The sequence below is a fragment of the Labrus mixtus genome, chromosome 8, assembly GCF_963584025.1.
Source record: "Labrus mixtus chromosome 8, fLabMix1.1, whole genome shotgun sequence".
In the NCBI taxonomy this organism is placed as follows: Eukaryota; Metazoa; Chordata; class Actinopteri; order Labriformes; family Labridae; genus Labrus; species Labrus mixtus.
The window spans coordinates 22,940,169-23,084,347 of NC_083619.1; the positions used below are offsets into that span (position 1 = coordinate 22,940,169).

General features: G+C 39.9%; 2 protein-coding genes across 5 annotated transcripts; one reads left to right on the forward strand and one right to left on the reverse strand.

Annotated features, from left to right (window-relative positions):
* Positions 1 to 2,218: 2,218 nt before the first annotated feature.
* Positions 2,219 to 94,105, reverse strand: LOC132979435 (collagen alpha-1(XI) chain-like). 4 transcript variants are annotated; one of them, XM_061045239.1, is made up of 68 exons: positions 93,698 to 94,105; positions 86,839 to 87,003; positions 83,539 to 83,752; positions 81,995 to 82,157; positions 71,052 to 71,180; positions 67,035 to 67,124; positions 66,341 to 66,439; positions 64,171 to 64,473; positions 62,923 to 62,988; positions 61,812 to 61,853; positions 61,349 to 61,411; positions 58,622 to 58,696; positions 58,004 to 58,087; positions 56,518 to 56,574; positions 55,853 to 55,906; positions 55,612 to 55,665; positions 55,234 to 55,287; positions 55,069 to 55,122; positions 54,325 to 54,378; positions 54,174 to 54,218; positions 53,345 to 53,398; positions 52,865 to 52,909; positions 50,764 to 50,817; positions 49,663 to 49,707; positions 48,924 to 48,977; positions 48,779 to 48,823; positions 47,629 to 47,682; positions 47,481 to 47,525; positions 46,512 to 46,565; positions 46,296 to 46,403; positions 44,833 to 44,886; positions 41,452 to 41,505; positions 38,398 to 38,442; positions 38,093 to 38,146; positions 37,084 to 37,128; positions 36,436 to 36,489; positions 36,220 to 36,273; positions 35,229 to 35,282; positions 34,732 to 34,839; positions 33,940 to 34,029; positions 30,604 to 30,657; positions 27,769 to 27,876; positions 27,382 to 27,489; positions 25,981 to 26,034; positions 25,087 to 25,140; positions 20,551 to 20,658; positions 17,581 to 17,634; positions 15,954 to 16,007; positions 15,749 to 15,802; positions 15,544 to 15,597; positions 13,681 to 13,788; positions 13,457 to 13,510; positions 13,303 to 13,356; positions 12,932 to 12,985; positions 11,380 to 11,433; positions 10,025 to 10,132; positions 9,784 to 9,837; positions 9,076 to 9,129; positions 8,354 to 8,461; positions 7,934 to 7,987; positions 7,805 to 7,840; positions 7,628 to 7,681; positions 6,984 to 7,242; positions 5,752 to 5,864; positions 5,458 to 5,526; positions 4,915 to 5,148; positions 3,689 to 3,865; positions 2,219 to 3,586 (listed from the first exon to the last, which is right to left on the reverse strand). In XM_061045239.1, exons 1-67 carry the CDS (start codon positions 93,810 to 93,812, stop codon positions 3,719 to 3,721), a joined length of 5,466 nt encoding a protein of 1,821 aa, XP_060901222.1. In that variant the 5' UTR covers positions 93,813 to 94,105; the 3' UTR covers positions 2,219 to 3,586; positions 3,689 to 3,718. The 4 variants fall into 4 exon arrangements, with proteins under 4 accessions (XP_060901222.1, XP_060901223.1, XP_060901220.1 ...); XM_061045240.1 differs by having other exon boundaries at positions 2,219 to 3,589; XM_061045237.1 differs by having other exon boundaries at positions 3,681 to 3,865; positions 93,698 to 94,104.
* Positions 94,106 to 124,778: 30,673 nt separating this feature from the next.
* amy2a (amylase alpha 2A) lies at positions 124,779 to 129,288 on the forward strand. Its single transcript, XM_061045246.1, has 9 exons — positions 124,779 to 124,980; positions 125,818 to 125,964; positions 126,432 to 126,629; positions 126,787 to 127,017; positions 127,738 to 127,871; positions 128,141 to 128,363; positions 128,457 to 128,578; positions 128,687 to 128,812; positions 129,073 to 129,288. Exons 1-9 carry the CDS (start codon positions 124,813 to 124,815, stop codon positions 129,260 to 129,262), a joined length of 1,539 nt encoding a protein of 512 aa, XP_060901229.1. The 5' UTR covers positions 124,779 to 124,812; the 3' UTR covers positions 129,263 to 129,288.
* The last annotated feature ends 14,891 nt before the right edge of the window (positions 129,289 to 144,179 follow it).

Consider the following 144,179-nt stretch of genomic DNA (forward strand, 5'->3'; position numbering starts at 1 on the left):
TGAGTGATGTCACCCATTGATGGGCTGTTTTGGAAGCCCATCCTTGGTGGTTGCCGTTTAGGAAATACTGACTCTGTAAAGTGTTCGGTCAACCTAACAACAGGCAAAGAGCTGCAGCTGAGGATGGCCTTAAGCCTCCTGACAAACCGCTACATCACGGCTGCTTGCAGTAAGATCTGACACGCCCCTAATTATGCATGACTGGTATCCTTTATAAAATCACAACAGGGGAGTTATTGAAAATTAAACCCCCTTACAGTGTGTGCCAATTAAGGCATTAACCTGTCAGACTAGAATTGTTTTTGGGCCAGGCTTTTACATGTTAATTTCTGCTGTAAAAACAGACATTTTAATATGGCGTGTGTATGGGACTTCTGGGTTCTGGAGCCAGCCTCAAGTGGACACTCAAGGAAATGCATTTTTTTTTTTGTCATTCTGCATTGGCTTAATTGTTGAACACTAAAGGGTTGCCGCTTGGTTGATCCACTCTTCCCTCAGAAAGATTATTTTGTTGTGGTGGTAGATGACCAGATGTTTTTTTTTTTTTTATTCATTTATATTTTTATTTTGTTCATGAAAATGCCTCAGTGGAGTTTCAAACAGCACAGTACTAGATAAAGAGTTTTGAGTGGCCTGACCTGAGTCAGGTCAGATGTAAAAGTGTTTGAATGTAAGGATGACTAGACGAATCTGTCGGATAAAATAAAGAGCGTTCATAATTGTCTGGTTCTCACACATGCCTGCATCAGTACATTTCTGCAATTATACCAACCATGAAATAGGAGAATGGAATTTTTTTTTTTAAGACTCAAAAAGACTAAAAATAAAATCAATTCGGCACAAAATTGAACAAGCATTATTTAGACATTTTGTTGACCTATGACTGTTTTTAATTATCCACTTAAAGTGATGTTCTGCTGCGCTGAACACTTGATATTAACAAGTGGTGCATAAACATTTAATAGCAGGCGATATTATGTGTTTACTTTCGATTTTATAATAAGACTTTAAGACGGATTATGAAGCCTGCCATGACATCTTTATGGAGTTGCTATGGAATAAATTCTAGAGGGGTGATAATTGAACAATAAACAGCAACTATAGAAATGTTTTGAACATGAGAACAAGCCTTTTCATCACCTGGTGTTATTTTGTTGCCATGGTTATCTTTCAGCGAAAAAAAAAATCCTCTTCTTCTGGTGTTGTATCTGGATGAAATTAATATCTCAAAGTCACTTTGAATATTCAAACATGTGGACATGTTCAGAATTTATTTGTTATTTTAATGTTAAGCTAAACCCACACACATATAAAAATGAAACGCACTTTGTTGCATTGAGATTTGCACAAGAAATACTGTACCAGATCATTTTCTAGAAACTTTTTTCAAAGGCATGGACAATTATATTCACAGCCTTCTAACTACTCTTAGCTACTACAATCTATTCAACACTCACCGCTTTTAACATGACAAACACTCAGATAATTGCTGTCAATTTGCATTTCCATGGGACTCTCTGGCTCTGTAAGCCATCATTATGTCTGCATCATGTTGATTATGTTGTATTTTACGCTTCACATGACACCTGTAAGGAATTCATTTCAATGTAAGAAGTGGGAAGCAAGAAATCACACGAAAGGTGAAGAAATGTACACATTCCTCCTGTACTTTAAGCTAGCTGCACATTAAGTGAATTATCTGGAATACAGTTTTAGTTGTGCTTTGCATTGAACTAACTTTTGAAACTCATTGTTTTAGACCATTTGTTTTGTGGATTTCTGACATTTTAAAGGAACTTTTCGATCCATTAGATCACCCTTGAGCACCAGCATTTAAACCTCACTCAGAGAGACATTTACAGAGGATACACTTGACTTCTGCTGTATTTATGTGTAAAATGTCACACATTCTTCCTTTAATGCCAATAAAGTGTTTGCATTGAATTAATTAGTATAAATTGTTAAAATTCTGGGTGTTTTGATTTTTACAGTTTCTGATAACTGGGCTAAAAGTCAACCTCTCTGGGGTCAAAGGTTGTAAAATCCATTTTGACTGTACCTGGAATACTCCTGGAGAGACTGATGTTGCTTTGGATAAAAGCGTCTGCTAAATGAATAGTAGAATTGTGGAGTTGATCTCACTCTTATTTTGGCTTGATCCATTGCTTCTATAGACGCAATTTACAAATAATTATAATCTAAAAGTAAATGCAAAGGATTGCAATGTGCAATTGGCAAAGCACCAAACATTTATTTCAGTTGTACATAGGTTGTAAACATACTGTAATTACACAGGTTTGAAAGCGGCTCTGAAGTCTGTGCTATCATAGCCTCAAGCTCACGAGGTGGAGATGCAAACAGATCTTGATCAAAGTCAAATCTAAGTCAGAGAGAGAGGAGATCACAGCGCCTGGGCTCAGCACAATCAATCACATGAACCCCGAACACTCAGAGCCACTAATCCTCCTAATCTTAAATCATCATGGAAGAGGAAGGTAATATGGATAAGGCAGCGCAGAATCACGAAAAAGAGCACCAATGGTTTCTGTAACAATACAGACATTCAACCCGACATTTTTCAGAATCCAGTTTTAATATTTTTGAATGAACAATTCAAGGCACATGAAAACATTTTGTTCATTGTTACAAAGAAGAAAATCAACAGGGCTCTCTTTTTAAATGTAATTATTAAGAACAACTATTGATGAGTTTTTACCTCACAGAAAAAGATTTTCTCTAAACGCTACCCACCACAAATAATGTTCAGATTTAAACATCGCTAAAAATAGAAACCGAGGTGTAGCATTTAGGAAAAAAATCAAGTTTGAAGAATAAGCCCTTTCTTACAATATTTATATTACTATGTCGTCTTATTATGGCTTGATATCCTGAAAGGCGGACCAACTGGCCTGTCATGAATGCTTTTAGAATAAATTGTGATGCTCCCGTTTGGCTTGCTCTCATATAAATCAAATATTGAAAGTTATATTATTTACAAAAGGATACTTTTATACTTACAAATTGGAATGTTTTCAAAAGACATAACTCTTAGCAAAATCATTTTTTTTCAAACACACATCAAATATACTCATTGGATTTATTTTCTATATAGTTTAGCAAATATTTATTTAAACTCTAAGAGCTGGGGCACATGCAAGTTTTTTTTTTTTTTTAGAGTGGATTCGGAACAATATTGTACAAAATAATAATAATAATTACAGTTTTATCAAAAAAGCACTTTTTTGTAGCACCTTGAGTGTTTTGTGATTCTGCACAAAAGCACCTCTGTGGTTGTATTCAGAGCAGCACCTGGAGCACCCAGAGAGGGAGGCGTGGTGGGAGGGGAAGGACGAGGGAGGACGGGGCTCGGGGTGAGTGGATCCTCTCTCTGTTGCTGAAAGTGCGCTACTGTCCGCCACGGCATCAAATGTCCTTTTCCTGATGTCACTCCCATCCGTACGTGTAAGTTAAAGTCATGTGATTCGGGGCCCTACAAGGGCGAGGAGTAGTTTCCCCTGGTCAGCGCTTCATGACAGGGCCTGGGGGGGGGCACTCTTCTCTTTTTTTTCTTCTGGCTTGAGTGGATCTTCTTGGCATAAAACAAAACACAGGTTGTTTAAGTTTGGCGGGGAGAGAAGGTAAAGGTTGTCAGATCACAGCGTGTGGGTGTTAATATGTACCCTCTGACCCTGTCCTTCAGCGGGGAGTAGGGGCGTGTCTAGCCGAGGAAACAGACGGGGCCGACCTCGAAGCCAAACCTCTGGTTGGATTCCCCAAAGTCATTCAGCATGACGTCAATGATGGGCAACTGGTCGATGCGGGGAGTGTTGATCTCCATCACTGTCTTTGAATAGCCCTGCTTCAGCTGCGGACACAAAGGGCCGACAAAGAGGCCGTGTTTAGTGAGGTGTGCACACACGATTCAAGAAGTCTATTATCAGAGGGGTTTAATTAAAAAAAACTCTTAGAGGTTGAACATCACAGAAAAGAAGGTTTAGAAAAAGAATACATTGACGGGTGATATCCTGTCCCATGCTTAGCTTAGAGGAGCAGAAAACCCTGTTGGGTTGTTGACACTACTTAGTGCTGAGCCATGGGTTTTGTAGTTTCACAGACTTTGAAACAACAACAAGTCTGGCAACAAAATCTTCATGTGATCATTTTCTACTTTTCTTGTTTTAAATAACATTTTATATTCAATACTTTTTGGTTTTAGAGAGTTGATTGAACCACAAAAATATATTTCCACTTGAGCTCTGGAAAACTGTGATAAGCACTTCTCTACATTTTAAGATTGTACAGACTATATCTACAAAAAAAAAAAACGTAAGAAAAACAGTAATCGCTTGAAATCATTTTAAGAGGATGACTCATCAACTGTTGTACATATATATAAAAAAATCAGTACTTCAGTCAAGAAGAGCAGCAGTAGATTTGTAAGTTACTGTTCCAACTATTTAACTAAACATTTTCTCTAAAAGTTCACCAGAATGTCATTACATAGCTCGTTTTGTCTGAGACAGACTAACAAACGGAACTGATTTCATTCAATATAGTTCAGAATCCCAGCAAATACTCACATTTGAGAAGCTATATCAAGTGAATGTTCATCATATATGTCTAATTAAATTATTAATAGAACTCATTCATAATAAAAACAAGTTGAAGATCAATCTTCTGTTGATTCAACTCGTTTCTAGATTAATTAAACAATTATTTTTTAAATCTGGTGCATGTAACATGAAGGAGAACAGGAAATGCTTTTCTAACCAAATTCTGATCTTTGTTCTGTACTTGTACAAACATCGTTATCAGACATTTGCTACATCAGTCCACATATTTGTGAGGCTTAATTGGATTTAAATGGCTTAAGAAAAAGAGATTGCAAAGTGAAGAAAGGTTTTTTTTTTTTACCGAGCAGCCGTCCAACAGCGGCTTGATGAAGGGATTATTGTCGTAAGACAACTCCTCATCGTTGGAGCCCAGGAAGCGCAGCGCCTTGTCATAGCTGTCAGCCTTAGCGTCGTACCAGGCCACAGACTGATGGCAAATGTAGGTGAAGTTCTGCCGCGCCGAGGAGCTCAGCAGCTTCAGGAAGGTCATCTGCACTGTGTTGATGCTGCTCTCTGCTACATCCACGTAGTTCAACTGGAGAGAGAGGACGACAAAGAGAATTAGAACAGGAAAGAAAGAAAAGAATAAATAAAACGGGACAATAAATAAAAGGTTGGAGTGAGGCGTTTGAGAGAAAGACAAGGATATAAAGTGGAAATAAATAAAGGAAATATGAAGAAGGTGAAGCAGGGGGCTTGTTAGGCAGAGGACGGGAGCGTAGAAAAGAGAGATAAGTGGGAAAGAGTAGATGTAAATGAGTTCTGATGAATGATCTAAAGCAGGTGTGTTTGTCTGCTGGGAGGTAAGAGAAAAGAAAATAAGAAATGATACAGGTTGACTCACAATCTTGCCACGTTTGAATTCACTGAACCAGGAACCCGGAGCCTCCTTAGGCCAGTTGGATATTCTAACCTGAGATAAAAAAAAAAAAAGAAACCAAAAATGAATATGATGACACCTTTTGAAACATGTCACTATGGGGAAAAATGTTTTTCTTTAACCTCACTGAATTATTCAGGGTGTTTAAAAGAAAAATGAGCAAATCGTTTTAAAGCATGGCGGTTTCTTTAAGCGTCTTAGATGAACTTTTTCTGTCGGGACCGACACTGCAACACTGACTGTGTGTCCAGCACTCACCCCTGCTGATTTCTTATCAGGGTAGATGCACGTTTCTCCGCCTGCTGTGAAGTTGCAGAACACTTTGATGGAGTCTCCAATGCAGCCCTGGTTTGGATCAATCCAATATTCACCTGAGAGAGAGAGAGAGAGAGAGAGAGAGAGAGAGAGAGAGAGAGAGAGAGAGAGAGAGAGAGAGAGAGGAGAGAGAGAGAGGCCATCAGACAGAGGGAAAGAGGTGGTGCTATGAACTAACAGCTTTTGCCTCCTGTGGTGAAACGTCTGCTGTTATTTAAGGGTCATTTCATCCTGGACAGAACTTTTATATAATATACAGTCATGTATTATGAATGTCAGGTTCCATAGGGAGGTTAGAAAACTGATGTTTGCTTTTATAGACGTAAACGTTCATTAAGAATGGAAACATTTTCATAATTTTTTGTAATGAATTAATGAAAAGTCTGTCACTATTTTGAAAATGGATCAACAATTTAAATGATCGTTTAAGTAAAAACAAAATTCAAATGTTTGATGACTTCAGGTTTCAAAATGTGACAATTTGCTGAAGTGAAAACAAGTTATAGAGAAAGTTGGAGTTTCCAACATTTGAAGACATCGTAAAATTATATTTTGAAGGGACTTTATTTTAAATGGAATAATTTTTATAGATTAAACAATGTTTTATAATTTTGCACCCTCCTGTCGATCAAAAATAACAATAACGTTTTTTGGGGTCACACAGAAAAATAGGGTAAAGCTATTTCCTTTGTCAAGATATATTTTTATTCCCAGTAGCAAGAAACAAAAAGAAAAGTGACATAAAAAAAATAAATTAATTATGTCCAAGCCTTTACTTATTTCTTGTCCTTGATTAAGATCTCACACCTAAATATATGATCAACAGTTTTTTTAAATAAAATGCAAAGCAGGGTGTTTTTTCTTTGACACTAAGCAGTGCCTTCACTCTTCTATTAACACTACCAAAATGACCTCATCATCTATGACAGGGCTGCTGCTTGTAAAGCTTAAATGACAAAGATGAAAGGTGACTCGGTTAATCATGTTATTATTTTAACAGCTCCTCTTTGTCGCCTCGAGAGATTGGCATCCGGGCAGAAGGAGGAACCTGTTTAGTGAGGTTTCAATCAAGAGCATCAAATCTTAAACTGTGACAGCAGAGGGAGGAGTGTAAAGAGTAGAGACGACTGATTGTCTGATTTGTGACAGCAGGATAAACCCTGTCTCACTCCTACCATCTGGGTAGTCAGGCTGGCTGAGGCGCAGGTCGTTGCAGGTCCTGGCAGGATTGTCTTGGGTGCCCATGGGGAACTTCATGCGCTCGATGTCCTGCTTGAGGTTGTTAAGGGATCCAAAGACATCCTCCATCCCCTCAATGCCCACATCCACGCCATAATCTGGCATCGCCTCGTCTCCCTGCATCTCAGCCTGCCGCCTGGTCTTCCTGGCAGGCTGCTGCATGGGAAGTGGCTGGATGAAATCACCAGGAGGACCCTGCAACACGGAGGTGACGGTCAGGCACATTATACTGTAGCTATTGGACTGATATGTCAAGGAGATGATTCCAAAGCCTTTGTCAATTTCAGAGTAAAAACTATGGTCTGAACTTGGTCTGTATGGAGTCAATGTTTACTTTAAGTTTATATTGAATCCAACACATACATTTAGCAACCATGGTTCAGTAAAAAAAAGTAATTTATTATTTGCGTAAGCTAAACTTTCTCTTTGAAATTCTAAATATCTCCAGACAAAAAACAAAAACTGTTCAGTTTTCCTTTACATAAAGAAAATCTCCTTTTGAGGAAGCTAAATGCTAAAGCTACACTATACAGCCTCGTTGTCTCTAACTGGATTGAATGACGATACACAGGTTACTTACAGGTGGTCCAGGTGGTCCAATCAGTCCGGTGTCTCCTTTCTGTCCTGTTGAACCCTGACAGAAAACAAAAGTATGAAGGACAGATTTAAGAGGAGGCCCATTCCCACCAAACCCATGATGGAGGGTTAATGGCTCAAAAACACTGAAAAAGGAAAAACAAAACAAAACACCACTTACACTCGATCCTTTGGAGCCTTTCTGTCCTTGAGCGCCCTGTTGGAGAAAAGTAAAACTAAGCAATGAGCAACAGCACCAAAGTAAGACATTTGTAGAGTTTGTGTTTGGTCATTAAGAAATGGAACTTACAGAAATACCAGGAGGACCAGGGGGGCCGAGGGGACCTTGAGAACCACCAAAACCCTTAAAACAGACATGATGACATCAGTACCAGTGAAACATTATTCTTTACACCAGTTAGAAACTCTAAATGTGAAAAAAGCCCTTTGTAAAGATTGAAAGTATTCTAATGTGATCATGAATCTATTTTGCTAAAAGCAGGTTAACATTAACACCAAGCCCTACTTATAGTCAAATGAGAATAAAGCTGTGATAAAACAATCTCTCCTCCATCACTATATGCAGCTCACGCCTCAGTTTACCCTCAAAAGTCGAGGAAAGTAACACTCTGCACAAACATTTATGAAACACTTGAACCGTCTCGCATTCCTTTGGAGGAAATGGGGAGCTTGTTTTAAAATATTACACTCGACACAGAGACTGACTTACAGCTTCTCCCTTTACACCTGCAGTGCCCTGAGGTCCAGGCAAACCTCTGTCACCCTTCTCTCCGGACTCGCCAGGAGGTCCAATGAGTCCAATTAGACCCGGATGACCCTGAAGCAAGAAAATACAAAAATAGCAACAATGTGAGGGGGAAAAAAAACCAGAGCAAATTCAAAGATTCAAAAAAACAATATTAGTTCTGATTATCTGTTTGACAAAAAAGCAATTTTCCAATTTCTTTAATTTCTTCTCATTCCTCATCTGCAGATAATGAAAGCAGTTATTCAAAGCAAAAACAAATAAATGCTAATCACCGGCGTGTTTATGCACACACGACCTCAGTACCGTCTTATTTCTTCATACAAATAATTAGCGTGTTTATGGCGGTCGTCATATTTAACAATGGTGCTTCTGTCTCGACACCTGCTGCTGGGCAGAGTTATGACCATCTGCTGCTGCATATTGAATGCTGGCATTAAACCAATGACCATTACAAAGATGATATTATTGGACTTATACATATTCATCGAGGGCATTAAATCACTGTGTGCATGCTCCTAACAGAGCAGAGCCTCTCTTCATCTAACTGAGCGTGAGAGAGCAGAGATATAGAAGCCATAGGCTGAGATTTGAGCTGACTGTGGACGCCTTAGATAAGGCCATGAAGGAGATATGAGAAATCCACAATAAAGCCATTTGAGATTAGCATCGTAATAATGTCTTGCCTTCTCTCCCTTGTGTCCAGAGTCACCTTTCATGCCGAGCAGTCCAGGGGGTCCCTGTGGGGGGGGGGGAAGGATCAGATTGTCAAGTAGAATGTGAAACCAATTCATATTATTTCACAGCGGCAGACATCGTAGAGCCCTGCATTCATTCTGACTATTATATGTTTATCTGCAGAGACGCTGCAGACGCTCCTGGAAGAAAAACTCAGAGGGTGAATTGAACAATGACTTTAACAATCAATCCATTCAACGTGAAAATTGCAGATAAGTCTGAATTATGCTCAGAGTAATTTTCCACAGTGTGAGGTGACGCTTTCAAATGTGTCAAGTTTACTGATCACCGGTCCAAAAACACAACGTGCTTCAGGTGTGCTCTAATTCATGACAAACAATGATAAAATGATCACACTTAACACGCTGAGACACAGCCATTTTTTGTCATTGTTGCTAAGACAATGACAACAACAATTTAGCCATCACCACTCCTAAAAGTCTCTGATTAGTTTTCTGTTGATCAATGTATCGTCATAGCTCTAAAATATGTTTTTGTTTTCATAAAAAAAAAAACTATATATTATACAAAAGAAAAAGAGTTGCTTGAACATTAAATGTCATCTAAGACTGTTTTAACGAGGAGTAGGAGATTCCAGTATTTCTGGCTTTAAAAAGTCCTACAATTTTTGGAGAAGGTGAAAAGAAGTGTCTCACCATTGGTCCAGGAGGGCCGTCTTGACCAGAAGCACCAGGGAGTCCTTGCTCACCCTGGAAACGGAGAAAAAGTGTTTGTCAAATACAATGAGGATGTCAACATATTTGGATAATCAAGGGATATCTAACTTTGTCTTTTTCGTAAGTATCTTGGATACTGCAATCAAAGTTTTGAATCTGGTATTCTGAGAGGGGAAGCTACAAACGTGAAACCTGGGACAAGTTGAACAATGTTACTTACAACAGGTCCAGGGATTCCACGCAGTCCCTCGGGACCAGACTTTCCAGCAGGCCCCTGAGGTCCCACAGGTCCAGTTTTCCCAACAGGCCCCTCTGCTCCAGCTTCTCCCTGTAACACATCAGCACACAAGTTACCAGTTAAAAAGTTTTCTCTATAGAACTCATTCATCCAGCCTGATCATTATATTTCTACATCTTTGCTTAGTGAGCATGCTGAATGCATTCCTTTCCATAAAAACACTTGAACACACGCTGATGTCTTGATCATTGTGTGTGCATATACTGTTTGTACTTGTCTTTGCACAGCAGATACAAAACAAAGAGATGTCAACAACATGACCCGAGCGACAGCAAGGCCTTTATCAAACTTCATCATTAATGCAAAGCTGTCTGGAAAAGCCACATTGTTCGATATGTTCCTCAGATAGGTAACATTCGAGGATTAGCGACAGCCAAACAAATCAGATGTTACCACATCTCATCCATTGTCTCGAGCAGAAACATCAAGTTTTTGTGTATTGAAGTTCCAGACATGTCATATTGACTGAGCGCATAGGAGGAGGGGGATTAAATTGTTCTGACAACCAATTAGGCCTGGATTTGACACTCAGGGATCCCCACGCAGGCTTTGTCTTGTCTCCATCAAATCAACTCTAATCCTTTACCTCGCTGTGGATAGATTGTGCACTTTGTATACGTGTCTGTGTGTGTGTGTGGGGCTGAGACAGTCAGAACAAAAGAAGGAGCGAAGCTTTGTCTGAGATTTGTCAGGTTTTCTGTCTGTACTTTTCTTTGAACCACCGGATTTAGAGACAAACCATTTCTTTGGGGCTTATAAAGATTTTTTTCCCCCTATTTGATGCTCTTCAGCTATGCAAACACAGGCATGTTATGGATTTTTACAAATCAATCAAATCTGCTGATAGCCTCCAGAAACCCTGCTGCTTCCTCTGTCTGACTAACTTACTGATTTTCTTTGAAACACAATCCGAGGGGGAAAACATAAATGTCCAGCTGTGCAATCTGTGTTGCATTATCTGTTGTAACAGATAATTGATCTGATTTAGCTGGAATATATATTTTTTTTTCAGTAAGTTGTTTTTATGTGTGGCTTCCTGTTTGTGTATCTCCCGTTATGAGCAGGGCCACACATGTGCGCACACCGATGATGTAATACGCAGCCCTACCCCTACAATATGCTGGCAAACATTTCCTACAAAACTTGAAACACATCCTTTCTTTGCTTCTGTGTAATTCTTCAACACCCATCCCTGCAGGATTACAATCTACAATTCAAATAACAGGCCATAACTGTACAGTAAAAGTCAAGCTAATACCGGACAGGTGGTGACTTACCTTGGATCCTTTTTCTCCTTGTCTGCCCTCCTGACCTGCTTGTCCAACGGGTCCCTGAGAAGAAAAACAAACAAACATATAAAGTACAATTCAGGTTTTTCTGCAAGAATATTTAAAATGTACATATTTTTCGTTTGTTTGAATAACAAACGCACAAAAGCCGACACTCCCTCGTGTTAAAGCCTTTAACATAAACCTTTTAGAAAGGGACGGAGAAGGCAGTTTTTAAATCAAGGGTAAATAATCCAACATTTGCTGACAAACAGCAGTTTATGCTGTATGTGTCCTAATTGTTCAACTGATTCGTGCTCTGACCTTGAATCGTTTTAAAAGAGAGAGGGGTATGGAGGGAAATCATCAGTGTGAGCAGACTGCCCTACATTTCAAACATACTGAGCTAAAAGCACATCAGCGTTTTCAACCAAACAGCCTCTGGTCAAAACCTGAGTGAGTGGGCTGTCATTGGCCATTAGAAACCATGATCAAATAGACCAAACAAAAGCCACCAGTCTTCAATGTAGGTTATGAGCCCTGTCAACTGTGTGTGTGCATTAGTGAAAAGTGTATTCAGGACGTGCGTGTCCACCCGTGCGTGCATGTGTGCTAATGTAGTCAAGCCGCCTCATGCATGAATGAGCACCGAACCTGAGTCAATTTGGATGAGATATTGGGAGAGAGACTAACTTCAGAATTACCTCGGTGAAGGATGAAAACTCATATCTCAAAGTCCATTAATATGGACATGGAACTGGGGTCTAATTTGTTCTGTAGCCCCTGTCACCTGGATTCTATCTCTTGGAATACAAATTATGGCTCTAAAAGTGCTTACTTTACCAACTTTAAAAAAAATGTGTAACCAATCGTCTAGGCCTGCATTTTTTATTCAAGCCACAGAATTGCAGGAAAAAAGTGCAAACTGGTCCATTTGATGCTTAAATGAAAGCATTTCTGGCAGGAATACACCCTGATGATACTCCTATGTCTGGCAACGTTCAGGACAGTAAACTATGTTGCCACTTCAACAACCAAACTAAAGGAGATGACTTTAAATATTCAAGTTCTTTCCATATCGTACCGGCCCTTTTTACAAAGCACATTAATGGTTTGTTTTACTGCTAACTGTGAAACATTATTACGGTGAATGGAAGGCAACATTAAAATGCTTAGCTAGTAAAACTCAATAATCTCAGCTCAAAATTCATTTGACAGGAAGGGCATCGAGTGCTTGAAATAAATGAACAAGTGCTCCAGCCTTAACGGCGACAGCCTAAGAAGCTTCAGTCTTACTGCTTTTATAGCACTACTAAACATCAGTATTCTCTCACAGGATCGTCTCTTATCTGCTCCTACTGCCTTTTCTAGACACTCAGTTTAACTTATGGGCATCTTTTAACATCACACATACAAACAGGTTTTTTTTTTTTCTGAAAATGCAAAACATATGAAGCTACTTGAGTTGTATAGCGAGGTACGCAGGGTTTTTATCTGAAGGGGAGTATGGAAGCTAAACAGCAGGGTTACAGCACATGCATCCTTTTTAAAATTCACTCACCCGTTTGCCAGGAGGTCCTGGTACTCCAGCCTCACCAGAGGGACCTGCAGGGCCCTAAATCAAAGCAGATAAAAGACTCAATTTTACAACCTGCAAAGAGTTTTGTTGCATAATAATTTTTTTTTTTTTTTTTTATCTAAAAAGCAATATCAATTCAGTTCAAAGGGACTTTACTGACTTTACTTTACGGCATGGGAGACATATGTTTACTTTGCCAAAGCAGGTGAGCAAATAGAACACACAATGAAGTTTTATCACATTATGTACGTGTTACCTCAACACTCTTCTAGGTTTCAAACTTGTATTCAATTTCGGGTTATAGAACTAGCTGAGTAGCTGTAAGTTGAAATGTGAGATCTTTTCAAACTTACAGGTTGTCCGGCGTCTCCATCATCTCCTTTGTCACCCGCTAAACCATCAAGACCCTAAATACAACACACAGAGTCAAATCACAGGCATTCACTGAATGGTATGATATCTTTGAAATAAGTGTGTGATGCATCGGGGGATAAATGTTGCACTTACACCAGCACCAGGCTCACCAGGGGGACCAGGATCTCCTGGGAAGCCCACAGGACCCTGCAGACAGACGGAGACAGTGAGAAGTCTGAGCTCGACTCAAAACGCTTGACAACAAGTCTGGCAGCAGACAGCTCAAACTGAAAAGAACATGACACAAAGATTCTGCCGCTGACAGCTTTAATAGAGCATCAGTCACGGCTGTGCGTGGAGCGGCGGAGCTGACGTACAGCGTTACCCTTGGGACCGTCATCTCCAGGGGGTCCTCGAGCACCAGCTGGTCCGGCAGCTCCAGGGGGGCCGGTCTCTCCCTTCTCTCCAGTCTCTCCTCTGGGGCCCTGAAGGGGAAACAAAACATCACAGGCTTGTCAAAATGAAGGCAGACACACAGACCTTGACAGTTACGTGCTAAATAAGACAGAAGACATATGTGTCATCCAAATGTCACTCCAACTGTTAGGCTGCCTCGAACAACTCAGAGTGTGATTCATCGAGCTGAATGGAAATAAAGCTTCTCAAATGATCTACTCAGGAGTTTTAACTTGACTCCTCATAACAATTACATCAGTGCTAAACAGTCTTACCAATACATTATCATTATGTTTTGCTCTTGTATTAGCAGCCTCTGTGTCTTAAAGTGTTGGCTATGACTCAGAGCAGCAGTTGGAGCATAATTACAAGCCCTGAATCGTTAGTCGGCCCATTAGAGCAGAGCGGCTCTCTCTTGTCGATGCCAGCATGCCACCTTGAAGATTGACCTCGATGTGACGTGCAACACTGGTTCTATCTGTCACTGTAAACAGACACACGGTGGCAGATGGATACGTCAATACCACCTGCTGACACTCGCACATAACTCAGGTGAGGTCTGCCTGGTTGTGTAGACCAGGGCAGTGTTTACTGCTTCGCCTGGAATAGATGGCACTGTTCTGATCGGAGACTTTAAAGATCAGGAAATGTACTTTCCTGATCTTTTGCAAAGATTGTGCACCTTTGCAGCACCACGAAGCTGTGCATATTGATGCTTCCCAAAAAGTGAAGCCAAAACATATGGGGCTCCCTTTAGTGACTGGCTGCATTATAGGTCATAAGCTCCTCCTCCTCTATGTTAACAGATGGGACATGTGTCAAATTATGAAACAGAAGTACAAGTCAAGGACATTTTTGACATTCTGATTTATGTCCAAGTGTTACATTTTTATACAAAGAGTTTTGTTTTGATTAGTTACCGCATGCGCTAAAAAGATGTAAAATGTCATGATTGACAGCTCTGTTGACAAATGCAGATAATACTGCACTGGATTGGCAGTGAAGAGAATGAAAGGCGAGAAGAAACATAATGAACACTAACACTGAAATCTTTTAGCCTTCCATAACTGTAAGTCTCAGATCCATAGAGACTGCTGTGGTCCGACCTGACGGATCTTTGCCATTTCATCGGGAAGTTAAATGAGTGTTTGGGTTGGCGGAAGGGAAAGAGTAACATAAGTGTGGCAGTCAACTCTGGGTTCAAATGACTTCATCAGCTCAATATGTCATCATTATTTTGGCTTCACTTTTGTACAATAGGAAGAGGGGAGATGTGTTGTCCATCTTATACAAAGTCAAGTCAGTGGATTTTCAGCGTTGAACAACAGAATTTAATGAGAAATTCATTTTCTTATCCAAAACAGTTCCTTCTTTATTCTGACTTTTGCCCGTACTTGCCTCATTCAGGAGGTGAAAAATGACAGCACCAACAGCGGAGGTGTCTAAATGTGCCTGAGCTAATTATCCATTGTAAAGCCCTCAGGTTGCCAGCACAGCTAAACTTCAGCCTACAGTAACATGGAGGTAAAATACTCAGGAGATAGAGCAGCCTCCCCAGCACAAGTGTCAAATAAAAACATAATTTTCTTAGCTACACTCTTTACATATTCACAGGCACATACAGTCACAACTGAGCACAAAAGTGCACACGACTAGATTGTGCCAACTGCCTGCATTGAAAGTGTTGTTCACACCTTGATAAACTGCCTGTTTTCTTCATTTTGGAAACACAAAATGCAATCTGAAAAAAGGAGAGGAGTACTCTAGAATGATTCTGTACTTACTCCAATACCAGGCTCTCCGGGTGATCCTGGGTTGCCAGCCTCACCGCTTTCTCCCTGTTAGATCACGAAGAGAAAGAAGGTGAATGTGTGAAAATGAGGCGCATCACATTTGAAGTAGTTTTTTCTTGAAAAAAAAAAAGAGTAAATAAAACTGTTATATTTTGGGAAAGAAATACAGAAGAAAATAAAGGGAATGTATTCTTACCTTCTCACCAACACCTCCCATTGAACCAATACCACCGGGAGGACCTTGTGCACCCTGTGGATGAATCACAATGAGGTCAGATAGAGGTTACCCTAAGGAAGTTTGAAACAGTGAAGATACACTTTTTTTTTTTTTTTTTTCACACCGTAGTTTTTTAAAGCACTGACTGTAACTGTCAAACAGAGAAACCAAAATTCAAACTTACATCGGCTCCGCTGGAACCCTGAGGACCTCTGGGGCCAGGAGGACCAGGTGGACCCTGACAGCGAAAAAAATAAAAAATTCAATCACTCTGAAGAAATGCCAAAATAACTTTCTTTCTATGTTATGTATGTATGTTACAGAAGGCAAACTACATATATTCTCCACCCTGCTAACACTTTAAAAATAAATCCAAAAGAATCCCTTGGTGCAGTTTATATTTTTTTTATATAACTTCTCTGGATAAATACCAAGAAATGTGAACGAGGTATATGTTCTGGTGTATGTGACAGAAAAACAGGGATGCATTAACAACATGATAGAAAATAAGATAGCTGAAGACAATGAATCATGGAAAATATAGTTAAACAATTGACGATACTTAAATTGATAATATTACTTTTTTTTTTTAAAACACAACAAATAAATATACAATTAAGTGTGCTGGCAGAAACAGTAAGGTAACGTTTGAGCCACAGTTTAACAGTGCAGCCAGGATTACTGTTCTACAGCTGGGAAACATGCAGAATAAAGTCCCTACAACATTAAACAACATTAAAAAAGAGATCTGTTTGATTACTCCTGCTGTTTAGTTAAAACAGGGGTTGTAACTGATCACTGAATCTGAGTGCTAATGTTTCCAACACATGGCATGTTGGCATGAGTCTTTGAGACTTGAGCCAAAAATGCAACACTTAGTCCTGCACGGTATGAGAAAAACATGCAACGTGCATTTACATTGTTCAATATTACGATAAGGATATGAAGTGTGATTAAAAAAAACACAATTTAAAGAGTGAAGTTTGGCTTTTTATGTGTATCTGCTGTTCCTTTTTTTTTTTTTTTTTTTTTTTTTTTTACATAATAACTGTGCTTAAAACATGTGTCTACTAATCCAGAATAAAACCAAAAGCATTTTTTTTCACCTCCAAATTAGCAGCAATAAATCTGAGGGAACTAGATCAAGCTTCAATCGTCTGATTCAAACTGGTGTCAAAGCATGGCCAGTCAGACCTCCTTCAAACAGGTTATATGTGCACTGGTTGAGTAAGAAAACATTGCTTGTTTACATAATTTTTTTTTTGCAATACACATAGTCTTCTGTGATATATTTAATGTGAATGCTCAAATCACAACACCCATGAAATTGCTGTAAATTGTGCAGCAGTAACACTCAGGTACTCAGTATGTACCAAAGCCAACATGGAGAAACTGACAATGTGAATGTTCAAACACATAAAGGCATGAGTCTCTATTTACTTCAGGTGCTTGTGTGATTGTGTGTCAAAATGTCAATCCTCCAGACACAATCTGTACATGCTACACATTTCTTTCTCTATTTAGAGATTGTTTTTTTGTCCGTAACAATAATGAAAATTTTGATAAAAAAGAAAAAGAAAACATACTGCATGCAAATAGAGCATGCAAAGTTTCCACCAGCACAAATGTTTTTTTTCCCTTTCTGTCAACACATCTTCCACAGACTTCTGAAGCGTCTGTCAAGAGGCTGCTGGAGTTGCCAAACTCAGCCACCAGCCAAAAACTTCAGAACAATCAGCAACAATTTCCCACCTCGCCGGGTTGGACGTGAAAACAATGTGAATCGCTGTGGCTGAGAAATCGACACTCACCATTGCTCCAACATCTCCGTTCTCTCCCTTCTCGCCAGGAGGGCCGGGCAGACCCTGCGAAGAAGACAAATATTGTTCAGAACAAAGGGGAAAAAGGTCATGTGAGGCGGCATCGGAGACAAAAAAAGGGCACATTCAATAATCCACAGACGGGAGCATAAATACAGCCGTGCAGCTCATTAACAGGTACTTTCATGTGACGTGTATTGAACACAGGGGGTTCAGGATGCAGTGTGATGGAGAGTGCATTAATACAAGCTGAACCCCTGAGTGTAAACACACAATTAGTCAAAAGGGACACCTATTGTAATTAAAGGGTATGGGAGTCCTGGGGTATAATCAGGCTGTGTAAATTACAGGATGGGAGCTCCATCCATCTACGTCCATAGGAAAGTGGAAACAAAGGGGTCAGTGCAGGCGATGCTTAGAATCCACTTTTGAGATCCAGTCATGTTTGACTAAAACACTTTGAATATAACTTTAGCGTACTGGAGCAAAAAAAGGGAAGCGGCTCTCACGTTGCATTGTAGCTTATTGTTTATTCCCATAATTACAGTAATTTGTTGTGTTAGTTATACTCTGTGATGGAGCATGCATAATAAAATTGGTGGGTGGAAAGCTGCGGTAATGATAAGTTGCTGTAAAATCACAGTGACATGGATATCGATCATTGAAATCACACATGTGTAGTTTCAGCCCATTTGGTTGATTAACTGTACCTGTGTCGACGGCAGCGAGGGCTCATTCATAACGTGTTCTGATGGGGGATTCAGTAATTGTAATAAAGCATGGCGGTGTTAGGAATGGGAAAATAAATAAAGCATCAACTTATTTATGTTTAATGTTTGAATATGGCAGCGCTTGATGGATGGTGGGCTTCTTTGTAAATAAAAAGTAATGTAATGGATTACAGGGCCAGAAAGACGAGTTCAATTCACACACACCCCATGCAGTTAAATACACAACTGCACATATGTCAGAGCACATCAGGAGTTTACTTGGGATTTGGCACTCCCCTTTATTTCCACACTATAGCCTTGAACTATAAGTACACTCTGGTGTAATCAAATTTGGTATTTACTCTCCTCTATGTCCACATCTTAACCTCTTAATCGGGAGAATTCATCGGCTCAGCGTCGACTCCAATACTCCACAGCAAACACAGCTCCAAATGATGGAAGCCTTTCAAAGCAGAGCCATTCATTCCCCATAGTCAAAAATCATTAATTCTGCAGATAATTGCATTGAAGAGCTGAGTTCGCAGTGGCTGCTGCCATCTATTGAAGGGCCGTTTAGCCAAACATAATTAAAAGAGAGGAGATGGAGTGCATTATGCCCAATTAAAAGCCAATTGCACTTAATAACAATGTTATCTAACCCTATTGACCAGCAGGGCTTCGCTCTAATTTCATCCTCAGAGAGTCCTTGGATAATTGAGATTTTCTAAAATGAGCTGTTTTTTTTAATTCATTGCCACCAGAGCAAATCATTTAGAATTTAGCTGATTGGGTAAATGATCAAATGCTTTCTCCTTTTTCTCACTTGCAGTTTGGAGGAAGAAGGAGCTGAATAGAGCAAAACTTAAACTATCTTACTGGTTTATCCTTATAATACAAACAAGGTTTAGTGATGGGCTTTATCAAATATTCTAAATGTTATGCAATATTACATATTATGTAACATTTTTGTATTGTTTCTCAAAGTGACCTATAGGTCTTTTATAATAAAACCATGAGCACAAATGAGAGTTATTGATGACTACAAATGTTAAGAGGGATAGCAAAAGAAAGGACAGAAAAGTCGCCCCAGTGAAGAAGAGACCTTATTTTCCATTTACTGGATTTTTTTTTTGTAGAAGGGTTGATGAAAACTTTTAATGACAGACATAGAGCGTCTCTGTAGCCAAAGTAATTCAATTAAAACTGCCTGCACAAACGGGGGACTTTACTGTTTTAAAAACAGAGGTGTATTGTGAAATGACTCAACAATCAGCAAAACAACAATATTCACCTACAGTTCCTAACACAAGTTTAATTAGCTACCATAAGCTACATATTAAAGCCCATAAAGTGAGGTGGTGTAAGTATATTTAATAACCAAAAGGCTGATTTTTGTTGGTTATTTTTTAAACTTTTAATTTAAAAGGGGAACATATGTTTTTTTTTCTTTTCCCAGAGGTTACATCGGGTCATTTAAAAAATATATAAATGTTTTTGTTCTTTGCAGGATTCAAGGAAAAAGGCTTCCTACAGATTAATGATCTACCACCATTAAAAAAAAAAAGATAAATGGCCACGGATCGATGTGTGTTGAAGTGGAAAATAAAACTGTGGGTCATTTATTGATAAAAGCCATTTTCCATGTTTAGGAGACACAAATAGTGGTACAATCAGGCCTTTTGTCATCTGATACAGCACATGAAATGTGTCCTGTCCTGTATCAACAGCATCCTCTTGCAAAACAGTAACTGCCTCAAAAATCTGATCAAATGCAGGCTACCTCAGCAGCTGGTCTCTTATTCAGGCCTGTGAGCACTGCAGGGAAGCAGTTTACTGCATGATAATGATTTGGTCTGAGTGAAAAACCAACGGCAGCCTTCCCTCCACCATTAACGCCGAGGCACAATGCCAAATGCAAAATGTTTGCAATGGTGATGGATTTTTAGCACTGTCAAAGCTGGGGAAAGTCCTTGAGGGTGGAGAGAGCATCATTTGCCCAGGAGCAACACAAAGTGTTATTAGGAGCTGAGGCTGCATTAATAAATTACGCTCTGTTTGGATGCAATATAAATGACGTAAGGAGAGGTGAAATGTTGTCGGTTTAAGGATGTGAGGAACTCGTTCTGCTCCAGTTGAGGGGGAGAGAGATGTGCATATGTACCAGGCTGTGTTCAACGTGATCTAGATGTTGTGTGTTTAGAGAAGAGAGTAAACATGAGTGGGTAAAGATGCAGATTCGGTGTTGACTCACCTGAAGTCCGACGGGTCCTGGTAGACCAGGGAATCCTCTGGATCCCTCGTCTCCTTTCTGGCCAAACATACCCTGCTGTCCTCTTGGCCCAGACTCACCATCACTGCCCTGTGGGAGGTCAGAGCTCATTAAACCCAAACATCTTTATTCTGATCCCAATTAGCCGAAGCTTCAGCAAACAGTCCACAAACACTGGTATCTGTTTAGGATTTCTCTTTTGGGATTTCTCTGCCCTCTTAATCCTTTTCAAGGTTATGGAGGGGTATACTCAAGCTCACATGGTAGAGGCTGGGTCGATGCCTGTACTCAAACACAGATTAGGACAGACAGTTACCTTAATGCCTTTTCTGAAGGTCATTTTATGGCAGTTTCATCGGTCCATCAAACCTCCACAACCCTGTTTCTTGCTCAGGGCCATTAAGGGGATGGCGATTGTGTAAGCATGCACACAGGATAGGTCAACAACATGGACTTTAAAGTAAAAAGTGGTTTTAAAAGGGAAACAAATGTGGAGGTGCCTTACAACTGTATTCCACTGGTAATGATAAAGCAGGTGGAGACAACACTTGTTTAAAAAAAAGCCACATTTAACGAGTTTATAGTCTCAATTCCAGATAAGAAGTATTCTCCAACACTGAATGATTTTAATTTGAAAAATGATATGCCGCATTATTCAGTAGATTTATGACAAAGTAGGGTATGCTTAAGTAAAGTGCTATTATGTGGCCACTATGTAGGCTGTTGAGGATTCAGGGGTAGACCGTTGCCAGCCCCTGGATCTGCCCCTGCCAGTGACTGACACGATGGTAAACCAGTGATGGAGTGCCAATATGTATGGACCCTCTTTTTCAAATATGGACACCACTGGTCCAAAAAACCAAGATGGTGACCGCCAAAAAACTCCAAGGTTGATGAAGTTCACAGACCACTGGGTGACATCAGTCCTCTTCAATATGAGTTAGGTAGAAGTATTGTAGTAGCAGTATGGTGCTACTACAATGAACTTCCAATACTACTGCCAATAATGCCATTACTGTTGAACTTCACCTACTCTGTTACTTGACTTATTATAACTCTATTTTTTCCTTTTTTAGGCATGGTATCTTTGCATTTAAACACTTCATACTTAATATACAGGTATATTATATTCACTTATATTTGATGCTCTTTGTTTTATTCTTTTGTGTACTGTTATGTTGGAGTAGCCTGGCACCAGAATTAAGCATTAATAAAGTTCTGTCTTATCGTAGCGTATTGTATCGTATCGCATTGTATCTTTAATACAGTCTGTGGTCAACAGTCTATCTCAGGATCCGTCCTCACATGCTGTTTAGGGTCTTGAGAGAGCCTTCAAATCTTTCAAGCAGGTCAGCCAATAAATGAATACGGAGGAAAACAAAAACAAACAAAAAAAACTGGACACCGGTGAGGCAGCAGTTTTAGCCATTGACCCTGTGTGCTGCTACCCGGGGACACATCAGCTAGAATACCAGAGGTTCTTGTGAGGGGATCAGGATACAGTGCAGTATAGCCACAGGGTTATGGTACAGAGAGTTTGTGAAAGATGCTGACTAAATGTGTGAAGCCAGCGGTGCACAGGGCTACAGAGGATAGAAAAGGGAGACTACAGGGAAGGAGTGAAGTGCTGACAAACTGGGAGTTTTCAGTTCAAACACATGTCAGCACTTGAAAGTGCTTGTGGAGCTCTCGCTGAGCCCAGGGACATGGAGGCAGCCTCGGGCGCTGGTTCTGAATGCAGAGCAGTTTAGGAGGGGAATGCTGGCTGATTACAGGTAGCACGAGTTCAGCTTTGAAGTGAAGAGTCGGAGACAAGGTGGACTAAAGTTGAGAGAGGCTTTAAACAAAACATGTCACAAATGTGACGGCCAAAACAGCCCCTAGAGGCCATCGAAAACAGTAATTGGAGTAGATTCAGAGTGCTTAAAGTAATTTCTACATAATCTGTCACTCTGAAAACAAATTGCGAATAACCAGTGTCACCATTATGTTAACATTTGTTGATAAAGATCTAAGGATCTAACTGAAGTTATACATGAAAAATGGTATTTATATATTTATTGTGTCAAATGCTGTCTAAACTCAAGACTCAAAAGTTAGACTTCTCATTGAGATATTCAGCAGATCAAAATGTCACAAAGGGAAACTAGTCTGTTACTTTCTGACAGTCATTCGCTCACAGAATGAATGACTTGTGTTCTTGGATACAGAATATTCTAAAAAAAACACATCGTTACCTGAATGGATATTGCAAGACAGAGGGAACGCCAAAAATATGTGGATTCAACTAATGCTCATGATCTAATATGAAAACGAGCTTTCTTTGGGGTTCAAATCCTCACAAGTCATTGTATAATGTCTTGTACTAAAAGTTGCAACTGTTGATTGTTTTTTGTCCTAAGGTAGAGAAACAACTTTTGTTGTGACATGTTGTCTCAAATCTAATCAAATCTAAGTGGCTATTCTGGGATTCTGTTTCTGTTACGCCAAGTGAGACGAAGATAGTGTTTCGTCCTGCCAAGTATGGCCCCCAAAAATGTTCTCAAATAACATTTATAACATTTTTTGAATTTATATATTTTATATAGATGTTGGTAGATGTAGAAACCTTCTGATGGAGATGAGCAGTATTTCATTCCAATTGGGGAAACAGTTAAAGGTAACAATATTCTCCATTAACTAGTTGCTTATTAGCATGCTAATCAGTAGCATACTAGCTGCTAGTTAGTCATTATTAAGAATGTATTAATACCTTATTCTATATGACCATAATCTATAGCTAATAGGCCGTTAGCTAAGAAGTTTCCCTCAATACTCACTTGATTCCTGCTTACTGACAGAACCTTAGGAAGTTTTTGTACATGAGTTATGATCTTAATATGCTTTGCTTAGTATGGTCCTTATAAGGATAGGTATAAGGTGTTGCTTAAACTTGGTTTCACCTTGACAAACAAAATGTGCCGACTCATTTGTTGCGAACCTCGTTCAGCCTCAGATGAACGATAATTAGATCATTCATTTTCTTATACAAACATCAGAATCTGTTCTGGTTTAAGAGGCTGGGTAGGTATTAAGACTTGGAGACTTGAAATTGATGATGGCATTCAAGATTTGCAATCATACAAGAGTGCAGATAAAGGTTAAAAGTATGCAGCACGAGTCACGCCTCACTTTTGAAGCTATGAATACACATGAGCAGACTGACTCACCAGGACAAACAACTGTTAAATAATTTGTTATTCAGCTTGGGCGCACTACCTGCTTACGGCAATCCGTCTCTCCAGGTCTATTGTAGCCCCCACAGAGCCCTGCAGATGCTGAGTTTTTTGCTAGAATGGTTGTTAAGGTCTGATAATTTACAGCAATGAGCTGTTGGCTGCCCTCAGGCCATCAGCTATAGTAGAAGCAGGACTGTTCCTGTTGTGTTAATGAGATGGATGAGTGGAGGATGCTCTGCAGAAAAACAAGGCTGTGTTTGCAGCTAAACCTGGTGCCATGAGGTTTTATATGGAAGTGACTGTGTTATCTGTGTGATGTTGAGGTCTGTGAGCCTTTTTTGTTACTTGGAGGTCACAAGTTTAATCCCATGTAAGAATCACAAAGCAATACAAACTCAAAATCAGTCTCTGCAATATAATTAAAGTCTGGGTGCTAAAAACGTTTCTAGTAAAGGACAAGCTGTTAACAACTGTGATGAAATAAAACTCTTGTGTGTTACCCTCATATTAATACTTTGCCTGAAGTAAAAGTTGTGATTAAAATGAAATTGGTGTAACGTTAAAATGATAAAGGATGGTGGGTTTTTAAACAAATGGGGACCACAGCCAAAGGTTTTTTGGACCACAGAGGTGGCAGTTAAAAGTAACTCTGCCTGCATAATATATCCCTGACCCGGCTGGAGCAGTGCTTCACTTCAGCCTACGCTGGGAATAAAACAGAGTTTTTAAAACAGTCGACCTGGTTGTAACAGGAGTCCTCAACGGTGAGCCATTAAGAGCCAAATGTCAAGTTTCTTAATGCATCCAAACACTGTAACAGCTCATTAAACGATTATGATAAAGTTCAAGATAAAACCTGTGTAGAGTTAGCACAATGACAGCATGGCTGTGACATGATTCTGTCACTTCTGTGGAACACTTTATGAAGACAGCAAGTCATTAAGCCCACAGGCAGTTTCATTTTCTCTAATGAATCACTGTCATCATGGAGCCTTACATTTAAAACCTGATCTGCCATTACTGTACATTATTTTAACACAGAAAACGCCAAAATAAGCATTGTGAGAATGTGAGATGACACTAAGAGAAGTGTCATCATCTGAAAGTTTGGATACAAAACAATTTGAGCTTAATGGCAATTCAATATTAATAAATAAAAAACATTTTGGAAATGAGAATGTACACATTTTCTCTGTTAAAATTGATGCAAAGTGGTTTCCAAGTGGTCATTTTCTGACATCCAAGAAAGGTGAACTGAAACTGCATACAAATATTTCCAGCCAGAGAAAGAGATACTTACAGCTGGACCAGGAGCGCCGACCACACCCTGAAGACCACTTGGGCCTGGTGGACCCTAAAAGCAAAAGAAACAAAAACAAAAAGATTAATAGGCATCACCATTTGCTGTCGCATCTGAAACTTTCACTATGATCATCATGTTAACAAAAAAGAACTGATACTCTGATATCCAGAACAGTGAAACCATGAGAGAAAATTATGGTCTTATTGCAGTCCATTAGTACACACACAGGCTAGAACTACTGTTTTCATTTATTCTAGAAATCAATGAAAGTTAATGAAAACGTCTATAGGTTAAAGCTGTTTTCCCCCCCACATACAGATTGTCTACCTGAAGGAATGTTATTTCTCAAAGAACAGGGGATATGTTTCAACATTTGGGGCGACAGTAGCTCAGTCTGTAGGGACTTTGGTTGCCTCAGGAGCGCTCACTGTGGGCAGCCACCTCACTCTGACATCTCTCCATTAATGCATGTCCATAGGATCCTGTTTGTGCATGTGTGTGTAGCATGCCTCAACAACAGAGTGTAAGATTTTACTTCCCTTTGTGGGATTTCTAAAGTACGTCTTGGGACTTCTTCTTATTTGATGTCTCCAACCAAAGTCAATGTAAAAAAATACAGATGTTGAAGGTGAGGACGGAGTAAACAGGTGTTGTTACTGAAAGCTAAGTAACTACTTAGGAAGCACAGTAGCACTTCGGTTCATCTTTTATATTCTGCAGACTGTTTGGGGCAGCATAACCTAAGGTGAGTCACTGCAAAGTTACCTGTGTTGTTTGATTTATTCCGCTCATATGAGAATTCAGCAGCTTGGATTTTCATTCAAAACTCATTGCCTTATATATATTAAAGAAATAAAGAGGAAGAGGAAGGGAAAAAAAAAAGCCACTCACAAGTTCACCCTTGTCTCCTTTGCTCCCCTTCTGTCCAGGTCCGCCAACTTCTCCCTGTGGTGCAATACAAACAGCAGAGCTCACATCACTCCTCTCCATCTTTAAGTCCAATATCTTAAAGTGTCACCTTTACCACGCTCGGGCAGTAAATATTTCTCAAGAGATTTTAATTTGATTGGCCCACAAAGACCTTGGGCGAGTGTTTGCAATTAATTGATTGGCTCCCTGTCTAACCCCATTGGCACGATGATTGACAAAACGGTGTGATGGAAGACGTGACTAGGATCTGAGCGCCATGATGGTTACAAATGTGAAGATGCAGATCTGTGGTTCAGGTTTATCATCTGCGGCTGCGGGACTAGCTGGCCTGAGGTTAAACAGTACGGGAGCTCGTGGCTATTTCAGTACATGTCGTTGTTTGTGTTGTCCGCTTGTATTTGGAAACGCTTTCTGTGCGTGCTTATTTTCTTAAGTGAATGCAGCATTATGATCATTATCTTTGCCATTGTTTGCTTGGAGCTAACAGGAAATAAAAAGTATTTTCTTCATGCAGCACAAGTTTTAAATGTTGTATTTTCTATACAAAGAGATGTCAGTACATTTGACATTGGAATACATTATTATTGTGGAAACAGTGCAGCAGCCTCGTTGAATAGCCTTGATGTGTCACAAGCTAAAAATAGAACAGAAGTATAGAAGAAGCTGTAAGAAGATGTAGAAAAAGTGCCTACATATATACCCTTGAATGTCCTGACGAATCAGAACTTTGTGGATGTGGTGGAGGTGATGGTACAGATGTTGAAGTCAAACTCAGAGGATCTCTCCAACTGTTTCCTGAATGTATATTTCTGCATACTGCCTTGAATGTATATATTTAGCCCTAAATGTAAAATGTACATATTCCTCAAACAGCCCTGTTTTTATTTTCACAACTGTCTCTTTTATTCTGTGATTCTTTTATTTTATTAAATTTGACTACCTGTATACAGTATATAACCTTTACCATTTTTTTAATGGAGCCTCCAAGCAAAAGAGTGTCACACATTTACATATAATTGCAGTGACTATAAACATATTGAATCTTTTCTTTTCCGTATAATAAACTCTGTCAGTGTCATCTTCAAATCAGGGTTAAAGCTACATTATGTTTTTCATTCATTAAAATGTAGTTTAAAATCAAAAATGATGATCATTGCATCTGACTAATGACATTAAATTAAAATGTTCCTTTGCATAAACGTGTAAAACAACAATCCGGGGTCGCTTACATATAGCTAACCAATCACAGCGACTCTGTAAGGACACTGTTTGTGGTTGCCTGGCAATCTATTGAAATGTTTATGCTGCTAACTCCCCATTTTTAAAAATGTAGTATTCTAGTGTGACACATCTTTACTCCACCTTGTCGCCGTCCTCTCCAGGGGGACCCTGAGGACCAGCAGGACCAGGAAGACCAACGGGACCTTGAATTCCATCACGGCCAGCAGGACCCATGGGGCCTTTCTCTCCCTGAACACAACATACATTGAACAGTGTCACATCACCAGCAGTCAAATTCATATATTTCCTCAAAATTTCAAAGTTCTTAATGGTCAGATGTTATTACAAACAGTCAAATTGATTTGCCTGCTTTGTAAATACCGGAGGACTCAACAAAGAATACTCATATACATGTTAACATATATAACTAAGAGCATGTTAAACTATAATTTAAACATTCATGAAGTGCATGTTAACGGAGGGTTAAAGCAAACTTTCACTGAGTGAGAGCTGAACTGAAATACTCACAGGGCCTCCCTTCTCTCCTGCAGGACCGGGGGGTCCTTGGGGGCCGTTGCGTCCTGTCAGACCAATGGGACCTCCAGGGCCGGCAGCACCTCTCTCACCAGGAGAACCCTGTCACCCAAGAACAAAGACCCATCAGTCACAGCTGCACAGTGTGCTCGAGCTAACAAGAGAAGTCGATTCCTGACTGAAGAACTGCGTGAAACTTCTGCAAAAAGTGTTCTCTGCCTCTCGAAGCGTTGAAAGTTTGACTTCATGAGGAAAAGCTGCTTTTTAAATAAAGGCAGTTTCAAGAAATTCCTTTTTTTAACAGACTAAGGCCACTTTAATAAAACGCTTCCTGACAATATTTGAACATTTATAATTGAATTAAGGCATTTTTGCAACAAGCAAAATAAAGAACTAGAAGATTTTGACCTTTTCAAATTTTTTTTTTCTTCTTTATTACTGCAAAAAGCTGCAAAACGCAGCGTGTAATTGATTTAAGGTGGGTGCGGTTGACTTTGGAAGGAACCACATCACATAAACTGTGACTAAATCCTTGATCAGCAGGTCCTCAGTGCATCCTCTCACCAAGGGAAGGTCTCCGGCTGCTTTCAACTACAACATGTGCATGTCTACAAGCCAAAGTCCCCCCCCCCCCCCTTCCCCACCACCACCACCACCACCAACACACACACACACAAACACACACTGATTCAGCTGCTGTGGGGAGCTGCCACCTGGCATTCATATGCCTTGGCCCGTTTCATGACAGGCGTTGCCGGTGAAACACACACACACACACACACACACACACACACACACACAGAGCTCCAAACTGTCAACCCTGGCTTGCCAACCTGCCCGCCAGGACACACACACAAGTTTCTCTGACTCACACAACTTCACATTCTTTCTTTCTGCTCCCCTCCCTCTCTAACATCCATGGTTTTCTCCTACACATTTACACTGCACCATCTCACCAAAAAATCTAAACTGCAACACAAAATCAATCAAACCCAAACTCCAAAGCAGTTATCCTCGCTGTTCTTTTTTTTCCTGCACAATTTCCTGCTTTCTCTGTCTGTTGTTCCCCACTAACACACACATGTAGGCTACAGCCCTATGAAATTGCACCGTACGCACAGACCTTCCAACAGCAGCTCAATCTGTGGCAGGAAATCGATGGCGCCGCCGTCCTCTTTTTCATAGAGTTTTTCAAAGCCCTAACCAAAACAGTCTATCACATGTTTTCATCCAAATGGCTCACTTTCAAGCCAATTTAAGAAAACTATCTCATTCCAGCACTGGAAATCTTTTTTTCGCTCATTCAGAAAACACCCCTCTTCAAGCTTTCATCATCTTTTCATCCGTGCTCGGCATATCCGCTGTCATCTAATCTGGTGTTTCTCTGTCGCTGGTGAGCAGGGGCAATTATCGGGGCCCGCGTTTAACGCTTGAACAAAATGTCAGACGGTTCAAAGCTGCCTGTCAGTCAGCTTTTTTCTGAACAGATTCACCACCGGAGCTCCTGAGGCTTTTTTTTTCATTGCACATATCACTAACTGAGGGGGATCAGAGACAAAAGCAGGGGGAAAGTGCTCCACTTATTTCAAGATTAACCTGCCACTCCTGCACTTTACCTGAGTCCTGCACCTTTAACGACGTTAAAGCCCTGTGTGTATGTGAATGCAGCCTAAGCAGCTAAAAGGACGTTTTCATTGTGATACAGGACGGTTCATTAATGCAGAAGATGCAAGTCCCCAATATTAAGAAATAAACTTCTTAATGCTTCTGTTGTCCATTCGCATTGAGAGTAGCCAAACGTTACTTTCTGCTTGCGAAAGCTTTGCATGATGGTATATATATAAATTACCATCGCTTGTACACTGCTTTTCGCAATGCATTGTGGGATACAAAGAGTTCACCATAGAAGTCATGATAATACTCATAGCTAATTTCCTACACAGTGAGTAATGTGTGATTTTTGGACATGGCCGATATCACTCTAAATCTAGTTACCTGAATATTGATAGTTACCTTTACAGAAGACATCGTTTGTCCTGATTCATCTAGCTGGCACCTCTGATTTACTAAACAGACTGGTATTTACCTCGCTGCGTGATCAACTCAAACATCAAAATAAATGGGTGGTTACCATGGAGACAAACAACAGTACCTCAGAAACAGGTACATTTCAATTAAGATGTGGAACTATTTGATGTAGTGGAGCAAAACAATGCATCACCTGTTTGTTTCACCGATTACTTTTGTGTGATTGTCATAGAAGCAATGTCACACACGGAGGAAGTGATGTTGTTCTGGATATCAGCACTGCAGTGATTATCTTCATCGCTCCGCGTCTGGCCTCGGGCCCATGACCGAATCACAGCAGTGCTTAAATAACGAAGGGCTTTATATGAAATGATTACCTTCTGCTGAACAATTTTGTAGAAAAAAAAGCTGTACGAGAGATGATTCACAGTTTGAAAAAAGTGTACTTGAGTCATCATAGCACTTTATCTATTTTGGTTATTGTGTGTCTGCAGGACTTTGTGTATAACAAGATCAGCAGTAGAAACACAATTCATATTTAAAGTAAATGAACAGGGGTAAAACTGTCATTTGAATTTGTTTGTTATATCAATTTAGTTTATCTACCAAATCCAGAAAAAAAAACATGATTTCAATCATTCCCACCGGCTCTACTCCACCAAACCTCTCACTGCAGCTTACATGTTTCTGAAAGCCTGGAGAGCATAACTGCACACAGCAACTCCATTCTCCAAAAGTCACTTTTTCCCTGCAATCTCTGTGGCAGCAGAGACAGGGTTACCATAGTAACAGGCTACTTACGATGGGACCGGGGGGACCCTGAGGCCCTTCTCCTCCCTTTAAGCCAGCTGGACCCTGAAAACAGAGGACAAGAGAGGGTTAGATCTCTGATCAGCGTGGTCCACCGCTCACTGCTGTTCTGAGAGCAGTAACCACAGCTGTCAAATGGACCTGGAAATGTTAATGTGTGTGTCTGGTGCGCAATTTAGTGTGACGATATTTGTATACATGTTAAGGTTGAGGTGTGTTTGGAGGGCTTGGATCAAGACAGGCATACAGACACTGGCATTTTAAAAAAGAATATTCTCGTAGTTATACTTGGGTTCTTGTTCTCCCAAGTAGAGCTCTCTAAACAGTCATTAAGGTTAACCTTCAGGATTTATGAATATCAAAGTAAAGAAAGGGAAAGTATGCAAAGTGCCTTCTTTGAATTGCTCCAAAGGGTTGATTTAACTTACAGAAAAAAAACTCTCAGTCCTTGTGAATCATAGCTGTGATTTAGCTTTAATTTTTCTTGCATAGGTTTGTTAAAATAAGTGTGATATATTTAACTGCACTGCAATAAAGATGGGGGAGATTTTGTAAATGGATCTCTATTTGAAATATGCAAAAAGACAGATTTCTGTAAAAAAAAAAAAAAAATAAATACTGTGGTGGAGAAATAGCCTGTAAGAAAAAATCTTTACAGGGGGAGGGCCGTAAAGTTTATGGAGTGTAAAGTGGAAAGATGTTTCTTAGGAGAAGATGCTTTTGGAGAGTTTTTGAAATGTCAAACGCTGTGAACACCACAAATAGAAATCCTTTCACATCCATTGTATCAGGGAGGCAGAGATCTCTAAGATGGACATCTTAAGAACCTGGCACAGAAAAAAAAAAATCTGTCCTTGTGGTTTGACGCGTGGTTTTGATCTTAAACAGAAATCCGTTCTTCTTCTCTGGTGGTTTTACAGGATACGAGTTCATTTTCGAAGCACCCTAGCGACCAATTAACAAGTACTTTTCATTTTCTGTTGTTTGTTTTCCAAAATCCACACATCTAACAAACAGATCAGCCTTACTGGAGAGCAGACAGACGTCTCCAACCAGCTGTCACTCATTAATAATCGCTCAAACATGTATCAAATATTCAATAAATCCTTAAAGCAACTTTTTGGCTTCCGCAGGGGGTTGGTTACGTGATTAATCAGGCCGTCTCAGTTGTAATCTGTTAATAGGCTTTAACTAGCAAATATCACTCAACTCAGAAAACAGACAGTGATCAAGAGATACTGCACAGCAAACATCGTAAATGGGATACCAAGATTTCAAACAATTTGCTACACGGCTCTTCAACAGAGAGAATGTGGCCATTACTTAAGATCACATTCATTGAGATTGAAGAGAAAGGTGGGGGACAGATTCTGAAGCCAACCGGTGAGAAAAAGGTTCAAGGTGTTAGTCCCTCTACCCCTGGACTAATGTCATCTCCTCAAGACTCAGTGGGCTGTTGCACCAGCTATGTGTTAGTTCTGTCTTAAGTTTGGGTGTCAAGTCCACGCTAACCCCTACGTCGAAATCAGTTAAGTTCTAACACAGGTTGTGTCATTGTACAGGGAAGTATGGTTCCACAAACAGCGACAAATATGGATGTATATGACAAAGCCTTGTGAAGGCATTATGATTAGGTGATAACAACTGCTACAACCTCAATCTACAGCTAGTGTGAAATAGAACCGGTGACACTGAGGGGATGAAATTAAAGATTACTTCATGGTGCTCTTTTGTTGAACAAAGGACATTCTCTCTGCTCATGGAAAACGAATGTAGGAGTCGTTCATTTCTGAGGGATGCAGTAAATCAGAATGAAAATGAGAACACATCTAACAGCCAATAGGAGCTAGGTATAAGATTTAAGCTGGTGCAACACCTCAAAGCTAAATAGTGACACTAACTCTGTTGTCAACACGTTCCTAAGTTACGTTCAAACTAGACTGTGTTTGAACTTCTGCATACCTGGTGCAACACGGTACTGGGTCTTAAATGACACATCCATGATTCTGAATCACAGCATCAGGAGGCTGAGATTGCATATGGAAAAACGGGCTTCACCAGAGGCTGTAAAGACTTTCATTATAATAACTAATTTACGGGCCCGACAGAGCTGGGGGGGGGGGGGGGGGGGGGGGGCACAGACGCTGCCAAGCACACTCTCAGGCTCCCTCGACTTCCACATTTCACCATCGAGCATTAGAAGGCTGGAAGGATCTCTCTTTGCCGGACACACAAAAAGTTATTTATTGGCTCGTATATTGCTACTGGGCCATTTCCTCAAGACTGAGAGGAGGGATGAGGACTGTGTGTGTGTGTGTGTGTGTGTGTGTGTGTGTGTGTGTGTGTGTGTGTGTGTGTGTGTGTGTGTGTGTGTGTGTGTGTCTCCAAAAAAAGGAAAACAAACTATGTGTGTTTGTACCTGCTCTCACTCTGCAAACAGATTGAGATTAACTTTTATGTTATTGCTCATAGGAAAGGTGTCGGTGTATGTTTGTGTCTGCTCTGCGCGGGATCCCTTTAAGAGAGAATATGAGGTTTTATTTGCGCCTGTTTGGGTGCAGGTGCTGCTGTTATGAAGAGAAAGCCATCCCTCTGCACACATGGGACAAACATAACGGTGGTAATAAGTCTGGGCTGTGCTGTCGTGTGCTCTCTCTTAATGGTCAGCCTTGGAATGAGCCTCCGCCTCAGTCTCTCAAGCTGATCCTCAGTCAGCCTCTAACAGCCTTTTACAGCTTTCACCTTGAACTTTTTCTCACCCACGCCCACTTCTTTTGAAAATTAATTCGGGTTACTCAGCAGGGAGGGGGGAAACGGTGCATTGTGATGCACTCACAAAGCCGAGGGTTTGGATCAGAATCAGAAGGGCTTTGACTCGTTCGCCGATCGAAAACTTAACAGGATTCCTCCCACAAAAGTAATCTGCGACTAATGTGGAACTGAAAGCCTGTAAAAATGCAGAGTACAGCTGGTTTCATAGACATTTTACTGCTTTCACTTATTTGCCAAAGCCACTTTGACAACATATTGCAGCCTTGCAGACTTATGATGATAAATATGTCAACATTATGCCTGGCTCGACTTTCTCAATTACGTCCATGTAAGCCAGTTCTCCACCTTTCAGCCAGGTCCACTGCCAGGCCTGACATTTGGTTTAACAGCAGGTTGTTAGCTCAGTAATTGGCGTTTGGAGCTAAATTCAACTTGGTGTTTGCTCGGGATGACACACTTGTTCGTTATGTTCACATGTGTCGGTTTTTGCATGAGTGGGTAAATGTGTGTGTGTGTGTGTGTGTGTGTGTGTGTGTGTGTGTGTGTGTGTGTTACCATGGCCCCTGGAAGACCTCTTGCCCCCTGGAAGCCTCTCAGTCCAGCAGGTCCTGACTTGCCACCAGGACCCTGAGAACCTGGGTCACCCTGCAGAGGGAGCAAACAATTGAAAACACTTTAAGAGGTCTGATATATCGACAGGTAATCACTGAAAACAGAACTGTTTTGTTTTGGGCTTCATGTTGGTTGTTCATTTTTTTTAACCACATAACTACTGTTAGATCATTATTCAGTCCTTTTTACAAAGTGAACCCATGTATAAGGAAAAGTTAAAGGTATAATATGCAACATTTTACACATTTCTATCGCAGATATCGAATATATCCTCACTAAATATATTGTTGAGTAATTGTTTTCTAAAAAATAAAGAGTGAAGTCAAACTCCCTCTGGGTTTGTTGTTCTGAGCTCTGTGTTTACACTGAAGGGACGACGCGTCCTTCAGCTTTTTCATGGTTCGCTCAGGGGCTCGAACACTTTTCATACATTTTTCACATGAACCCCTCCCTCTTCAACTCTTAGCCCTGCCTCTTCTTAGAAGAAGACAGATAGCCCTATCCACTCAGGGACGCAGGTTGTAATCTGTGACATTAAAATTTAACAGGTAGTTCAAGTCTATGAATTAAAAAAAAAAAAAAAAATGATCAGACAATGTCAAAAAACCTCCAACGACCAAAACAAAAAAAGCTGTGAGTTATTCTGATGTCACCAATTACCAAGAGCAAAACACTTTTGCATTAGACATGCAACCACTACGCCTTTGGTCACATATAAAGTACATGCTCATTTACCTTTCCACCCTCTTTTCCAGCAGAACCAGGTAGACCTTGCTCACCGGGTGGACCAGGGGAGCCTGGGTGTCCTCGCTCTCCGCCAGGTCCCACCTCTCCAGTTGGGCCCTGTCAGGCACAACAGACAAGGTCAACGTGCTTGAAAACGTGTCCAGAAGGAGATCTGATACAAGTCAGAATTTTTTTTTTTTAATCTTCATCTACTTTCTTTCTATCGTCAATGTAAATAAAGATTTGATGAGATGGAAAACTGTATCTTCAGCACGCGCTTCACTACTTTTGAATGACACAACGATCTCACTGAATGAATCCAAAATTATTTTCAAAACCTTCGGTGCATCTTGATTACATCTTGAGTGTGCTGGGTTTGTTTTGCAGTTGTAACAGCTTCGTATTGAAATATCTGTTTATTCATGATTCTCCAACAGCTGACCCAGAAAACAAAGCGAGGAGGTAGATTCTATCTATAGATGAGTATTGTGTTGTTGGATATCTACCTGAGGTCCAACCACCCCTCCAGGTCCGGGAGGTCCTGTCTTTCCTTGGAAGCCCTGAAGGAGAAAACAGAGACTATGCTGAGTGTACACAGGTAAGGTTATTGAGTATGTACTATGTGTGATACATTATGTATTTTAAAATGACAGTAGGAAAACATCGTAAGGGGGTATTGTTGTTACACCACTAAGCGTTCCAATATTCATGTGAAAGCTTAAATGTGTCACTGAAAGTTGCCGTTAGTGTCAGATTATTTTCTAACATAATGCCGATCAATGCTAGTTGGAGGGGCCCCCAGTGAATTTTGCTTAAGGCCCCAACAGACTTTAGAATCACTACTGTTTGTGTTTATTGATCTCAGAAATCTTAAATCACAAAATAGCATCGTCGATTCTTCTGTTGTTTTTTTTCCCGATTAAATGATTTGCTGTTTGGTCAAAAAAAAAAAGTCAGAAACTGATTTGAAATATCCAGAAGTGTTTGTGAAAGACCAAAGTGACACCCTGATGTGTTTAAAGAGAGTTCACCAACATAGAGAAAGGAAAATATTTTCTATGTTAACCCATTTAAGAAGCTGGAATCAGAGAATTTTTATGTTTTTCCCCGAAAATATCTGAAAATCACTGTTCTTTAAAATAAAGTCGGTGATTTGTTTAATGTTTTACAATCAACCAAATCAAGTGTTGGTATTCTGGTAGACGTAGATAATCATCAACTGCCGTGATGATGATGTTCGCTATCGTCTCTGGTGTGTTGCAGAGCGCATAATATCCCTTCTTCTGTTACTGGAGCTCGTCTTTCACCCTAAGAACACAATTTGTATGCTACAACAGTAATCCCCTTTTGTTGCCTGATTTTATCTGCAACCTTTGTGAGGGTGAGAAAAGTGAGGAAGTGAAAGAGAGCGAGTGGGGAGTGTGTGGGCGCTGATGCATGATGCTCAGGGTCACACAGCCTGACGCGATGCATCCATGGACGAAACTACCCACTCACCGTCTCTCCCCTCTGTCCAGGATGGCCGGGCAGCCCGTCTTTCCCTGGTGGGCCCTGGAGGAGGTGGGGGGAGAAGAAACAGGTGGACAGTTCATAAAACTTGAGACATCGGGTCGTGCGAGTGTATTAATATTTGAAAAGCTCTGGAGGAAAGTGTCAACATGGAGTTGTTGTGGATGGTGCAAACTCACAGACAGTTTGACAGGAGCTACTCACATTGGGTCCTTTAGGTCCGGGGAAGCCGACAGGTCCCTGGGGTCCTTGAGGGCCCTGAAATGAAAAGAGAACATTATACAGTGGAGTAGAGAGAGGAGACGATGAGACACAAGTGGTGTTAACTTGTTATCAACTCAAATTAAGCTGCCAAATCCAGCTTTCTTGGCAAGATTTGTAGGAACATATTTACCAATTTATTTGGCATAAATGTTCAAATTTTTTGGTCAAAAATGTAATTTTATGTAGACATTTTGGTCTCTACAGGTAAATTAAATAAAAACCTATAATTACTCATTTGAAATTGTTGGCAGCAGCAACTGTTGTCTCATGCAAAAAATAAACCTCATTCACTTTTTTGGGGGGCTTTTTGTGCCTTTAATGGAGAGATAGGACAGTGGATAGAGTTGGAAATCAGTGGGAAAAAAGCTACAGGTGGGATGTGAACCCGGGCCGCCCGCTTGAGACAACAGCCTCCATACATGGGGCACGTGCACTAACCACTGCGCCACCAGCGCCCCAACCTCATTCACTTTTAATTAAAATTAAAAAGTGGAATGCACCTGGTGTTCTCTGGCTGTCACTAACTCAGAGCATAAAGTTTCACATTTTCAGGGACAGATAAAAGAAAAAGAGAAATCTGATACTAACCCTTTCTCCAGGCGGGCCAGGAGGTCCATCATTGCCTGAGGTGCCCTGAGGAGGGAGAGAGAGAGAGAGAGAGAGAGAGAGAGAGAGAGAGCGAGAGAGAGAGAGAGAGAGAGAGACAGAGAAATGGTGTCAAAACTGGCAAAGTACCAATTGTGAATAAAACCTATTCGTGGCTATAAAGCAAGCTTGTTTGTAACTGAACAACTTTAAGATAATTATGTTAAATTAGTCTGATATGAACAGAAGTGCTTATCAGACATGAACCTGTTCATTATATGTACTCTTTTTCTGTGGTCATGATTTTGCACTGTTTTCACGAGATCTTGACTTTTTTTAAAATCTAGTATCGGATGCAAAAAAATAAAAATAAAAATACGGTTAAGATGAGAAATGGTATCATAGCATGTCATGGCCTGGCCTATCACAGCGACCGCAGCCTTTTGTTTTGTTTCCTAGATCGCAAATGATCTCTTTCTTACGAGAAAATCATTCATCATCTATCGAGAATTTTGTGAATGAATTGAAAAACAGGACATATTGTTCTTTTATGGGAAAACATTCCCTGTTATCCTGAGAAAATTGGGAGAAAAATGTTGTGCTCTAAAAATCCTGAGAAAGCAAAAAAAAAAAAAAGAGATCTAAAAAAGTTAGCTCGTGATCACGTGAAAAACTAGCATCGTTATCTTGAGATGTCCAGGTAAAAAGTTGAGATCTTGAGTATACTACCAGAAAGTACTCGCTATTGTGGGAAAAGGAGTAAAGTAAAATGTATTGATGCATGTACATGTAAAGCTTCCATAGATATACAGCTTCTTCATATGATTTACATCAGACAGACTGAGCCTAACTGTGTGCTGTGTTTATTTCACAGCAGATGATTGTGACTTTCTGAATGTGCCTGTGTCTTGTTCCCTCTCATGTGCTTTCTCGGGATTATCTCGAGCATGTTGACATATTCATCGGCCCCACCATTATAAATAAAAAATAAAAAAACAGCCCTGATTCTCACCTTTGCACCTGGATTTCCTGTTGGTCCTCTAGCACCGCGGCCACCACGTGGACCCTACATACATACATATATATATACACACAGCATAGGTAAGAAATAGAACACAAAGCAGCAGCATTTTCAGCATTCATTTTAAAAGAAGTTAGACTATAAAGTGCAGATATCATTGTCTTGTGCCCTCTCTCTCCGTCTCTATAATACCCCACCATACACGACTACACAGTGGAAGAGATTTTCATTTGAACACATTAAATTATTTATGTGGAGGGCTGCAGGCTGAGTTGGCAGACGGTTGAATTGCCTACCGTTGGGCCGCGTTGCCCTCCAGGGCCTGGTTTGCCGGCGATTCCCTGAGAAAGCAAAACAAGAGCTTTGATTTAGGACAGAATCATTCCTTGTACCATCAGGCAATGTGAGCTCTTCTGTGTCTTCTTTTCTTTCTTTTTCTTTTTTTTTTCTTTTTTAGAAGTTAAAGCAAGCCTGCAATAATAACAAACACACTGAGGCATCAGACAGACAGACATGCTGAGGGGGGTTTGAGCGAGGGCTGAGCATCTTTTGACGAAAATAAATAATCAAATTGCTGCGGTAAGTGGTTACCCACAGGCGCTTGACAGCTTGAACTACCTGTCAGTTGTAGCACGCCGGGGCGTGTGTGTGTGTGTGTGCCTCTCCATGTCTGTCTGAGAGCAGAGCAGAGCAGAGAGGAGCCTGTCTCGTCGCAAATAACCATCCCCACTATTCTAAAAAAACCTCAAATCCCCTCATCTGTAACCCTTGTCAGCTGGACCGCTCTACTGTTACACAGCTGAATACATTTTTGACTCCCATGTTCTCTCTCTTTTTGCACTTTTTCTTTTTTCATGGTTCAAGCGCTTAAGTCTTAAGAAATAATGATAATACAACAAGCCATGATACTTCAGGCAATCCTGCTTGATTTGGCTAATCTTTGAGGAAGTTCCTTTTTTCTGTTCAACTACACGGTGAAGTCCCTACCTCGACCAAAACCAACACCTTTGTGATGAAAAAGGACTGACAGCTTTTATCGCACACTATCAGCGGCCGACCTCACTTACACTCTTGAAGGGAGAAAATCCTTGCAGCAAGGTTCCAAAGACCTGTAGAAAGCTTTGTACGAAGAGTGAAGGCCTCTATATATCGGCAGACAGCTTCGGGATATGATTTTCAAAATCACATGTGTGTGTATTAACAGAAGGCCTCATTCACCATCAGGCATCATATCGTCTCTAAAGCCACTTCGACTAAACGTTTTCTTAATTCAGGATTTGTTGTTAGCAAAGCACAGAATCTACAAACTTGCGAGCGAGCGAGCTCACGCACACTAGGGCTGCTCCATTATGGCAAAAATTACAATCATAATTCTTTTTTTGATTGATAATGAGATCACGATTATAAAACACGAGTACTAGATTTTACAAGATCTGGATCACAAGTATTTATCAAACCTCTGAACACTTTGCAAAACAAACAGTACATGAAAAAAGATACTAGATAGTGGTGGTCAAAATGAGCGCTGCACAGTAAGCGTTTGATCCTTATGATCTTGTTTTCATGATCGTGGCCTTGATGAAGAAGAGACGCAGAACACTAACTGATAAAAACATTACAGAACTTAAAAAAAATAAATAATGAGATATGGTCAGTCTCTCAGTCTCTCAGTCTCTCTGTCGCTCTCATTTTTTTTTAGAAACTTTAGAAACTCAAACAAGAGATGGAAATTGAGAGGCGAGAGAGTGGGGAATGAAATGCTGCAAAGTAGCCGCAGGTCGGACTTGAACCCAGACCATCCGCCTGGAGGACTATGGCCTCAGCACATGGGGAGCGACCTAACTGCTATGCCATTTGACACCCTGAGTCTAGTAGAGTCCTCCGAAACAGTGATGTCATCCAATGTATCGGTTTGTAGTTACTTTTTCATATTTACTACTGACGCTGCTGGGGACAAAAACCCCGGCCGGTTTGGTTTCAGTGCCAGCATCACTGCTAGATTTCAGGATAACTAAAATATTTCTTCCATTTGGAGTCCGGTGCACAAACTTTTTTTTTAAAATCTTAATTTGGGCATTCCAGACAACCCTCAACTTCTCCTTTAAAATCTGTGTTACGTCTGTGTGTTCACATGGTCCTGCGGTCTCACGCCCTTAAATTTGCATTGAAACTAATCAGGAAGATTATTCCAGCATACAAGGACATGGAATTCAACAATCTAAAACCACACGTGTGACTTATTCTGCAGTTTAAGAAAAGGCTCACACATCTGCTCAAGAATTTTCTTAGGGACTTCTTAAGGAGAAATTAAACGAGTAAGATATTGGTGAATGAGGCCCGTAGTTTGTTGAGGAGTTGACATGTGCATGTTTTCCTGAAGTTTCTTTTAAAAACATTATCTTCCAATTATTGGGTTTGGGTTTTTTTTGACAACCAAAGTTAACGGTCTAATGATAGATGGTGTCTTATGCTTCACACATCATACAGCCTGTGTGATTTGTTGTGTTAGTCTAAATAACATTTACCTGACTTGGCGTTTACTGACAGCACATCATTTGAAGCAAACAAATTCATGTCAAACAACAGACTAATGAAACGTAAGAGACTTTTTTCATTTAACAAAAACTGGCAATATCATGATGATGAAGTCTGCTTTCTAGCCATGCTGCCTCTCAGTATTCAGGCCAGAGAGCATCTCCTCCCACAAGGCCCGCTACCACAACAGCTTTTTCCCTGCTGCTGTGAGACTTGTAGCACAGGACATTAAGATGGGAAGGAAGTACTTCACCCCACACCTCACAGACTAAATGGACAGTTGACCACCTCACAGTGCAATACAAGTGTGCAATATTAACCTTAAAAACAAAAAAACAGTGCAATTATATAATGTGAAAAATATGAGTGCAATAACCTCAGATGCAATAAGAAAACATATTTAAATTTTAATTTCATTGTACAGTGTTCCCCTTGTTATTTTTTTTGTATTATATTTTTTGCTTTAATTCAGTGTATAACTTCTGTACAGTTTATTTTAAATCACTTAGCTGTTACTACAACTTATTTATTTTTACTTTTTTTGTACTTTTCTACTCTTACAATGCTATTCTATTTTATATATAATTTTAACTTTTTTTTGAAGAAGCTGACTCAGGGAGAAACGCACAAGAATTCCAATGTACCTGTACTGTCCTGTACCTGCGCAAATGGCAATAAACATCTATTGTATTCTATTCTATTCTTCAACAATTCATACATCTAACCCATCCGCTACACAAAAAAAAAAAAATCCCACAACCACCGAGTGTACATGAATTTAAAAGGATAGAGAATAATGCATTTTTGTGTCTCACCCTTGCCCCCTTCTCGCCGTTTGCCCCGGCGAATCCATTGAAACCATTGGAGCCCTGCGAGACAAGTGAGAGAAAAAGTGAAAGAGGGGGAAAAAGAAAAAAAGACATCACAGAGCTGGAGAGTATATAGAACAAGAGATGTCTACCATGTCCAGGAACAGTGTGACAGCAGCCGAAGAGAGAATACCAACTTTCTTTTTTGTGCTTTACTGACCAGGGCTAATTAATAAAAGAAGCTGTGAAGCCCTGACGTATAGGAGCCGACAGTTTGTTGTCATAGGGCTACCCTTTAGAGTCGGAGTAACCTTGGAGGAGGGAAAGTCTCCTGCTTAACATTTAGAGATTCTGGGACACAGAGACAGACGGAGGTGCTGTTAGGTTGTTAACACAGTTAGGAAGCGTAATAAGATGATAAGAATGGCAGTGGGAGCAAATGAAGAAAAGTCGAAGGATAAAAGCAAATCCCACTTGATACGCATCAGCAATTTCGTTATTGGACTTTGGCCGGCTTTGCTAATGGTGCCGTTCAAACAAACATGTCGTGGGAAAACGAGGAGCAGGTTGCATAAGCATAAACCACAAGCGATCTGTATTCAATAATTCTTTCTCTAGGCTGCACAGCAAGGTCACGTCTGGGTGTTTTGAGTTTACTGTTATGCAGTTTCCCATCTCTAGTGTTCATTACAGCTCACATGCATAATATGTATACGAGGTGAGATACTGTGCAGCATAAGCAAGGGGCACCACGACGAGGAGGCAGCGTGGGGCAGAATTTGCAAAGAAGTGAAACCGGCCGACATTCTACAGACAGCATGCCAGGAAGGGAGATCTGTGCTGCCTAATTTGTTTTTCACAGAGGTGCAGTTATGGTGAACTGAAAGGAGTGCTGCGGCCGGACAAGCCTGACTTGTGCCACAGAGATAAGACAGTCCTCTGAAGCCTTTGCAAAACAGGCATCCAGAATTAACGGCGTGGGAAAGCTGTTAACAGAGAGCGATGGGGTGCGGCAGCCAAAAACACAGCCGACAGAAGGGATTCATGCATAGGAGGATTTTTAGTGTGTGTGTGTGGGTGGGTGTGTGTGTGTGTGTGGGTGGGGAGTGGCGGGGGGGGGGTAAAAGTCTACAAAAAGAGGCAGGGCTTTGACCCTGAACCCACTGATGGGTCAAAAAGATGGATGATACGCAATTTGATTTTGTTCTATCTCAAAGAGTAAACAGGATTCAGTCTCTTGAAGTCTTAGAATATATTTTAGGATGAAAGTAAGTTCCAAAAACACAATAATACTGGATTTTGTTTATGGAAGCATCCTCAATATGAGTCGGTAAAACGGTTTCATACTTTAAGTAAGAGTTGATGTCATTATTTGAGAATACTGTTTATATATATCTCAATCTTTCCTGAAAAGTAAACTCTTCAAAGCAGCTTTAGAAAACACTAACACTGTTATTGAATGCCAAAGTCAGCATGCCTTTATATTCTCTCTAAAAATTTCTCTTTTGAAGAATATAGTCTAAAAAGACGATCTGATCTCGTGCTCCTCTGGGAACCTCTGTGGGCAGCCTTTGTTTTTAAAAAGATGTATGCATACAGGCAAAGGAATAGACTTTGTGCATCAATATTCTTTTTACACTTCCTCCTCTGGTAAAGGTTTATTCTAGTGTAAAATATCCAGTAATTAAAAGAAGTGCTACAACTAGTAGCGAATACCATAAAGGTTAGTGTTTATTGGATTTCTGACGGCGTATCTCATTTCCCTGCATCTCTCTCACTCTGTGCAATTCGTCCGGAGCTCTTATTAATCTGCGTGCCATGCTGAGCTCAGACCCTGCTGACAGTAACAGACAGAGCAGGATGTTGCGGGAGTAGGTGTATCTGACCCATCCTATCCGTTGCCAAGCCGTCAGTGCTGACAGCAGCAGAGGGCAAGCAGCTGCAGCAGCACATCTCCGTAGAGGAGATGAGGCACAGTGGTCAGCGCTACGGAGCAAGGAAAGCCAGCCTGTTAGATAATGGCTGGAAGAGTTTTAGGAGGGCGGACAGCTGACGAGTCCAGCAGGTGACTGTGCTGCTCAGGCTCTCTGTAAGGGGTTGGGCCGGGAGTACAGAAGGTGCCTGCTTGAGTTTGTGTTTGTGTGAGGAAAGGTTAGTCAGCAGGTCAGCAGAATATAGAAAGGGATCAAGCAACATGAGAGGATGTTGATGAGAAGGACAAGGACGGAATCAATCCCATGGGTGGGACCAAATTTCAATACAGCAAATTATGTTGTCATCCTTACTTGTGCGATAAAACATTTTGAGATACATATTTTCACAGAAAAAGAAAAAAACATGAGGTGAAACTGCAGAGAGTAAATACTTGTACATCAATACTTTACTTGACCCTTTTGAGCTGTTTTGTATTCTTCAGCTCATCAGATGTCTTCAATTATATTGTCTTGCAATATACCAATAATCGCAGAATCACTGTTTCGTTATATTATCATTATCATGGGCCATGTATCGTATCCTATCGTATAGTAACATATCGTATATTGAGCTATCCTGTGATTATAAATCCATATTAAATCCATATTAATACACAAATACAGTACATATGTACGAGTTGTGCTCCTGCTGTTCGTGCTGCATTTGACACGATTGACCATCAAATCCTATTACAGAGACTAGAACAATTACTTTTGAATTACAGGGACAGCTATAAGTTGGTTTAAATCCTATCCATCAGATCATCTCAGTTTGTACATGTTAATGATACGTACTCTATGCACACCAAAGTTAGCCATGGAGTACCACAGGGTTCAGTGCTTGGACCGATTCTCTTTATATTATATATGCTTCCTCTAGGTAATATTATAAGGAAACACTGTGTAAATTTCTGCCTGTTAAAAGGCAGTTTTTTCTTTTGCTAAAGTGCTATGCTCATGATGGATTAAGCTGGGTCTTTTTAATATAGCAATACGTAAGGTCTTTTAACCTGCTCTTTTGTAAAGTGTCTTCAGATAACACATTAAAAAAGTAGGGTAATTTATCCATCAGGTAGAATACAATCAATCATAAAGAATGCAGGCTTCAGGCACTCATTGGTTTTTTTTATGCTAAGACACTACGTCCACTTTTTATATACAGTCTATAATATTCAGCTGAACCTGAGCACAACACTACGTTCAGAAACCAGTATAGTAAATGAACACCGAGATTATTCTTGTATTTCCTCATTACTGATCTGACAAACACCTATTCTAAGGCCCTGCCATTTACAAAGACACTGAACACCTATAGCTGGCCCTGACCTCTGACCTCCTTGCTGAGCAGCTTTGCACGGCAACACTTTCTTTTCTGCATTTATCAGCAGAACTCATTACGACTCTCATCACATACCTTGGGGCCTTGTCTGCCAGGGTACCCAGGCAATCCAGGGACTCCGAGTTTGCCCTGAAAAGAAAAAAGGAGCAAAGACAAAGCAAACAAAGATGATGAATTCTCTTTGTATTGCCTGAGACATTGTTGCTGAAAGCAGTAAAAGTTCACTGAAGCATTGCAAAAGGCAATAAACATGTAACCATAACCTTTTACTTCCAGTGAGGGACAATTTTTTTTTTTATTACAATGTTTATGAACATTGTGACTATGACATCATTTGAGCAGAGGCTTTTTCTGCTTTTCACTCTGGCCCATTTTTGGTCAAGATACAGTCATTAAAAAGCACATGATTCTGATGTATCAACCCTGTGTGATTTGAAACTAAAGTCACGTCATATTTTCATGTATCAAGTGACTCCAGTGCCGGTAAAATAAACCTCTACTATACTGTTAACGTTCGTTTTCAGCAAATGAGGACGAGGATGTCAGCAAAATGTCAAGTGTAGACCTGAGGCAGCAAAAGTAGCATTAGAAGGGGAATTAAATGACTCGGTTTGTGCCAGGCACAATTAGCTCTGCAGCTTGGCAAACTATGAGTCAAATACAAGTTAAATCAATAAAAAGAAAATCATGTTGAATAAGTTTAGACTTTGTTTGTTTTTAAGTATTTCACTACCATTATAGCTTACATCAGTGGTTCTCAACTGGTCTAGTCTAAGGACGCACAACCACCTTCTTTATGAAAATCGTGATCCAAGTCTCATGTCACATGTTTTAAGGGCGCTTCATTTTTTTCCAGTCACATGTTCGCGACCCACTGAAAATGGTCCCGCGACCCACTTGCGGGTCCCGACCCACCAGTTGAGAACCACTGGCTTACATCACACTCCCCCCTGTTTGAGATCATTTCTGTGCCTTTATGATACAAATCTAGTCAAAACATTTTGTTACAAGCCTATAAACTCTACAAAACTCTGCTGAAGTATTCCAATATCCTTAGCTCTCTTCAACATCATCACTCATATTCTAGCCCTTTAATCTGAAGTGTTTGGATCTTGTTGTAACCTTTAATACTAATTTATTGAGAGTACAAAATACTGCAGCAACACGGAGCAAGATATTCTACAGAGAGATCAAAGCTCTGTGGAGAAGTGTTGACAACATGAGCCAATTAAAGGGGACTTGTTCGGGAGCAGGAGGGAGGTGGAGAAAATCTTAAGTTCAGGACAGCTACAAAACTATAGCAGACAAGTCTTTCGTTCTGTTATTAACCCTGGATAGTGAAAGAAACCCAGACTGGATCCGGTCGTATATGAGTATTCAATTGTGTGTTTTAACCTTATCACCCTGTAAAACTATTTCTATTGCATCTGTGTCTAATCATCCCATGTAATTGACTTCGGCTTGAACTTTAGGACGTCAATAAAACACATTCATCAAAATGAAAATCACTTCGCTCTTCGCAGAACTGGTTCACTCACCTTCTCTCCAGCTAATCCAATAGGACCGGACTCTCCGTTGGGTCCTGACTTGCCCTTGGGGCCCTCGGGTCCATCCTCTCCTCTTGGTCCTAGCACACCAGATTCACCCTTAATGCGAAGACAACAAACAAGAAAAGTTGTTATTGTCTTTGCTGCTGCAGCTTGTGTATCGGCGTCTGCTCATCATCAGTATTCTCAGCAGAGACGACGGCTCACCTTGTCACCCTTGAGACCCATGTCACCTTTGAAGCCGGGGAATCCATCCTCTCCCTGAAGATGAAAGAGATGAAAGGTGTCATTAAGAGCCGAGCGGTTTATCAAGTATCACAAAAAGGGGAAAAATGGATCAATTCAGATGAAAAAGTTTGCATCCTAAAATACTTTAAAGGACAAAAGATGGGGGGGAGACTGATGGACAAGTTTGGTGACAAAATGACAGCAAAAGTTTATCTTTGCAGTCTTAAAGCTCTAATGGATGGCAGAAGTACAAGGGCTCCTGAGGAAAGTTTAACACTGACACCTAGTGGCCACTTCAATGAAGCATTCGAATTTGCTCTTTGAAAAGTTATGCCTCACTGCCTCTCCTTCTCTCTGTGTCGCTTTACTGACATCTGGTGGTTAAAAATCAGGATGCAGTTGCACAAACTTAATCTGTCAGCTGAGGGCTTCTGGTGCATATTTTGGGTCACACTTTTATGCATGAAACCCAATAAATCACAACACAATGAACTACGATATGCTTATTGTGCAAGTTTGGATTGGAGAAATCTCAGTCCAACATGATTTAAAGTAAGACAGAAGTATCAGGATAGAAGAGCTCTGAAACATCTTTGACGAGATTAAAAAAGTCCTGCGAGTTCAGAGGAAATCAATCCTGTGGTACTGAGGTTGCAAAAGACAGCGCTCAGCCACAGCGGTCCAAGAAAACAATAGAAACAGATCAGTGTCCCCTGACACCGCCCGACAAACAGCCTCATTCTGGTTAAATGTTCCACAGTCCATTAAAGCCTTGTGGCACGACAGCTTAACTGCCAACTTGATTGGCCTTTAAGAGATTTTTTCCAACTCGCTGGATTCCAAAAGAGCCTCATTTAAGTAAGATCGCAACTCTAGATTTGTCAGTGGTTAGAGCAATGACATCTGTCAATCATGTTTGGAAACAGGGGAGACTGGGGTGGTGTTTACCTTTTCTCCTTTGCCACCTTTAAGGCCTCTGATTCCCTCAGCACCCTGAGGAGAGAGAGAGAGAGAGGGGGGAAAGTCAGGATGAAAAACAGGGGAAATGGAAATGAATCATGGCGGGCTGGTATTGTATGACTAAGTAAGAACTTACTTTCACACCACGAGGCCCAGGGTAGCCGATGGTTCCCATAGGACCAGGATGACCCTAGAAGATTGAGAACAGTTTCATGGGATTGCTGCAGTAAAACTAAAAATTCATTAAGATTTATTTTAATGTGTCACATCTGTGTTATATCATTTGACAATACATTTTTGCTTTTATTTCAATCATTTCCAAAGCTTTTAATCCAACAGTAAACCCTCCAGACAGTATCCCTTAAGATTTCACTGCTTGGCGTATAAAACTAACCCAGCGAGCATTTAAGACAATTAGCAAGAAGATGATTAAAAGACGACTATGGCCACCGCTGGAAAGACATTCAAAATGTCTCATTCAACGACCACGTTTTTACTGAATTTTACCCAGACATCTACCTTTGTAAGTCACCAGATTCCAGACCAGCAGCATTTCAAGTCTTATCTCATTTACAGTATCTTGCGGATAAGAATATTGTATTATTGTGCAACGCATCACCAAACAAAAAATGACATAACGGGCATGATTTGATCTCAAGGTAGCTGCATGCAAGCTCAGTGCTTTCTACCTCCAGCCTCTGAGCTCTATCCTGAGAAACTCGCCATTAGGTAGTGATCAACTGCACCCAAGAGTCTTATAGTCTTTATAGTCAGAACTGCACAACCAACAGCTTGAAAATAAAGCTTCCAATGCTGAAAGTGAACATATCCAAATCATAAGCAAAGTAGATTTATAACCACATTTGAGCTGGTTGAATTTTTTTTAAAAAGAGGTCTTGGACCGAATATTACCCTGTTGTCAAATAAATGTGAATGTTTAAAACAACAAGAGTTGGCAGCTGGCTTCATTTTTCAGATGTAAATGGTCCATCAATACAAGGTGACCAAGCAATCACAGATAATCCCATTAGCCAATCACAGGAAAGAAGTCGACAAATTTACTTTTTGTTCATTTCTGAACAAGCTTATAGAAAATCATCTTAACACTGCTGCAAAATTAAACCTCAACCTCCCGGCACACTTTTTGGGCTTACTCAATGATCATTTCAAGTATTTGCGAAGTCTGAGTGAACCTGCCTTTTCTCTCTGCAAACTGTTCATGAATCTTTTCAATGATAAACCTTTCTGTAAAAATCAAATAAACTATGAATCCACATTATACTTACAACTGTTCCCTTCTCTCCTGCAGGACCTTCTTTTCCAGGGTGACCCTATAAAAGGAAGTCCATGATGGTTAGCTTAGCGACATCTTGTCAGTTTGTGTTTTTTTTGATTGAAAGATGTAAAAAAGGAAACAAGTGTTTTACATACAGGAGGGCCGTCAGCACCACCAAGGCCAGCCAATCCCTGTTTCCCATGAGGTCCCTACAAAGAGAACATATGTGATAAATATACAGACAGACAGACAGACAGACACACACAAACACATAGACACATAGACAGACAGACAGACAAACAGACAGACAGACACACACAAACACATAGACACATAGACAGACAGACAGACAAACAGACAGACAGATACACACAAACACATAGACAGACAGACAGACAGACAAACAGACAGACAGAAAGACACACACATACACACACACACAGACAGACACCCAGACACACGGACACACACACAGACACACAGACAGACACACAGACAGATATAAAGACAGAGATTCGATCCCTGGTCATCCGTGAAACAACCAAACAGTTCATCTTCTTCAAATATTATTGAATATCCACAAAATCATTAACAAAGGTTTTTCAGAAAGGTGAAATAAGTGCCTGAGCAGAAGATATTTTTTTGGTTTTATGTAGATAGCATGTGTGTGTCTGGTGTGTGTGTGTGTAAGAGAGAGAGAGAGAGAGGGAGAGAGAGGTCATTTCTGTGTGTTTAAGCCCTCAGAGAAGCCAGTAAAAGCCTATAACCTCAGACGGCAGCGTTTCTGCTGAATCACTTATGAGCTCCTGACTGAAGTGTTCACTTATCGATGCAGCAGAGTTGCGGTGGGAGGACTGAAGGGGTGATTGGGTTCCTCCCCTTCTTTCTACTTACTTTTTCACCAGGAGGACCGATCGGACCCTGAGGACCAACGAGACCCTGAAAGAGTGTGGAGAAAAGTCTGTTAGAAAAGCAGTCACTCAAATGCAGCCTTTTCCGTCAAACTTGATGGTGATAAAAAAAAGTTTGGGGGGAAAGAACACCTGTTGTGTTCACTTTTTGGAAAGCATATTCCGTCATTTAGGTGGCGGGGTGTATTTGACATTTGCATATATTTTTTTATGTATTCCTTCTACTCCTTCAACCGTTTATTGTTTGGATCTTAAGCTGCTCATGCTGCTTATTCAGGTGTTCATTCAGCTGTGCAAAGGGAGGCTCAATCTTTTCCAGGAGTCATTTCAAAGACACACATCCTGCAGCCTTCATTTAAATCCACCCAATGAAGAAGAATAAAAAAAAAGAGGTTATTAACAGCTCTAATAAGTGTGCTATGTTGTTTTTTCTATTCCTCAGGCCAGGTACAGCCCAACTGGAGCTATTCATCCAACCTGCACACCATCAGGACAGGTTTCCTGCTAAGACTTTCCAGATGAATGACGCCATCCTGTCCTTTGAGCGTCAGCAGGACTGAAAATCTCACCTGGCAGTGGTCACTTATCCCTGGCTACAATCTCGGGTGTACTGTTTTGTATTAAATATGACTTGCAAATGGAATATATTTCACTTTGCCACCAACTGTTGAATGTAATCGTGTTACGTGCTATCAAATCGGTACATCATGTCCCGTCTCAGCAGGACAGGGAGGGTGTTTTTCTTTTCTTTGTGACCGCAGAGAAACATAAAATTTGAGCGAACACTCGTGAAGTTCTCGCTCTATTTTGGGGGTTTTTAGTTTTGTGGAATTTACTAAATGAGTTGTTACCACATATGTAACAAAGGATGAAGAAAAAGAATAAGGAAAAAAATGTTTGATTTAGAAAACAAAAAGGTGTGCAAAGAGTTCAAAGCTTTACCTGTTTCAAAGAAAAGCTAAGGAGGGTGGTGCATGCCAAGAGAAGAGAGAGCAGGGGGGGGGACATAATCGAGGAGATCAGATAAAGTTAGAAAAAGAAAAAGAGCAATTGAAAGAAAGAGGAAGAGAAAAATGAAACTTACATGTGGACCAGGCAAACCCTGCTGCCCAGGAGGCCCTGACTCTCCTTGTGGACCCTGTTCAAAACAAAAGAAAGAGAGGAAATCTAATTAATATGTACAATTGTTCCCCTCTGTTTGTCTCTACTAGATGAGAAAAAGGAACGAGATTGTCCAAGAATTCAGATAATTAAGATGACCGAGACAAAGGCTGATTACATCTAAAGATGAAGACATTGAGGAAAAACTGTCTTCACATGAAGTTAAGGAGAAAATGTCCTTTTTCAACATCAAAACTATGCTTCTGATGTCAGGGAAATCATTGTCTGACCTTGCTTGGAGAGATTGTTGAATTGGCTTTATCAAATCTATGTCAAGAATGTGAAACAAAAAGGTGCAAACACCGAGGAGAAATGTGATACGCCGGCTCATGTGGCAGACAGAGCTGTCTGTATTCTGCCCTTATCCAAAGTTAAGTCCAATCAAATCCACCTGGAAAAAAATTTGACGTCTGGTCACAAGTTTGGCTCTGAAACGCGGCTTTCTTTGAGTACATTCTGTTGGGCTACAGACCATCTGGGTATGGATTAAAGCTAATGAGACTAACTTGAATGGTGGGCTGTTTGGTATTCGTGTGTCACAAACCAAAAATATACAAAAAACAAGACAAGAGCCCTTGTGACGCAGACGGCTCCAGCTGTTACAACAAACACTAAATACAAAAGCTGGATTCAGAGAGGTTTAGGTTGCCCAACTGCTGCCGTTGTTTTCTTTCAGTGCGGAAAAGGCAAATTTGAGCAGCCATCTAAGATACAAATGTGGTCAGGGAAAGACATTTGAGTGTTGCCTCAAAGATTCATACATGTACCCTTTCTGAGGCTCTAATACGACTTTCAAGTGTTGTGCTTTGATTGAGAGAACATCTTGACTTAGAGGTGTCTGTGATTAGTCAACGAAGCGATTAAACATTCTCAGAGTCAGCACCAGAATTACGAGTCAGTTAAACAAATGATGCATGTTTGTATTATGTAGGCACACAATGCTGGTTACATGTTGTAATTAAGCTGTAACGCAGCCACCCGCCACTAGTAGGGGCTGTAGCTCTGGTTAATGGACCTGCTCTCACAGCTCTACTGCCTGGATGTAAACCAGCACAGAGGACGGATGGCCTCTCTTATGAGCAGTGCAGGTAAGCATAATAACCACTCAACCCTAGCATTGCCTAACCAAATTCAACGCAGACATGCAGATGTTAACCTGCGACGAATACTGAAGGTCGGTGGTGCTAGCGATGCTACTGTTAGCCACGCTTGGCAAACCAAAGTGACATTGTATTTAGCCACAGAGCGAGGTCCGTCACAGAGTCCCACACATTTCCGCAGCATTTAAAAAAGCTGTCAATGTCATTACTGAAGAATGTGATGAACTGTTTCTAATAGTACAGTGTTTAGTCATGTTAAACTAAATGTGCCAAAGTGTGCCTGCTGTCTAAGTGTTTTATTTCTTTTACACGAGGGGGACTAGTCTGAATTAAAGTTTTTGTTTAATCCTCAGGGAAACAAACTGCATGGAGCATCCCTAACTCCGTCATCAAGATTAACTTCAGAGGAATTCAAAAGAAGCATGTTCCTATTGTCCTGTGTTCCTGCTTTCAAACAACTGCTTATTTCTTTAACTTAGTGATTCAGTGACCGCAGGCAACGTGTGGGCTTGTCCAGCTGTCCTGACCCGATGATCTGTTACTCCCATTCAGTCGTCCCACTGAGACCCCTCCGGGAAGCAGCGTGCATAAAGGGACCACCACTCTCAGACAGGCTTACACTGTTTCAGCCCTTTCTGCTAAAAAAGACGTCTTCATCACGGTCTGATCTGTCAGCTATGATGAGACACCCCCTCCATCTAACATCTGTAATCAGCCAATGATCTTTGAACCCCATTCTTGTCATGTTACCCAGGGTTACAAGGTCACTGACCTGCAATCAGCCTCAGGCAGGCTGGATTACGCACTTGATTGCTTAGGTGGTCTTGACATATGTGGGCAGGAAAACGCCCTTTCTCACATTCTCAGCTTCAAAAAACGTGTTCGCGAAATGTTGGAGTATTTGTAAAAGAAAAAATGTCTCACCATGTTTCCTTTAGGACCAGCTTGTCCATCGATTCCAGGAAGACCCTGAAAATATCAGAATTTGCACAATTAAAGCGCCTGTTCCCCCTGTGGACAAAGACGAATCTCCTATTTCTTTGCTGATTATGTCCTGTACATGCATAGGTGATTTCTGAGAAAATATCTTCCCCTGCTTCTCTTTAAACAGTCAAATGTATCGCTTTTTCTGAATCTGTGATGTGGAAAATTAAAAAAAAAACAAAGTCTGACACCTACCTGGCAGCGGTAACAGGCTTCCAAAATTACAATACCAAAAGTTTTATCACTGATGGTCTTATTTGCTTTTGTAGGCTTCAGTATAAATCTCAGTCAGTTTCATAACCAGTTAAAAACTCCTCACAGGAACTATAAAGAAGCCATCTTATTGAGCCATAAAAGAAATTACAAAAATGACCAAATGAGTATTAAGGTGTATAGGTAGGAGGTGTAGGGTGTACTTACACGCTGTCCACCAGGACCTGCAGTCCCTCTGGGGCCGAGCAGACCACGAGGACCCTGTGTTTTAGGACAAAAGGATGCAAAATTAAATCCTGTAAACACACATAAACAGGTAGTATTTTCAAGTGACTTTGTCTGAAACAGTGTGCTCTTTTCAGAAATAGGCAGGCAATAAAACACTGGCTGAACATTCTGTGCATCCCTAAATCTGGTTTGACTAAAGTGTGTGAAACAGTGTCCCCCTGTGGTCATTTACGGTAACTGCGGGTGCATTTCAGGGAATAAGCATAAAAAGTGGGCTCTTATCTTAAAATCTTAAGTAGAGCACATTAACTCACTGCAATGACTGTGCTCCATTATTGTACGGACACTCTGCATGATGAAATGCTGTGCAACTATTTCTTTAAAAGGGTAATGTTATTTTGAGTATGAGAGGGGGTTACCACTTCTCATGCAACTCTACGGCCCATTAGGACTGAACCAAGCGGACTAAGGCAGTTTCTCGAGGGTAATGACAGTAAAACGCACGTTTACAAGTTCTATTTTCTGATCTCTTATTCAGAGCCATTCTCTCTTGGCAAGGTTGAGATTGCAAACGCATCGGTCCTCGCAGAGAGGAATGTCGCTACAGTTGCAAGAGGAGCGTAGGGCGAGGCTGTGTGAATAATCGCTAAAACGAATGAAGAGGAAGGAATGGGGGGGGCGGGGCCTGTGGTAGCAGATGGACTAAGTAACATGATGGACATATATTCATTATAATCTAATCTTTTTTCCTGATTAAAAAGGATGCAGTTTTACAACCGTTTGCCAGCTAGTATTTGAATTCACTTACACCCTCTCCAGCCACACCTCTCTGTCCAACCTGGCCGTCTTCTCCCTTTGGAGAGAAAAAGAAAGAGTGAGTTTTCAAAGAATGCAGAGTTGATCTTCACAGACTTTTAAGAACAAGAGTAAAGTGACGAGGTTGTGGATGTGCCACTCACTCGGGGGCCATCCTCTCCTGGAGATCCTGGAGGACCTGTAGATCCTAGTTCTCCCTGCAGAGACGAGATTGAAGGAAACGGAAATATCATCAAAGAGGAGGAGGGGCAGGTCACAAGAGACTCAACATGCAGTCATGAGAGGTAATGGCCCATATTTTTTTTTTTTTTTTTTTTTAATAATATGGGTCAAATATACAGATTTATAAAAGACAGGAACGAAAAATGGCAACCAGAGCGCCTGTAATCTACAGTAGGCATGGTCACCACAATTGGCATGGACCTATGTGGTTTCCACTATTTTTAGTGTTCTATAAGGACTGGCCTACCTCTGGTGGCCCTGTAATTACTCAGTATAGGATAAGGCAGGACAGCCCGTCTAGAAATACCACCCTGTGATCTCCGTCCTCTCGCTCTTTGGGGTTCTTATATGCCCGCTTAAATTCCACAAACACCAAACTCGGCTCTCAATGCCGGGCTAAATGCAGCCCAAGTGGGTCTGGAGTCAGTCCAACCCTTTTTTTTTTTTTTTTTAACAAGTGGGTCAAACGTCCTAATGAGTCAGAAATCATATCTGTCAACACCAGACTGCACAGAAGATGGATGGGAGGTGGCCTTTTGAACCGGCTAATCAGTCCTGATGCTACTGTTGAGGACTAGGTCTGTGATCAATGAGGATAATGTGTGTAAGAAATTAGAGACTGCAGATCTTATTTTTGGAGACAGATAACCTCTCATCATACTTACTCTGTGACCTTTCTCTCCGGGAAGACCGGGGAGGCCATCGAAACCTCTGTCACCCTGAATAGGGGCAGAAGAATAAGGGTTAGCTCCATCACTCACTTTGGCATAAGCAGCTTTTTTTCAAAAGCATCCAACTGACTCTCGCTGGCTTCTTGGTGAGTGCTTTACCTTTGGCCCTGCCTCGCCTGGCATTCCTCGAGCCCCATCAGCGCCATTACGACCCTGAAAGACACACACAGATCACAATAGAAGTATATTCAATTATCTCAGATGGCTATAGAAGAGACGCTATATTGTTCTCACTAGTTTAGAGTTAAACAAACATGACTCTGTTGATTAGAAATCATGCACAGACCCTTATTGAGACCAGCTGACTTCGGTGAAATCAGGCCATGTTTGAGAGTAGACTCTTTTCTTTTGGGCAAACGTAGCATTGATCTTATTGGCGTGATTTATTACAATTTGGGTGAATCCAAACATAATCTTCTGTTTCAAATCTGGAAAAATAAAGTATTTTGGTTGCGCTTCATTGGAAAGAAATCTTACCCTCTTTCCTGCTTTTCCTGGTACACCAGTAGGACCCTGGAGACCTCTGGGTCCCTATGGAGACAAACATATATAACACTGTTTTAACGAACAAACCAGAAAACCTGCTGTAGACTGACACGTCATTTGAGGAAGAACTGCAACATGTTTCAATATATAAAGTGAAGAAATGTGCATCTTGTTAAAAAACAAAAAAAGGAAATAGGTTCCCTGTGAGACAAAAAAAAGATTCTCTCCTCACCTGTGGTCCAGAATCGCCACCGTCACCTTTGAGACCAGAAGCTCCAGGACCTCCCTATGAAAAATAGACGTAAAAATAGTGAATGAACATGTCGGCACAAAAAGCTGAAGAACTGGAAATAATCACGGTTTGGCTAGCGATAAAATCCAGACTGAGAAAATTTAAGATTTGAAACTTGGATGTTAAAATACTAAATAAAGAAAGACTCTCTTGAACATCTTCATATGCGTACAAAAAAACTCCGCCAACATCAAAGACTTAACAGGATTGGTGTGAGATTTATTTGTTGATCGAGAACGCCATGGAGGCAGGGGTTGCGTGGAAGACACTCCCCAAACAAGAGGAAAGCTTCAGCCACAAATAATGTGGAATATGTCAATAAAGTGATCCTGTTTTCTAACAGTTAAATGTGCTCACAGAGGGACACGAAGAGTGTGTTGTCTGCATGGCTGAGTGCATGCGTGTGTAAGGGTGCATGATGGGAAATGATAAAACGCTCGGGGAAGCTTGAACAGGAAGGAGCACTAATTGCCAAATGTGTTTTTCTTCAGCTGTGAAATGAATGGGTGTTACATGAAATGGGTCAGTCGTGTTTGTGTGTGTGTGTGTGTGTGTGTGTGTGTGTGTGAAGAATGCTTTTTAAAAAAAAACAAAAAAAAACTCACCACAGGACCAGATCTTCCTGCCATGCCTGCTGGACCTGGAGGACCTCTCATAGCCAGCTGTGGATGAGATGGACAAGTACAACACTGGTCAGTCATCGATGTTTTAGTAACCAGGGGAAGTAATATTAGGACGACAACTTCACAAACTTCTGACAATAAAATTAATAGATTTGACTTTTTTTTTTTTTTATCACAAAATCAAGAAGCATCATGAACAGATTCACATTGTTTCAGGGATAACTTCTTGTGTTCAAGGAAAGGGGGTAAAGGGAAAGGGACGGATAAACCATTACATGATAATGCAGAGATATGATGACCTGCGACACTGGAAAAGACAAACTAAGTGAACGACAAAAAAAACCAGCAAAAATGAGAAAAAGAAAAGAAAACAGTAAATGTCTATATATAAATATATAGCTTAAGAGAAACGAGTGATCAGCATAAGGTGTCTGTGTATTAAAGTATAAAAAAAACTAGTGTGGATATTATATGCTTTGTGTAATCCTTGTTATTTTAAGTGATGTAACATGAATTCCACTGACTGAGTTTAAAATCAAAGGGTATAAAGAAAAGAAAACACGATCAATAAAGCTTCTAATTCATTTTTTTTTATAGCGAGGAAGCTCATAATGTGCAAACTTTACTTAGTTCTTGTTTCAGGGTTTCACACCACTCTCGTCTTTTTTCTTCATCTGCCAGCAACGTTGTCTGGAATTTATTTGCAGCCTGATTAGAGAATGAGCGAATTTGCTAATTTAAAAAAGGAAAGCAATTCATGCCCTGAGGTTCATTGAAGGCCAAATCGCTCGTATAAGTTAGCGTATTAGCATTGTGGCTGATGTCTGCAGGTACAGCATGAGGCAACATTTCCTAAATAAAATAAAAAGAATCAAAGAGTTTAACAAGATCAACAATTTTGTTCCTTTGGTTCCTTTAAACAATAAAAAATGTACAACTTCTGCCATGTTTTTTTTCTTCTTTTTTTTCCTCCCTCGGGCCAAACCTCTGGCACCGAGGACAAATATAGAAAGGTGACAAGTGCTTTCAAGACATTACTAAACAGCAGTTCAGCAGTTCTGGCAGCCCTCCAGCTCCATAGAGTGTTGTGAATGTGTGAATATTGAGTGTTGGTGCGGCTCATAATTATTTCCATGTGTTCTGCTTTAGATCACACCTTGCTTACAGCCACATAATTCAACCTGTTTTTCAACGCTGCTATGGTTATCAGGACCCCTGAGTGAGTGTGAACATCTGGTCTGTTTTTATATACTACCCAACCTAACGCGGGTCCATATTTAAGAATTAAGAAGATTTATAGAGTGAGTGGGACTTGTCAATATGGATTCCTCCTTCCATCATTCATTGGATTTTTGATAGAGTAAAATTACAGCTAATGAGACAGAATGGAGATGTAGAAAAACGTTGTAAAAGTTCCTCTAAACGGAGGAGGATCACATTGGGGGTCACTTTTAGCACACAAACTTACCCTAGCCTGAGAAAGGATGGCCTGAGCCTGAGCTTCCTGGGCTGAAACCACAGGCCCCTTGTGTGACTCACCACCGGCACGGAACTGTGAACCACAAAGCAAAACAAGAAACACAATTAAACACAAATTGACTTGTCTCTTTTCACAGAGTGAGACATCATTTGGTCTCCCCTGGTGAGTTTGTTCAAACCTTTTTCTTAGTTGAGCCTGTAAAGCTGTCACCAAGTATCACACACACACACACACACACACACACACACACACACACACACACACACACACACACACACACACACACACACACACACATTCCGACACACACATTCCCACAAACACACGCTGGCACACAATTGCAGGCAGCTCACACAGACAAATATGTGCCACTGGGCCTTTCAAAGCCTCAGTCACTGGTTCCACTCCGTTGCACTGGCTGACATTTACAAGGTAAGTGATTTGTTACCCAAAGAAAATAAGGTTGTGATCCCTTGGCCTGCTGGTGATGCTATGAGGTAAACTGACTAAATGAAGTAAGTTCAGCGGCGTGTGCTTGAGATGAAGGGTGTACAGTATGCGAGGGGAAATAGGACAGATGGCATTGTGGAAAGCGGCAGGACTTACTGGAAGCATCAGAATGGTACCTGGAGGACCAGGGACACCGTCTGAACCAGGAATACCAGGACGCCCTGGAGGACCCTGGAGCAACAACAGAGGGAGAGAGTTGATTTTTTTCACTCTTAACACAGATATCGTGTTACATTGTGCATGTTTAATAACAGCAATATTCTTTAGGTCAGTCGTTTTGTAAAAAGTCATTATTACAACAAAAGGGCTTACACATTATTGTTGTGAACATACACATATTGTAACTATTGAATTTAAATCATTGGCTTTCATTTGTTGTCTCAACAATTGATTAGACACGGTGAACTAACAAATCTTGTTTATTTCTATAAATCAACAATTTGATTTAACTCCCCTGGGGCTGCAGTGCACATTGACAATGAAGAATAAAGTGATAACAGTACTAACAAGCATCAACATCTAATGTGTTCACAGGAAAGCACTTCTTCATCCACAATAGTTTTAACAGGAAGGTACTGCCCTACGCTGATGTTGTTTATTTTAAATAGTTGGCCGACTAATCCTGCTGAGAAGAATGAGACAGGGAGGGTTCAATGAGTAAAAGCAAAAACTGGGTTTTTCCATTAAGATGGTTTTGGGATGTTGCCTTCTGGATAGCACTGTCTTTATTGCAGGAATGAAAACACACAGCCAAGGATGACCCTGTGAGATAATAATCATAGAATTAAAGGGAAATGTTGATTTTCTATTCTTAGTGATAACTTTTACAGCAGACAGAAACATGTTTACAGCCTGGTTCATGAGACGTTTTTGGCGGGGGAGGGGAGTTAGAACGCATCAGTTTTGATTGTATTAAGGCATGCATACATCTCAATAAGTAGTCGATTGACAAGTGGGTATGTTGAAGCTGTTTGCCAGGAGGCTTAAGGTTCGCCTCAACTCCACGTCTTTGTTTCTAGTCTCATTATGTGGAGTCAGCATTTCCAATAAGTGTGACTGCCATCGTTGGGCCTCGTGATGCCTTTTTACAAACCAAACGGTGATGCTCCTGAGACTACATTTATGTTTAATAATATCTAAGGGGGACTATATATATCTATATATACTATATATATATAAATTACTATGTATACATGTTTACAAAGACTCTAACTTTAAGAATGTAAATAGTAGGATGTTAGAATCATTAGTTGGCATAAAAGGTGAAAGGACCAACTTTTCCTAAACAGAAGTTCAGCACAGGCCAAAACTCTTCTTTGCAGCCATTTTAACAGATGTATTCTAAACATATACCTTTTTTATTGGACCAAAAATTTTTTTTGTTTTTTTTTAGACTTTCCCCTGACGAACTAATGTGCATCAAAGGAGCCAAAGCAAATCATGGCATGAAACGTTGGCATATGGAGTAAAACAAATAGACAGCTGAATAACAACAGAGACTAGATTTTGATTTAATAAAGACAAAAAGAAGGTATACAAGAAGCTGAAGAGGGAGTAGTGCCCAGTGTTTCCAGAATCTATTTAACAGTCTTGTCATGTGCTGAAATCTCAAGACTGCTGGCTAAAATTGATGCCATGTGTTCCCATCTCCTTTTTCCACGTGGTGGTAAATACCCTTCATCCACTGCTGTCTAAGTAAGCAGAGCGACATCTAGTGTTAATGACGCCGTTACGTGGCTGAGAAAGTGATGTTTGAGTGGAAAAGAGGGAGACGGTGATTACGAGAGAAATGAGCCGATCAAACGTTAAGGCGGCTACTACGCAAGGGAAAAACCACAACGTTTCAGAAACGAGGCACTTTTAATCCCCCTGTCAATCCTCAGCAGGACTGCTTCTCATGGGAGGAAATGAAGGGAGGGGGAGAGACTTTTTGAGCAACAAATATTTTTTTTTTTGATCACCTTCACTATGTGGAACAATAAGCCTTTTGTACGGGTGATGTCTGCTGGTCGTACTGGGGGAGGCCTGTTGAGGTATTTTTGGTTGGCAATTAAAGGGTTAAAGAGAGAGAGAGAGAGAGAGAGAGAGAGAGAGAGAGAGAGACCAAATAGATGTGCAAAGAGGGCGATGAAAGAGGGGTGTGGGGCATCACGTTTGGGGAAAACAAGCATACATCCAGCCTTCTGGAGGGGACAGGCACTTAGTCTGTGTCATCCAATCAATCAAGTAAAGGAGAGGAATCCCACGGTGGCGGGGAAAAAAAAAAAAGTTTCGAGAAACTCTAGGCTTCTACATATTTTATAGCAAACTCCTTGAACTTCTCACAAGTCCTGTAGCGTTAACAACCCAGCTGGTTCCCAGAACTTCTCTTTGCTGGTATATTGACAGTTTATGGGCATCTAATTTCCCTGCACCAGTCTTTGCTAATCCCCCCTACTGCTGCAGCAGCAAGCTGAGCCCAATTGTATTATTCATTTCATGGACTTTGGATAGTTTTTCACAGCTCGCAAATAAAGAAGTACAGACAAAAATAAGTTCTGAATACATTAAATTATATTCTGACTCCCATAACTCCATAAGTAGAATGAAAAGCTAAAGTTGTGACAGTATTATGGTATGTGTTTGAGCACTTCTAGCAATAGAAAATAACAAAATGTTTTGGTGCATAAACAACATATGTGGGATCAGATATGAGAAATTCACCTTTTAGTCAAGTAAAATGTTTTGTTTCATTTTTAATGTAAAACAGTGAACAGAGAATGAGTGGCAGCTCTTTTCAGAAACATCTGTTATCAGCTGTGAAACTAGCCAACTTTTACTCACCCTCTCTCCGTGATCTCCTGCGGGACCTGGGGGACCCTGCAATCCTGGGGTACCAGGAAGACCCTGAGAGATTACACACACACACACACACAGACGCACATACACTTAGAATATTATACCCCACACTTCTGCTAACCAGCATTCCCACCACAGACAGCCCAGTACTTCCTGTGCATAGGCCAACAAAGACAGACGCAAAGACACGGGTTCAAAAAGAAATAAGCCTCAAAATAAAACAGACCCCAAGACCCCCCTTCTTTCTCTCTCCTGCACTCTCTCTCTCTCACAGACACAGACACAGAGGTACACATTCACGCACAAATACACATTTTGACTGTCTCTCCCAACTCAAGCTTCACTGGCGATCAGGGCTGATGCTCTTTCCATAAAGACATTTTTTCCCTCTTTAGCTGTTCTCCATCTGTGGAAGGCAGACAGGAGTGTGGGAGAACGTGATACTCACTGCTTGGCCGGGAGCTCCTTGGGGTCCTTCTATAAGCATCCCCTGAAAAAGGAAAAAGTGGATACAGTAGCATTATAGAGCAGCCTGTGAATCCACAGGCAATGGAGAATGTGAGGAAAATGAGAGCTAATGGTTGCTTTGCGTTTGAGGTTGAAGAGTTTACTTATAGCTACAAGCGCAAGATGTTAACAATGCCTCAGCTATCTGATGTTCTCTTCTATAATGAGGGTGTGTGGTAAAAGATTTGGATGAGAGCCTGTGGTGGTACATATGGTATGGGAGGAGAGACGTTAACTGCAGCTGCTATTTCAGTCAATGTTTAGCCTGTAGTGGTAAATTGTATAGCTTTACTCTTTGAAAAACAGTGTAATGTTAGATTTTGTGTAGACAGCGGCTGTTTTGTCTATACAAATAAGATCAGAGATGTCTTTAATCATCAGGAGGGAAGATAGTCTTGGTTGTTCTACTTTTGGTGAAATAAACATCCTTCTCATTAAATCCAGTGACACTGAAACTAAAATAAATCAAAATTAAATAAATCTGGACATAAATTACTAAATAAGAAAGAGATTCTACTTAAATGTTTTGTGTTTTTTGTTTGTTTTTTTGCGACCATTGTTGTGGTATTTGTTGTGCCAGTGTTGAGCAAGCTAACTAGCATGCAAGCTTTAAGCAAATTACGCCATTACATCAAGATGTCTTGCTTGCTGTTCCATAGCTCGCTAGTTAACTCATTAAATAGGAAGCTAGAAAAGCCTGTTAGCCATTTAGCTCATTAGCAAGCTAGCCGGCTAGTTCAATGTCAAATTTGGTGAAGAATTGGGAAAGCATTTATTTAAGGAAATACATTGCTGGCTGTTAAGCTACACGCTAATTTGCTAGTTAGCTCAAGATAGATAGCTAGATGGATAGATAATTGCTATTTCTAACATGAACAACTGCAAGGAAGTACATTATCATGTTAGCATGCAAGTTATATAGGGAAATTTTAAATATTCCTAAACTTTAAACATTTCAATGTCTTGAAGAAAGCTTGCATTTCCTTCTTAAAAGTGAAATATTAAGTTTAGAGTCATGACATTTCATAAAAACACCCTAAGGCATCACTTACTGGCTCAATGACGGCAGGTTCACCTTTCTCTCCTTTTTCTCCCAGGTAACTTTGACCTCCAGTCACCTATGGATATCAAAGAGACTAGGTGAGCGTTTATACAGTAAGAGGACAGACATTTATAAGTCAGAGCACCCATAGTCTGAAAACCAAAAATGGACATTCTGAGGTTGGTGAGTAGCAGCAGATGTCCCGTCCTGTTGGGTGTCTTCTCTTTTATAGAGGTTACTTAATACACCAACAAAACGGCTAAGAAAAGCTCAGCAAAATGCTGAGTAGTGCTCTACATGCTTTATAGGATTTATGTAGTTGACAAGTCGAGAAGCTATTTTTTTATGCTTCTGGAAAAATAAACCTCAAGACTCATTTTTCAAGAAGCTATAATTTAGACTTTGGCCTGACTCCTACTTATTAAGCTTTCTTAAAGCCAGGAACTGCAAAAAAGACCCCAACTGTGCACAAGCACAGAGGTCGTCACCTGACACTATCCATACAATGACTTCACATGAGAGGAATTCACAAACCACCTACAGCAGTGTGTCCAAAAACCAACTAGATTGTCACAGTTTAGCCTGAAGAGCTAACTCTTTTTTTTTTTAAAGTCATAGTAAGGGCTGCGGTGTCCTGGGTGTTTTAAAGTGGAGAGCTCTAATAGAGTGGTTCAGTTTAACCAAAGGCAGACAGATGGCAGGCCAACATCCAGACAGGGACTGTGTCTCTTCCTGTCTCTGAGAATCTGGATCCTGAGGCAAGGAAGAAGGGCTGGAAACAAGCCATGGTAGACACTAGTCAGCAGATATTGCTGTCTAGTTTAAAAAAAATTGATCTTGATGGATTTGATGAAAAAAAAACATGACATTGCAAATGACTTAGTTTGTCATCAGGTAGTTTAAACAGATCACTGGTGGGAAAACACAGGGTGGAGCATCTCTTTGATAAACAGCAGAGGTCACTGAGGCCTAGAGGTTATGGAGGGCGTGACTGCACTGACAGATGGGCTGACATCTGTTTATCTGTAGGAGACTTAGATCGACAGAGTGTACGCTTGTGTTTACTGGTGTATTTGTGTTTGCTGCATGTGCACGCAGAAAGCTCCAAGCTATAACCCAATACCATGAGAAACAACAAACTAAATGTGCACCACAAACAACCCATCAAAGAAATGCCACCAGCGTCTTTCCACATTCCTGACCACAATTTCAGTACTCCACCCCCCCCCCCCCCCATCCTAACCACTCCAGCACTTACGCTGCTTTCTCTGAAGTCTGTCTCCGCTGGTACACCAGGACCAAACTCTTCCTCGTATGTTGATGTGGGCTTGGCGTCAGTCGGGCCGTATTCGCCATAATCACCATATTCGTATGGCTTATCGACAAACTCTTTGTTGTCATATTCCTTCAGGTCGTATTCCTTGAACTCGTAGACGTCAGTGGCAGGTTCCACCTTCTCTTCGGTTTCCACTGGGGCAGCGGTTTCCACGGCAACGGTGGGGTCCGCCCCGACCTGTTCAACACCGGTGATGTAATCATCCACTATTTCCTCTTCAAAGGTCTGGGATCGATCCAGGCATCGAGAAGAGATGGAGGGGGTTACATGGGAATGAATATGGAAGTTTGGTTAGTGAAACAAAACCATGTGAACAGTTTCAATGATTCACATGTTGTTCTATAACATAAGTCACAGTAAAGACATTAGTATCTAACACCAAAATATAGCAAATTATTGTACCAAAACTAAGTGAAACTCCTCAGCAGAATTTTCAACTTAGATGCGAACATGCGAGATGCGAGACGTTGCAAATGTTAACACTATATATATTTCATCATCATCAGGCACTATGATTAACAATAACTTGAATCATAAACGATAATAATTGTTTCCAGGAAAGAGATTGTCAGTCCCGAACAACAAAGTTCTAATAAAGTAAAAAGTAAATAGTTCGGCTGAATGGAAAAACTGTATGCTGTAAAATCACAGTACGATAGATTAGTAAATGAGAAAGCATAACTAAGAATATTTAAATCTTAGTTAAGATGTCAAATGCAAACAATAACTCGCACGGACTATAGAAGTTCCAAGAAAGTGAAAAATTTGTATAAAACGCTGCTTTTCATCGAGTAAAACAGTTACTGTAAGCAGTGTTTATGCAGTTAAAATTCTGTTTCCACACAATTCGAGGCAATGAGAAATTGCACAGGAGCAATTGCAATGGGATTAACATGTTACTGGTTGTTTATCAAACAACTCTTAGTTTGTGGAAAGATGTCAATCATTGTTACATCCAAAAGCAAATAAATACTGAGAGTCTCTTGAGGGGAACTTTTATGCAAACTAGCATTTCTAGGCATGCACTCTTCTGTCAGTTTTAAGTTGCTGCGCACACATTCGAACTGTTCAATATCTGTAGAAAAGCTTGTTATCGAGCAGGATGCAAAGAGCTGTTGTTCACTTAATGGGATCTTATCAACGCTATTTGTTGGTGTAGTTGAGTTATGCATTCTATCGAGCTGACTGACGCTGATTTATCCACCTCAAGGTATATCACAATGCAAATCTGCAGACATTAAGCTAGCAGAGCACACAGCCGTATTGTTCTGGTTTAGCCTCCAAATGTTCCTCATTACGCTTTGTGTTATGTGATGGTTTAGCAAAAAATTGGGACATGATCTGCCAAACTCAGGATAAGGCAGTAACAAAGGGGATGAGTCTGTTTACTGATTTTCCATTGGTCACAGTTCATTAAGTTTTCCTGCTTCAGTTTTTTTTATCCATACTCTGGTTTGGTGGCAACAGTTTCCCATTGAAATCAAGGAGAAGACTGATCTTGTTCTTACTGAGGCTTTGTTGGCTTTCAACCTCAGGAGGCAATTTGGTTGTTTTGAAGCAGTAGGAGTTTTACAGAAATTCCATAATAATAGAGGAACTATATACATCGGAATGTGGATGTTAATTGGATAATATAAGTCTGTAATGCTTAGAGAAATTTTCATAAAATTAAAAAAAGCTTTCCCACCATGACAGTTTGAACTAGTGTCTTTGGTCAAAAAACTGTCACTGTCACATAAATCAAAGATACTTATGTCTAGTTATAAAACTGAAAGACAGTGTTAATAAAATACTATCTGTACATGGTATTAAGTTAAATAGAGATTCACTATAGTGCTCATTATTTTCACAGCTTGTGACTCTCATGTGTGACTCTAATGAGATCAGATTCTTAATTATTATCATTATTTTAGGATTAAGGGATTGGGGAAGGACATGCGGGGAAGGAGCCACAAGGCATATTCGAAACCTCAAATGACTATCGATCACTCAACTCATTTAATGTAAACGGGTAAAATCTCTGTTGACAAAATGAAGACATAATTATTTCCTGATCTTTTAGGGGGGAAAACAATCAATTTAAAAAAGTTACCTGTCCTTTCTCGGCGTTCTCGGTCGGAGTTTCAGGCTGACTTCCATCCACTGTGGTGTAGTCATACTCACCCGTGTAGAAGTCTCCACCCACATTCGTCTGAAATTGGCGACAATAGCACACAAACAGAATTTTTTTCAATCAGAGATTGGTAAATTAATGTTTAGGCTGCATTCAAGAGCTTTAACTAAAGCACATGTCAAGTTTGTGACTTTCCAGATAAACAAGCTGGTCACAGATTTTTTGCATTTTAGTGAATGTAGACCAGTGGTTCTCAACTGGTTTAGCTTCAGGACCTGTCACCAACTCCTGCATGAAAAATAGTGACCCAAATTTCTGATATTTTTCAACTATTCAGAGTTGTTTGATTAACCGTGCAGTTTGACAGATGTAAAGAAAAAAGTGCTTCATATACTTTGTGGCACTTTTTTCCCCCAAGGCATACATTCATGACCCACTTTTGGGTCCCGACCCACCAGTTGAGTAGCACTGATATAGACCGTATAATATCAAAGTCATGATATGTTCAAAATGTGCACCGCTTGCAAGCAGGGTAAAGAAAAGTTGAATGTGAAACATACGGGAAAAGTCGTGCAAAAGGTGGATAAAATGAGATTAATAGAGAAAAAAACGAAGACTTAAAACCAGAGGAAAGGGATGAATACGTTTGCATGACTGTATAAGTCAATGTTACCTCAGCCTTGGCTCCTTCAGTTGGTGGAGCGTCAGTGGTAATCCCTCCTTCAGAGTAGTCATAGAACTCACCATAGTCATAGTTAGTGTACTGTAGGGAAACAGTGACGGAGAGCAATCCATTAATGCGTGCAATCATGTAAATAAGGTCAGATATTTACATGGCCCGTGGGAGCTTATTCTCAAAAGTGTTTACAACTAATTGTAAACTATTGTAATATTTGTGTCATCATGCTTTTTTAGAAATAACATGGTACAATTATGTCACATCCATATCAGGTAGCTGAACAGTTTTGCATATGGATGACAACAGAAACCCCCAGATGACCTCTTGAAAGGTTCACGTGTGTAACAGTGTAAGAGTACAGTCATTAAGGCTCTGGTTTGCTCCTAACAGGATGTCTCAGGGTTAATGTGGTGCCAGTGAAAACCTATCAGCCTGTACCACTTAATTTTGTAAGCCAAGAATGGCCCCTGGGTTTCATTAATGGGCCCTTTAACATTTACATTAAGATCCCCTGACTAATCCCATGTTGGTAAATTACGGGCAACATACCGACTATTAGCAGGGGGTAGAACCACTGTTGGTTTACACCAGGCTCTGTGAAAACATGTGTTACCTTACTCTTTTTTTTTCTTTCTTTTTAGCTCCAAAGCATTTCATCAAGTTATTATGTGGTCTGTTTTCTCTATTATCTATCTTGCACTTTACAGAATACATTTTTACCGGACCCACAAGAGAGGAGCCATCATAATAAACACCATGCATCCACATGAGACCGATGTCAGAATAATAGTTCAACATGTCAGCAAATATCTCTTTTTTCATGAGCGTTAAGTAAGAGGAACAAAACCACAGGTAGATCCTGCCTGTGATTATTAAGTCAAAGCCAGGAGGACAGTTATCTTAGCTTAGATTAAAGATTTTTAAAATCTTCACAGATGTTAGAAAGGTGAGAGACCCCACACATGATGACAAATAATCAAACATTAAAGAGTTTGGTTCCTATATTGTGTGGATAGCAACAGTAAGACCAAAACAGCACACCCCAGATTCCATTATTCTTTTAAATCATGACACTATGTGAAGAACTTAAGATTCATACTGACATTCCTTTTTCTTCTACTTCCACTAACACTGTCAAAAAAAAAAAAGAGCTTGTGATTAAGTTAACAGACCAGCCCCTGATATGCATCGCTCTATCAGCTCAGGGATAAATATTAGTCCCTAGACAACTGCTAAGCTCATAAAAATAATACAAGATCCTCCGACCCTGCTGCAGTGCTGGCCAGGCCTTCGTTCAGTGGTCCAGAGAGAGAGAGAGAGAGGTCACACAAGAGAGAAGTCCTGGCCAGACTTACTTCAGACTCACAGAGAGGAGAGCAGGAGAGGGTCAGAGAGAAATAGAGAAAAAGATAGAAAGGGAAGGAAGGATTTAGAATGATTTATGGCGTTGAAATGCTTGGCTGAGCTGAAGGCCTTCACCACAGCCTCGGATGAAAGGCGTAAATACTGAAGTGTGCTCATAAAAAAAAAAGAAAAAAAAAGCTCCCCCTTCCTCCTCCTGCATCACCCCCTCTTCCTCTTTTGAACCCAGCTGCAGACATGTGGCTGCACAGGCGGCAGGCTTCAGGTCAAGGAAGATCTTCAGAGGCTACGGTCAAAGCCACGCTCCACACTTTGTGGAATTGTGGAGGATTGGTTAAAAAAAAATTGAGGAGGTAGGTCAGGACCACATTGTAAACACAAACACTTTATGGTAAAAGAGTAAGCTGTGTAATTTCAACCCCACAAAGAAAGATTTGTCCGATAGAGGAAGTATTCTTTGTGTGCATGAGGAAATCAAGTGGTTAAAATACTTAGCTGGAATGTAAGAATACATTCCTCTTGTAACTTTGCAGAAAGTATGAATTATCCAGATTTACAGCGCTCCTCCGTCCAAATTGCTCCCTACTGTCTATTAAGAATCGACAGGCTCCTTGTCTTGGCTTTGAAAAGTCACTGGATGATGAAGCAATACTTTCCAGGACATGGTACCCACTGTACAGCCAATAATTTCAAACACAGAACCGGCTCCTGATTTTCATTTTTTTTTTCTAGATCCAATGTCTACTTTTCCAGGTATTGGGAGCCTAGCTGGGGAAGGAAAAGCTTATATTTCCCTGGGAGTCTGGGCAGAGTCTGCAGAACTCGTTAGTGATATAAATCACGGGGCCACTCCAAAGTGGGCTCAGACTTCGTGGCAGGGAAAAAGAGAAAAAAGTTTCCAGTGTGAGCTCATCAGTTATTCAGTACTGAAGCAAAATGTCATCTGACAAAAAAAAAAAGAAGCTTAAAACAGCAAAATAACAAAAGAAGATGATGAAAAAAAAAAGGCACTGTATTTCAATGACGAGATCTGGCTAAGGAGTTCTACAATGTTTTGGAGCCGGTGGAAATAAAGGAATTTGAGAAGATGAGTTCAAATGCCACAATGCTCTGATCAGTCAGCTAAAATACTGAACGAGGAAAGAGTGGATTAGAGGTGATAGAAGCTTCTATCTGTTAGTTAACATTAAGGAACACACAATTTGCAGACAACATTGACTATTTTTGTGTTTCTAGAAGACTGAAACTGCACTGATAAAACCAGGTCAAAGGTTTTCTACTATTATTATTAACATCTGTCACTGTGATAGACGTTTATGAAAAGTTTGTGTTTGGTGTTAAGGAGAAAAAAAAAACGTTCAAAATGGGGGATGGGAAAGGTTAAACTTGTCGTGTTTGGCAGGTGGTGTTCAAATAGGCTGAACCACAGCTACATATTTTTACATAACTTGTTAATCCTCAAACCACTCCTTCTTTTCTAAAGTCTGAAGTGTTTCGTTTTTTTGTCGTTATTTTCTTTCCATTGACAGTGCTCTTTACAGCTCTGTTCTCCAGGGGTGTGACGTTTTGTTTATGGATGTCGTTACTGATTTGTTTGAAGAAATACCTGCGCAGGCTGACAGTAGAAGAAGAATAACAGCTGTTACTCTATGTCTCTTTCACTTTAGCTCTCATGTTTTTGCTTTACTCCATTTTTTTTTTTTTACAGAATACTGAGAGTGAAGGGCTGACCAGGGATTTCAATTGTATGTGGTAGTGATGAAGCTAACTAATGTACTACACAGAGTTTATAACTAATGTTAATTTCCAACACTTTGATCTAGGTTGAGCTATCACATGTACAGGACATGGCCAAAAATTAATAATAATAAAATATCCAGCCTTGAATACACTTAATTTGAATTGAGAGTACACTTGTTAGAATCCTGGTACAGCTTTGGCTTGGCTTTAGCCAGCCCTAGACCTCTTTTGTAGGACGCTGTGACTCTCCACAGCCAGATTATTTACCCATCACCTCAATTGCCCAAACGAAGGACATACTAGCTACTTATGTTAGCAAGACCCCCAAACAAAAAATGAAGTCTGATCCGACCGTTAACCTTCCACTTCCATATAAAGTCAAGCTTGCTGGTTAAAGTGTTTCAAATGTAACAAACTAACTGAATTAACAAATTGTATAAAACAACTCAAGTTAATAATGGCAAATGATGTGTGTGCTACTGTAGTTAAGAAAGGTGGGAGATATTTTGTAGTTGTTTTTAAGCTATCCAGGGTCAAGACCAAGCTGCAACCTCTGGTGAAACATTTCAACTTCAGATTGACTTGTGATAACTTTGTCTTTGATTTACGCCTTTTTCATACACACAGTCCTCCTAATTTAGTCTCTGACCTCATCTTTTGCTACTTTTATTAACAACAACCAGGTCTTAAAAACACATTCCAAATTCCTTTTATCATCCTTAACTCAAACTCCAGCTCATATGTTCTCCCTCCTGGTTTTCCTTTCTTCCTTCCTCTCTTCTATCCAACCATCTCTAAATCCCTTTCCCTACCCCCCCTTCTCTCTCCCCACTCTCACTTATTCTTCCCTCCCCTACAGGCAACAACTCCTCTGGCCCAGCATGCCTCCCTCCCCCTCCAGATACTGACCTCTTCCTCAGGTTCCTGAGCCTGGGGAGTGTCGTGGTGGTTTGGGGTTTCACAGTCGGGGCTGTAGTGTTCACAGTAGTCATGGGCTGCCCTGGGGTCTGCCACTATCAGCAGCTGCTGGATGTCACCCTGGAAGAAGAAGAAGAAAAAAGAAGCAGAATGTCAGCAGAAGCCGTGTCAACAAATTTCATGGACTTTCGAGACACGTATTGGGGGTAATTTTTCCCCACTGTAAATTCCCATGTCAGAGTTTTTCTTCAATGTTTGCCAAAAGAAAACAGGCAGTCTGCTGGATAACTTACAGCACCATAGGTTTACGTTATAGCCATCAATTTTATTCATTTCAACTTCAGCTTCTGAGAAATCAGGATTTTCCAGTTTGGATTGGCAAATGGCTCTGAGTGCTACAAAACAGCGGAGACTTAGCCACTGTTGCTGTTGAGAGGGAGCCAGTCAGAGGCACGAAATAAGATCTGCCGCTCATACAGCGCACTTTGCCAGTGTGATTTGGAACAAAACAAGGTATAGCAACAGCTGGATTTGTCTGGGGTTGATCTTTAATCTGAAAGTATGTACCCTCTGTAGTATAAGGCTTCTACAGAAGGTAATCTTTACATCATTTTGCCGTTATTAGCACTCAGACATAACAAGATTTTTTTTAAGTTTCGATACGATTGAGCTGCTGCCCGGGGTTTTTTAGTTGTCCCCTCTACATTCTTTCTATAGAAACCATGTTTGACTTTTGACTCTTTTCAAAGAAACAGGTATTTTCTGAAACAGCTGTTAACCTTTTGTGCTGAGGATTCATCCAGTGTTTCAAGCCAATCCAAGCCTTGGACGTTTGCCAACTGCCAATCAGCAAACATTTTAAGTGCAGAAAATGAACTTGACTTTCATTTCCTGAGCCCTGACACCCAAAACTTACTCCGGAGATAACTCACATTGTCCATTTATTCATTTGTGATTACAAATAGAAACCAAATTTCAACTTTCATGAGGTACGCTTATATTCTTCTGGGCTTCATTACAAAGCTTGTGGAGATAAAGTATGACAACAACAACAAGGCAGATGCTGTTCAGTACAAGGGACACATGTATCTTGACTGTTTAATACAAATATGTATGGGAATGATTCCCAGCTTTAAGGGAGTCCATGGATGGATGGATAGATGGAATGATTCCCAGCTTTAAGGGAGTCTCTAAGCTTTTAAAAATGAACTATTGCATAGTCCCTCTCATTCAGCCATTAGGGATGGCAAGTCCCCTTACACAGCAGATAAATAATCCCTCTCTGTACTTATCTGAGGCTGTGTGTTTCACAAGCTTTTGGAAGAGGAAATTAGATCCGCGCTCCCGACATTTCCATCAGCCAAAGGATCTTTTTTCCACAATCATCCCCAAAGGAATTTCTCCCCCTATGTGCCTGATGTAGAGAATTGTTATCTATAGCAATCTCACATATGGGCACCTCAGCTGACCTTTTTCAGAATCAACCTGGAGTAAGAAGGGGAAATAATATGTAAAGGTGAGAGAAGGCTGCGATCATGGTGGCCCCCCAAGGAGGAAGCACATACATGCAGATTGCATTAAATTACAGGAGGCAACATCTGCACAAGCTTAGTCCTCTGGAACACATTATATATTCACAGCCCTATGCCAATTATATATGAGCTGGGTATAGGATAACCCAAATGACAACCAGAAGATCAACATATGTTTAAATTCTACTCACACACGGTATGCTGTGCAAGCTTCAGTCAACCTTGTCCCCTGCTGTGATATTATTTCTAGCTATTGTTTGTTTATTACTCACTTGCAGGTTTGTCTGACTTAATGCACGTGTAAATATTTTATGTCCATGGGAAATATCAGTGGTGAAATCAGACTTTTATGACTGGGGTGGCCAAACTGGAGCACTGACTTGCGCTTTAGCTGGAGTGGCATAAACCTTATGTCCCCACAAACAAATTTAAAGCACTTATTTACCCTCTCACAGTATCTACTTAAACTTCAAACATCAAGTATCTCAAAGATGATATATTACTGTGTTTAATTTTAAAATTCTAAAAAGTAACAAACAGAGAAAATATCTATCTAACATGTAAATCCTATAAGATGAAATCTTTAATGACATGAGATGTTTGTTAGTCATGAAGCTCTAACAGAAGGAAATGTATCACACTGAAATGCAAAGAAAGCTACACACAGCCTGCAATACAGCCAAAAGTCCCGCCTCTGACAAGGCAAATAGCCAATCATTGCCAAGGATTTTGGGGTGGCCAATCAGATTTTATGTGGGGCCCTGGTCACTCATGGGCACCCCTTGGATACGTCCCTGGGCATTACACAGAATTCCTCTGTTGGGTCCCTTAAAAAGTCACCACTGTCTAAGAGGTATAGAGCAAGGATAGACTACAAGTGTTCAGGGTCTAAAATGTAGATCAGGTTTCATTAGGGAAGAAAAGATCATGCCCAAGAGGGAGGTGATGAAATGTGACAAAATGACTGAGACACTTTTTTATCAAATTATATCGCCCATTATTGTATACTTGTACATTTTAGCCAATGTCTGTATCAGATTGGATGCTTGAAAGCTGTGTGAGGAAATGCAAAATCCAAAACAGAAATACAGTATATTAAGAGCAAACAATGTCCATTGTCCAATACTTAACATGGCAGTTTGCAGCTATAGCCTGAAGCAAAAGTTTGACCTAAAGGTTGCAGGTTTAATCACCAGACTGTGAAAAAATGTGTGAGGGGAGAGTGGAAATATCTCCTCTGTATGCAATGCCTTTAATGCCCACCTCTGGCCAACTTATCAAACTGTACCTGTGCGTGTATGTGTGTAACTTAAGTGTGAATCAAGGTCCGCTAATTAAACCTTTAAACATCCTAATATGACAGAACCTGCAATGACAAACAGAAGTTTAATTTCAGCCACTTTATAATGTATGGCCATTTGATTATTCAGCACAAATGGATCGACAGCTAAAGCTAGTTAAAACACAGACAGTTTCCATATGGAAATATGTCCGCTTCCTCCTGGTTATGTCTTCCTGTGCACATGGGCTATAATAACTATTCCTTCTTGTGTTCATCTTTTGGATTAGTGTTTATGTATATTTACTGAAAAAAAACAAGGTGTGTATTTACAAGAAGAAGAAAACAATTGTGTAGTGAAGACCTGCAGGAGAGTCCAAAAACGTCATGTCGAGACCACACACACTAAACACGTTTAAAAAGCCTGTCAGTGATTCAATCACTCCCATACTCCCATACTCCCATCTTGGCATCTCCCTCACCATTCCCGCCTCTCTTCTTTTACCGTTTGTGTTTCCCTCGTCTGCATCTCGATGCCTTTGTTGATGTTACTGTCTGGACTGAATTGCACATCTCTCTGGCGTCTGCCGAGGTTCATCCTCAGAATTCCAGGAATGATCTACGGCACTGCCCTGGCTCGGCTCAGAGCTGGCACGGACACAGCAGGATAAATCATCCATCTAGGCATCGCCACAGTGATTTATTAATGGGTCTGTGTACAATGTGAATGTGTAAATACAATGTGCCTGGACACATGTTAACCTTCATCTCGGATTGCAATGATTGGATGGATAAAAATGCATAAAAAGGCCAGCCATGATGGTTGAAACTGAAGGATTTACGAGAAAATAAAATACAAAAATCTGAGCTTCACCCACTGGATAACTATTTTCAGAGTTCGGCTGGTTTTATTTTGTATTTGGAAGAAACGCACCACTGGTTTTTCCTCTAGCATACCAACTCATCTGATTCGAAGCTAAAAAATGCAAACACAGCAGACCGACAGCACTGGATTGTCCCTGGGCGAGGTGACCTTGACGTCGATAATGAAGGGCATCCCTCCCAAAACACAGCCCACACCCACTAGGAGCCGGAGTCACTTAAGGAGAATAACTGGCAGATGGATGATCATCTCTTCATGGGGGGGTTTACAAGCCCTCAGCAGACCATGAAATATGTCCTTGGCTTTTTTTTTCGTTGTTAATAAAATGTCAGATATGAGCTTCTGAATGCCAAGCAGGGGGACAGATGTTTGTGTGTGGGCTGGGGATTATGGTCAAGTGAGTTGATGACATCAAATTATGAGCATGCGATACCTTTTTCATGCAAACAGAGCAGGTGACTGACCTCAAAGATAAAGACATGACTTTGATGAGAGGCAGATATCTGCTGGCAACGGATCAGACATGGCAGGCGGCACAAGGGGTGGGGGTGTACACTTCCTGCATTTGTTGGACTAATTTGGAGCCATAAACAAAGCAGCAGATTGTGTATGACTCCGTATAATGAAGACCATACTGTATCAACATTAAAGTGTACAATTCTGGAGGGGAACCCAAATCTTGCCGTTTTCTAAGTAGAACATCTGTCCCAAATCAGGCCTTACAGGCAGAGCTTCTTCTAAAGCTGCACTCAAACCCGGCCTCCTTTAGAGTTTGACTTAATACCATCTATATCACTCTATCCGTACTTCTCACACATGTTTCTTCACCAATGGATGAACAAAAGCATTCTTGACTGGTGGACCTAGTGTTTGGCGGATTTGTTCGGCCTTGGGGGTTTGTAAAATGCTGATTTTTTTCCACTTGTCACATTTCGATGACATGTCAGGATTACCCTGAATGCACTATTATCAGGGGTATAGCTCATGATATTATATGATACCTTACAATACGATACAAGAGCTGTGGACAAACTGCTGACCTCGTAAACCCTCCCAACAACAAGCATTAGAGTGCAATATTGACTCCTAGCTACCGCTCTTGTGCAATGCTTATCCAATTGATTCCTTTACAGTGAAATAACTGTTAAAATCATGTATCCATATACTGTGCAAAAACAATTATTTATCATTTACCGTCTAAAAACTGTTCAATTATCTGTTCATTCATTCAACATTAACTGTTTACTGTCCTTATTTATTCACTCTGCAATTACTAATTATTTATTTATTCACTGACTGTGCACCAACTGCTTATTTATTTACTCAACATCTGCTTATTTATTTACTCAAAAACTGTGGAACAACTGTCGACTAATCCATCCACACATTCATGTCACTGTTAACGGACCTCTTCACTTCAACAAATATCTCTGTTATAAGCGCCTTCTCTATTTATTCAAACCTTTAAGCTTAACTTTATTTTTCTTTCATATTAATTTTTCTACAGCTCTTTTTTATATTTTTATAAAAATATAATAATATTTAAAGGCAGAATGTGCGAAATTTGACACATAAATACAGCAGAAATCAAGTATATCCTCTGTGAATAACTCTCTGAGTCATGACTGTCTACGATGAGTGAGAAGCTCGAGTCCTGCTGGCTGTGATGTTGGCGAAGCCATGTTTACATCATATTTAAATGGACGGGGAGGCCTTGTGTTTAAAGCTGTTTTAGTCTAGGACTAGAGAAAAGAAGACTAACATACTCACTGCTTATCACGTTTTTTTAATCACTGTCATTCCGTGTATATTTACATGCAATGTGAAGCTATGAGCTAACTAAAGAGCGCTAACATTAACCTGGTAACACAAGAATGCAGGCCACAGTCAATTGCAGCTTGAGCCAAGGACAATTTTGTCCGTTGCTTGTGCTAAAATATTTTGTGTGAACGCGAGTGGACGTAGGTTGGAGTCGTGTCCCTGGTGGAGGTGTCACCATACAGCAGTTTGTTTTAGTATCATGCTTGTGCTCAAGGGCGACATCTACTCGATCAAAAAGTCGCACAGGCTTCCTTTAAACGAGTAATACCCACTTATTCTTGACCACATTTGTAATGCTGCTGTAAAGGACTGAACAAAGTTTCATTGTATTCTTGCATACAAATGACAATAGCCTTTTCTTCTTTTGTTATGTAATTGGATTTAAAAAGACAAAGAATTCCCTATCTTGTGTTCTGGGACAATATATCAGGTTTAACTGACTATTTGGGAACTTTTTTTTTATAGATTTAAATGTCAGATTAATGGTTAACAGAAACAAAATCACTTAAAAGCCCTACTTTAAAAACTACACAAATGACATGTAGTTTTCTTTTATGTCTATAGAACATAATTTAAGTGTGTAAGTAGGTGTTTCAAAGGTAATCGTCTGTGGCCAGGTGTAGCAGGTCACTTTGCCTGCAGAAACAGCTGCAGGATATAGATGCACCTGGAAGACACATTTGGAAATGTGCCAGAAGCATCTGCAGTCTGACCCAGTAAAACCCAAAAGCATACATGCAGAGGTGGGAGAAAAAGGGGGCCACAGTGACACATTTAGTGATGCATTTTTACGTTAAACTCTTTCTAGAGACATCATCCTTACAAAACAGTCCTTACTACTGCTACTTTTTTTTACATTAAAGGTGACAGCACATGTGTATAAACATCCTGCTTTCCCAGGGAAAAAAACAGCCCAACTCAATTACAATAAACTTTCTGTAAAAAAAAAACTTTCATTAAACATTTCATGTTGTCACTGTGACCTGTCTCTCTGAACCTCCAGATGGATCATCAGCCAGATGTGACCAGCTCAAAGGCCACGCAGACCACAGCTGCTCAAATCCAACAGTCTCGTGCAGATGTTTTTTGCTTAAAAAAAGAAATACATATTGTGCAAAACCTGCAGAATCTTCTGTAGCCATAACTTACCTCTGTATTTTCATTATTTGATCTCATGCGCCGAACTCCACACAAACTCGACACACTTGACATCTTATAAAATGTCAGCTTTCTCAAACTTTGGGAGGGGATCACATCTTGAATGAACAAATAGAGAGATGGAATTTCAAAACTGTACAAGGACAACAATTAACCAAGACGCAGAGAAGAGGAAAAATGTGTAACACTCTCCAGATTTCTCCCAGCGTTTTATCAAACGCAGCCTCTGTGGTCAGCCCTGCAGGATAAAGTTTCTTTTCGTGCACTGGGGGCATACAAATGTCTTGCATCCTTTCGGATATTAAAAACATTTTGCCTGCCAGTAGCTCACAAAACTGTTGAAAGCATTGAACCATCTGCTTTGCAGTACCCTGCACAATCTCAACTTCTTTCCCCGTCTTTATGTCACTATCTCTTTCCTCTCTCTGCTATTTTTCATCTAAAAAGTTTCTAAGGAGCAACGTGGGTCCATTACTTCCTGGTTGTACTCGGATCAAGTTAAAGACGGTCACGGCACAAGCGACAAAGAGGTCACAAAAACAAATGATATGACAAGTACGTTGCAATATCATGCACTAGGAATTGAAGGGTCTATGAAAAAAGATACTGAACAGTCATCTGTTTGTTCGTGTAAATACATGATGAAATGTGACTGACGCTTCTCGGTTCCAGTCCCGAAACACTCGTGAGTTAATTACTGTACTCCTATTACACATCGCTAACCAAAACTTTCTGTGACGGGTCCTGGAGAGTGAAAAGTGACTGGGGCAGATGAGAAACAGTCCCACTGTTTCTCTTCCAGCCAGCATAACCATAAACAATGAATCACTTTAAGGCTTAGAGCACATCAGAGCCTTGTTAGAGTCCTCTGCCAGAGTCTGTCCTGCTTGAGGGACGGCATTTTGGAACAATCTGTTATGCAGTAATGACAGACACATAAACAAACCATCTTCGCCTGTCTCTCCCCCTATCCTCCTACCAGACACACACACATTTTCTATGCACTCGTTTATGACAATACAGCCTCAGATGACTGCAAAAACACACAATCCCATCCTATCTTTTAAAGTCTAAAGAAAAAGATTTGCCTGAAGAAGCGAGATGATTCAAATATTCAGAGGGTTTTGATTTAAAAGACGAAAAACAAAGGGGGAAAAAAAGGCTTTTGGAGGAACGGTCAGTGACCATATCTTTTAAACAGCTGTGCAATCTGAGCCAAAACTAAGAACACACTGATCATATTTTCCTCTAGCCTTCAGTCGTCCCTCTGCTTCCAGCTTTGACACCTGCTTATGCAATCTGCTGCAGAAAGGTAGCCATGTGCCCATTGCTCAAAGCCTTTTTTTTAGAGAGAAAGTTCACAGCCAACTTCAATTATTGAATTTCAAATTGGCTACAAAATTGTGAAGCTAAGGCTCTGGACACTAAACAGCTGAAATATCTCAATTGGATACGTATTTTATATGATCTGTTAGGTCTTTGTCTATAAAACCAGAAATAACTTGATGGGAAGCTATACAGCTGGGCGAGAATCTTAAAAATCAAGATTTTACACTTTAATTTAAACCATAGTTAGGTGAATCTTTTTTATAATGTTAGCATAAAAAATGTCTATATACACACGAGACCTCAGCAGGCGTCAATGGCTGACGCTTCAAACTTTCACATTGTTTATATCTACAATAGATAATACAGGCCTACAGTATTCCCAAAGTTTCCATTGCCTCCAATGTATACTGATTGTAGTATAACTACAACAGCTGAAGAATCACGTTTGCCAAAGTATAATCCAATAAGCAACACATTCAAACCAAACACATGGCTTACATCTACATCCAAATTTTTTTTTTTTCCAGCTAAAAGGTTATACAGTAATTATCCAAGACGCCCTGGGCCAGTCAGAACTTTTTGCCATTAGCAGCGCAATGTGTCTGTAGGTAGCCAGTTTGCAATCATCAAATTTGGGGTTATTAAGCTCGAAGTGGAAATAATTACCGCTCAAGATATGGCAGCATTTATCGCAAGGCCACCACAGAAATGCTATTGTTTGATACCCTGATTAAAACCACCTTGCAACATGCACAAGGCTCCAACCATTGGAACAAAAGCAATCCTTTTTTTTTTCCCTCTCCAGGTTTTTAGGGAAGAGAACAAAACAAATTATGCTGCAATTCAACACCATTTAGTGTAATATAGGCTCAAACAAAGAGCACTCGCAAGAGCCAAATGGCTGGTTTTAAAAACAGAGTAGGCTTGGTGTAAGTGCAATGGTACTTTTATCCCCAATCAACACCTCATTACCTTGATTAAAATCCTGACTCAAATCACTCCTGCTGTCACTCTTGTGTTTTACTGTTAAAAGTGTTACAGAGCTATTTTATTACGGCTCTGCTAGTTGAGGTAAAAGCAAATGAACAAATGAACCAAAACGTTCCAGTAAAGTTGACTGAGTCTGCTTATGTTCTAAACCATGCCGATCACTTAACCACTAAATCCAACAATGGGTTCTTCTTGCCAAAAAAACAATCATTATGGAAGATAAGAGACCTAATTTCAAGTGTCTCCTCTGTGGAAAGTCATCTCTGACCTGAAGGCAAAGATTTTGCAGGCTGTTCTACTTAGCAAGCATTCCACATGCACACATGAAAGAGAGCCTATTGTCTCCAGAGCTAGCATTCAGCTCACATTATACCTGTGCTAACCCTGTTAGCATGGACTTCCACTCTTAAATTGCCACCCCAGTAACCAAAGCCAGCTGTAAATTTCTGATTCAAAGCTCTTAAAGTCACAGTTTTTAAGAGAATCATACATTATTATCTCGCACATTGTGGCAGAATTCATACACTTCAAACCACAGGCTGTCCAAAATGAACAACTGCAGCCTATTAGATCTCAGTCTTTCTTGTATTAAGTAAGTCAACTATTTAAACAAATCCAACCAGTGTGGAGGGAGAACACATTTTGAACAACTCACTGTGCAAGTAGTCTTTCCACAGACATTGCTCCTGGCTCTTGCCAAGTATACAAAGCCAATATTGTTGTTCTGGCCAATAAATTTCACCGTATGAGCAAGTTAATGAAATACAAATAAAAAGTCTGGCCTTAAAGCATCTGGACTTAAAGTATTAGACACTAAAATTGTCCCTTTTCACAATGGTAAATGAGATTCATTGAGGGTAAGATTCACAATGTGTTTTCGATTATAACCTTTCTAAGTCAGAGTGGAGAAATTGCTGGCATCAAGGTAAGCTTTCCAAAACCCCCTCAATTACCTCAAAGTGATGGTGAATCTCTGCTCTGTATTTCAATTCAATTCAATTCAATTCAACTCAATTCAATCCAATCCAATTCAATTCAATTCAATTCAATTCAATTCAATTCAATTCAATTCAAAAAACTTTATTCGTCCCTGGGGGGGAATTCAAAGGCACACAGAGCAGTAAATTAACAACAGTGCAAGTACGAAACATTTTAACCTAAATATAAAGTGTCAATTTAAATACAACTTAAAGCTTAAACTTAACTTAAAAAACAAAATATAAAGGAGTAGATATAAGTGGACAGTGATCGGACTAACAGATGTAAACAGATGTAACCAGAACTATGTGCAGTAAACAAGAAATAAAGATATATATATACAGAGCTATGTGCTATGTGCTGTATTTGTTAAAGATACTCCTGCGTGGATGATGGATACATCTTGTGGTCAATGCTTACCAGGATTTTATTTTCACTATCATTATTGTAACAATGTTCTCTGCACTAATGTTACTTAAGGAAACATGAAGGGAACTATTACATATATCTTGTTTTGGAAAACACACTTATTTTCTTATTTGAAGTTATTTAGATTAGAAGATAGTTACTCTCTTAGATCTTTCCATCAGGTATGTTGCTATAGCAAGTAGGACTCAGTCTAGCTCAGCCCGAAGACTCTTAAAGTTAAAATTTCCCCAAGCTCATTTACTTTCTGGCTGCATGTCATAAGTTTAAACTGTACACAAACAGGACAGTAAAATGAAAATAAAAAGTCACAGCTATGGCTATGAGCAGTGAGGCCTGCTTCTGGTCTTTATGCTACTCACGGCTAATCGCTCATCAGCTCTTGCTTAATACTTATGATCAATCTTCTTGTATAAAAAAAAAGCAAATAAATGATTTTCCCAGAAATGGCGAGCGATTCCTTTTATCCACTATATACTGCAATCATCACAACCCAGCTAGCTTAAAGTGAAGAGTGGCTTCAATATGGCTGCCTTACCTCAAAGACTTCATCATCCAGGATTCTAGTTCCAAAGACGGTTATGCCCTCTGTGTTGATGACGGCCTGGTCGCTTCTGCCGAGCGGCCGAGTCAGCTTTTTCTTACAGTCCACAATGATGGTGACACTCTTCTTCTCCACGCTGATAGCTACACGATGCCATCTTTGCAAAACAGGAAGCACAGCAGGAGGTCAGAAATACCATTCTTGAAAGAAAGTAAGGTTCTTTGTCTAAAAGAATAGGTAGACATTTGGGAAATGTTGCTGACAGTAAGTAAAGATATAATTATTTTAAGAAATAAATACTAAGCTGCTTCTGGCAGTTGATTAGCCTAGCTTAGCATATAGAGACATGAAGCACAGGGGACCTATTCAGCCTGTCTGTGCTTGAAAGTAACCAAATTTGCGGCTAGTTTTTAATGCTCACTTCTTTTGATAGATTGAATCAACTCAAAATGATTTTTTATTTGTGATGAAATGATTTATAGAACGTAATTTATCTGAAAACAAAGACTTTGTGTCACATCACATATTTTTTTGGACTAAACAAATAAAACTCAAGGCTGCTGGAAGCTGGAATGATCTTTCTTTGTTTTGCCTGGCCAGCTTTCCCTATGCGCTAACATTTCCTATTTACATCTACAGGTAACATATAGGCTTTTGTTGGATTACGGGAAAATATATGACATTAACTGATAGAGTGCTTTTGAAATAAAAGTCTAAATACAGCCTAAGACAATCCTAGTTGATTTTCGAATAAAGAATTGATCAATAATGGTTGGGTTAACAGATGCAACAGAATTATTACAAATTGATTGATTACGAAATCGTATATTTTAACTTCCAAAAGTGTAAATACTGCACTTTCACTAAGGAAAGCGACATTAGCTACAGTATGTAGCATGTTTTGTAAGTAAATGAAAGTAATGTAGTGTATATCAACACTGTAAAAAAAAATCCCAAATTAACAACAGACAATTGGAATAATTTCAAGGCATTTCTATTAGCATTTGTTTTCATGATCGATGACAACATTGATTTGTGTCAGCATCACTGGACAGCTATGCTACTCATGTAGATCATGTCCATTACTGCATATCACTAAACAACTGCTGTAAATAATCAGGAAAACAAAGGCTGTCATCAAATCTGCCTGCAATTTATTTCCCATTACTGTCTGCCTAGTTCCATATGGTTTTTATGACTGAGAAAACACAAGATTATAATAAATCCCCAGAGCTGTGTGTCAGTTTACCATGCAAGAAGAGTTAAGCATGTTCTAAATACTTGAGAAAATCTGTCGCGCACATTGTTTTTGTTTGGAATAAAAGATAACCTATAAATCTGAAAAAAGTGTTCGAGATTAGCTGTGCCGCTTTGGTTTTTGTGCCAATCACACAAACCTCACAACAAAACTGAGGTATGAAATTTCTGACCTGAAAATGAAACACAGTAAAGAAGTTTTCCAGGGGATCTAAAAATCTACCACCCACATCAGACCTCCACCACGTTGTAGCCCTCCCGAGAAGCAGTCAGTCACTTACTTGCCGTCAGCAAGGTTGATGGAGCGGAACAGGGGGTACTCCTCGGGGGCGGGTTTGCCATGCTGGTCCTCATACAGGAAGACGGGAGCACGACCCACCTCCACGCCGAGCTGCTGGATGCCTTGCTGGTTGTACACAGACAGCAGGAAGGACTGGAGGCCAGCCTTGGGCTTGATGGTAAACAGGATGGAGAAATCTTCTGGGAAAACTCCCCCTGAAGGTGGAACAAGCAGCAGGCACGTTAGCAGGGACCAAAGGATAACAAAATGTGGGTAAATGCACATTTTTTGTCAGAGCTCAGCTTGTGATTCACACAGTTACACGCATGGGGTCGGCCCAGTTTAACCACAGAAATGATAATTAAAATACTCGTCGATTCTGTGTCATGAATGTTTTCTACATTTCTCATGTTGCAAGCGATGTTTATCACCTTGATTCCTTTTTCTAAGTCAAAGGAAACATGTGACATTTTGAGAAAACCCACTCATTATTGTTGCCATCTGGACGAAAAGATTCAAAATTCTGTTTTGTATTTCCAGTAAATAAGAAGTAACTACTTGCTAGGAATTAGCTTAGTTGATCACAAAGCCACGAGTAAAACCACAATATGCCCCTTTTTATACTGCTAAAAATGTGATTTAACATGTTTGTTTGTGAGCTTTTGATGTATTGGTAAACACATTTTATCACTTCTAGACAGAACCAGGCTACTTGTCTTCCCCTCTCCCCTCCATCAGTTTTTTAGCTATAGCCCACCAAGCTAACTAGCTAGCTAAATATTTAGTATTGAGATGAGACTGGTCCATCTTTTTATCTAAACCTCTCACATTCCAAAAGTATTTCTATAAAATCTGACTTTCATGACTTTCTTTATATAACTCACAAAAAATATGAAGCAATCTGGTTTTGAAAAGTTTATTTATATAATAATCTGCATCATATCTAAAGCAGAAATTAAATGCAGTCACTCACTGCATACCCAATTTTTAACATCCATCTTCTACTGATGCCGTTAAAGGGCAATCCCACTGTAAAGACTAACCTGAATACTGACTATTTTATAAGCTCTTTAAGTTTCTGCACCTCACATTAAAGCTCAGTGTCTAGACAACGGGACCTGTAGCCTTTTTTTATGAAGGAAGCTGAAGGAGACCTTGGCATCCTGTGAAAGGACTCAATGTTGTTGATCTTGACACTTTAATTTAACAAGGCTGTAAATACTCAAACAAATGTCATATTTTTAGAACCTTAATAGTTTGGTTCAATGGCAAAATAACTAATCCTAATGAAATAAAAGTCCAATTATTCTGACTGAGGACATTTTGACACCTCTAACGCCTCACCTCTCAAGTTTAATTATACTCCTTAAGTTTCCAACACTGAAAGGGTAAGGTGGACTGGCAGTTTACGTCAAAAATCCCATAACTATTGGTCTGGTATTTTCACTCTATATTGAATTTTTTTTATGTTGAAATCCTGCCAAACTGAACACCTACTGCTGCACAGACTGGGACAGTTATTTAACGTTCATAATTTGTAGCCAATTGTGTTTGGAGTAATAAAGAAACTGGTGGCTTTGTGAACATTTTTACCCATATGTAGAGAATGTCAAGTTATCAAGTGGATGGAAACGTTATTGTTATGTTCTGAAACGCGTCACATTTGTGCTGAAATACAATTTTTTTTATTTTCAAGGTGAAAAAAATGCAGTTGGCAAGACTGGAAACAGAGAAAAAGGCAATTTACACCTGTTGGGATGTTGGTTTATGGAATTCATCAAAGATCTTCGTCCTCTATAATTATTATTTAACTTTAAATTCACTGGTAGCATTAAGTGTAAGAAAGAAGCAAACCAAATGGTTTCACAATAAAAAAAAGTTTGTGTCTACTTCCTAATAAAACCAATGTGTCTGGATTACTCACAAACAGCTGAGCAGCAGACTATGAGTCAGTGAATGCACCTTCAGTCTGAAAACCGTGATAGATTTCAATATATCAGCCAAATACAGGAAACTCCGGTCTGCCAGCAATCAAACTTTTGAACAGATACTTCAAAATCAGTTTAGAAAACCACAAAAGAAGTATTCCTCTCATTGACTGTCAGTATTGATATTGGAGTTTTCCAAAATAGTCAAATAAATATCTGGTGTTGCCCTTTTAACTTGAGTTGCATGTTTATGTTATATTTCATACACCATGTGCTTAGTGACTCCAATCCCCTACGGGCTTTTTGGGCCTTCTCAAACATCCCTGCATTCACGTTCATCTTTTGAAAAACAATTTCTGAAAAGTCTGCACTGACTTTAAGAAGACAGGTGTTTGCAGTAAATTGTTTCATAATGTTTTAAGCTTTTGTCTTGAGCAATTGAAATATCTTGAAGATGTTTTTGTGAGGCCTTTAAGCGGTTCAAGACATTAAACTGAAGCTTTCAATTTGATCTAAACAATAACTTGTTTAAATAGGTGTGACAATTTTTAGAAGAACTGTAGAGATAAGTATAAAGCACATAATGTATAGAATTTGCATTTAGTGTTGAACCCAACACTGATTTTAGTGCTTAAACTTAGTTGTCAACCATACAAGGACTGTTCCTCATAATGTCGAATGAAAGCCATGTCCTTTCAATGTTCGATAAACAAGTACACTGAGATTAGAGTTGTATGAGTTTTGGACTACACACCATCAATTTGCATTTAGTATTGAACAGGGTTCCAACACAGATTTTAGTGCTGAAGCTGAGTTAACCATTTAGTGACCAGTCCTCATAATGTAAAATAAAAGCCTTGTCCTCACAATGTGTGAAAACCAAGTACACTATAGGATTAGAGCTGTATCAGTTTTTAGACTACACCATCGTAAACCAAAGAAAAAGTTGATTGCAAATACGCACAAAAACATTGATGAATGTTCTTCAAGACAACATGTGTCTACTGGAAAAAATATGAGATAGAAGTACTGTCTTTTTGACATATCAGACGTATATCTGGCTTAGTTATCACATAAATGTATTGCCCAAAGAATATCAATGTTGATTTTGCAGTTGACCTATATGTCTGTGTCTCTTATCCAGATTAAAATTTCAAACCTACTAGCTTTACAGATTTAGCTTTAGTTTAAAACCTTTGTTTTGCTTTTTTACAGTGCAAAACAAACCAGGAGTAGAAGGCATATTCTTTGTGCAGAGTACTAACATCTCAAGTAGTCATTGAGTTCTTCAATTGCCCAGGTAAACAGATGGTCATTACCATCCTAAACGTTTCAGTATTTATACCGGAAAGAGGGTGAAGGAGTGAGATTACCTGGGAAGAGCTGTTTGGTTGGAGCGCTGATCTGAGCCTGTTTTCCCACTCGGTAAGCGATGTCGGGTTTGGATCCTCTCCGGACTGTGCAGAAGCCTGGTGTTTTTCTTACTCCTTCAGGGGAGCTCGGGAAGTCTAGCACCTTAAGTACATCCACTGGTTCAGCTGAGGAGGCAGAACAAAGAATTAATTAGATTACCCAACGATATTTTGCATCAAAATGTCATAACATCTGCAGAGCAACAAGCTTTTTTTTTTGTAATAGTTTCGACTCAGTGGTGAATCAGTCTTCCCCATATGTTTCTTGTGGTGGTGATGTTTTCAGTGATTTGACACCAGGATGGCCGAGGTTAAGGCATTGGACTTAAGATCCAATGGGTCAGTGTCCACGTGGGTTCAAAACCCACTCCAGGTATGGATAACTTAGTGTGTATTTGGGTGTTTCCCATGAATGAAACTGGACACAAACAGACATATTTGACACTTGTGTGATCAAAGTGACCAATTCTTTCAATTGTTCGATACAAAAAGGTATTAAATAAAGTATTACTTCAATTATCTGTGAAAATGTAACTCAATGTGTAGGTTGTTGATAAGTTTTCTATGAAGCTGAATTTATGTTCAGTTGTATAAATGGGAAAACATGAATTATCATTGATTAAACTTAATGTGATTACACAGTCAACTCGTAAATATAAAGACAATTTTTAATTTAGCCTGACTGCATCAGTTAGTTAAAAAAAGGTGTGACTGTACAAATTGCAATATTAATTATTTTGTTAGAAACTAAAAATAATGAATACAATGTAACCATTTCAATAATGTTTAAGACAGAAGATAGAAATGCCTCTTATAATGATTTATTATTGTATGTTATTATACTTTCTATAAAAGCACCATGTTATTTGTCGGTATAATGGGAGCATATTTCAGAAGCTAACAGAAAATGTAATAGGATCTGGCATTTTGATGATAAGTCAACATTTACACCCATTACCCCCCTCGCCTGTGCAGGGACTGTTGGCCAAATCTGTCAGTTGGAGCAGTTGTTCGTTTATGAGCTAGCTTGGCAAAGGAGCAGTAAAAATGTTAGCAACCATTCAGAAGACATGTCCCCCTCCCCTCCTCCACTGTTACCCCCACAGCCAAAAGCCACAGCATGTATGGGCTGATAAAACTCATTGCTGCTGATCACTGGCTCTGTTGAATAAGGAGAGCGCAGAGGGGGGCAGCTTTACAAGACTCTTAACACCGCCAGACTTTTTTCTATCAATGGACCTGGAACTCCAAGTTGTGCAGTCATAAACAATGTTTCTTATTTCTTTTCCCTTCTGCAATTGTCCAACTTTAACTTCATTTCTGAGACTTTTACTCTTTACTCTCCTTAGCTGTCTCTGTTCCAGTTCTGTAACTACTTTTCTATGTAACCCACTTCCTGTCTCATTCCCTGGGGCACACCATCAGTTACAGTGTGATTATGGAGGATTTAAGAAGCCTAATAAGAGTCTGTTTAATGCTAGCGATAATCAGGAGTGTTGATGTACAGCACAGGGTCATTAATGATTTAATGCATGTCTGCTTAAGGCTGAATTTTCTTAACAATATACAGTACGAGGAGGCTGTAAATGCATGGTCATAACGAGGGTTGTGAAAGACAAAAAGGCAGATTGTAGACTCAGAAATGGTCATGAAGAAGTTGCGGGTTTTAAATGATTATCATTACGTACAATCTGTGACTGTGTAGCTCTTAAGATGTATTCCAATCCATTCATTATAAAATACACATGCAGTACTGCTTCATTGCTCAATCTCAATGAAAAAACAGTGCTGTGTTGCAATTACAACAAAAAATTGAAAAAGTATCAGTTTATGGACAAAAAAAAACAATAACAATCTTCATACAATATGCATGATTGTTTTTTTTTTGCCTGTGATATGACCAGTAGGCAATCTTAAAAGCTGAAAACTTGCTGAAACATTTCAGGTGAACTTTTTACTTTAACCAAATACGATACCTGATATCCTTTCATTAGCTATTCAGTGTATCTTTAATATGGAGCCAATCCAAGCTGACGTCATTTTGTTGATATTGTGGTGCAGAAATATCATATGACTGATTTTTATATATCTGAATATCTGTATATGGCTTTAACACATTGGAGATAAATGAAGACAAATGAATCAGAAATATCAGTAATAGTGATGCCAGTAGTATAGTTAGTAGTGGTTAGTTCAAGCACCCCATGTACAGAGTCTATAGTCCACTAAGCGGGCAGCCCGGGTTCAAATCTGCCCTGTGTCGCCTTTCCCGCATGTCATTCCCCACTCTCTCTGTCCCTATTAACTTTCCTTTCTCTAAATAAAGGCATAAAAAGCCCCCCAAAAATAAACCTTCATATGTACCACAGCAGTAGCTACTAAAACACTAGCAAACATAAGTCACCATTAAATATTGGTTTGAAAAACTGACTTGATGAATTTACAAAGGGTTTTTTCTTTCTTATGAAAATGACTTTGTATTTGTTATAGGGACAAAAAATATTTATTCATCCAAAGTTTGTCCCACTTTAAATAAGCAGTCATTAACATAGCTATGATGAAAATCTTCTCATCCATGTGGGTGAGGGGTGCTTTAATTAAAGTCTGTGTTTTAATTGCTGGCATTCCCTCGAAAAAATAAAGATCAAACAGCCTTGTAATTGAACGCTATTAACCACATGCAATAACATCTCTGTACTGTTGCACTGAAGTACAAACAAAGAAGTTAGGACCCCACATCAACACTACAGTATGTGTTGGCCTGATGACAAATCAGATCTAAAAAGTAGACAGAAACGTTTTTCACATAAGAAGAATGGAGAATTGAAAGCTAACAGAAGTCCTACACAGAAAGTAGAAGTTTTAGCTGTTAAGTTTCCACTCCAAAGCCAACTCAATGTAACCTTATATTAAATGCTACTGTTACAAAAACCACAGCAGGGGGAAAAAAAACCAGCACCAGCGTCTCCAGACATCACACTGCTCATTTGTCTTTTCAGTGAGGCAGGATGTGTCCTCTTCAAAGAGCCAGCTATGATAAACACAGTCTGAATGGTCAGCTGTGAAGATACGGTCTTTATGGAATGGAAGATAACAGGCTTAATTTAAAATCTCCCGTCCTTGATCCATATGTTTGATAGCGACTGGAAAACGTTGTGGGAAAAAGATGTGAAAGGAATCAGACAGACGGCCGCCTTTAAAGTTCACGCCGCAGGAAATCCTCTGCTGCCGTATAAAACTCCGTAAAATTGTGTGAACTGAGAAGAGAGTTTGGTAAAGAAACAATAGAATGACTAAATCAACACACACTGTTATGTGAGGGAGTATAATAAAAATGAATCTGGTTTTATGAACGTTCTTTCCCGTTAATGGAGGAACCATATGTTTGTTCTTTTCATGCAAAATGTAGACCCTGAACTTTAGCTTTTCAAATTTTCTCTCTAGTCCCTCATTACTAAAAATTTGAAAACCACTCTAAAAGATGCGACTGGAATTCAATTTTAAAACTATTCTAATTTTCTGTTAATATTTCCTGTTTTTTAAGTCATGTGGCATCTGAAGCCAAGAAGTGCTGATTGTGCACTTCCGGTTCACTTTCTGTGACCAGGAGGGGGTCCAATGGGTGGAGCTACAAGTCCACATGCTGAACCCATTATAGTCCTGGCACCACTCCCTTTAACCCCCCCCCCCCCCCACAACTAAAACATACACGAGACCAAACTGAGAAGGCCCCATCCCTGTAGCTGCTTCTCCTGTGACCAGAAAAATAACAGCCTGAGCGGTGAATCAAACCAGCTTGATTCGGGCAAACGCTCAGGGATCAAGGTTTTTTTTGGCTCATTTGAAGTTCTGCAGATCTGATTTTTAAGTGGTGGAAAGAACTGGACTCATCTCAATGCTGATATGGGCTGCAGATCATCAGATGTCACATGAGTTTGAATTTTATAAGATAAACATTGGGCTGCACTGCTCAGAAATCAAGAAAATCAGCCCAACTTTATCAAGAAATTAGACACAATTTAACAGACTCAAGACCAGTTTTTCCTCAAATTTACCAGACTGACTTCTGACTTGAATGCGAGGCACCCAACGCCAAGTTTCAACCTCTCACCAAATGCCTCATAAAAAAGAAAATAGTCTGTGGCTCTTCTGAATATTGTCCCAGAGTACAGAGCTACTGGTTCTTAAAAGAAGAGAAAAAAAGAAAGAAAGCTTGGACTAAAGGTCTCTTTGTGAGTTTCAGAATGCCTTTCTGCATTACTGCATACCTCAAGGCCTCATATATTCCAGATGTGCTGAATTGGCCAGGAACCCCCACCTCCTTCCCCACCTACTCCCAACCCACACCCCCGACTCCTAAGCCCCTCTCTCCTTCCTCAGCCATGGTTTCACAGAAGTCCTGAAAAACAGGCAATATCCCAAACCCATTAAAGCCCCCAAATGAATAGACATGGCTTTTTAAAAGCTTTGCAGCCTCGCAGGAGTTTGAGCCAGCATGCCTGAAAAGAAAAAAGGCTCCTATCCCTCTACCGTTAAAGAAATAAACCTTATTCTTAATGATAAGGATGAAAAGCCACAAGAGAGGGGCGCAGCTTCAGTCTAGTCAGTCTTGTCTGAGGGGTAATTTGTCAGAGTCTGTGATTTTTAATGACACATCTTCCAGACTCCTGTCGACGACTTGTGATCTACTATATGCCATATGAACAAGCTCCTCACATGACAAGAGGAGTGAGATTTCCCCCCAGGCGGTTGGAGCATGCAGTGACAGGAGAAAGCTCTGTTAAAATCATTAAGGCACTTTCACCAGCAGACCTTCATTCATTTATATACCATTTTCAGCTGGAACAGGCGCACGTTTCCACCTCTTCTCATCTCGTAACTCAACGCAGACATATGTTTTGATGTCAAAGTTTAGACTCTGGGATTTAGGTTTAAGTCTGTGACATTCTGACTTCATGTCTCTGTGGCCAAGCGGTCGTGCAGCAAGCAGCATCTTTTCTGTGTCACTGCCATCTACTGAGCGCTGGCAGCACAGGCAGCAATTATAATACATTGGAAAGCCTGTAAATGTTTGCTAGCACATCATGCAATTATGGTTAGCTTAAGTATCAGTCAGAGTGAGGAAAGATGGGGAACGGGCAAGACATGCCACTGTGGTATTTGCTTTCATGGGCTCTTCATTTCTGGGGGAGTTTTCTGCAATTTGCCCTCTACTGTGAATGATTGTCTTTATGCATCAGAGGATTTGTACAGTATAAACAAAGGATGGTCATAAATCCAAAAGGGGAGGGACCTAAGACATGAAATGTCTGGAAAGGATTCAATACATTATGCTAATTATACAATATCAACTTTTGATCTACGTTTTCACAGAGCCAAAAATGACATTTTTAAATAACTTTATTATTGTTTATTTTTTGCTCCCGACTCAGGAAGGCAAGAACTAATTCAAAGGTTGCTGCTCTGACTTCAAAACCACAAATATTAAAAAGCAACACACATTCAAAAAGAGCTTCAACTTTTGAGATGTAAAGTTTTAACCCGGCTAAATCCACAGCGCTGTATGGGCGTCTCTGTGGAAAAATAAAAGAATAAGTTAATGTGACCCACATCTGTCTTTTAAAGGAAAGAAAATACTCCAGATTTTTTTTCCCCCTTTTTCCATCAACGCCCCTTTTTGGACTTAGTGGGAGCCCAGATAATGTGGAAAGATGGTGATCCTTCAGGCTAGAGTATGAATTTCACTCCCAATACTCCATGGAGTCCTGCCTTGTATTTTTTTAAACTTCCACAATATTTACATCAAAGCCTATGTGCCTGAAATGTCACTGTGTTACAATAAGCTCTGTTGACAGCTGTCAAAGAGTCATAATACTGTAATAAGGTAAGCTGCTTCAAATTACAGAAATTGTGCCAACTAGATGCTTTTATGATTTTATTGACTTACGTTGTTGTACTTCCACTGATGTTTTGGAGAAAACAACTTAACAGCATTAAGTGTGAGGAACTAGTTATGCTACCAGATGTCGTGCGTAAAAGTTATGTGAAAGCCTTCAGTGAGTCCAACGTACTACCAAGTGGTAGAGTAGAATATAAACACAAATAAATACATATTTTTGACTTCAGATTCTAAAACGATAAAGCAGATATTCAACTTCGGAATATATCCCCCCCCCCCAAAAAAAACCCCAAAACAAAACAGGCATTACGCACACTTTTTACGCACCACCAAAGTATTTGTGTCAGAGGCAATCAACACAGTCAGCCTCTTCTCGCTGACCACACCTGGATGGCAGACTTAGCCTTCTTTGACGCTCGAGGAATTTGAGAGATTGGCATCTCCGTAACTCTCGTCCAAAAATAAACCGTAAATCACATGAATACAGCTGGAAATTATCCACATTTAAACACCTCAGCCAGATTTTTTAATCATTCTTCAAGGTGCACTTCAAAGAAACTTTAAAGGGAACAACCAAGTCTTATGACATATCTTTCATGACCAGGATTTAAAATATAATTCGGATGCAGGTGTGCTTATTTGAAATAGTTTCAATTTGTCAATCAAGGAGAAAGTAAATAAAATTACCTTGAATATTAACTACACATCTGTCTTTAAGTAAGGTGAATGGATCTATTGAGTAACAGAGAAGGGTTTGAGTCTGAGATATGGTGAGTTCAAAATTAAAGGTGATAGCCGGTGGCTAGTTCTCCTCTAAGCCCACAACCACTTACTGGCTGGCGGCCACACTTTAAAAGCTCGACCTGTCCGGGATGGAGTTGGCACAGTTATTGTCAAGTCTAACAAAATGCAGCGTCTTACCTGCTCTGACATTGGCAGCTTGTAGAATTAAAATTAACGTGACGACAGCGGTTTGCGTTGAATTCCACAGCCACCTTTTCGTTTTCCACCTGGTTGCCCACCTTTGCATCTCCATGATTAGTGCCCGCAGCAGAACAAATAACGGGCGACTTGTGTCAAAATTCAGTCCCTTCTACAATCCACACAACGTCCTTATTTTACAGCGCCATGTGTGACAGAATAAAGATGCCTCTCACAGCCAGACCCGGGCCCTTCAGATCCGCTCCCCCTTAAGCCCAGCTCTCAGACTGATGGTAAAGGGCTTTCATAGAAAAAAAAAAGCGCAGAGCAACTCGGTTCCCTGAGTGTTGAGCACCGTCAGGAGGCTGGACAAACGCCGGAACGCTGAACCTGAACCGACTGTAAGATACTGACACTGGAAAATCCTCCGTTCATCAAATCACCAGTCGGGAAAGTTGTCCCGGGACCCGCCCCCTGTGCTTTGGAAAGGGTCTGAGCAGCATCAAGCGGAGCATCACCAGTGGAACCAAATTACAGGACTGAGTGCAGCATTAAGTTCAGATGTGATCCAGCAAAGTTTCTTTCAATTCAAGTCGCATATACATGTAGAGAACAAAACGTAAAACTGCCCCAAATGAACCTTAAAGAAAATAGTGGAAGTATTAAATAATAGGCAAGAAGCTTGAGATACAGCACAAGAGGCTTTAAATGCAACATACTTAATGCAAATAAAGCAGAGGGTGGAGATGTTATTTTAGACGTTTCCTGAAGGCTTAAGAATGTGAAAAGAGGCTGAATAGCATCTACGTTGGCCAACGGCTAATATAAAAGCCTCATTGGCCAAGATGAAATGTTTTCCAGACTCAAGGAGTTTCCTCAAGGAGCACAGATTTTTATTTTGGACAGCAGGACTCCCGAGGCCTGAAAATAATTAATGGTTAAAGATGACTGGAACAAAGAATGGAAGCACAGGTGGAAGCTATAGAGTCCTCCCCTTGATTTGGTTTTGCTTGCGTCCTGATGAAAGAAGGATTTATCAGCGTGATGGCAGCCATTCTCACATAAACACAAACCACATTTCAGTTACAGAAAAAAAAATGTGTTGAAGTGTTTTAACAGAAGGCAGAAATTAGAATAATAGGCCTCACAGATAATTAGTATGTTGAGGTGATTTAAAGCGCTGTGCATATGTGGCTAATCAAAGAATGAATACTTTTCATGTGTAATACGGATCAAGTCAAAACAAAAAAACGGTGGCCACATGCTTGGACTTGCTGTCAAAATAAGGTCAGACGTAGTTGTGCGTGTAAGTGTGGCTTCGATTAGTTGTTTCAGACTCAGAGGAGCATAGGACCACTGGTCTGATTTATTGGGGCCGTGCAATTTTTAAACATTTACTTACCCAGAGAAATATACTAAGCATTTTTATTTTCAAGCTAATTCACATCTGGTTTCTACTTTGTATAACCACAGTGTTCTACTGTTGGTCACTTAACAGCTCGGCTGAACAACAGAAGATGTGTTGCCTCTGGGCAGCTACTAGTTCCTTTGCCTCCAAAGTTTTCTTACGTGATCTGTAGGGTTGAAGAAAGAAAGTGTCAAGACTAACGAGCAATGCGTAACCAGCACAGGCTTATGGACGTTATCCTGCAGGGAGGACTGAAGGCTTCCAGTGCCAGCTGCTAACCTGAGCCACACATTGCAAACCAATTTGGCATTGAGACACCCACCCTGCAAGACAGAGCGCTACCGCAGGTCTGTCATCCCATCTGCAGTCAGACTGTTTAATCAGACTCTTTAACAGCATCACCACCTCATGCTACACACTGTGTGTGTTTTTTTAAGAACAAAACCCTTTCCTGTGTAGTTACTGTGTAATTTTCCATTATTGTATTTTTTTGTTTAACTGATGTAAATATGTTTGATTTGATTTTAACTTCTATTTTTATTTTTAATAATTATATTCCCGTCCCCTGTTTTCTGGAGCTGCTGTAATGCACAAATTTCCCCCACAGGGGATCAATAAAGTTTATCTTTATCTTTATCTTTATCTTTATCTTTATTGTTTTACTGCAGACGCTGTGATGCGGGGTTAAGCCCTTCTCAATCAATTGTGCTCAATTTTGACAGTGTTGTGAGTGTTTTCTATACGTTAGACAAGTCGACTAGCCTGACTTTAAATTTCTGTTTAACTGACAAAGAAATTAGTCGATAGAAACGTCCCAAGTTATATCAAGGGGCAACCTGCAGTGTTTAAAAATGTAAAAAAAAATGCAGTTCCTTGAGTGTCCACTGAAGGCAGGGTCCAAAAAAACAATGAATTCCCTTTAGAGCCCTTACAGCTCAACAGTGTGGTTCCAGAAATAATAATCAGATCCATTTTATTGATGATCTCGAGGAAAAGAACTCAAAATGTGTCACAGCGAAAGTCCCTGATTGGTTGGAGCCTGCTGGTTTACCGTCCCCCACAAACTTCGGCTGTCGGCTGCTACCACTGAAGTTCGCAGAAGTTCAACACACTATACACAAACGACAATATAGCACAACTTTATTACTTACAATATAAACACTACAATAAAGAAAGAAGGTCAGTCTAAGTTTTGAAAGAAGTGTGCCAAACTATCATTTGTTGGGTCTCATTTGAGTCACACTGGGTTGTGGGATGTGTAGTCCCTTCACTCCCAGAAAAAAGGATGTACACAGTCTTGTACCTTTGCCTTTTCTCTGTTTTCTAATCTCTTTTTATTTTATATGTATCATTTTTTGTCATGAGCACATGGGTAGCTGGTTGGCAGGATTAAACATACTTAGATAAGGTCTTTCTAAAATGTCAATGTATGTATTTGAATGGGGAAATTCAATGGGCTTTTCAGATACTAAGATTTTCATTCAGCCCTCCTTAAATTGCAAGAAGTTAGTATGAGTCAGCATTTCCAAAATGGCGAATGCCATCGTTGGTCTTCACAGAGACTACGTCCATGTTTCACTGAAAATGTTGGGTGAGATGTACAAACCCTGCAGTTTCTTTTTTGGTTAGGCAGTCTTAATTCTCACATGATTAATCTACATACTGTATGAGCTGATGTGATGACCTTGTGCAAGCTTAGCAGTAAAAACATTCTTTAAAGCAGCTTGCCCTTGGAGTTTGGTTACTCTGGCAGTTGTCTGTTTTTTTTGTCATTTGTTTCAAGTTGTTTGGCAGAAAATGTCAGAACCTTGTTCATGTTGCGTTCCTGGGACTCTGGCCCAAAATGTTTGGTTGAACTGGACACTCCGCTGGCAGACATGAAGTCTGAACAACTATAACTAAATCCTTTAGTTCGTCTTTCAGACTGGACTCGGACAGCTGTCAAAATGTACTGACGGTGGCTCCTGATGGATCCTTGTATGGGACAGTCTACAATTTCCAAGAAGACTTGTCTTTAGAGCTTCCCTCTTTGTAGTTGGAAGTGTATGATTACAACTGATGCATTTACTGCCAGTGTGCACCAAGATGACATTGTATAATTATTCTATAATAGGTCTCTCCTCTTTGCATGGCTCAGCCCAGAGCAGCTATAAAAACAGAAATGTCTTGCGCATGATGCCTGGTGGCTATTTTTTCTACAGGAGGCAGCTTGTAATCTGCATGCTTTCAAGTTTCAGAATAAAATTATTGCTGCTTTTCAGTAACTCTATACTGACACACCTCACTGCAACTTTACAGTCGCTTGGGTTCAAGAGTTTTGCTTTAAGAATAGAAGTTTTCCTACATGCAAGACAAATCTTTTTTTCTCTACATCTGTACATGAAATTCAACTTTCAGGCTCTGGAAAATGTTCTTTTAAGGATTCTCCTCATGACAATCATTAAAAAACATATAAATGGGCCTTCAATTGCTTTCTCTTCATATCACTAACCCTGGAGCGCATAGAAAATCAGTGGGCGCTCATAGTTGCTTCACTTGGATGTCAAGGAACCATTGACCCACAGTCTCTAGGTGAACCAAAATGTTCAGTAAGAACAAAGTTACAACCCAGTCTTCTGAACTAAGACAAGCTCTACCAGATCATAAGTAGATCAAACCTCAAAAGCTACTCATTACAGTGATTTATCCAGATAGAAGGCTGTATGTGGCAGCTTCAGGGAGTAGAGGGATGCATACTAGACGCTGCAGACCACATAACCACTGAGTGGAATGTATGTTGTCTGGGCACGGTGATTAAAGGTGCATGTGGTATATAGCCTCCTTTAGTGGGAGTTTGTTGGCATGTGGGAAGGTGTGCTTTCACTTTTCAATGACCTGGTTTTGATCACTTGTTTTAATAGTTTTCAGAGGACAAAACACAAACACCAGAGGAGACAATATTGTTGAAGCATGTGCCAATGAGTCATTTCATAAAACAAGGTACTGATTAAACAACCCGCCCAAAACTGACCATTACATCAGACATAACTCAACAGCTGAGCATTTGAGATATATTCAAAATAAATCTAGTCCCTTCTCCGGTTGGCTCAAGAACCAATTTTCTATGCAACATTATTACAGCCAATGCAAAGAAGCAAATATGTCAAATCTGTAACAGTCATGTATTCCCATGTGTTGGAAGATGTTCCAAAAATGAATGAAGCATATTGACATGAAAGATTTGTAGCACTGAGATTCCCCTGAGGTAAAAAAAAACAAAAATAAATAAATAATTTGTTTGCCAGGAAGTTACCCTTAGCACTTAAGAACAGTCTTAAAGAATAGGTGAAGACTTTGAGAAAGGAAAGCGAATCAGTAGGACATCATTGTAACGAGCTGTCTTTACTTTAATTGGAACATGGTAAGATCAGTGTTAAATAGTATTCCCCTTGCTTTTGAGGGCAAATATTCCTGTATTGCAAAATAATCAGAAAAACGCTCTTGTGGTCGTATTTACACATTTAACTCAAGGTGAAAATGTACTTCCCTTTTCTTTAGGTATAGCTTTTAGCTATATGCTAATATCAGAGTGATAACTTACTAACAATGACAACATGCTAATGATTAGTTGGTATAAGATTTACATGTTCAGTAAAATATTTTAGCATGCTAACAGGATAATCTGTGGTAAAGACAAAACAGAGCAAAGCCTATCCCAAATTAAATTAGATTTAAAGTTTTTGCATAAAGACATTAGAGGAAATGCTGCTGGTGAAATACAAGGCACTTCCATTGCATGCATTGCATAAAAATGTTTCAGCAGTCTCACATTATTGGGCTGCTAAAAGTTCCTCTGCCCCTCAAACACTCTTTGTCTAGCCTCTCCTTTGTCATAGCTGTCATTTTCATTTAAGTATGTTTACACAGCCTAGAAATAAACAGCACAAATGACCCCAATTCAACCAAAGGGGGGCCTAAAACCTTGTACCAAATGCATGGTAATCCATCCAATAGTTGTTCAGCTAAAATACTACTACTTAAAATAAAACTTGTAACTTAACCCAGAGAGAAAAGTGGGGGTATTGCCAAAGTGAGTGGTTTACATACTCTTTGGGCAATCCAGGAAATCATGCATCTGTGTGGATATTCTACACAGGGTCAAAGTTGTACATTTACTGAAAGGCTAAAACATATTAAAAAATATGGACTTAAAAAATACAGCAATGGATTTACATGTTATGATGAAAACCTAATGAGAATACAAGCTTTGTAAACTTTAGCTGCAATGGTAAACTGAGTAAATTCAGTTTACTTTAGACTGACAAGAACAAAACTGCATGAAAAATGTAGCAATGTCTAGCTAGCAGCACAGACGTAGATCTGTACAGTTACAGAGGAGAGTTCAGATATCACAGAGCTAAACTCCCAGAGGTAGAGAACAGTAGAGTTTAAGATTAAAAAAAACCGTCTTATATTTTCATGTTTCTTGTCAAGTGTGTGTGATGAATGTCTTTTCTTTCAGCAGTGAAAAGAGTGTTATGGGGAGTTAAGTGGAGAGGTCTGTGATAATCTAAACATGCCCCGAGCATCTCGTATTTCATGAGCCTGAGTCTCCCTGAGTCCTGTCTCCAGTCGTCAGCAGTAAAATCTGACAGTAGAGAGGCACTGACTGACACTCAGTGTGTAGCCACAGAAATAACCTAAACCCAACTTATGTCCTGTCATCATACTTTGAGGTACAAATGTCAAATATACTGTACTGACTGACCTGGGGTCTTCAAGTTGAATCTAGCTCAATAGTTAATAGAGATAAAGTCGAACAGAGATCAGAGAGATACAGCAAGAGAGAGGAGAAGAGAGTAGAGAACTTGGCAGAAGAGGACACATGGCTTGTGCAGTGAAGATGTGTGAACTCTTCTGAACCTTACTGGATTCTGAGCACATTGGGAGTTGCTGTTTTTATAGTCCTTGAATGTTCTTCATTACGCGTGTTTGTTGTGGTCAAGCGTAAATCTCTGTGTCATCTTTGAAGCTCTGCACACAAACTTTTATTTAGAGAATATTGTTACACTCTTGACATTTGTACAATAGCAATTGTTTTGAAACAGATTATCCCTACAAACATTCTTGTGTGTGCAGATGTAGATCAGTCTTTAAAGAGGGAGATGAGGGTCTGGGAATTATGCAAAGTCTAACGCTGTAAACAGTAAATCACAAAACCTTGTTAAATCACCACATGTGAATGCAGCTCAGCAACTTTTAGTGGAGTTTATTAATCTGTATCTTTTACATTTGATCTAATATTCAAAGGTTATTTGGAGCTGTATAGCCTGTTTTAGCTGTCTGTTTCTTTTTGTCTAACTTGTAAATGATTTGATCTCAATCTTCTCACCAGCTCTATACAGTGAGTCAACATGCTCAAATAAACCCAGTGTAGTTTATGCTTATTTATTACTGTCTATTAACATCACAAAGTTGGCAAAAGCATCCACCCCCCTTGGCCTTTACACATTTAGCAGTGCTATAACCTACATTCAGATATACTTATTTGGGCTCATGACTGTTTGATTGATAAACAAGAGAATTACAAAAAACTCGCCCCCTTTTTTGATGCACAAGTTAACCTGAAGCCAATTGGTTTGACCTGATCTTAGTTAAGGGTTTCAATGCAAATTACTCAAACATTTTCTTATGTTCATTTGTAATTCACCATTTTGAATGGCATGTAATGTCATTTCAGAGTTATGGACTGTTTTGTGTCAGTATCCACTTGTAACATAACAGCATGGGGCAAGGCTGTCAGATTTAGTAGAACACCAATCAAGTTAAAGACACATCTTTCTGTCTCGGGAGTTGATTTAGACCGAACACAGAGAAAGAGCCAAAAAGGAAATTTTAATATTGGACTTACATTAGTTGTAGGCCAGAAATACAACTCCAGATGGATGATAGACATCTTCCAAATTGGGCTGTTTGGAAAACACTGTCTTCTGCACAAAGCATGTCTAAAATGGACAAAGAAGAAATGTAAGTGAAACCATTGGAACGCTTTAGACAAAGATTTATTTCTTTAACTGATGAAGACCAGACTACAGTAACACAGAATTAGGAGAGGACAACAGAGTTCACTATAAGACGCTACAATGACACTATTTGCCTTCAAAAAAATAAGAACATACTTCTGAACAGACGATGTAATGCAGCAGTTTCATAACGTGCATTGAGATTGTACCGGTCGGGTGCATGGAATCTATAGTTTGGCACTGATTGCAGGGAATAAACGTCACCATCCCATCCCACTCACACACAGGCATTTTTTTTGTTGAGTTTTGTGCACATGTGAAAATGACCATATCGTAACAATTTTGCCTTTATAGCCAAGTATATCAGTGCTCTGTGTAGTCTGAGCATTGATATACTTAGAGAAGAAGATCATACTGGCGTACGTTATGAAGCAGCTTCATTACGATCATATTTATGCGTTCACACAAGCAGCTCATCCTGCAAAACTTCAGGAAGTTTTTAGTAGTTTTGTGCATGTGTTGAAAGCACTAATAGAAAGGTTTCAGAACACACAATGCATGGCAGTTTCATTTGTCTTCATACATTTGCTGCTTAGCCGACGACCAGTCAGTCAAGGACACTGTTCTGTTTACAATCCAATCATTCTGGACAATCAAGTCTCAGATTCATGGAGACCCTACCTGAAAAAACCTATATACCTTTAAGGATCTACTGCTAATGTCTTGTCGATGTCTTGTCAGGTCAGGGCTGACAAGGACTGTTTTGGCCCTAACCTGACAAGAGGGGCGTCTACACAATAGTAAACAGGTGGTCATAATGTTTTGGCTGACTTGTCGTTTATAAAGCTGTAGAGCATAGATTCAATTATGTTTAACTGTGGTAATATTGTCAAATTTAAATAATTATTGAAAAATGTTATCTCGTCATCCTACGTGCTTACAACCAATCATTTCCAAAACTGTTACCAATGGAAAGGAGAGAGAACCAAACCCCAAGTCATCTTTGTCTTCAAAAATACATCCTGAAGTTCCACTAAAGATAATCAAATTTAAAGAAATCTGTATCAGCCAAATCAATTTTCCTAGGCTAAAATCGATCTCAGCTCAGCAAGGAAACATTCCAGAGAAGGGAAATTTCATTGAGTCTCTAAATACATACCAGGCATTACTCATGGGAAGTATTTATTGCCCTCCAAATTCATGTCTTTGCCATCTTGTGTGTGGGTACAAGATACAAATCAAACAGGAACCCACTCAACCAAACACTGCTCCATTGCACCGCAAGTGGCCAACATTTCCTCTTTAAGTACCTCTAAACTTTAAAAAAAAATTAGAAACTGGAACGTTGTTCAATGCCGGCGGGAAAGTTTTAACATTCAGGAAGAGGGTTATTCTTTCCACTTTTTTCCTGCAGACTGTCCAGATACTCAGTCAGGGGTGAGAGTTTATGCCGGAGTTAGAATCCACTGCTTACAGTTTAGTGACTAAGCAGTCGGCTAAGTCTGCCGGCTAACTTTTTATTGCAACAGGTATATTCCCTCTGACATCTTAATGAGTGGGTATGCTCGCAGGGTTTCCAGTCATAAAAGCAGCCCGCGGGGAAACTCCTTTTCCAACCAGCCATCACCCTTTTTAAGATAACAGTCCCACACAAATACATAAAGGCATATTTACCAAGGCCAGCTGTGTGCTGGGCTTAAGTATTAGGCTAATTTTGGCAGAATGTTTACAATTCTTGAAACTGTTTGGACACACACGCCTATGAGCCAGACAGAGTTTGAGATCCAACTGTCCTCTCAAATCAGTTTGAAAACCAGTCTTGGATTTTCTCCATTATAAATGGACAGCCATGACTTGTATTATATGAATAAAAGAAGAGGAAAGTATGATGCAATTAAATGAAAGCAAGAACAAGTGGACTGATTTAACGAATACATCAATATTTAACTATATCAGCTAAATCAGAAAGTGGAATATTTATTAAGCAATTAATAGACTCTTTATTGTAAGTTAAGACATCACATCTTGGTTTGGCAAGGTTGCTCTGTTTGTCAGTCAGTCAACAACTTTAATCCAAACAGTAAAATATCTGTATATTCTACAAATGAATGCATCCATAGGTAGAATGCAGATTTTACCTATGGGACAAGAAGATTGGTGTTGAGAGCTTTCATGGTGTCTGTTTGTAACCAGAGAAGTATCATCCATCCGCTTTTCTGTTGTCATTGATTGCAGATAGAGCCGTCCATGAGGAGTACAGTAAGAGAAACCTAATGCATGTGCTGTAAGGCAATCACAGAACTTTATGCTTCATGTGACGATTATAAACCCTCTCTGCAAACGAGTGCAGCTAACAGTCTGGTCTAGAGGTTGTCTCTCAACTTGACTCCATTCTCCTTTCTCAGTTCTCTATTAAAAAATCACCGTATCACAGTAATCATGAACATACTCACAGTCTTGGCCTGTACTTTTTTCCAAACCTAAAGCCCCCAAAGATTGACCTTTGCTCCAAGATTGCACATTTGATGAATAGAATTTGCATAGCAATTCATGTTTCTCAGATGATGAAGCTTAAGAACTCTGGCAATGTCCAGACTATTTATACTGCTACCACAAAGTTGGTATTTGTGGGTTGTTGTCCCTATGGGTTAAACAATTCTAAACATCTATTCAATACATTGCTGTGAAATTATATTCATTCATGCTCCCCACCGGATTCTTTGTTAAAACTTCAGTGGTCCTTAGCTTTCATAATACAACCATCAGGTCAAAATTGGAATCTGTCCAGTACTCTAATTAATTAAAAAAAAATGTACACACTTAGTTACTTTTAGTTTTAATAAGGAAGTATTAGATGAAGAATCCATCTAAAAACTTAGATAGTGAGAATGTCAGCATGCTACCATTAGCATTACAAAGTACCCCTGATCATATTTGTACAGCCTCACAAAGCTACTGACGAGTGTCAATGTAATAAGCCCTACTTTTTCACATTCAGGCGTGTTGCTGGACCTTTTTTATGTGATGTTCAGTGAAGTTGACATCTTTGCACGTTTCCTCGTTGTTAATACTCAGAGGACCTGCATCTTGAAAATAAATTGTATTTGAGTAAAATAGAATGAAATGTGGGTCACGGTGGAAGCCAAGATTTGGAGCTGGCACCAAAATATCTCATTTGAGTATCAATGGTTTTGTCCTTAGTCACATCCTGAAAGGTTGTCTAACTGAGGGAAGTATGCAGATAAAGGATCAGATAGCTAAAATAGTATCCTTACTTTTTCTGACTCAATCCTGCTCAACTAATCTTACTGTTGTTCTCAGTTGATTTGTGTTCACTTCATCTTTGCTCATTCAAATATAATATGCCATACTCTATATGGATATGGATCATAAAGGCTTACAGAAACACTTAATAATAAAAAACATGCACTATCAGCCAAACTAATTATATTTGTTGTACTTTAAGATAACTGCCAGCAGACAATTCCACCATTCCACATTATAAGAAAACGTTTGTTGAAATAAAAACCACATTGACTTAATTCCTTGATTACTCCTGTGTGTGCTTCCATGGATGACCAAAGGCCCAACTGTGGCTGGAGATATGGAAAAACACATGACATGGATTATTGAGTACTGTGCTCATATCACCCGCAACACTGAGAATATGAATGGGCCATTTTGTTCCACTACAAAAATGAGACCCAGACTGTATCTTTCACGGATGCTAGTAACAATACCTTATTTGAATGAAGTAATGATTTAATAAATGTGCAAAATTAGTAGAACGCATGCGATGAACTTGATCCAGGAGTTCTTCATTGGTTCCATTTTCTTTTAACAACGTTAAGACTGACAGTAAAGTGGAAAGGTGGAAGCCGCACTATTTTCCATGTTCATCACTTCCCAAAAGTGTATGGATTGGGTGATTTCCAACATGGTGGTTTTCAGTTTCAGCAACCACCAGCTGGATGGAGAATTATTTCCATATTGCATGGTAAGCTGTGGTGCCGATGTGTCCACAAGCTTCTGCAACAAGCATATCAGAATCCATTAATCTTTAAGGCAGGACAGGAGTGGAAGGGTGATGGAAAAAGCATATAAATGAGTTTCACAGTCATTTTATTTATGATTTCTTTGTGTCTTCAGTGGATACTCTACATGACATGTTAAGGTTGATATAGAGAACGTGTAAGAAAAGAAAAGGCCAACTTGTAAAACAAAACACAGACCAAAATTAGCATACATACTTAAATAAATATATATGGTTTTGGCTACATGGCAAATAAAGCTCCTATTATGATCACCTATTGATTGCTAGTAATCAATTAACTACATTTCCCATAATTAAGGGTCTCTTAGACGTAAACAGGAAGTGTAATGTTCCCATGGAGTAAGCTAGCGAACTCCAAATTGCGCACTATTAATATTTATTTAAAATTTGATAAACTGTCTGTTGGTTAAAGTAAGCCGATTAGTTATAAGAGCTTCACGTTTGAATTGTACATATTAAACCATCCTACCTTGATAACTTCTACCCTAAAGAAAACTTAAGAACTTGATCATTCTGAGGGAAGTTCTGGAGCTATGAGGAGTTTATATTTCCAGGATGATTTATGGAGATTTGGTTGAAGAAACTGGTTTCCCTGAAAAGTGTTGAGTAACACTGAACCCTAAAATATGTTTCTTATACCTGTGTTAAGGTTTAAGAGCATATGACTTAGAGAAAGATCTGGTTTTGACGCAAATTGCTTTGGTCAAAATATTGGCTTTTAGAATACTGTAAGCTGGGTATACGTTCTTGATATGGGTTTATCAGGGAGGCATCCACTGTATTGGGTAGTAGCTGAAGGTAGTTCCGGGGTGGACGAGGGAGTTGTGTTTCTTAGTGATACAGGACTGTTTGCACCAAGAGAGAGAGGAGGACATTTACCCGCAAGCCAGTTAGTCAGCGGGCTAGCCACCCTGTTTTATTGCCACATATCTGATGTGTCTTGAGTAAAACACTCAACCTCAAGTTGCTCCAGCTGCTTCGTTGGCGTACATTGTATGAATGGGATTAGCTAATATTGATGGACACTTTACATAGCAGCCTCTTTGAATGGGTGTGAATGGCAGAAGACTAGAAAAGTGCTGTACAAGTCCATACCATTTAGTACTTAAAACTCCTTAGTCATCCTGATGTAAAAGTACGGATTTTAGCTGCTTAAAGAAATCTTTTCATCGCTTCAACCCATCTCAGCTGTTAACTGCTTGAATACTGTTCTTAATAAGAGAGGTTGGCACCACCCAAGAGATCAACATCTGGCCGTCAAAGAATGCCAAATCCTGGCTATAAGGAAGACTGGGTGGACCTGAAATACCATTAAAGACCATTATGGACATTTTTGAGTGACGTTGATCCATTGCCTTTTCCAGTGGAGACACTTACAGTTCTCTGCCTGAAACACAGAGGTGGCAGAGTAAATGGGTTTATCTTTGTATTCACGGCTGACTTTTGATCTGACATGCATAATGCCATAACCTGTCGCTATCGAGTCATTAGGATCAGTAGAGCCCGGACTGCCAACATACTCACATACTAAGTACCTGGTTGTGTTGCCCTGTATGAATAAATGGAGGTGAGAGTGTGTAGTCCACTTTTTGTATTTTTTCCCCTGTCATGCACGTGAACACTTGCTGCCTGCGCACCCGCGTAAAGCTGATAGGGTGAGTGGTGTGTCTGGAATCATTTAAACAGAGTGAGAACACATTCCTGCATGTGGAATCATTCCTCCCAATAGGAGTGTCATTGTTTCCAAAGACAGCTCTGCTTTCACCATGATTCAGGTAGCGTTTTTTTTTCTCCATTATATTAAAAAAAAAAATGTCTGTCAGCTATACAGAACATATACAGAATGCTGGGAGTGAATCAAGGAGCCGTCCAAGTAATGACTTTTTTCTGATCTGAGGAATGCAATTGCTGGAGAAAACGAACGTTGGAGAAATGAAGATACCTTTTGTTAAGAGCATCCTGAATGGGAAACACATGGCACTATAGTCAATCCATTAAAGGCATACTGTATGGATAACATTAGTTGCTGGGAAGAGTATTAAAGTGCTCTACAGGGACAAAAGAGCTAAATACTCTTTACTGTAAACAAAACCCGTGAAAACAGCAAAAACAAAGATGTGCTTGTCAGTTTCTCTCCGACTTCTTTGGCGACTCTCAATTTCAAACCCTCTCCTCCCTCCTTTATCTTTAAAAGCAGGTCACAGTGTAGTTTCATCATTTAACATAAAGACTCTGTAATTTCCTAAAACAGCAGGTTAAAAGTTGTGTAAATAGAGCAATTACTGTATGTGGGACTATTTTCAGCCGAGGAATAATACACATTTGGTGCTCCTCGGCTTTTACAGCAGCAGACGGAAAATAAACTACAGTGCCTGTGTTTATTGTAATGAATGAGTGAGTCTTTCATGTGTTTTTATAGTTTCTGGACAACAAATGAGCTGTATGGCTCAGAGGAATCAGTTGCAATAGGCTTTGGATACACAAATACCATTGACAGAGGCTACAGCCCTCAAAGAATCGACCGCGTGTTTGACTTCGGCCTCGGCTCTTTGATTAATGTCAACTCCATTCTCTCCTCCCCGCATCTCCTGTCTCCTGTCAGCTGTCCTGTCAATCAAGGCATAAAGGCCTGAAAAATGTTTTATAAAAACGATGTAGATATTTGATTAGATCTTTTGGTTAAAACATGCATTGGCAAACAGTCGGCTCTACATTTACAGTACTTTATAATGTGACATTATGATCATCACACAACACCATCACAGGATCACAGTACACATTTACTTACAAATATAGCAAAATTAGTGTAATGTATTTACGTTTTCTTTTTGCCACAGGAGCGGACTCTATACAGCCAATTATTTATCAATTATTTATATTAATATATTCTAAACTTTACATTAAACACCACAATTACTAGGGAAGGATAATGCATTTCTTTCCTTTTTTGGGGCTCTTTAAAGCTGCTGTGAAGAGCTTTTATTTAAAATGAATGACCTACAAATGGAAATAAGATCTGAAGTGACAAGTTAATATATTATGGTTATTTTTAATAACTGAAGCCACTGCTGCAGGGTACTTTTCAAACAAAGTGAAAAAAAAGCATGCTTCTAAAACAAACTTTGTAATATTTTCCATAAATAGAGGGAGCAATACATTTAACCGCAAAAAAGGGGGGGGGAAAGCACTAGTTAAACCTGTGCATGACAAAATCAACATAGAGATAAAAAGTACAAATCTGACCACAGGGTTTTCCAAAATGGACACAAGCTCAGAGCTCCTCACAGGAGCTTCAAGATATTAGCCAAACCATTTGTTAGACTCGGTATACATTCAGTTATTCCCACAATGGCTTTCCATGTGTTATCATTCAAGGACATTTTATTGATTTGTTCCAGTCTAAAAAAAAAAATCTGAATCTAATTTAAAACTCACTCAATTTTTTTTTTCTCTCTTGAAATGCAAAGCTCCTTTGAAGCCTGACATCTTGATGCGCCACTTTGTGGCTCTGTGTCTTTAGTAAATGGGCAGTGACTCATACCAGTCTAAAGTATGGCTCCCCTTGTGGTGGCACGGGCGGCCTGCCACATAGTTGCCTGTGGTGACAGCCACTGCACAGGCAGCACTGGAATAGAAGTTTATTACTGTCCACCAAGTCAAGCCCTGCTCACCAAATTGATACCTTGGAACAAATATAACGTAGAAAATCACATACATGCGTAAACTGTGAAGCAAACGCACACCCATGCTACACTCATGAATGGACATGCACACATCCAGCACACACATACACACACACAAAGTTAAAAAGCTATACTTTGAAAGTTCCTGTTTAGGTGTAAGTGGGTGAGAAATGCGGGCACATTGTTCAGTCTCTGAGAAAAGTTGCACTAGTTCAGCGAGGAGAGAAGCCTGGAAGACAGGGGATTGAAGGTTTGAGTTTGGAAAGTGTCCTTTGTGCATAACAAAAGAGACAGAAGTGATATATGTGTGAAGGAATCTTCTTCTTTGATATTTAATACATGACACAGTTCTTCCCTGAGACACTAGTTTCTATTTTTAAGAGAGAAAAAAATTACATAGAACGGGTTTGCACAAAGCCATCCATTTTTAAAAAATGTGACAAGTGGCTCCGTCCGCCCGCGATCATCTCAGTGTAATTGAGGACATGATGTCACATCAATGCCTCAGCAGCAATGTAAAAAAAAAAAACTAAAAAAACTGGTACCCACATTTCCTAATACTGGGTGTTTTTTTCAGACAGGCTCCAGATATGTGTGTGTCTCTCTCTCTCTCTCTCTCTCTCTCTCTCTCTCTCTCTCACACACACACACACACACACACACACACACACACACACACACACACACACACACACACACATTTAATAATGGTCTGTGTTTAGTTTTGGCTCCAGACTCTTGGTGAAAGCTCGATCACACTCAATAAAGAAGCAAATACAAGTGACTGACAGACCACTGTTATTGCATCATTCAGCACTTCAAACAACACAGAGGTTCTGATAAATAGACAGATTTGCGATTTAGGCTAGAAATTTCGCACAACACACCACTGAACACTACTTGAAGTTATCTTGTATTTGGCTTCATGCTTGTGATGTTGATTAGGTTATACACTGCCAGCATTTGACCATTTTATCATGTTTGCTGGGATGACTGATGTGGTGTGAAAGGTAAGAAAGTCCAGAATTTATGATATTACTTAAATATGATCTGTTACAAGTACTTGTAAAACAGAAACATAAACCAAGAATACCAGGGTACAAATGTCAGAATTAGTAAGGTGAATGGCTTATAGTGATGCGGTCTGAAGAAAAATGACCTCTGTAAGCTTTGGATGTGTAACAGCCAATTACCACCCATAAATATGTCTATATATAGACATATGGCCTCTGGTGGCCAGGGTAATAATGATGGGGGAGAAAAAACAAAGTCAGATGACGTAGTTTAGAAAGCAATAAAGCAGGAGTTGGGGGTCATTTTATGGGTCAAACAAACGCAAAGCTTCCACCTCAAAGAGGGGTTAAAGTTCCATTTGTTTTCCAAGATCAACACTCAACTTATTTTTTAAAGATCTTTCTTGGGGGGGGGGGGGGATTTTCACTCCTGTATTGAAAGGACAGAGCAGTGGCTAGAGCTGGAGACAGGGATGAGGGAGTGAGGAGATGACATGAGGTAAATGGCCGAGGGTGGGAGTCAAACCCAGGGACTTCTGCTTTGAGAGCTGTAACCTCTGTACATGGGACGCATGATTTAACCACTAAGCTGAATTGGTGCCCCAACGTTTACTTTTTTAAGTTGCATGTATACATTTACATACATTGCATACAGCATGTATCAAATAGAATACGTCACATATTTAACATAACCCACTGAAGTGGTTACTTGTTACCGTTATTAACTCAAACCTTAACGTTTTTTGTCACGTTTCCTCAGGTGTTTTTTTTTGCCTGAGTTCTTCTCTGGTTCCTCTTTTGCTTGAAATAGAGGGAAATATCTTGGTAAAAACAAAACAGATTGCTTTAACATTTGGTACAGACCTTCCTGTCCCCCTCAGAATTCATTGTACTATCCTCATGATCCCCTGAGTTTTTATCTATGCCACCATCAACTTCTACATTTCCAATATTTCCAATGCTTTGCTCATAACCAAACACCTGCAAACCTAAAGACATCCCCATTAGCCTGTATTTGGTACTTTTTGGTAGCATCCTTGTAAGCTTTGCTAATTAGACGAAAACCTTTTACCTGCTAACATTAGCATTGTTAGCATGATAGCATATTGACATCGGCCTTACTGAAAACTAGCATGGCTGTAGATCTTTATAGACGGGGGGGGGTACTTTCCAGTCCACAGTTCTGCCGCTGCAAGGCTTTAAAACAGCCTTATAAGGGACAGGGGGACAAATATACAAAACATATAACAAACCTTTATGAATAAAAATCCTCCTGAAAAGTAAAAGTGTAGCAGTATTAGAGGTAGTTATCAGAGTAGAAGTATGAAGTAGTACAAAATGGACATACATCAGGTGTCCTTTGTAGCCTTTCATCACTAAGGACTATGTGTAATAACAAAAAAAGAAGGTATGTAAGTCATTACTCAAAATATTTTTGGACCAGCAGTCAGACCAGCAGTTTTCCCACCCACTTTTCTTCTTTTCTATATGGTTTGGCAACTTATTTCACATTGTATGCCAGCAAAGCAGAGTGAAATATAAACTGAAATTGAGCGAGAGAAAGAGAAACAGAGAAATCTCAGGGAAAAAATATCTCCTCTGAAAGCTTTAAGAGTCAATAAACTTTCTGCCCACCTCCTGCCCGGACTGAGGGAGTCACTAAGCACAGGATTACGTCTCCTCCTCCTGCTGCTTGATGAGTTGAGCTTAATTTGGAACTCGGGGCTTTTTTTCTAATTGTTGGTTTGTTTGCTGAGCACTTTGGCTTTCATTCATCAAACCCTTAGAGAGACCCCTAGTGTTAGATGCATTCACAGGCCTGAAGCGTGGTGTTTATGGCGTGTGGTGTGGGCCTCTGTGACTGCGGTGTGTTTTCAGGATGAGCTGATAATAGATAGAAAATAGACACCCGGGGACAGGTTGGACGGGGTGAATCTCATTCAGCTGTAAACTCTCACAACTCTGGAGGCTCTAATTTGATTTGGCTGGAAGTTAAACTCCCCAGAATGCCTCATGGACGTCCTCCAAAATTAACTTCCTGGATACTCTACAGGGCCTCTGTGTCTACATCCATTCTCATACCAAACTGATACTCTGGCCAACTTTATGATGGCGGTGTGTGCTTGTCAGGGTATTATAGAAAAAATATACATGTAAATATAAGAAAAATAAATGAATGACAAATCATGTGTAAAGAAGACAGAAACGGCAGTGAAGGGTCAAAGAAATAAAAAAAACAATTATCAGAGATTAAGATAACAGATCACAATCATTGTGATAGTCTTACAGTGGGAGTTAGGAACACATGCAGTGATTGTTAAAGTCATGGGGGTGGGACCCCCAACAACGAACCACAAGATCAGTTTGAAAGGTTGTGAAATGATTGACAAGAAAAAAAAAGCAGAAAAAAAGTACTATGCTAAATTGTTTACAACTTTTGCTTTAATATTGTTCTATACATTATAGCTCCCTAAAAGTGAAGTAAAATATTTTGGAGCTCTTACTGACTGACTGACTTCAGTATGGGACATAAGCTCCGCCTCCTCCATGTCAACACATGCGACATGGATAGATCTTTAAACGATGGTTTTGGTCATAATAGTAAGTACTCATCATGTTGATCTATGTTTGAGAGGTTATTTTTTTTCAGATAAATTTTGTTTAATTCGGTTTTTTTTAAGCTACAAAAAGGGGTCTTGCCCCATGATTGACGGCTCCGTTGACCAATAAGGCTTAGGAGAAGAGAATAGAACTTGTGCTCAATATATCAACGCCTGTCAGAGAGGGGGATTCACTTTTGCTCAATGGAAGAAGGTGGAGACGTGTTTTCCATCTTTACATACAATGAATCCAGGCTAGCATCAAGATACAACGATTCTCAGCTAGTTTATTGAGATCTCTAAATAATTATTTGTTTAATTGGGGTGGAAATGATCATATAGTTGAAACCATGACCAGCCCTCTTCTTATTGGTTGATTTCAGGTACATAAGAAAGATGTGTTGGGAAACCTCCCAGCATGCAGTGGGCCAATACATTCCTGAATAGAAGTGTCATTTTACAATACCCCTCCTTCAATCTCTATCTACTTCAACAAGGGTTTCTCTGCAGAGTCCATTAGAATATACTTTGCTGTATGAAATGGAAAAACAAAGCAAAACTAATCACCCTGCTGTATTTTACTCTTTCACACTATGACTAAGAATCCGCAGTTTGATGTCACGTTATTTTGCTGAAGAGGAAAGTTTCACTGTCTTTACCTTAAATCTGGCTCCCTGATGCTGTTTGAATATTTCTCATGAAAATCTAGGTTAATCGTATTGCAATATGGAAAAGTGATGTGCTTCAGCGCTCTCTCTCTCTCCTGCTTTTCTCTCTCCCTCGTCCTCCCTCCGTCTGTCTCTGTGTCTCCCTGAGAAAGAGGGCATTGTTTCTTAATTAATACACCATGTGTTTGGAACACACAATACCGAAGGAGGTGCAATGTATGAAAGATTTATTGCTGATGTCCTCACATAGGCCATCAATTAGAAGATACAAGTTGTTTCCAGCTTATTGTGGTGTTCTGAGTGTAGTTGAGTCGGTTAGATTCACTTTTGAAGTTTTGTGCCTGGTCTCTGACATTAAAAGATGGTCTGTAAGGAGGGGGAAATACACAGCAACTTTTTGTCTATAGAGTTAAGTAACAGAAAACCAATTACAACTTAAAGAACATCAGGAATTTTATAGATTTTGGATGTTTTTTTTCCTCCACTTAGGTTTGCTTAAACTGCAATTTTCTCTGTTTAAGTCGTGCCTTTTTCCTAATGTAAGACTAGGCTATCTTTATCTATGGACCTCCTTGGTCCACCATGTGTGTGTGTGTGTGTGTCTATGCCAGTGCCGTACAGTTCCTGGCTACTGTTGTGGCAGCGAGTCCAAAGAAGCAGCCAGCTGAAGACAGCAACTTGGACACTATCTTAGACTACACAGTTTACGACTGAAAACAAAGTGTGCAGAGAACAAATGGCTGGGGCTCGTCACGTTTACACAAAAAGAGCTCATTAGTGTGAGATCAGGTCGAGGTTTTACAGCCAACGTCTCCCCTCTCCGTGCCAACTATACAACCAGTGATTATCCTTCTTTAAGTATAAGCTTGAGACCTACAGCACTGCGTCTTCCCCCTTTAAAGACTCGTTGCTATTTTCTCTGGAGGGAGAGAAGTGTTTTTTAAGAGATGATTTCAGAGCTGTAATGCTACCTCCTGTGCCACAGACAGACATCTGTCCCGCACATTGCAGCAGAGCAGAGAGGATGCTCTTCAGATGGTGAGCGTTTCAGGGTGCTGTTTGGTTTAAATCCCTCATATTTCCATTCACCAAAATATTTGATGCTCCTACAGCAGTGGTCCCTCATGCTCACTTTACATTCAGTGGGCTTTGATGTTTTTTCTGAAATTCACAACCTTAGACAAACCAGAGATAATCAGCAGAGTAAAGCTTAACGCGCCTGAAACCAAAACCTCAAACGGCTTTCTAACCAGGTAACTTAGGGTTAAAGTAAATAATCCTTAGAATTAAACAAATATCAGTAATTTGTGTCAATGCCATAACAAAATATTGCCATGTAAGTAATTGTAAATTTTCCTGATATTGGGTTTGAATAGAGTGACATAATGCTCAAGTATTGATTGCAAAAATTGCACATTTATGAGCAAACAACTAAAAGGAAAATGCCACCCAGCAGCCAGTCGGCAGTTAGCATTAGCTTGGTCCTCTGGGCAAATATTAACATTTGTAGGTGTTTTCAATGTGGAGGGTGTGGATCTATTTTGGCCACTGTAATTATTTGAGACCGCTGTTGATTTATTTTTAGCAACAGGTGTTGAGCGTTGGCTGGGGATTATAGAGCACTAGCCAAAGCCGCAGAGCTTTGATGTATCCTTCACCCATACCTAAATAGGGTTGAATTTGTGTGCTCACTACTTAATTCGATTAGTAGTACTGCCTTTTAATAAGGCAGTTTTTTCTCACCACTGTAACTTTTGCTGCTTTGCTAAAGTGCTCATGATGGATAGGCCGGATCTTTGTAACATAACAATAAGTAAGGTCTTTTTACCTGCTTTTTGTAACATAACAATGAGAAAGGTATTTTACCTGCTTCTTGTAAAGTGTCTCGAGATAACACTTGTTATGAGTTGACGCTATACAAATAAAAATTGATTGATTGATTGACTGAAAACATTTCTTACTCACCTTTTAGTAACGGGTTGAAGTAATTTTTCAGTTGGCAGGGTTTTCTTCACTGTCAATGAACCAGACTGAACCATACTGGTTAGTGCTACACTACACTGATTGTCACATTAATCATTGCTATCCGTGGGGCTTGGCAGATGTCAATTGAAATGCGAAAAGCCAATAAGTCATTTTTTAACTGTGTGTTCTATCTTTGGATTTTTTATTGTCTCTCAGATCTTTTTGGAAACAAGACTCTCAAAGTTCAAACACATATTCACTATTGCAAGCCAAATTTCCAGAGGTCCCCCCCCCCCCCCCGTGATATTTGAGATGTGTTTGTGTCTAAGAGTTGACGCAGGTCTCCATCACGTGTCTTAATAAAAGGAGGCTCATATTGTGTCATTTGAAAGATGTCTGCCTTCTCTGCCCCCTCGCCACGCTGCCTCTCATCTTCCCCCTCCTCTCATGCTGCAGGAGCAGAGAGCTGCAAAACAAAGGAGACTCTCTGTATCTCAAAGCCAGCGTTGATATCATGGAAAAGGCTGACAGTCAGTCAGGTGTGGGTGGGAGTCAAAGGGATTCCTGCTGCTCTCTTAAAATGTGTAAGATTTTGAGGAAAAGTTATTCCTCAGGTTGGAAATGGTTCTGTGAATTCCCCTCTTCAGTGGCATTCAAAACATTCATTCAATCATTAATGTTTCTGTGTGGATTGTTTTTCTTGAAAATACTAATTATAGGAATGGCAGACAACGAGGAAAAGGTGGACCCTGAGTACTTTTCCAAAGGCAGTACAGCTGAAAGTCTGCACCCTTCATTTCTCTGTTATTGTTGTATAAAAGCTAACAAATGTCCAAGGAGGAGAAAGTGCAAACACCTCAGAAGCAGTGAGTACAGGGGAGCTCGGGATTTTTTTCTTCAGCTTCAGAGCATGAAAGCAAAGCAAAGCTCTCATTTCCCGCTGACTACTGTGAAAGAGGATCATAAAATTGACTCCATCTGTAATTTTTATGGTCAACTTTCCAGTCACAAGCAGCACGATGGCATTCCTTCTATTAAGCTCTATTAAGATACACTTGAAGGCATGTACAGCATGGCATGTCTGACAGATACATGAAGGTTATTTTTTTTAGAAAGTTTCTTTACATAGATTTCTCTTAAATCAGGCAACTTGAGCTAAATCCGACAGTGACGAAAGATGTGCATAATCATGGCATGTGTGTTCCTCTACAAGCGTAGTTGTGTTGTTTTCAGATGAAAAGAATCTTCTGCTTTCTTTTAACAGTCAAACCTGTCATTTACAGAAAATCTCTGTTGTGAACATTTACACAGTGGCTGTTTCTGCAGCTCGCTGCCACTGGGTATCGTGGGTTAAAGCATTACAAATGATAAGCAATACATTCATAATCAGCTAAAAACTGCTCACAGGAGCTTTAATGAAAGATCTCTTTGTGAGTGTAAATATGAGGTATTTTATTGTCTTTTAGCTCAATGTTTTGATTTTGCCGATGTGCAACTTTACTGTTTTGGTGACTAGCTGATGATCAAAGTGATTAGCTACAGAGCTAATAGAGTTGTAAAGCAAAACAGGGTCATTGGAGATATATAACATATATGGGTGGATTGTTAAAAGGTGTTATATTTATAAAAGGGATTGTATGTCACTAACTTTAGATTTACTTTTACTTTTTTTATTTCTGATGTCTCGACTGGGTAAAAGAAAAAGTAACCGCATCTGTAAGTTATTTATCAGATCAAATTCCAGACATTTTTTTTTTTATTATTCCAGCCTTTCCACTGTGGAGCTCTGCGACTTTAATCACTCTCATATCATATTTTAAAGTTTTCATCGAACAAATTGGACTCCTGCCTGGGATCTTGGAACTTTAGTGTGATTGTGTTTTTATGCTGGCTTTTGGAAAAAGTTTCAAAGACGAGTTCTATCGTCTGTTTTTTTTTTTTTTTTTTATCATGAGAGCATTTGATCTGTTTTAAGACTGACTGACATGATGCATTTGAGAAACACTATAACGTGTATGGTTGAGATTAGTGTCTACATGTGTTTGTTTAATGTCTCAATGTGAGAAGCATGTGTCTCTACATGACATGTCCTCTCTGATAGGATGGAGGAGGATGTGTGTGTGTGTTTGTCAGTGCAAAAAGAAAGGATGAGACAGTGTCCATGAAAGGATGTAAAGGCGTTTGAGTTCATGTCTGAGGGTTTGGAGTGTGCATATGTGTCCATAAGTGTGTGTGTGTATGTGTAGCAAGTTTCAGTGCCTGAACCTCTCCTGGGGGACTTCCGCTGCTGCTGTTATTCTTTGCAGTGAGATGGAAAGCTTTTCCCAACATCTGCACAACATATCATCATGGCAAAAAAAAAAAGAAAAGAAGAAGAGAGGACACAGGGCTGAAACTTTCCTTTGGAAGAAGCCGTGGATCTGACTTTACGGGTCGGCTTCTCACTGGAATTCTTAGTTTAGTTGAGGAAACCTGAAAAGTTACCAAAATTAGATTTAGTGAGATTTGCTGATAATTTCAAACAGTAAAGTAAAATTGTGGTGACTCACTTGTTATTGCTCTTGATGGCATTACTGGGATCTTTAAAAAAGCCAAGCAAAGTTAGGGGCAGTACATTTTTACAGCGCCCGGTGAAGCGGCAAAAGCTTAACATCAGACTATTAACGCATCGTAAATGTGGTTAAAGATTCCATTTGACACCTCTTCATCCAATCAAGCGTAGATTTTTATGATTCCAGAAGCTCTGAGTGATGCAGATTTGCCCATTGCCTTTCTGTTCTTCCCAAACACCATGTCATCATTCATTGGTTTGTGACCCCAGCCCAGCCCAGCCCCACCCCCCCCTTTTTTTTTACCGAAAATTTAGCTTTTTTGTTCATCTTGTTTCTTATTAAGAACCAGGAGTGAACATATTGAGTTATCAGGCTGCCTTGATTTAGATGCCAGATGGCCCCCAAGGCTACTTCCAGGGTTGAAATCTAGCCAACACAGAAGTGTGAAAACTGCAGTTCTATGACTCGCCACATGAGGCTCACTCCAAAAGCAAATCCTTTCTAATGAAAGCCCATATAAAAATGTACAACTTTACATCAAAATTAAGGAGTGGTGAGATGAGTGATTAATTAAATTACTCGGTTTATTAATTTACAACTCTTTTGCTCACCATTACAAATAGAATATGATTAATTTTGTAAATTGGTAAATTGACCGAGGGCACTGACTGATTTGCTGTAACAACTCTGGTTTTCCAACCGCTCGTTTCGCTCCAGTGCCTCTCGTCCAAATATGGTTTGCTGGCTACTACAAGCTACTATATTCTATAGTAACCATGCACTGAAGTGTCTAATCGTCTATTTTGCTCCAAGTTGAGCAGTCATTTACAAAATAAACACCATGCTGTAGTGAAGCAGACTAGAATTTGAGACCCAAAGTCAGGAGGACAATATTTATGTTTATGTGACGAGTCAATTTGATGTTATTTTGTAACCTGTTGAGCCACCCCCTGCTGACCATTAGAAAGAATGCAGATTGAATGGACTTCTGCATTAGTTTCACCTTTGAAACCAGGAGGCTACACCCTCTTCTAATGCGTCGTCTATTGTAGAAATCCCTTTTTGATTTGTGTCTGTTAAAACATTTGTACAAGTAAGACAAGGTTTGAACTCGACTATGGTATTTCTAAATTCAACATGCCATGTGTCGTCTGTTCTCAAACAGCTCTTAAACCTGAGCTGTCTGACTTAAAGAGTTCCTGAAGTGTAAGCGGACGAGGTACAAACAGATTCTCATCCTTCCCCCCACTCTCTTTTTTTCGTCCTTTATGGTTTTTACTCCCCCTTCTCTTTTTCCACTCACTCCCTCTGTGTTTCCTCTCATTTGGCCTGAACTACAGCAGCACCCCCCCCCCTTCACCATCTAATACTCTCTCTCTCTCTCTTTCTCTCTCTCTCTCCTCTTTTATTTCCCTCATTTGTCTTCCTCTGCTCTTCTTCTTACTCACTCTTAACCTGCTGACCCCATTCCTCCCCCTTGTCTTTTTATCTCCCTCTTATCCTTCTTCACTTTCCCGTCTCTAGTCAAACCCTCCCCGTTTCTTCGCTATGACTCTTCCACTTTCCCATGACAGAAGCAGAGGCGGGAATCAAATGACCAGCGTGTCTACTTTCACCTGGTCTCAGAGCTGGAGCTGTGAAAGAAAGCTTTGTCCCCCGAACCCTTCATCGCCTCTGGAGGTATGTCCTGTGCTGTCCGTACAGGAAAGGACTTTGGTCTGACTGGAATTTTTTTTGGGGCCCATGGGAAAGTATGAGCAAGTTAGGGCCCTAACTCTGCATCTGACATCTCCACCCACAGAGCATGCTGCATCATCAGGATGGAAACCTCATGGCAGTGATTCAAGGGGAAACCGTAAAGGGCTTATCATCCAATTAAGAAATAGTTTAGAAATTGAAAATGTCAACAAAAAAAATCTAAAACATGTGATTACTCATAGGGTCTATCTAACGGAGAATAATCCCCAAAACCTTTAGTTGACCTCTTGTTAACAGACTTTTGAGACAACTTTTAGCTCAAGTTTGGAGGAGTAGAGCTAAAATCACGTGTTGATTCATCATCCAAAGGCAGTATATAAATAAATGACACATTTGTCTTCCCATGTGTTAGTTGTTTGGTAATTTAATGTAAAAAAGTGCCAAAAGTTGTCTTGCTACCATCTTAAATGTCAGGATTTGCTAATTTTGCTAATTTTTAGGTTTTGTTTAGAAAGATCTTTGGTTTTATCAAAACTTTACAACAATTCATAAAAAAGTTAATGTCGATTAAAACAGAACTTGCTTTGTTCCAAACCTAAGACACTTTTGTCCAACTGGCTTGTGAAGCTAGTAAATCAATTAGCAGCTAAAGAGTTTGTTAGAAACCAAATATAGATTGATATCATTGTCGCTTTATAACATTTGTTTGTTTTTGCTAATAAACAACTTTATATAAGTCTCAGGTCAACATTAAAGCTCCTGTGAGGAACATTTGGTTACTCATTGTGGAGCCCCCTGTGAACAAAGCGGGTTAACAGTCCACAGTCTTTGCTCTGGAGAATGTAAAGAAAGGCTGTTTTAGAGGCGTGCTGGGATTCATTTTGACACCTACCCAGCAGCAGTGGTAACAGACATTAAAAACAACTGTATAGAAATAGTCAAGCTTTATGCTGATGGGCTTTTTTGGTCGTGCAGGTCATACAGATGCATCAATAGTCATTTCAGTACGTTTCATCACCAGGCGAAAACTCCTCTCAGGAGCTTTAAACGGCAATCTTGAGTTGTAACTTGTTTCTGCTGCTCCCAAGTGGCCGAAAAAAAGCAGTTGTCTAAAATATTATTTGTAGTTGTACCAAGACTGAGCTTAAACTTAGTGAATTTACCTGACAGAACACTGTAGGAATAAACATTTTCAAGTGTTGTTTTGACTGGAAATGTATTAAAGTTATTATCACCACATACATAAAGATATCGGATGACTTATTTTTAAATTTTGAAGTAACTTTGAGAAATATATAATGTGCTGGATGCCTCTTTTTGTGTTCTTTTTCTTCTTCTCTGAACTACTTCTCCACCAGAGAGAACAGTGCTGCTGTGAAAAGGTCATCACAACCTAAAAGAACAAAACCTGCTCTATGATATCAGATCTGTATCCCTTTAGTCCTTATGTGTCAGCACTCACAGGCTGCACTGAGATGACTTATCAGAGACTGTTTCCAGAACAAACGTGTCGGGGGGCACCGTCTCCTCTACAAGCCTGTGACCCACACACACACACACACAAACACACACACACTCACTGAGGGGAGTGACCCGAAACGAAATAGAGGAAGGTCCGGTTGACATGCTCTCCGGGGAGGGAGGGAGGGGGGGGGTGGGGGGGTGGGGTAGGGGGCTAGCTGGAGATAGGAGCTTGGTCAGATAGTGAGCAGGTGGGATGAGGCACACCAGGCTTTATTTAGACAAACCTACAGGCAGTGTGGCTTTCACTGCCCTATTTCTTTTTACTAGATTCTCCAGCAATTTAACTGGAATGTCGTTTTTTTGTTGGTATTGTAGGCTGTGAGCTATTGTTATATTAATATGCTGCATTACATTTTCAACAACAACAACATGGTACATAATGCAAAAAACATGCAAATGTTTTGTGGTTTATTTCCTTCAGATTATTCCCACTATTTTATAATAAAAAATATTATTTTACATTATGAATAAAGGAAAGATGTGTAGGTAACATATAGCTTTTTTACATAGACTCAATTGGTAGTTATAGGAAATAAGGTGACACAGAATGATGCACTGTATGAACAGTATGGAGCAGTTTCTCTTTAGAACCATTGGGGGAGCTATTGTTTTATGAAAGAGCATCCCTTCATAACTATTATGACATGCTGCACATAGTTCATATGCAATATTAACACACAATAAGATTGGCAGTTATAATTTTAGGGATGGTGCAAGTATTTTAAGACAGATATAGCTCGACTCTTGTGAAGAATTATCCTCATTTTAATCCTTGGTTTTTGTTGAAATCAGTCACAATCATATCAAGAGCAGTGTGTGCTTTGTGGGAAGGAAGAGTGGAGACCTGCTTGAGTTCAAGTGAGGAAAGGAGAGCTAGGAAGTCTGTTGTCTTTGCTTTATCAGTGTGGTGGTTCATGTCTCCCATGAGAATCAGTGTTGTCCCATCATCAGGGATATCTGAGATTGACATGTCCAGTTCCACAACAAAATCCTCCAGATTACGCCCTGGTGGGTGCCAAATGATGGCAATGTATATTTTAATAGGAGGATTGTGTGATATTCAAATGTGGAGTTGTTTCTCAATTGGAAGCGGTTATTAAAGTTCCAGGTTTTGGAAATGAGGATACCTGTTCCACCTTCACGTCCACCCCTGGGGTGTGTTTGAAAGCGTTGTGTCAGCAGAAAGAGCAGCTGTTTCAGTGAGGGCCTGGAGTTTTGCAAGTGCTTGGATGAATTCAGTTTTATTCACAGAAGATTGGCACTTCCAAAGGCCAAATGTAAATGAAAGGTGGGTAGAAGAGGCTGTCTTAAGCAGAGACAGGTTGTAAGGATTGCGTCCTCTATGACAGGCGCGTCTTTTTCTGTTCTGATGATGATGCATTAGGCAGTAAACAAGATGCTATATAGGCAAAGGCAGTCGGCACGGATCTCCTGGTTCAGTGGACTCGCTGGTCTTTACCCAGTTTTGGTCTTATCACAATGAGGTGTGAGGCTTCAGCGTGCCTTGTGGTCTTAAATACCCCAGAGAACCACAGCTGACACTGCTTTTGTTTAATTTCACACGGCTGAACCCGCCCCTGCTCGATATTCAGTTTTCAATCAACAGAGGGTTAGACACGCGTCCTGTTGATGCTCAGAGAATGAAACTTAAATGCTCAGCCCAATCAAAGCCTGCGACTTTACATACTGCCAGGGATCTTAATACTTTAAACTGCAGATTTTGTGAACTGATCCTTTAAATCTCACCTAATAAATGTAGCTCAGTGGGGTTCGTTTTTATTTTAGTACTATTTGTATTCTGTCTGTTTCTCTGTTCTTTACATTTGATGTTATCGCACTTTATTTCTTAATTAAAAATTACCTCGGTGCCTATCAAAGTATCTGAGCTTCAATTAATATCAGGGTTACACGCACAACTGTAATAACCATGAAAATGAGTCTGGAATATATTGTTGACTGTATGTCCAATTTAATTGCTCAATAAAAGATATTTGAATTAATAAATGAAGCTGTTCAATGAAGTGGAATAAAGATGCCCTCTGAGGTCAACTGAGAGGAAACGTGAACTATCATGAAATGGAAATACTCAATGAAGCTAAAGTATCTCAGTAATTAGATATTTCTAATTAATTTTTTAAAGTCCTTCATTACTATTTTTTTTTTTTAAATAATCTACAACATGAACTAATGGAGGGATACGGCCTATGTAAGTCATCTGTACCAATCAATACAAAAATGTGTTAAAAGCCATTTTGAGTAATAACAAGTAGCCTATTAGCCTATCCCCTCACCTGACACATGGCAGCTTGACCCTTTACTTACAGTCACTAATCAGGGGGTCATATCTGAAGCCCCTCATGGGAAAAAGCTTGTGTTTTGTCAGGACTGTGTTAGTTAACTTGTTTCACATAACATGTTTGACCTGTCCTCACCCCACTGCTTATCTCTGTATTGGTTTTCCCCGATTACGAAAGAATAACAACACGGTGAAGTTACACAAAGACGTGTGTTTCGTAACCTCACCTACACCCTAAACACAGTTTTTTTTGTAGTTTGTGATAACAGCAATGTAAAACCTACTATGACAACTTAGTATGAACACATCAATCAGATCTAACACCTGATGAAAAAAAAAAAGGCCTTCAAACCTTCAGGTTGTTTCCAGAGATTATTTTTGCACACTGTGATGAATACTGGAATAAGAAATATCATCGACATTAAGACAAAATATGAATATAGAAATAAGTCATCATGTCACAATTAAGATTTACTTTTATTGATCCCCGCAAGGGGAAATTTAAGTTTTTACACTCTGTAAGTCATGAACACACACATAGGCCGAAATATACACACACATGCAGAAACAGGATCCTATGGACATGCACTAATGGAGAGAAGCCAGAGTGACGGAGCGGCCCACAGTGGGCGCTCCTGAGCTGGTGGTGGGGAGGGGGTTTGGTGCCTTGCTCAAGGGCACCTCGGCAGTGCTCAGGAAGTGATCTGGCACCTCTCCAGCTACCAGACCAACTTCCATATTTGGTCCGCACCCTCCGGTTCCCAACCCAAGTCCCTACAGACTGAGCTACTGCCGCCCCAATTAGAATTCAAACAACCATGAAAACATTCCCAGTTAAACTATTTCATGTCAAGGACAGTCACTTGATAACATACATACTCACGTGTTGAATTATTTATACATTAACAAAAATGTAAACTAAATGTTGACTGTATTAGCCCTCCCACGTTGACCAACTCTGCCCCAATAATCATACAACACACATTATTCTGGATTTTCCAGCCTCAGGTTAATTATTTGCATTTCCCAAAATGCTTTCCAACTCAAAGTCTTATAACTCAAGGTTTGATTAATCTGACTATTACAACATGATGTGGCATTGAACTGCGTGAACAAATAATGGACCGAAGCTGTCATGTTCTGAGTGGTAAGAACACTGAAATATCAGCTTGTATGTCTTAATAGTTGAATTAGTGTATACTTAACAGCTGATATGATTGATGTATGATGTTAGAGACAGGGACATGATGTTTTTAAACTGGGACACAATGTTTAATATGGGCAAAGTTGCTGTTGAACCGTTGAAATGTCTGCCAAGTGATCCATTAGTTTCAGTTTTCTTTTATAACTGCAGACAGGATAAGATTCAATGCAACAGATGGTTTACTGTCAGTGTAAAAAGAACAAGAGACTATCCCTGTTAGCATCCAGTATCTTAAAGCTCTTAGATTAGTCTATTTCAAACCTTTCTGTGCCTCAATGCTATTTTTGATTCTCCTAGTTTTGAAACAAGGTAAAACTTTGTGAGAAAGAAGCATCTGTTTAACCTAAAAGCTGGTCTCTCATTGGATGAGAAGAAAGAGAAAAGGGGGATAAATACTTGGGGTGAGGCAGCAGGTTAGTGTGGTTTTTCTCTCTCATTCAGGGAAAGAATGAAGTTGTTCATTCTGGTGGCTCTGTTCGGGCTGGGCCTCGCCCAGCACAACCCCCAGACCAAGCACGGCAGGACAACCATCGTCCACCTGTTTGAGTGGCGCTGGGCCGACATCGCTGCAGAGTGTGAGCGCTTCTTGGGTCCCAATGGCTTTGGTGGTGTCCAGGTACGTCTGCAAACAGGTGGATCGTTTCTGGGTTGGGAAAAGGAAGATCATTCATTGTTTTTCTATTTCAGAATATGTGGTTTATAGTCAAGCTGCTTGAAAAATAAGCATTAGACACATTCAATTAGATGTTTCACTAAGGAGAAGTTCACCATATATTAAAAGGTAACAGTGGATTTCATCTTCCTTTATCAAGAACAGTTGTAAGCTGTTTAAGATATTTATTTGAACTTCAGTTTCATCAGTTTTTATGAATAAACATTTTACATTTTAAACACAAATATTTTAGCCTGAATAAATAAGTAAAGTAGTGTCAGTAGGAAGGTGATAAAATATAAATAAGGACTACAAATGTTGCCATATTTAGAATATGTTGCATTTTCTGTTGCTTCTCCTTTACTTCATTTTAAAAAGGTTGTCCAGAAATGTTTGTATTGCAGTTCTCTAATTTTGGAGGTCATGGACGATGGTTTTTGTTTTAAAAATGGCACTTTCAGATCAGAAACAGTTCATTCCAAATTCATGTAAAAATTAAATACTACAAAACCTGATATCATCATTAGGGATTTTGTCATGTTTAAGAAAGCTTCAGGGCGACATTTTACTGTTCACAATACTTTTTCAATGTAATTTCCAATGTTACAATTTAATTTAGGAGATGCTTTTGTCCAAAGTGAGCTACAACCTTCTTCACAAGCTACATAGTACTTCTTATGACAATAAAAGCATAGTACACTTAATAACCATATCCACCATCAACTCTGTCTGCTAACAATTCTTCTTGAAAGTGATCATTGCTGTAATGTCTTCCCTCTGTGTTCTTTTTCTTTCTTTCAGATCTCCCCTCCAAATGAACACATTGTGCTCAACAATCCCTGGCGGCCCTGGTGGCAGAGATACCAGCCAATCGGCTACAACCTGTGCTCCAGATCTGGCAGTGAGGACGAGTTGAGAGACATGATCACCAGATGCAACAATGTCGGGGTAAACTACATTACAGTCGTGTTGATAAATTAATTTGGAGCAATATTCTTCTAAGAATGACAGCAGCTCGTAAATCTACAGCTTTGAACAAGACTATAAATTGTTGGCAGACACATGACTTAAGGTTTCATGCATTATTTCAGATCGCTTTCTAATAACATGCAGCTGACATTTTGAAATAACAGACATTTTTTAACAAAGAACTAGGTTATTAGGTAAGGCCCTCGTCTTGAGGAAATATAAACCATATATGATATTTGATTTGGACATTCAGCAGCTGCCTCAATTCCTTGACAAACAACATCACACTAAGCAGAGATTGACCAGTGCAGCTTTGACATATCCAGGTGACCAGAGAATGAACCTAATGTGCTAAAAAAAAGTTGTGAAAGTGCACAGGGATAGAAGGGAGGTGTTGATTAGCTATGTTTGCACCTTCAGTTTTTTTTTTCCCCCGACCCCCGCAGGTCAACATCTATGTGGATGCTGTCGTCAACCACATGTGTGGTGCCGGAGGTGGAGAGGGAACCCACTCCTCATGTGGAAGCTGGTTCAGCGCTAACAGAAAAGAATTCCCCACAGTCCCTTTCACCCACTGGGACTTCAATGATAACAAATGCAGGACTGGCAGCGGCAATATTGAGAACTACGGTGACGCTAATCAGGTGAAGAATAGATAACCAATCATCATTTTTTCATGACACTTTTAACTCCATGTAAGAGGCTGTTGAGTAAGACGCTTCCAAATTGACCCGTTATTTTACTCAGAGGAGTTTTAAACAAGAATAATGATAAATGTATATGCTATATTGTCTGCTCCAGGTCCGTGATTGTCGTTTGGTCGGCCTGCTGGACCTCGCACTGGAGAAAGATTTTGTCAGGGGCAAGGTTGCTGACTTCATGAACAAGCTGATTGACATGGGTGTGGCTGGATTCAGAGTGGACGCCTGCAAGCACATGTGGCCCGGCGACCTGTCTGCTGTTTACGGTCGTCTGCACAACCTCAACTCCAAATGGTTCCCCAATGGCGCCAGACCCTTCATCTTCCAGGAGGTAAGATATATCTCTGTCTTAGATATCTGAAAATATATCATTGGAAGAGTCAAATATCTAAAAAAAAAAAAAGAAAATAGAAGAAGAAATATCAGCATTAAACCCTCTACTCTTACTCCATGCATATTCTGTCAAGTTAAAAATGTTGTAAATACATAAGTCATCATGTTTAATTGGTTTAAAATCACCTCTGTATTTTACAATCTATCTTGCTGACATAAAATAGCTGTATTGATAGCTAAAATCCTCATGCAGGTTACTGATTGGTTTAAGACACGCCCACTTGACAAATATTTATGACTGATAGCACCTTACAGCATTCAACAGAGCTGTGGGAAAATGAGCACAGGAATCCAGATGACAAACACAAACACACCCAGATGCAGAGCATATGTTAATACCCATCAAGACATTATTATTTTGCAAGCACCGGTATGAACAGAGGTAATACTGACATCATGATATACTAAATGGATGCAGCCCAGACTTTTTGATTTAAAAAAAAACAAAAGGTTGTAAGCTACAAAAAGAGCCAGTGAGCCTCAAAGACATTACTGTTTAACAGCAGAAATATGGTTCTTGTTATCGCCAATAAAGCGCCTTTGTTAAATGACTTTTGTCACTCCACAAATCACAGACATCGCGCAGTAATCTGAACCATAAACTTCTTTGGATTGCATGATTGATGTGAGCGGTGGTGTGAATTTGATTTGCCTCCAGGTTATTGATCTGGGAGGTGAGCCCATCACATCTAGAGAGTATACCCATCTTGGAAGAGTGACCGAGTTCAAATATGGTGCCAAACTGGGAGCTGTCTTCAGAAAATGGAACGGCGAGAAGCTGTCTTACACCAAGTATGCTTATTTTTTTGTTACAGTGCCTTTACAATAGATATCAAATTGATTTATTGGAATTTGATTAAACCATGACAGTCAATGGGTAGGGCTAATATGTTTTTGCTTAGTAACAGCTGATTCTAGAGACAAGTTTATGACTTCATTATTCTTAAGTTATGTTGACTCCAGCTGGAATGTCTGGCCAAAATACTTGAGCTCATATTTTGTCCAAACTTGATTATTTTTGAAGTTTACCTTTTAATATTAAATCATATTCTTGTGTGCAGGAGCTGGGGAGAGGGCTGGGGTTTCATGCCCAACGGCAATGCTTTTGTCTTCGTTGACAACCATGACAACCAGAGAGGACACGGTGCTGGTGGTGCCGCCATTGTTACCTTCTGGGATTCCAGGCTTCACAAGATGGCCGTTGCCTACATGCTGGCCCATCCATACGGTGTCGCCAGGGTGATGTCTAGCTTCCGCTGGAACCGCCACATTGTCAACGGAAAGGTACGTGCTGCTTTCAGTTGAAATAATTATCATACGCAATATGGAGCAAGGATTTTGTTGTGTAAAACAGATTTCACCGCCTTCAAACTGTAGGATCAGAATGACTGGATGGGCCCTCCCAGCCATGGTGATGGATCCACCAAGCCTGTTCCCATCAACCCCGACCAGACTTGTGGAGATGGATGGGTGTGTGAGCACAGATGGCGTCAGATCAAGTGAGTCCCTCAGAAAGCAAGAGACGATGAACTGCTCACCAACTGAAGGACTATACAGGACCTCTGCTTGGTCATGTGGATAACTACGTTCATGTCTGTCTTATTTAGGAACATGGTTGTCTTCCGTAATGTTGTCAACGGACAGCCTCACTCAAACTGGTGGGACAACCAGAGCAACCAGGTAGCTTTTGGACGTGGCAACCGCGGATTCATTGTCTTCAACAATGATGACTGGTAAGGATTACAGTTACTCTAACTTGAACTGACAAAGTAATTATTTCAGTCACTAAAATCGAGTAACTCCCTGGATGAAGAAACTTTAAGAACCAGTTGCAGATTTGTGTCAATATTGAGTAGGCTTTGAGATATAATATACAATCAACTATAACAACAGGTAATTGGATTGGCATGTAGTGTAAAGCACTGTGAAACCGAGAAAAGTCTCTTACTGTGGGGGTTTAAAAAATAAACATGTACCTTGTCTTCCCCATCAGGGATCTGGATGTGACCCTGAACACTGGCATGCCTGGCGGAACCTACTGTGACGTCATTTCTGGCCAGAAGGACGGAGGCAGATGCACTGGTAAGCAGATCAATGTTGGTGGTGACGGCCGCGCCCACTTCAGGATCAGCAACAAAGATGAGGACTCCTTCGTTGCCATCCACGCTGACTCCAAGCTGTAATCACATCCTTTCAAATAATAATAAAATATATTTGAATCTTGTACAAATAACTTGTTTCTTTTCATGCCGTGAGTTTTTGGATTATTTCGATTACTCACTAGAACATGCAGATCAGTAGAAAAACACCTGGCCATAAACTTTACAAAAAGTTATAGTTGCAACCTTAACTCATACCACACAGATGTCCCTTTTAAAGGTTTGGTATGGGGTAATAATGGGTTATACTCTTCCACAGAGTGTACAGACTTAACATTGTTTCCCTGAACTGGAAATACAAAACAATGTAGCATCTGCAACTGATGCATTCCCATGGAAAAAGCATAAAAAGCAACCACAAAAAGCTGTTATAAAATCATTAAATTCTGTTGTGTTAGAAACTGTTCCCTAAATTCTTAGCAGCTGCCGTGTGTGAGAGAAGATCTATGCAGTGATTTCAATCTAACATACATGAACCATCTGTCAGCTAATGTGGTCCAATCAAGGATTAAGAGCTTTTTTTATGTTCATCATCTGTTCATAAAGTAGTGCTTCTTTAACTTCAGTTTTTTTTTTTTTTTTTTTTAAAGACCTTGCAATGACCGCTTTACTGCTGCCATGAGAGGTTACTTAATATGTAAAAGGCTAATAGGCTGTCAGAAACTTTGAACACTGGAGACCAGGGAAAAATTAGTTACTGCATAGACTCTAAAAACCTAAAAGCCAAAACAATAACCTACTTCTAAACTGATAAACTTAGGGACGGAAAGTCAATTGAAATAGAAATTTGTGCTTTATTTAACAAACTTGACTGATTTTTCTTCCCTGTCCTCGTCGGGAATGTTACACCTGTGATTTTTATGGTACAACGCAGTTTGGATCTAAAACATTTATCAACTACAAACTACTATTGGTGTTTTCAGATATTGATCTAATTTCAAACAAGCAAAATATAAGGCCCTTAGAGACAACAACAAAAAAAGCTAATCTCAACAACAGTGTATTATTGGCTTGAACAACAACAGAAGCTAGCAGAGAAAATCAGCCCTTTCTAATATAAACAATGCTAAGGCTAAAACCTCTTGAGTGCATGGGTTTAAGAACTGGTTTATCTTTTTAAAAATACATATTTAGATACACTCCTCTTCCCCCTTTGTAAACACTATTATTGATGGTTAGCTAGTGAGCTGGACATGCTAATGTTTGCAGCTTACACTAGAACATACAGACACTGAAAACCTTTATCTACACAATTTTTTTTCTGTAATGGCAATTATGGCTCTACATGTGTCAAGTATCATTCTTCTAGAACCACAAGCACAGCACTTCCACATGCAAAGATTTAGCCTTCCTGTGCCTAGTATAGAGGCTAGCTCAAACCGGTTCATGGAGTGGCAAGGCATGGGGTCAATTGCTGTATGAATAGGAAAGACTGGTTGATTTATTGTAGTGAGGTCAATAAATAGCGTTTCAAAAAAAAGATGTCCAACAGCTTCACAGACAGTAAGTGTACTGAAGAAGACCCATGATGTCTGTGAACGTCCTTCCTGCATTGTGTATTCTTCTCCTCCACTGGGACGACTCTGTGCCATCACACTGCAGCCACTTCAGTTTCACCTGAGTGCAGCCCTGGCATCTGTCATTAGGGCAGCGCTGGGACCCAAAGGTCCAATGAGCCAGATCTCCATCCTTTCTTCCCTCCTCCCTCTGTTTCCCCTTTTTTCTTCCTTCCTGTCCCGTCACCCTTGCTTCCTCCCTGCATGTGTCTACCTTTCCCAGCCCACCTACTGAGATCCCCCCCACACACCCCCACACACCCCCACACACCCCGACAGCAGCTCTGGACTGGTGACACTGAAGTGCCAGCATCTAGAGGTGAGACGGGGAAGGTGATGCCTTCCGAAAAATTTCAGCTCATCTTGGTTGTCATAGCAACTTGGTTCATGAGTGAAGAACCTGGGAAATTCTTAAATGCCTACATACAAAGAACAAGACAGATAATGTTAATAAATCAGCTTATTACTGGTCAAAAATGTGCCCTCTAACAATACACAAGTAAAAAAAAAAAACTTTCAATCAAATGCTGCAGATTGTTATAGATATGTTTAAAAATGGATGCTGTATGCTTTAAAATATGGAAATCTTTTCACTCCTCTTAAGACGTGAAATCAGCATGAAACGAAATGTGCAAAATGTGAAAGTCAGAGTGACAGAGAGAGCAGGAAGGAGGATAGAAGGAGACCTTAACATTGGACTGGCCTCAACATATTGCAACTGCTAAATTATTGACCCTCTCTCCATCTCTTGGTCCGGCAGCTGTGAGGGGCCTGTACCTTCCGATTAGCCGCAGAGATGTCAGTGTAGCAGACTGGGGTCTTTGGTCCTGTCATCCTCACTGATGCTTTGTGACATGGCTGTCAACGGTGTCCCCATCCTGTTTCATATTTCATACAGTGCACCAGACCTGCCTGTCACATCGGCCAAGGAGAGAGACAGTCATCAACTTAAAGACGAATAAGCAACTGAGTTTTTTGGGATCTATTCTGCTGACCGCTCAAAGAAAGTCGAAAAGATAGTCCAAGGGAGGTTCATGCTTTGGATTAAATGACATTGTCAATTAAAATAAAGTAAATTAAAGACAGACACGTTTATTTTAAAATTACGCTTATTTTTAACAGAGTTAGAACAAAGAAAAAAAAAAGTAATTTTAAGGCTGCTTGACTGCTTTTTTATGACTGTTGCAAAAATCATGAACACAATATTTCATGATTCCCTTTAGCAAAGTGGTACCTTAGTAAGGTTCTGCTGCCTACCACATGGGGGCAGTATTGATGCAAGAACTATGAAACAAGCTTTCCCTAAAACCGGTTTAAAAGGGTCCATGAGACATTTTGCTCTCTGTGAAATTAATTTCACAACTGCTTGAAATTCAATGCATGATACTGAAGATGCTTAAAAGAATTCATGATTGATGTTTAATACCAAGAATTAAGCATGAATTATATATATTGTCAATGACAGAATAAAAGAGGTGAATGATGTACGACTGTATTGCTGCTCATACAAACTTAATTCATGCAAAACTGCATCATGTTTGGCTGTCAGTGTCTGCTCCCAGATGATCTAGATGAGGCTGTCCGTTAATGTAAGCACAGCTATGTTTTTTTTTTGCACGATATTAACATCACATCTTTCAACTAATCAGCCTGCAGAAGAACTCAGTGCAGAGAGGTATTGATCCAGAGCACTTGACAGAATCTTTATGAATTTTCTGGTCACTGGCGAATCCTGTCAGGCTTCCAGTGTCCTCACCCTATAGCTGTCACATCATATCACTGTTGTACACCATTGCCATGGCAACATGCTATTGCATCGCTATGAATAGGTCGTCTCTAAGAACTTTGAAACAGGTGATGCGGATGTATTATGAGTTTTCGATTTCACAAATGCACTTTATCTGACATATTTTGGCCGACAGTTCTAACGTCTTCAAAAAAAAAAAGAGCTATATTAAAATGTAGAAATTCAGGTTTAATGTCCTATCAACAATGATGTAGAACTCTTCAAGCATAAAGTAGTGTGACACTGGTATTTTAAATTCTCTTTGTTGTTTCCTTTGTTTTCCTAGTGTAAGAACTTCATGTCCCCAGACGATTTTTTTTCCCTCTACATGGTGCAAAGTAATATGTAGTGAGCTTGTGTAGCATTGTTATTAATTGTTTTGTGAACAGGCGAATACAAGGAAAAAGGAAATTATAAGCCACAAGGAGCATACATAACTTTGCTCAATATTCTTTGTGCATTCTGCAGAAAACTTTATGATGCATGGAATTGTATAATAATATTCTAATGATACTGTAATATTGTAATAGTGACACCGCCAAGCTGAACCTCATTGCTGTTTTACTATAGTCGGACATTTCAGTTATTAGAAATTACCAAGGTAACATTGCAGTTGTACATAAGTAAGATACGCAACCTGAGTTTTATGACTTTTACTTTAATCCCTTACATTATATACACACAATAAGATTTTTCCTCATAGTCCACTGCACAGCTCCTACATTGCACCTTTTGTACATTTTGTGTTTTTTATCTTTATTTTTTATCTTTTATATTTTAAATTTTTAAATTCTATTTAACATATTGCAATAGCTTCTTATACTGTACTATTTAAGTTGTTGCTAGTTCTGCGTTATTTCCTTGTTAATTGTTTGGCACCAATACACCAAGTCAAATTCCTTGTATGTGTAAATGTACTTGGCAATAAACCCCGATTCTGATTCTGATTCTGATTCTGATATATACACATCTACTCCTTACTTTTTCTAAATGGTTTTATTACATTAGCTTTATTTGAGTGGTATAATTTATTTAGGTTTTTTTTGTTTTGCAATATTACACACAGCCTTCCAAACATCAGTACAGATATCAACTTACATAGCCAGTTACACAGACAATAAATATCATGCACGGACAATACATGTCAATAATGCATAGAAGAACAGAGAAGAAGGTTTTATTGAATGCAATACTTGTAACATACAGGGAGAGCTTCTAAATTCTAAATTAATCAGAATAAATTCAAAGCGCAGAGGGATTCCCGGATCTAATTGATTTGCACATTATTTTCAGTTCATTATTTTATACTTACTAATGATTTAAGTTTAATAGTTGCAAATAAATATGCATGAGGTTGAGTTCACGTTGCACAGAAACAGCTGCAAGAAATTCACTTCAGAGAGCTATATTTTTACTTTTATACCATGAGTACATTGTAAAGTCTTTACTTTCCCCTTTTAGAGAGCAACATTGTTTTTTACACAAGTATCTGTACTCCTACTTATTTGTTTTTGCCATCTCTGTCCTACATACGCCCATTATCCTGCCTCCAACTTGTGTAGTGTGTAATTTAACAAAATGAATAGAATCAAAATACCGGTCAAAATACAAAGCAGAATATTTTGCCCCGCAACACACTTTCAATTTGATTCCTATAAAAGAAAAAGAAAACAGCATGAAATTATGTTGATACATTAGCTCATTGGTCTGTGTCACAGTTACCCTTTTCCTACACCTCTGCTGTCCTTGCAGTGAGCTTATTCATACCCCCCACCAACAGATTATACAGCGGCACACAGAGCAACGTGAAGGTTGGCCTTTTGTGTCCTCATACATTTCTCTGCTTTAGTCTTTAATGATATCGTCGCCTGGCTAAGTCATCTTTTAAAGCTGACACCCCACAGGGTGGCCACCATTTAGTCTATGGTGTGCATGTGTGTGTGTGTGGTCCGCGCCCCAGGCATCCCTACATGTAGGGAATTTCAAGCCCTGCTTAGCCCTGGATCTTATACCCAGACTCTAATATGAGGCTAAAATACGGCTATGTGAAACAGGCGCTCGGTGCAACTTTGAAATAATTGAGACAAACTCATTCAGTCGCGGCTCATTTAATATAATGAGCAAAGTGAGCTGTTCAATTTGCATACTGATAAGATGCCTCCATCAGGATACACAGCCCCCCTCTTGCAGATATTCACTGTGGATATTACATTTAATCAGAGCATGGATTTACTTCACAAACACACTCAGAGAAGTGCAAACTAAGGCTTTCAATTAGGCCTCTGTCAGGTCTTAATCACCTCAAAGGCAAATTGGGCAACGGGTCAACAGCTTCCTGAGTCATGCTGCCAATAAAATGGTCCTAGACACAGGCTTCAACATGGATCGAAAAGAAACACAGGGCACATTTGGTCTGAGGAAATCTGTTCCGAAAAAGAAATCCTGCCTATTTCAGCAGCATTTATATTTCATGTGTTGGCTTTGGGCTCTTATGTGATGACCCCTTTCAGCTGTCGCCCTTGTGCTTTCTTTATTGATCCCTGTTATTGCTGTGGAAGTCCCCTGCTGCTTGTGTTTGCTCCCTCACATTCTCCCCCCCCAATCGAGCTCAGACTCCAATTGCACGGGGGCTCTGCCTGGCTGTTTGTATTGCACATGGTGGTATGGCATGAAACCAAAACAGCGAGGGTAGCAGCAGTGGCTGGTCGAAATCATATGTTTGTGCAGTGCCTCCGAGCACTGCTGGAGGAACTGGACGGGGGGGGACGGGGGGGGGGGACACACGGCCCACGCGGCCTGGTTCCGAACCCACAAGCCTGTGGAGTAAGACTATGTGAAAGGGAGCAGATGGTTACATAAATAGTGCAGCAGGTCCCGTCCACCCCCGCCCATTGCCTTGCGTGCAGCACATTACCTCAACAAACGCTTCTCATAATTGATGTGGTGGAATGGCCCCATCATCACTGAGTTTTGCCTAGTGGCAGAATCATGAAGGTCATTACTGCTACACTGACATACTTCATGTACTGTAATGAAGGAAGAGAGTCTTTCTAGGAGGAGTGGACTTCCTGAAACTTCTGGAAACTAGTCGTTCTTCCAAGATTTGTCTTTGTGTAAGTAGCACGGATGTGGTAGATTGCGGTTACTGCTTACCTTAGAATTTGTTGGTACTGTATAGTCTGTATATGAGAGATACCTTTTCAAACTTATTTAATCTCTTTGGGTGACTCAGAAACAGTTTTTACTTGGGTAACTCAGAAACAGTTTTTACACCTAAGTCCCTCCCTGTCAGGATTTGCAGGGGGGAAGCCCACAGAAACATTTCAATTATATATGGCAGCCCTTGGCAACACATGATGTTAAAACTGTATGGCTGGTTTAAGACAGAAGGATGTCAAAGTCAGGCCAGCCCAGTGCTCGAGCCATTGACTGTAGTTACAATTTAACTCAGAAAAATTAAGTCTCTGGGGTGCTGATAGCCTAGCAGTTAGGTCGCTTCCCATGTTTGGAGGCTCAAGCGTTCAGCCCTGGTTCAAGAGCGACCTGCGGCTTCTTTCCGTCATGTCATTCACGACTCTCTCTCCTGTTGTCCTTCTCTATCCACTGTCCTATCTAAATAAAGGCAAAAGCCCCTAAATAAATCCTGATACATTTTTTAAGTGTCTAACTTTGCAGCATTGTAGACACTGCATATTAAAGAAGACAATATACCATAAGAATAATTTGGTAAGATATGATACGGTATATCTTTACTTTTCTGAGGCATGAAGTGAGTTGATACAAATCCACAATAGCATATGTAGCACAAAGATATAAACAGTTTCATGATAGGGATACTGAAACAATTTAAATGGCAAGGATAAAAAAGTTAATTTGAAAATGTCAAGGCCATACATACAATTCTTCATTTTAGACTGAAATCGAACGTTTTCCCTGCTTTGTGTTGTCTTTAGTTAATATCATAGTTTTCATTCATTGCTAATGTAACATTATCTTAACGCTAAACATTGTAACTGTGTCCCAACTCAGGGTTAGCATACGTCAAAGGAGGACGGAGGACCCAGCCGTTGTAGCCCGTTCAAGCCGATCTGAAATGAGACAGTCTAGGCTTCTTAGGAATCCCCATTTGAATCACCAGCTGTCCCCACCATTACCCGTTTGTTTCTAAGCGCCAACCCAGCAACGCCTAGCAACGTTAGAACCTGCAACAGAACTCACTTAACTCTGCAGAACTCACTGTGTAAAAAGCTTCCTTTTGGAGATAATCTCATTTTTTACAGCCCCTTTTATATATATATATATATATACATATATATATATATATATATATATATACATATATATATTTATATACAGTATGAGTTTTGAGCAGAAACAAATTACTTATGTTCGAAATTAAATTACTCTGCAACTTGAGAGTCTGCCATCTCGTTTGAACTGGATCATGAAAATTAATCTTAGGATATGTTGGGCTACAAAGGACGCATCGGGTACATCTTTTGTTGGCTGGGGAGAGGAGGACGCATTTGAAGCACCACAGTGAGGTAATAGGTCTTCAAATGCATCCTCTGAAGAATGCAGCCCCTGAATTGAGAAGTAGCCTATATCTACTAGACATCAGCATGTTAACATGTTGACATTAGCATTTAAGCCCAAAGCACCACAGCGCACAGCTGCAGCATGCTTATTACACCTAGTGTTTCACAGAGCCTCCTTCTCTGTCTACCGGTGTATTTGCTTCAGTCGTTTGAGGGTTATAAGGTAATTTTGATTCATTAAAGATTAGTTTTACACATTAGAAATAAATCTTGTGCTGAGAGTAAGTTGAAAAGATGTCAACACTTGTATTTTAGGAGACTTTCACAAGCCCCAGTTCAAACAAGTTTTTGTGTGGATTTATCAAGTTAAAAATGTAATGTCGTGCTGAGGAAGCATGCTATTGTAAGCAAAAATACAGAGCCAGGGTAGCTTTTGCCCTCAATTTCCAGTCTTTATGCTCAGCTAAGCTACATTTTCCCTGGCTGTAACTTCATATTAACCATTTCCTCTGAGAAAAAAATAAAGTTAAAATATTGAAGGACTCCTTCCATAAACTCAGGCTCACACCCCATTTCACCTTTTGGGTATATTCACCATCCCATATCCCAAAGCACTTTTTCCTTTCTCTGTTTATTTAATATGCAGGTGCAGCACGTTGTATCCATTGGTAACCATATTTGTTATGACTGCTGGTTACTGTAAGATTACACTTTGTATAGGCTACTATATGCTTGTCATTAAAATTAATTAGCAAGCTTCCCTGCCAGGGTAGTTCATTGTAGGGTGTTGATAATGTGTCACTCACAATGCAGAACTCCCAAACAATGACCAAGCTGTGGGCTGAAGACATGTAAACCCAGGGGAAGATGTCACATTTCCCAGGGATATTCATGAGCTTTTCTGGATTTAAATCTGCATAGAGAAAAAAACAACAACAGGCAACAGGCCTCTCCAAGGTGAAACACAAGTGTTTTTTTATTTATGCCCTTCTTTTCCCCTCCTCCACCCCCCTGTCTCCTCTCTCTGGGGAGCCAGGCCGCTGTGCCCCAGAAAGCTGACATGCCCAGGCTGAGGGGCGCAGTGCTACGGGGAGAGATGGGCAGCTCCGTGGTCACCCAGACAGAGCCGGCACCGAACACATGCAGCAGTTCTCCTTCGCTGCACCGACACACACTTTTTCCAGAGCACTCACTTGACCTTCACAGACAACAAGAAGGGTTTCGCTGGCAAGTACAGACTAAGAAAAAGAGCCAACTTTTAATTTGAGAGATTCAAGGTGTGGCAATAGCCATTTTGAGGTCTAAATATTGCAACAGTAACTGTACTGTACTGACAAGTATGCTGATTGAAATGGATATAAATATGTTAGCCGACAAGGGAAAACATGTTGAGGCAACAGCTAATATCTAAAATGTGGTTCAAAGAAAGAAAAAGGGGGGAAAAGAAAACCTCATATGGTCTCTATTTTCATCCACGCCCTGCTGTATCTCTCTCTGTGGCACGAATTGCCTACAAAAATGAACCAATATCCACTCTCGCTTAGCGCCCTCTACAGGCCTGGAGCACTTTGGATGTGATTTTACTGGAAATGCAGCCCTTTTTCTGTTGCATTATTTTTCCCCTTGTGTTTGGGACTATGCATTGTATTTTGATTTTCAGCCCATTCGGTGTAAAAAGTACAATATGTATAAATATTAACACTTAAATATCTAAATTAATTAAGAGACCAAACCTATGCTATTTGCTATCAGCTTGAATATGTCCATCAGTTATCAATGCCGGAGAAATCCTTCATTTTATAGTTGTAACACCCCGCCATGACAGAAACGACATGTTTATCGTTGCCATGGAAACACTGGATGTTAAGTCAAATACTGCTACATAAAGAGACGAGAACTGCTACTGAAAGCAGCCGTGTTGTTTCTGTATGTGCTGCTGTTATTTGTTGCTTTCGTTATTGTTTTTAATGATTGCCCCCTGGCGGAAGGAATTGAAATACCGTGTGTTAGATGCATTTATTCCGGCTTTTTGCAACATGTTTATGATTTGCAGGATATTACAGATTAATTGGTTTTGGATTTGTTTATGTGGTTTTTTTTTATTGGCATTGTTGGCCGATAGCAGGTCGTTGGTTTTGTAGCCACGATAGTTTTGTGTGTTAAAGTGATGCTAAGTTCAGTATGCCATTTTATGTCACAGGCCTTTTCCTTTCCATTTTCTAAGAGCTATTCCCATCTCTGCCGTGCATTGATTGGCTGAGAGCAAGATTGACACATCAACGACAGCTGCCCGGCAAACTAGCCCTGTTAGGTCAATGCACCCTGACAGCTAGCTGACACCCCAATTTCCTGATGAGCCGCCTGCTGTGCACTGTCTTTTAAGGAAAAGCTTAAGACATCTTCACTGCCAGCCTCCCCGTTCCTCCTGCTTAATTTCTCTCCATCACTTGTCATCTGATTATGCGCTAGTTGACTTTGTTGTGTCAGCAGCTGGAGAGGGGGTTAATGACTGGGGGCTGAGAGTGCTTCGGTACACCCCCGCCTCACAGGACATGTAGCTTCAGAGTATATGTGATGGATTAAAGGAGGAGGGCTAGAGTGAGTGGGACATGTGTGTGCATGTGTGGCTTTCAAAGGCAATATATAGTCACTTTAATATTTTACAGCCAAGTTGTTTGCATCATACCTCCTTGAGAATACTCTATGCATGCAGGTGGAGTAAAGCTCAATTGATAATTACATAAAAAACCCTTTTCAAATCTTTATGGATAACTATGTGATCAATTACATATATGTATATGTACTTACAATACAGTTACATTTTTTAAGCCTTTTTGAAGGTGTTAAAATGTACTGATAATTGAACTATCATCTCCCTATAGCATATACAGTAGGTACTGCATTAATTTGGTTATAAATAATAGTTTTATAAATATTTTCAATACGGCCAAGACTGCGTTTTTGAATGTATTAACTGACATAAAAACAGCCAGACTATCTCTAATGCTTTTATAAACCAAATGTGAATCATTGAGTACCCACACAACTAAAAAGTCTTAAAAACAAGTCCGCAAGTGAGGCGAGTGAGTTAGTCGCGAATTTGGTTAGTGGCATCCCCCCTTACCCCAGAAAGAGAATAAATATGTGATGAGAAATAAATGATTTTGAAACTGCTGTGATAACGACAACCCACAGGCCATGCAGCAAGCAGACTATTCGCTTGATCACAGATAACAACTGTAACAACGATGCAGCGTGTCAGTTAAACTGCTCCTGAACTCTGCCAGTTGTGGTTGCTTCAAGCTACAAAATTTTCCACTGAAACCAACCATAATGCAATACCCAAATTATTTATGACGTGTCCATGTGTAAATATGCCTTTGGCTGCATTTCTAATTGTTCGGGTGATGTTAAATGTCACTTTTATCCAAATGAAATCCAGAAGACTAAAGGCAGTAGATACTGTGGGTTTTAATGCATTGACTGCTATAGTATGACTGCAAACGATTTAACAGATTTAGAAAACACGTAAGCCCTAGGGAATAACACTCCCATGGTTACTTCATGTGGCACTGTGGTTTGGTAATAGATCCAATCTCACAGCTATAATAGGCCGAATCTCCCCCTTATCAGAGATGATTTAATGAGTCAGCATTACAACCATTTTCAACCCCCATCTGATTATAAATATGGCCCCCTGAACACAGAAAAAAACACACTTCTGGGCCTTCTTTGTCTTCCTGGAAATGAATTCACTTCATGCCGTATAATGAGAGTCGGTATGGGGTCCATATGGTTACAGCAGGGTTGGGTAGCGGCGGAGATAGGGAGACAGGAAGGGGGTAATGCACGTTTTAATGAGATGTGAGTCTCTGTGGCACACCTGCACTTCAGCGATCTGTGAGAATTGCTCACTAGAGCCTAGAGAGGAATAAGACCTGAGTAAAGAGCAATATAAGAGCCTGAGAGTGCCTAAAATGAGCCCCTGACTTCATCAACAACTATATTAAAAGCATTAGGCTGGCTGATTTGGACACGACTCCTGATATGAAGCACTGCTGGATTCCTCCCTCTGTTCACGATGAGCCACTTAAAGCTAATTAAGCAATATTGCGTTCTAGGGAGTGCTGATGTACCAAATACCTGCACAGTTGGGATTAAGTCCTAGGCACAAGGCCAAGGCCACAAACGAACTCCGAGTTAACCGTAGTCGAGAAGAAGGAGCAACACCGACCTGAGGAAGAGAATATGTTTACAGACGACCTCACGTATCCAAGTATAATTTAGTTTTTATCTCAACAGCACATACAGAAGAGCAACAGCACGGCAGCTTTCAGTAGCAGTTCCCGCTTCCTTATGCAGAGGTCCTTAACTTAATATCTGGTGTTTCCATGGCAACGATAAACATGTCATGTCTGTTATGGGGGCTCTGAGGTTTACTCAATTTCTGATTGATTTCGATATTTTTGTGTAAAGGTTCTTGTAATATAGAAATAATATTGTAAATATTACATCTTTAACTAGTAGAGCGTTATTATTGTTGTGTGTATTATGATGTTGTGATCATGTGACCCATCAGTGAAAAGCATTTTTCCTTAATGTTCCAGAAACAGCATACGTTAGCAAACATCAGGGCTGTGTCCGAAAATCACTCACTCATTCCCTACTCCCAACTCCCTATATAGTGAGTTATATGTTGTGGACTATTTGGTGCACTCACTCAGCAATTTGAAAAACATTTCGGGCGCTACTCGCACACTCGCCGGCCGCTGACAGTGACGCCATTGTTGTCGCGGAACTAAAACGTGCAGCTGAACAACAGCAGAGAATCGATAATAACGGTAAATAACGGCATGAATGTGTATTTTCACAAAACATTTATAAATAATAAATTAATATAAACTATTAGATTTGAGATAAAAATGAAACATATTTTATGTATTTATGCTCACAGACTCGGGTCTCGTGTTTGTCTTCATCACTAGGACAAACTAACGTTGACAATCTTGTGCTCTTCATTTAAACAGATCAATCGTTCGATGGTCATCTGTCGCTCTGTGGGTTGCTCTACAGATTGGATGTGGCCCTGAGTGGGTTGTGGCACCCTGCATTTGTGACTCAGCCCATGTTCTCTCTCTCTCTCTCTCTCTCTCTCCCACCCCTCGGTAGCAGCTAGTTGGACACTTGCCCACCACATGGTCGAAAGTGGACGATTCACTTCTGCCATGTGCTGGCCGCTTGGCCTCGCTGCCTTTGTAGCATCTGTGTCATATGACCATGATGCGAGTGTGATGGTGAGCCAGTTGAGACGATCCCAGGTACTGTGGGGACCTACAGGGGGTGCTGCACGAAGTTTAATCTGTTCTGTAAATGTTAATGAAGTCATCTTTGTCTGATCAAAGGGAATAATTCATCCAATCAAAAGAGACAAGCACACACACACACACATCACGGCATTAAACCCATAATTGTTCTGACCTTGACATCTTGTATGAAAAGGATCAAAGTTCCTCTGTGGCATAGCCAACAATGCAAAATACAGTAACTGTAGTAGCGTTTATTTTCATTCAACACAGCTCTTTGATTTCACATAGCGGCCCAACTGGGCTAAATTATCGTGGTTTGACTTGGAAATAGCAGCTCAAGGTCAAACTAAGACAAACAGCATGTTAGCCGAGTCAGAGGGGGACCGAGGCGACTGATCTCACACAAGAAGACCACACTAAAACCACCGGGGGCCTATTAGGGGCTACAGTTTGTTGGGTCTTGTCATGCATTCACTCTATTTATGCCTCTCAGTTGTCTTTTAAATAATGCAGCTCTGTTTAAGCAGAGTCCTGCTTTTTTAAACGCAGCACCTGGCACGCTTTGGTATTCTGCAGTTGGCTCCCTCCCGGGGCACAGATTTTTATAAAGGCTTTGTGAGGGGGCTTTAGTTCGGAGATGTGAGGGGGAGAATATGACCGAACTGAGAGCTGCTGCATGACAATGATGTTAGTTGGAGGAACGGTTGGTTTGGATTGTGTAGTAGCTGGAACGTGTAATGCATAATGAGAGAAGAAAATAGAGATTTACAAATCCAACAATAACATCATGATTCAGGGAGGTTTTCTGTCATCCCAAACGCAGCTTATGAACTTTTCTGAACCATCCGCAGACTTCCTATGAAAATGCAACATTTTGAAGTTATTATGATTGTATTCCAAACATAAAATATCGCCTGAATACCAAAGTGTTCCTCTGCATATTTCTAGCAGCAGGAGGGCAAGGGCATAAGTATGTGTTTAATCAAAATATGGGTCTGAGTGCGTATGTATCATTATAAATCTCTGCGCAGTTCGTGTTTATGTGCATTTGGAGATTTAAGTCTGAAGTTTTACTACGTGTTGCAGATCTGAGTTCGAATATCTATACCTAATGAGGCCTCTCAAAGGCCTGTTAGAAAATGTGCTCCGGCCGCTCTGATCTGCGTGGTTAGCTTTCGTCTCCCATTGGACCTTTGATTCTGACCCAGTTTGTAGGAAAAGCATAATGAGCCGAGTTCTACCAGGTTTATTCTCTCATTAGATGTGACCTGTACTCGACAGTATCCTGCCTTCCTCTGTAATAGAATTTAACTGTTCTCTATTTTGTTGTGTGTTATTTTACTACAGGTAACGCTGTATAATGTTACTACTTCACAGCACAGGTGACAGGAGTTACAAGACGGTCATACTAGTCGCCAGATGTGACACTAATCACCACCTGGAGTCACCTGTGGTGAATTTTCCTGAATATTTCATGCTGTTTTCACACACTAGCTCAATCCGAGTTCACTTTCGTAGGGGGATGGCAGGAAGTACTTCTGGCTATAGGGACGTGGTGAAACAGGAGTTTTGTGCATGTGTGAAAACACTGTATATGTTTAAGTCATGTGATCAGTAAAAACATTATACTTACATGGAGGGTTAGTTTTGATATAATGTGTTGGTCTTTAAGAAGTTTAACGGAGGGTAGATATTAATATACTGTGTGTATGTGTGTGTGTGTGTATGCGTGTGTGAGTGTGTGTGTCTTGGACA

What these genes read in the sequence shown, in the direction of transcription:
- LOC132979435 (XM_061045239.1), bottom strand. Translation starts at nt 93,812, where the DNA reads ATGGAGATGCAAAGGTGGGCAACCAGGTGGAAAACGAAAAGGTGGCTG. An exon ending in CAGGAAAAGCAGGAAAGAGG is followed by an intron (nt 55,288 to 55,611) that starts GTAAGATTTCTT and finishes TGTGTCTTTCAG; the next exon opens with GGTCGTAATGGCGCTGATGG. An exon ending in AAGGAGACAAGGGTGAACTT is followed by an intron (nt 25,141 to 25,980) that starts GTGAGTGGCTTT and finishes TTTTGCTTTTAG; the next exon opens with GGTCCACCAGGCCCAAGTGG.
- amy2a (XM_061045246.1), top strand. Translation starts at nt 124,813, where the DNA reads ATGAAGTTGTTCATTCTGGTGGCTCTGTTCGGGCTGGGCCTCGCCCAG. An exon ending in ATGGCTTTGGTGGTGTCCAG is followed by an intron (nt 124,981 to 125,817) that starts GTACGTCTGCAA and finishes TCTTTCTTTCAG; the next exon opens with ATCTCCCCTCCAAATGAACA. An exon ending in CACAGATGGCGTCAGATCAA is followed by an intron (nt 128,579 to 128,686) that starts GTGAGTCCCTCA and finishes TGTCTTATTTAG; the next exon opens with GAACATGGTTGTCTTCCGTA.